Source organism: Anas acuta, chromosome Z, assembly GCF_963932015.1.
Source record: "Anas acuta chromosome Z, bAnaAcu1.1, whole genome shotgun sequence".
Taxonomy (NCBI): Eukaryota; Metazoa; Chordata; class Aves; order Anseriformes; family Anatidae; genus Anas; species Anas acuta.
In genome coordinates this window covers 50,314,582-50,458,760 of record NC_089017.1, presented here as the reverse complement: position 1 = coordinate 50,458,760, position 144,179 = coordinate 50,314,582, and the positions used below count along the sequence as shown (strand labels likewise).

The window sequence follows — 144,179 nt, the reverse complement described above, 5'->3', positions numbered from 1 at the left end:
ATTACTTACTTAATTAAAAGCTGTTAAGAAGAAGCTACTTAGATTTCTATGCCAAGCACAAAAAGTAGGAATAGTTAAACATATGTTTCAGTGAAGCTAATCATACCTTGTTGGTGCATACACATCATAGTACAGATTTTATGAATTAAACAGCTTGCAAGATCATTTAGTTATTTTTGCGAAGGTCTGCGGGGCAGTTTTATAGAGATACGCTCAGCCCATCTGCTGATCTTTGTAAAGTAATTTGTGGGTCTGTGTGGTGATTTATTACTGAAACACTGTGAAGACGTACGAGGAACGGCTGAGGGTGCTGGGCCTGTTCAGCCTGGAGAAGAGGAGGCTGAGGGGAGACCTCATCACAGTCTACAACTTCCTCGTAAGGGGCTGTCGAGAGGCAGGAGACCTTTTCTCCATTAACACCAGTGACAGGACCCGCGGGAACGGGGTTAAGCTGAGGCAGGGGAAATTTAGGCTTGACATCAGGAGGGGGTTCTTCACAGAGAGGGTGGTTGCACACTGGAACAGGCTCCCCAGGGAAGTGGTCACTGCACCGAGCCTGTCTGAATTTAAGAAGAGATTGGACTGTGCACTTAGTCACATGGTCTGAACTTTTGGGTAGACCTGTGCGGTGTCAAGAGTTGGACTTGATGATCCTTAAGGGTCCCTTCCAACTCAGGATATTCTATGATTCTATGATTCTAAATACAAGACAGCATGTAAGACATAGGGGATCTCTTAAAGAAATGTCCTAAACCCTGTTGGATACCAAGAAAAAATTCCTCATGATCCAGAGTCACTAGAATTAGGTATATGAACTAAGACTTCCTAACACAACAGAAAAAATACATAAGATACAGTCACACAAATTTCTTCTCAGATCTCTACAAGTTTCATTTCCTAGACATCATCAGATTAAATAAAAAATTATCAACAAAAAACATTAAAAAAAAAACAAACAACACATTAAAAATAAAATATTAAATAACGTATAGGTACTAATACAGCAAGAATAATTCAAATACTTTAAAATCAACAATTAAATTGTGCAAAACTTCCACCATGTGCATATAAACACATACAAACTATCAGGAATAAGCAGACTGATAGCCTGTTAATTAAGCAATTATTGCAAGCATTATAAAATGCCAAGAAGTACCTTATGTGTCTCAGCAAATGTATTAGATTTCAAATAGATTCAATCTTTTAGCTCAGCAAGCTCTCTTGGAGTTTGCATCTCTTCTATTCTTGATTATAGCCCTCCTGTAGGTAATTTTTTTTTTGTTATCTTGGGTAAAAAATGGTCTTGCATATGAAAACTCACAGATGTCAGGCTGTATTTATAGCTTACATACTAGCCCTTACAATGGCAATGCATATATTTAATGTGACAAATAAATTTTCCAGTTCCTTTCTCAATTTGCTTCTTTTTAATTGAGTAAGCAATCATTTTGTCTGTGTCCTGGTTACATTTGGGATAATTTTCTTTCTAGTAGCTCATATGGTAGCTGTGCTTTGGATTTAGGTTGAAAATACTGGTCATAACATACCAATGATTTAGTTACTGCAGAGCAGTGCTTACACAGAGCCAAGGACTTTTCAGCTTCTGGTGCTGCCCTGCCAGTGAGGAGTGCACCAGGAGCTGAGAGGGAACAGAACCAGGACAGCCGGACAAGACTGGTGAAAGGGATGTTCCATACCCTGTGGTGTCATGTTGAACAATAAAAATGGGGGAGTTGTCTCAAGTGCAGTGGAGGGCTGTTGTTTGGGGTCTGGCTGAGCATGACCAGCAAGTAGTGAGCACTTGCATTGTGCATCACTTGCTTTGCTTATATTCTGTTGTTGTTGTTATTGTTTCCCTTCCTTTTCTGTCTTATTAAACTGACTTTATCTCAACCCACAAGTTTTTTTACTTTTTTTTTTTTTTTTTTTTTTTTTCATTTATGTATTCCCTCTCGCATCCCAATGGGGTCAGAGGCAAGGGGGTAGTGAACAAGCAGCTGTGTGGTGCACTCAGCTGCTTGCCAGGTTAAACCACAGCAATCTCAAATACAGTTAAGTGAAGTTAAGACAACCAATGAAGTTATACTGGTAGAACAAGTGGAAATTCCTTGAAGTTATGCTATACATTGGACACAAGCAACAATACAAAGTCACAAGAAGTTTCAGGCATTTGGGCAAACTAACTTTTTCAACACAAGGTCCCTAACACCATATTCAGAACCTGGGAATTTCACATGTATGAATAAGAAGTTCATAGTGCTAACTACTCTGAAAATCATACCCCTTTTAACATGGATAAGTTTGGCTGTCAAGATTTAACTTGAGGGAAAGACATAGTGATATGTGAATGTCCTGTTGTGTACTATTCAACTACACAGTCCTGATATCTATAATGTATTTAACTACCAAAAGTATCAGGTGAACACTAAAAATTCATGGTACTTCTCTAAGCTAAACCTGGAAATTTATTAAGAATTGCTTTTCACTGGTAGAAAAGTCAAAATGTTAACTGTATTAAATTTAACAGTTAAATTTCAAAGCTTTTGCCATTAAAAAAGACACCAAATGCTACTCTACAATTTCTGTGAATAACAAGGTATATTTTTTCACCAATTGTCCATTTGCAATTATTTTAAGGAAAATGGCAAAAGTTGCGAAGAGAGTTTAAGGCATCACATAGCTCTGATAGAAGATTTAGTACAAGATATTAATTGAATAGTAAGCAAAATAATGAGAATATTGAGAGACAAAATAATGAGAATATTGAGAGACAAAAAAAAAAAAATAAAACAGCCCCAACCCCCCCCCCCAAAAAAAAAAAAAAAAAAAAATCTAAGCATTTAGAGCTCTCAGAGAAAAATGGGATGAAAAACAGCACTAACATTGCAAATCTATGCTATCTGGGAGGCATGATTTTTCGTCGGGAGCTAGGACTAATAGAAATGCTCTAAGGTATGAAATGAAATCATTAAATATTTAGACACAATATAAAGAATTTTTAAGTTCAGATTAATTAGCACTTATGTTATTTATTAGTTGGATTTGTTTTTACAACAGGAAGGATCTGTCAGGGCTTTGAGGGCACCAAAAGGTTTTTATGTCCCTGACCAGCCTCTCCTCAGGACCATACCCACACTTCCATAGACTTAAGTTCAGGCCTGGGCTTTCTGTCCTTGTCTGAATTATATTGTAGATGTGCCTGTCTACAGTTCTGTCTCTTAACCTGGACAGTCTTTGGACCCATGCTTCAGGCAGCTTTTCTTCTTGGATGGTACACTTTGATGTATTCTATAGATTGCCCGTAGTCTCACCTTTGGCTCTGTCTCCTTTCACTCTTGACTGGATTCCTTGTGTACCACTGGATCTGGCTTATTGCTTGCTGTGTCTGAGGGTATTGATGTTACTGACGCAGTTACCAGCACCTATCTCCTGACTTACCTGGCCTTAGGGAGCAGCTAGCTTTCACTGCTTTCTGACAGGATTCTTTCTTTTATGAGATGAGCCCACTCAAAATAGAGACAAATAAGGCTTAAGAAGGAGTCCTTGCTTGGCTGCAACACTTAACAACACAAGAATGCAGATGTTATACATCTACATGTAGATAACTGATATATGAAGGCATTCAGAGGGACATTTGTTGTTGTTGTTCCCTGGCCCTAGTCTTTTAATGTTGATTTGGGGAGAAGTTTTCAATATCTTTCAGAATTTTTGTTGTTGTGGTAGTCATTATTATTATTTTTTATTATTATTATTATTATTTTTAATGATGAACTTTATCTTTCACCTCCCTTGCCAGGTAATTCCTTACTTGAGGTACCACTGAAGTAGGGTTGGTATATGTTCAGATAGCTAGACAGTTCAGCAATGTCAGTGTGTGGATGCCACACAGGTGTATATGGAGGCCACACACAGTTTTCAGCTAGTAGCCATATTAGTCAATAGCCAACAGCTTCCTAAATTCACTCATTGTTAACTGTTTATAGTTTAAATGAAAATTGAAACCACGAGTTGAAGCCCCACAGGGTGTCTTGTTTAATGCTACCTCAGGTATCTACTCACAATTCTGTCCAGTGCCTTACATACATGCTGCCAAAGTGGTGAAACATGAGATCACTGGTGAGCTTCAAATATTTGGCACTCATAGGATGCTAATGTAGAAACTAAGGTAGAAACTCTGGAAAGTGTGAAGATTCTAACAAGCTTCCTTTTTTTTCTATGTGAACTCTAAAGATGTTACATATAGGGATCATAAATTTATTTCATTTTATATCTGCTGAGACAAGACATTTTATATCTGCAAGACAGCTTGTATTAATCTCATAGTCTATTATTATTATTATTTGTGTGTGACTATAAACTGGTGTTGATTTGCTCTCCTCACCTCCCTCATATATTTAAGAGAAAACTTTGCAAAACAAGGGTTATTTGTGTTAATGTGTCAAGCTCATAAACACTTACCAGCTTATGAGTTCAGCCTAAATAAGAGTATTTATGTGTGGGGGGTGAACCATGAACCTAAGGCTTATGAGCTTATTAGCAGGCCATAAAATAACAAAGACTGAAAATTAAATTGATTGTACAGAAACAAATTGCAGTTGCATTGTGATACAAGCACCATCTTGTGATACAAGTTCACCATCTAGATGCCCTCCAGCAGAAGCAATATGGAGCACTACAACATACATATTTCTAGATATCAAAGAATCACAGAATTGAAGGGGCTGGATGGGACCTCTAAAGGTCATTGAGTCCAACCCCCCTGCCAAAGCAGGTTCCTCAGAGCAGGCTGCCCAGGTAGGCGTCCAGATGGGCCTTGAATATCTCCAGAGAAGGAGACTCCACAACCTCCCTGGGCAGCCTGTTCCAGTGCTCTGTCACCCTCACCGTGAAGAAGTTCTTTTGCATGTTGGTGCGGAACATCCTGCACTTCATCTTGTGGCCATTACCCCTTGTCCTGTCCCCACAAAGCACTGAAAAGAGGTTGGCCAAATCCCTCTGTCTCCCACACATCAGGTATTTATTTACGTTGATGAGATCCCCTCTCAGCCATCTTTTCTCCAGGCCAAGCAGACCCAGGTCTCTCAGCCTTTCTTCATAGGGAAGATGCTCCAGGCCCCTTACTATCTTTGTGGCCCTCCACTGGACTCTTTCCAGGAGATCCCTGTCTTTTTTGGACCGGGGAGCCCAGAACTGGACACAGTACTCCAGGTGAGGTCTGACCAGGGCAGAGAAGAGGGGCAGGATCACCTCCCTTGACCTGCTGGCCATGCTCCTTTTAATGCACGCCAGGATCCTACTGGCCCTCTTGGCCACAAGGGCACAGTGCTGGCTCATGGTCAACCTGTCATCCACCAGGACCCCCAGGTCCCCCTCTACAGAGCTCCTCTCCAGCAGGTCGTCCCCCAGCCTGTACTGATACTTCGGGTTGTTCCTTCCCAGGTGCAGGACTCTACACTTGCTCTTATTAAACCTCGTTTGGTTTCTTCCTGCCCACCTCTCCAGCCAGTCCAGGTCTCTCTGAATGGCAGCACAGCCTTCTGGTGTGTCAGCCATTCCTCCTAGCTTTGTGTCAGCAGCGTACTTTCTGAGGGCAGGCACTATTCCCTCATCAAGGTCATCGATAAAGATGTTGAACAAGACCGGACCCAGCACTGACCCCTGGGGAACACCGCTAGTCACAGGTCTCCAGCCAGACTCTGTGCCACTGATCACCACCCTCTGAGCTCAGCCAGTCAGCCAGTTCTCAGCCCACCTTACTGTCCACTCATCTATCCCACACTTTCTCAGCTTTGCTATCAGGATGTCATGGGAGACAGTATCAAAAGCCTTGCTAAAGTCAAGGTAGATGACATCCACTGCTCTCCCCCCATCTACCCAGCTGGTGATGCCATCATAGAAGGCAATGAGGTTGGTCGAGCACAAATTCCCCGTGGTCTTCAAAGGAAGAGCCTTCTGCCTTTAAATATTTCCCCTTTGTTGATGGTACTTCCTCTGAACAGTTTTCTGATAGTTTAAGGCCACTCCGCAGACCAGAAAACCCAGTCAATAATTTTCTTGCATAACCTATTTACTGACTATTCATGATTATAAATTAATATGGTAGGATATGGATGTTTCAGGTGAGTGAACACTGTATAAAATAAAATGAGTTTGAAGAAATCCAGGACTTGTAAGCAGATGAGTCAGATTCATTCCATCATGAAACAAATGTGTCTTATTGGCGGAATCACTAAGAAGACCTGCGGAGCTAAAGATTGCCTTATAATGTTCTATTGGTCCTGACCTGTTGAGTTTGAAGGTAGAGAATATGGCACAGATAACCACCACTTGCGGTATTTGCCATAGTTGGTTCCTTTGATAGGAAACTACTAGTCAAGTAAGATCAGAGAGAGCTTTCCTGGACATCCTGAATTTGGACCAGGCCATTGTCACCTGGAACAGTGATAGTAAGCTACTGTGCCCTCCATTTTGTAGACTAAGGATTTTAATGTTAGTGAGGGTGCCATAGCTGGCCCCTCTCTCGCATGAACATCTTTGTGGACTAGTAGGTATACTGTAGTTTCTTTGATTTGGAAATTCTTCAGACACAAAGCAATCCTTTGTGTGTGAAAAAGATAGTAAAAGTCTGATAAATTTTTATTTATATTGCTCCTTTCTTCTTGCTAAGATCTACCTTAACTTATTGATTCTTGCTGTTCTTAATCAAACTTATACCAAGAGTCTAGATCTCCTCCTGTAAGGGAAGAATATTGATCTCTTCAGTTTCTGTGTTGACCCTGTAATCTTGACCTTCTTCCCCACCCTCTTTCCATTCTTGTGAGAACAACACTAATGTTCACTTTGATTGCAGTTGCTTTAAACTGGACATCTGGAATATAATCTTGAGTTACCATAGTCCCAACCCTTCTTAATACCAGATGTTGCTCGTCTGCCAAATGCTCAAGCAGCAATTGTTCAGACCATTTGCAGTTCTGTGCTTCAGCCCACATCTGAAGTCAGTCTATGCACTGCAGAAAATCAATATTTCAGGAAGGTTTGCCTGTATTAAAGTCCTCAGACCTTCTCGGTTAGCAGCTCCATGAAGCTTCTGGCCTTTCTCTGAGATGTCATTAACAGCTGTCCCATGCCTTATGCACACATCCAGAATAAGATCAATTCCATAAAGAGATTTTAATAAGGCTACTAGAAAGCAACCAATACTTAGCCCCTTAGCTATACCGTAAAACTGCCTGCCCTGCCTTTGCTCAGACCCCCCATAGGCAGTTGCAGCTAACAGTATGGTTCACCCTGCTCTCATCTTACAGGAGAGATATGTGGCACAGATGCACCTGCCTCTGGCCTCTAGCATGGAACTTGTTTAGGGGTCTTTCTGCTCTTTTTGAACGCCATCACTATTCACGGTATCTAAGTTGGAGATAAGTTATTCCATTCTTGATTAAAAAGAATACTGACTTGCACATTAGAGCATCTTTCTTCACAATTTATTGTCTTCCACTGAATCCTCTACTTAGTCAAAATTGTACAATATGGATCAATTCAGATGGCATCAGTTCTGTATCTTAAAACTGAGGCTTACAAAGATTTTTCTTTCTCTTTGAATGTCCCATGACCTTGTCTGCCATTTTTAATGCAGCTAAACATTGTCCAGATGGTTTTAGTGCTAATGATCTTCCCAATGATACCACATAATGACCTGCTATTTGCAATATGTGAGAAACATGCTGGCTATCTCATCTGATCAAATTACTAATTTGCTAAATTATTAGCTTCCTAAGCATCACATTTTCCTATACCTAAATAACCTTCATAAATGTAGTCATGAAATAAATTAACTTTGAGGCCAAAATTAGACAATAAATTCAGAGAAAGGGGAATAAAAAATCATTTTCTTGGCAAATTTCAAAATATGTACATGCAAAAAGTGCCAAAAAAAAAAAAAAAAAAAAAAAAGGAGTCAATGAATAATTTCAAAAATATTTAACTGTTTATCATCTGACAGGCACATTTTTTTTTCAGTTAATTTGGTCAGGGAAACCTTACAGATGGAGTCTTTGGTTTTTTGCTTCGCCTCTTCATTTGCACACAGTACACATTTTTTACATGACTGCATTCATTTCTTCTGAACATGAACATGCAAATAAAACTAACTCTTTACCCCCAGAGAAGTTTTGCAGAACCATAGTTACAGTTCAGACTGAATTATAACAACTAAATGGTTTTAAATGATACCCCATGTTCCAAACTAAAAATAATCTCGGTGATGGCAAATTAGAGTTTCTATTGCTCAAAGCACTATTTAATTAAAGTAAGTGCTCAAACTAAATCACCATAATTCAAATAGATAAATAAATAGATAAATTGGTTAGACTTTCTGGTGATTAAAAATTGGAACCACAAGTTGGAATTTTATTTTTTGCCTAAAATAATTCTATTTATCTTTTTCCAAAGCACAGGAAATTAGGAATTGGTTTAAAGCTTTACTGCTAAAATAGGACATGGTTGTGGACATTAGGAAAAAATAATAGAAAAAAAAAAAAAAAGAAAAAAAAAAAAAGAAAAATCTAGAGAAATTATCTTGGAAAGCAAGGAACAAACACCTTATTAAATCTATCTCTCTATATATACATATAAACTGTTTGCACTTTCTTTCTTTCTTCCACCCCCACCTCCCAATATATTTTCTTAGAAATACCAGCATCGATTAATTTTTTGCTGTTATTGCATACTAGCATTATATTCAATCTTCTTATTCACATTAAGTTTTTCTCTACTTATGGGCATCTGCTTAATTCTATTATGGGGCGATTGCCTATGGCTAAGGCATCTGGATGCTGATGAGCATTTATTTCACAAGAAAGCATCAAGCAGCCCTTGCCACTCAAGATAACACTCAAAAACATATTTTCAGGATTATTAGGGTGAAGTAAGAAGGTGGAGCTATCGGAGGACATGTGAGGAAAAAAAAAAAGTCAACAGAAGTAGCAGGTAAAACAGCAACAACAGCAAACAACAATAACAACAACAACAAAACACATTTTTTCTGTTTTGGTATATCCAAGTATAATAAAATCTAAAGTTTAAGATAAACAAACTTGCTGCAGAGAGGCGGTTCTACTTTCAAAGTTTAAGTAAGGGACCTTTAGCAAACAAAACATGATTTGAAGGTTTGGTTTTCCTTTTATATATCTCCTATGTAGTTATAAGATGCTTCTTTAAGTATGCTTGTCTGTGCTCTTGAATAACCATGGAGATACTGAACCACCACATAGATTGCATCTGTTATCAACATAAGCATATGAAAATTAAGTCTGTTTAAGTTAACACTTCCCACCTCCCCCCCAAATCATGTTGGGTTTTAAAGAAAATACTTTTAATATTCAACAAGTACACGATAAAGTCCCAGTTCAAGGATAGACTTACAGCATAGGGAATTTCCTTTTTTTAAAAAACAAACAAACAAACAAACTATTGTGTTGTCAGCTATGAGTTGAATACACATACACACAAAAGCTACAGTTTGTTGGGTGTTTCTAAAGCAAGTAAAAATGTTAAAAAGCTCAGTTTTTGTGGAACTAGAATGACTTTCTATTTGGGAAATTTCTGAAGTCATTTATATATATATGGTATTGATGCAGAGGTAGTGCTCATCTGGTATTCTGTTCTTCCACCTTGGCAGTTACAAATTGGCACCTTTTCCCCGAGTCACCCCAAGCTCTCCAAATATAAGTGAATAAATGTACAATGTTCTTTATTTGCAGACAAAAGGTCTCGCACATGTTACATGTGTATCTATCAGATCACCTATCACAGGAGAAAACATACTTCCCTTCTGAAAACACATGTGTGGGAAAAGACTGGCTTCTGTTCCTACACAAACTTCTATGAACACCAGAGGAGCACTTCTGGACTAAGAATAAAATCTGCTCTCCCATATGGTCTTGCAAAGTAGGTGGCAGATGAGGAAGAGACAGAAAGAGCCATGTTCTGTCATGTTTAACTACCACCAAAAATTTGGTGCCCAAATGCCCTCAGCTTCAATTCAAATGTTTTCTTTACTTCTTTTTATTGGAACAGTGACCCAGAAGCTGGGATTTGACTAAGACAAAGGGTAGAAAGCCAGAGAATGAATAAGGTTATAGAAAAACCCTTGTTTTCTATAACCCTGTTATAGAAAAAACCTTTTACCAATCGTAGACTCTGCCAAATGTAAAATCAATAAAATTATTCTATCTGCATTCCTACAGAACTTTATTCCTAATCAAAGGTCACCACTGTGAGAGTGGTGAACAGACAATAAACTATTATAAACTAAATAAGTTTCAGGGGAACCAAAATAATGACATGTCAAAAGGGTATTGACTATACTACCCTTCTGCTGATTCTGTCTTTAATGATAGGAAGCAACAGCTAATTATGCTTTTAGCATATTGCTTTTTACTATGTAAGGTTTTCAAGGAATTTATGCATAGAAAAGGTCAAAGCATTTTCTCTAAAGACAGGACTGAAGAAGGTCACAGTCCAGTAAAGAAATCTTGCTGCAGTGAATGATGCTTCCAGGATGAAAGCAAAGCCAAGTTTTCTTTCCAATATATTAAAAACACACTTCCAAAAGAAACATCTTCCTTTTTGTCTACGTATGGGTGAATTCCTACTAATAGTGTTGTAGTGTGTTCATTCTGCAAACTGTATTAAGAGCTAGAGACAATGACAAGTGTTCATAAACACGGGAACGCGATTTAACAATCCATGCTTTTGTATTATGCTTTTGTGCATGGAAAGGTAAATGGATTTGTAGGCTCCTATTGAATCTGACCCCCTCTTCCCCTCCCCCCCCCCCCCTTTTTTTGTACCTGCAAAAAACAATGATTATGCAATAAAGGCAGTAGAAAGGCATTCTGTAAACTGAGTCACGCTCTCGCAAAAGGTCATCTTAGAAATTCCCACACTTAACAGGAACCTTCTACAAAAACAAATTTACTTGCCTAACAGCCACTGAATCCCTAAAACATCACATAATTTCTCATATCCATATTTTCCAGTGTTATGAATGCACATTCAATGAGCTTTGTTTGGGTTTTAAAACAGCCTACTGCAAATATCCCAGGGTTTCTGAGCAGTTGAATTCACTTGAAAGCGAATTCACAGATGCTTATATTCTTATTCAAAACTAAGTACATACTGATGATGTAGTATGGCCAGACAGCCACACAGAGGTACAGAATCTTTTGGTCTGATAGAGATTTTCATATGTAATTTGTTCATGCTGGGTTTCAACATTGAAGGGCCATGTAAAGTTGTGATGCCTTACCCCTCCCTTCCATCGCTCCCCCTTTCCCCCACCTCCCCTCCACTAGTACCAGGAACAGAAAGCGAGGCATTAACAAAAGTCTTTGAAAATGAAGTAGAAGATTCTGAGATCGATAAGCAATTAATTGAAGGTGTAAACGGAAAGTGTTAGCTACAGGTTTAACACAAAGAACTGATGGGAGAGTCGTGATACTGTAGGATATTGGACAGTAATTGGAGAACATAAGAAAGCATGCTGGGGAGCTGAAATATTATAACAGGTTTTAAGTAGAAAATGGATAGGGCCTAATTTGTGTACCATTGTTAGACAGGCCTAAACTGACCCAACAAGTCAGCAAAGTGCTGGGGATTGACTGGCAACAACACACTCCATATAGGCCGCAGGCAAGTGGCCACGGGAAAAAACATGAACCTTATGATAAAACAACAGATTGGTAAAATCTGTGAAGAGACCAATATGTATTGGTAAAGATAAGCCTCTGTTGAGGTATTGTATGGAAGGCCTTACCAAATGCCATACGAAGGAGAAGACCTAATGCAAGAAGGAAACCAATCTTTGCAACAACATCTTATAGTTTGGGGCAAGCAACTAGAACAAATCAAAAAGAATGTTTAGGCACTAGACCTTTTAGTTGCCTCCCAAGGGGAAGTATGCACTTTAATAAAGATTAGTTGCTGTATGTATACAAATGAGATGGGACGAATTCAGACTGATCTCTCTCTTTATATATGTATTTGGAAAAGGCCAAGATCCTACATAAGGTAGCTCAAGATGACACCTCATAGGGTTTTGGAGAATAAATTTACCTGCTTTATAACCATCCCAAGGTTGTAGACAGAGTCTGATTTCTGCAAGTCATTTGCTGAACAACACAGTAGAGCTCAGAACAGGTGTCGTCAACAGACTTCAAGTGACTGATCGGCTAATTTGATGAGCTAATATGACTAATTATCTGTAGCTACCAGGACTAACAGTTGGGTCCTTGTGGAGAAATGAAGGAGTGTTCAAATGATGATGTACAGGTTTTGAAGTCTACAAGGATATCCCACCAAGCTTTTGAAGGATAAATTCCATGCTAGGCCAATTGTAATGAAAATTTTCTATTATTTCTACAAAGCTGTCTCAGTTTGAAAACGTGAGACAGTTCAGTGTTGGGTAGTCATCTGTCTTAAATTGCTGAGAAGATGGGGCTGCATTCATTTCCAAACTGGCTGTCATAAAGGCCTTCACCTTTGCATTACATTGAGGCAGCGGTGATCTCAGCCTTATTGTATTGCTCTGCGTAATGTAGCTCCCAAAAGAGATCCCAAGGTCCAGAACAGACATGGAAATAATTGGGGGGTTGTAAGGAAAAAATCATATTCCATTCTACAGCAACACCAGAGCTGTCTGGAGAGTTTAGGAGTCATCTGAAGTTATTTATGTTTGATTTGAACTAAGTAAGATCTTACTGAGTAAGTATTTATTAATAATTAATTATTTAATATTGCAGAACTTACTAGCACAGGTATTATGGTTGAGTTTGGGCCAGTGATCTTAATATTGCCATGAAGATTTAAAAGGCAGTCCAGGGAAATGTCTTCCAAATATAGAATCATAGAATCATTAAGGTTGAGCCTTCAGAATCATCTGGTCCAACCATCTACCAACGTCACCCACTAAACCATGTCCATAAGCAACACATCCAACCTTTTCTTAAACACCCCCAGGGACGGTGACTCCACCACTTCCCTGGGCAAACTGTTCCAAAGCCTGACTACTCTTTCTGAGGAGAAATGTCTCCTAATTTTCAATTTAAACCTCCCCTGGCAAAACTTGAGCTCATTCTCTCTAGTCCTATCACCTGTGAGAAAAGGCTGACCCCCTAGATCCCCATAGAATCCTTTCAGGTAGTTGTATATGCATTACTACTATCTGTTTAAAACATCTGTTACTTTCACTCCTTATCAAGATGCAAGAGAGATTTCAGACAATGCAACTCTTCCACATCTGATTTTCTCCATAATTTTCATTTTTCATCTGAGACATCTCCAAAGAAGGCACAAGTTCATAAGAACTTCCTTCATTCTGCTATAGAAAGAGTCTACTTACTGGAGATGATTATGCTATTAACATAGCAGCAATTTAAATTACCAGAAATATGTGCACCAACACTGGGGAAAAAGGCCACAGTATTAATGTAATTAATCATCATCATCATCATCATCATCATCTAGGTAGGAAATTAGTATTTGCCTGAACTGTCTGAGAGTTGTATGAGTCAGCTGAATTTCTGCTGATATTCAACTTACTGTTACACCAGCCAGGATGGACTATTTTATAAACAGACTTAAATAAACTCCATAGTGCAGTGATTACGAAAGTATAAAAGCCTTATTAAAAACACAGATTAAATACATTGTTATTTAAATCTATTTCTGGAAGATGATGTTAATGTTCCCTTTTTAAGTACCAAACATAGCATTCACATTATTACAGAGCAGTCTTGGTCAGCCTTTGTAATTTTAATGAATCAACAACTGCAATAGTCTGAGTGCATGTGTATAAAAGGGGTTTGTAAGTATAAGTAAGCTCATGTTTCTTTTTCAGACTATGTTTTGCATGATTTCACACAAAACTGTGTTGCCATTGCCCATCAGACAGAATCCTGCCACAGAAAACAAAACAGGATTTAACTCTGCAAGGTATTGGATGACCAAGAAAATTATGTTTGAAATCATAAATGATTAAATTTTACTCAAAACATATTTTTTACTGATTCCACTAATAACACAGGAAGTCTCTGGAGCCAAAATGAAGAACATGAAACACATGGATTTCACAATGGAGGAAATAATGTGGTGCCATGTTTGTATTTGGCTATCTTACTGCACTAAGGCACATATTTTCCTGACGGTGCAATGGAACGATTACAATGCAGTTATATACACTCCCAAAGTAATTACACAGCCCAGCATGACTGCATCTGTTCCCTCAAGAGACCTTTCTTGTTTTACTATGATGTTACCCTCTATAAACAGTTTTGGGTGAGACATTGAGCTAAATGAGGCTCATGAAATTGAAAAAACTTTGTACATAAGGAAAGAAGCTGGCCTTGTAGAAAAAAAATCTGCTTAAAAAATAAATAAATAAATAAATAAATAAATTATATCACTGTGATTTCCTCATCTGGATGGGAGAATGGAAGCCAGACTGTTGTAGACACAATGGCTCCCACTGGGATAGATATAAAGTCATCCAGCCACAAATGTGTCTCCAAAAGAGATGAAGTGATTGCTTCTCCAAAGAAGAATCCTTCCTATTTGCCTGCAAGTAAGAAATATGTGTGTTTTGTGCCATCCCTTTGGATATCTGCAGCCTTCTGTCCAAGATGAATCCTGAGGCCCTTAGAAGAGAGAACAGAACAACATTTTGCATCCTTAGTTTTCTATAAGCCCTTAAATTATTCACATTCCCTACATAATTCACATAATTTCAGGGCTTTCCTCTACAGTTGTAGTAAGTCTTCAAAGGGCTAATTTCTTTCACTTCCTCTAACCCATTGTTTCTCAATGGACAAGACCAAACAAAGGGCAGGTAAAATAACTGGTGTGATGCTGCTCGTGTGCTGTCTATGGTAATTCCATAATAAAAGTACAAGAAGAAAAGAAAGTTCAGATCAGTTTCCAGAGCATAAATATTTGGTGTTAACATCCCTCCTTTCACTTTTATTCTTAAACTCCTACTTTAGCCCCTACTTAAAATGGCTTTTGCTTGCTTGACAAAAGTCCTGTGAATTCTCCAGTGAAATTAGTTTATTCTTTCTTCAAACTGAACTGAAGTTTCTGGAAAACCTGAAGTGATACTAAAGCCAAGAACTCCCTACAAAATGCCTTTGCATTTAGATGGAATCAGTGATTCTCTAGCATAAAGTGACACCTTCTTCTAAGAGTTAAATATTCAAAACTGAGATGTTTTGCATTTTTAACTTCCTTCCATAATAAGTATTACCATATTTATATTTATATTCATGTATTTTTTCTCTCTATTTGTTCCATGTCTGATGAGTTGAAGCAAACATCAGTCTCCATTCCATACTTGCCTACACTAGCTGTTTATGTAGAAATATTCACTTGCTCCACACTTTGAAAAATCTTGAGAATGTAAGTCAGTTAATCCTCTTGATCAATTTGGTGTTTAAAATCTGTTCAAAGTCATATATGCAAAAGCTAGCACTTGAGCTCACAGAGCCACATTAATGGTTAGTGAATCTACCAGGGGAGGTGCCCCGCTGGACATGCTGTTCACAAACAGAGAAGGACTGGTGGGAGATGTGGTGGTCGGGAGCTATCCTGGGCAGAGTGACCATGAAATGGTGGAGTTCTCTATTCTTGACGAAGTAAGGTGGGGGACCAGTAAAACTGCTGTCTTGGACTTCTGGAGGGCAGACTTTGAGCTGTTCAGGACACTGGTTGGTAGAGTCCCTTGCAAGGCAGTTCTGAGGGGCAGAGGAGTCCAAGAAGTCTGGGCACTCCTCAAGAAGGAAATCTTAATGGCTCAGGAGCGGTCTGTCCCCATGTGCCCAAAGATGAGCCAGTGTGGAAGACTGGCCTGGCTGAACAGAGTTGTGGCTAGGGCTTAGGAAAAAAAAAAAGAGAGTTTTTGACCTTTGGAAAAGAGGGCAGGCCACTCAGAAGTATTATAAGGATGTTGTAAGGATGTGTAGGGACTGTGTAAGGATGTGTAAGGAGGACTAAGGAGAATCTTCATCCTTTACTGGATGTGGGGGGAAACTTAGTGAGGAGAGATGAGGAAAAGGCTAAGGTGCTTAATGCCTTCTTCGCCTCAGTGTTTAGCGGCAAGAACAGTTGTTCTCTGGATACCCAGTACCTTGAGCTGGTGGAAAGGCATGGGGAACAGAATGTGTCCCTCATAATCCAGCAGGAAATGGTTGGTGACCTGCTACAGCACTTAGATGTACGCAAGTTGATGGGGCCAGATGGGATCCATCCGAAGGTACTGAGAGAACTGGCAGAGGAGCTGGCCAAGCCCCTATCCATCATTTATCAGCAGTCCTGGCTATCAGGGGAGGTCCCAGTTGACTGGCAGCTAGCAAACGTGATGCCCATCTACAAGAAAGGCAGGAGGGCAGACCCAGGGAACTACAGGCCTGTCAGTTTGACCTCAGTGCCAGGGAAGCTCATGGAGCAGATTATCTTGAGTGTCATCACGCAGCGCTTGTAGGGCAAGCAGGTGATCAGACCCAGTCAGCATGGGTTTATGAAAGGCAGGTCCTGCTTGATGAACCTGATCAAGTGACACGCTGGGTGGATGAAGGAAAGGCTGTGGATGTGGTCTACCTTGACTTCAGCAAGGCTTTTGACACAGTTCCCCACAGCATTCCCCTCAGGAAACTAGCTGCTCATGGCTTGGACTGGTGTATGCTTCGTAGCATATTCGTTTATTATAAGACATTGCACCTTTGAAACTGATGGCTTTAGTATTGTATTGCTACAAGGTGTTTCTCTGCCAACATTGGCCAGTAATATCATATAAGCATGATAGTTAAGATTTTATAAGGCCACTTATGAGTTTCTGTAGCATGAAGTTCTAGTCCCAGAAGTGGAACAGCTCTTACTCATATGGCAAATTCAGAGGACCACCAAGCAAGCCAGACTGCTAATGTGGATGTGCTTAGGCAATAATGAGTATCTTGTTTTATATATTTATATCTTGTTTAATATTGATGTATCAGGCATCATAATTTTGCAGACCCCTATTATTTGACACTCTTATAGAAAGTCTCTATTTTAGTTTTGCATACTGCTAGTAACACTTATGTGACACTAACCAAGAGCATGGAAGTGTATTTTGATGTTTGCCATTGAGCAGTATACAAAACAACACTTACGTAGTAGTAATACCTTATATCACTGTATTGCAGGACAGATCACAAACAGAATCAGCTTATCTAATAGAGAGGCACAAAAAATATAAATTCTTTTTGATTTAAAGATTCAGTGGCTCAGTGCCTGGATGACAAGAAGGATAAAGATCTCTTGATGTGACATGTGTGTGACATGTGACAGGCAACTTTTTACATTTTTTTATGGAAAAAAAAAAAAAAAAATCTAATCAACCAAAGATGGAAAATTTGAAGAATGACTATACCTTTATGGAAAACAATTAGCTTCCATTAATACAAATAGCAGATGTATTGTGTGTACTTGGTGCTCAATTCAAAGACACTCTGCGATGTCGCTGGGCTTTAAAAGGAAAATCAAGACCAGTTACTGTTTGCATATTTCGTATGTAATCAAAAGTTGAATACAATCCAGAGATTCACATTCGCTGATATCTCTACTCAGACGAATGCTACTTGGTGATTGGCTGCAGTTGGCCTTCAAAAATTTAGTAAAATGATGTGTTTTTGAATGTACCAAACACAAAGCAAGTAGTCAGTGATGACTATACACTAAACAATTTTGCAACTATAAGCCTGCAGTTTTAAGTGTGTTATTCATTTCTTGCTTTCAATAGTCTGTTTCACAGTATGTACCTATCTGTCTCAAATATTTGTCATGTATGTTTAAGAACCTGGGTTAAATAATGCTAGTTTTCAAAACACTGTATGCACACAAAGTTATCCCGAGAAAGAGATATGAAGAGGTAACAAGAGGAGTGAAGACTCCAAGCAGGGATTTTGGACTGGGCAAGGAATAGAAGAAACAGAAGAAATTTATGACCGAAACAGGGCAAAAACTGTTCCTTTTAGGAGTGGCGTTATTATAGAGCAGTTTGTGTCATGTATAAGTAGTTTATATTTTTAAAACATAATACCCTTGCACTTCTGAAACAGGCCCCAAGCCAATCTTACCTGGTTTCAGATAACCATTATTAATCATCTCCTCTACTTCCAATGCTTCAGGAAAGAATAGGGGTCCATTATAATAGGTTTTATACAAATGGCTACTACAAAAATTCTCCAACTGTAAATAGCTCACACATGGAAATGGTGGGGAAAGAAAAGTAATATTCTTTGTTTACTCATAACCATCCTCAACATAATTAGTTTAGTAATTTAAAGAAAACCTTGAGCTGGAGGAATTAATAACTTCATGGTTATTCAAGTCATATGGCATGTGATATATTTCTTGATTACGGCAGGACTTGCTCCTAATATCTAAAACTTATTATGCCTCTGTGGCAATTAGGTATAAAACAGCTTCTGAGAAGTCTTTCATAAGCTACTCTACTTGTCATTAGTTCTTTAATTTTATGGTCTACGCTACTCAAATATGTGCATCATGATCATTGGCAAGAAAAATTCATAAACAGTACAAAGTCAAAGAACTGCATGTGAACAGTAGAGAATGAGCAACTGTCACACTGTCTCAAAAAAGATAAAAGTTATTGGGATCCTTAAACTCAGCTTTTGCGTTTTTTTTGTTTGTTTGTTTGTTTGTTTGTTTTTTCTGTTATTTATTATTATTATTATTATTACTATTATAAAGATAGCTTGAGACATTACTATAATTATATGAACAGCAAATGAAAATCTTTGTAATCTCTTAGGACAACTACAAATACAGTTTTATAAAGAGATGAATAGAACTTGCCAAATTCAATTTGTATAGACAACAAACAAGCAGCTGCTGCAAACAGCTTGCTGTCTGTTCATTTTCCATTTGCCATTTTCATTTAAAATGTTGTATGTCAGCTACTTTCTAGACAAATAACAGGTGCTTCTACAAAACAAATGGATGGAGCACCTGAGTAATTGCATACACTATGGAATTACACACAGCACAATAAATAAATAAATAAATAAATAAATAAACAAAGGCCCCCCAGTGTGATCATTTTAAATTCTACCTGAGTAACTAGGTCCTTTTGTTCATATTTATTTACAGGAATTTGTATTTATTAAATTTGAGAAGTTACCTTATTATCCTAGATCACATTTAAAAAGACACTCTCTGTCTGTCTCTACATTACTGACTGTGACAATAAATCAAATAACAAAAGAATTAAAAATTCATCTTCCAATTTAAAACTGTACATATTCACTCTCAAAGCCTAAATTTACCAGCCCAGTTTTATTGATAGCTTCACTGTAAAAAAAAAAAAAAAAAAAAAAAAAAAAAAAAAAAAAAAGTAGGGGGAGGAGAGAGCGAAGCAGTAGTAAAATTGTCTAAAACAAATCTCACTAAACCTCTGACATTACTAAAGAGAAACAATAAAACACTACCTATTTTCTGTTCACAGAAACTCACAACAAAACCCTGAACAGATACCTAAGGATCAGGGAATTGGCCCACAAGGCAGACATCCTGGTGGGCATCTGCTGTAGACAGCCAAACCAGGATGAAGAGATGGATGTGGTGTTCTATAAGCAGCTGGCAGAAGTCACTCAATCAACAGCACTTGTTCATGGAGGACTTTAAATTCCTGGAAAAATGCTAGAAATACTATACAGCTCAAAGGAAGCAGGCTAGGGGATTCCTAAAGTGCATGAAGACAGCTTCCCAACTCAGCTGGTTAGTCAGCCTACCAGAGGGGGTGCCCTGCTAGACCTGCTGTTCACAGAGAAGGACTCATAAGATGGACTGGCAGGGAAGAAGAACAGCATGGCTGAACAGGGAACTTTTGCTGAGTGTCGGTGAGAAAAAGAGAGTTTATGTCCAGTGGAAGAAGGGGCAGGCAACATGGGGAGAGTACAGGGAAGTTGCCAACATATACAGAGAAAAAAACAGGAAGGTCAAAGCCCAGCACGATCTCAACCTGGGCACTATGGTTAAGGATAACAAAAAATGTTTTTACAAATACAATTACAGCAAGAGGAGGAACAAGGAGAATCTTCATTATTTACTGGATGCAGGGGGGAACTGAAGATAAGGAAAAGGCTGAGGTTCTTAATGCCTTCTTTGCATCTGTCTTTACAGACAGATGTCTTTACTAGCCAGACCACTTATCCTTGGCATACTCAGCCTCCCAACCTGGAAGTCTGAGATGAGGAATAGAAGAAACCCCCCACAGTTCAGGTGGAAACAGGGACCTGCTGCTCCACCTGGACCGTCACAAGTCCATGGGGCCAGAAGGGATCCACCTGAGCTTGCTGAGGGATTTAGTGGGTGTGATTGTTGGGCCACTTTCCATCATCTATCAGCAGTCAAGGTCAACCTGAGAGGTGGACCATGATGACTGAGATGACTGGAGACTTGCTAATGTGATGCCCATACATAAGAAAGGTCGTAAGGAACACCCAGGGAACCACAGACCTGTCAGTCGGACCTTGGTGCCAGGAAAGGTGATGAAACCAGTGATCTTGAATGTAATCACACAGTATATGCTAGACAACCAGGGGATCAGGCCCAGTCAACGTGGGTTCATGAAAGGTAAGTCCTGCCTGACCAACCTTGTCTTCTTCTACGACCAGGTGACCCATGTGGTGGATGAGGTGTTGATGTAGTTTGCCTAGACTTCAGCAAGGCCTTTGACTTGGTCTCCCGTAGTATTTTCCTGGAGAAGCTGGCAGCCCATCGGTTGGACAGATACACTCTTTGCTGGGTTAAACACTGGCTAGATGGCCAAGCCCAGTGAGTGGTGGTGAATGGAGTGACACCCAGTTGACTACTGGTCACCAGTGGTGTTTTTCCACTGGGGGCTGGGGCCCATCTTCTTTAATATCTTTATTAAAGATATGAAAATAAAGATATTAAAGATATTAAAGATATTAAAGATTATTAAAAGATTATTAAAATTAAATTAAATTAATTAAAATTAAATTAAATTAAAGATTATTAAAATTAAAGATATTAAAGTGCACAGCTACATGGCTAGTGTAGCTGTGCACTGCATCAACAAGGTTCAAGTAATTCAGGTCAGTCCCTTTCTACTTTTACTCCCCAGGTTTGGCTTGCAGGATCTTTTATCTGTCTTACAACATGCACTAACTTGCATAAAATAAACTTGATCTTTCTCTGAACTGTATTTTTGGAATCTTTTTATATTAAAGACTTTAAAAATGAAAATATAAATAATTTTTCATTTTTTCTGCTTCTTCCTCTTCCATACTCTATTAGTACTCATTTTACAAGAGAATAATCTCAAGAAGTCAGTCTCTGAAAACACAAAAAGCTGCAAGTTTCAGATCTATGTTTGATCTGTGAGAGTGTGTGGGTAAGTTAGTTACACTTCTCACTTGTCAAAAGGAGAAAAATTTTAACCTCTCCCTATTTTTCCTAGTACTTGAACCTATTAGAATGATTATCACAACTAGAATGATTATCACAACTTTAACCCAGATTCATGAAGCTTTGTACTCCCTTACACTTTTCAATGGAAAAACTTTGCAGATTTAAATGAGCCTTCAGTGAGCTGAAGTCTCACTCTTTCAAACTTCAAAACTTCAAAAGCAAAGAACAATCAAGGAAAGAAGTTGGCACTCCTCTGCAATTTTGCATCTGTTGTATTGAATAGTCTTCACATTAATCTGAATAATAATCCTTTCCAATTTGCTGATAAAGTGACATTAAAGGCAGTGACACATTCAGCTTGGCCCCACAATTAATTTTTTGGCACTTTAGAGTTAATGCATCATCTCTGCAGAGCCTCTTCCAATAAAGTTTTTGCTGGCAGCAGTGTCTGTCCTTGTGAGGCATTAAGATGGTGAGAGGAGTCTCATGATGTAAAGGACAGCAGTGAAATTGCTAGACTGTCAACCTGATGAGATCTTTCTGAAGAAAAGAGCAAACAGTTCTGATTTAAATCCAGCTGGAATGTCATAGAGTTTATCTCACAACACATTGTTTATCTCACTCACAACACATTATGTTAATTAGATGGTGACAGCATCAGAAAAAAAATCAAAACAAACAAACAAAATCTTTTCTACAGGGGATGGTTTAGGATAGGATAAGACAGTGACACATGAAAACCTCTGAACAAAAGTACATCTGTTATTTGGCAGATTAAAATATTAAGGATTTGTCCATATATTTGTTGTTGTTGTTGCTTGTTTGTTTAGTTTGTTTTTATCTCATATACATACTGTCTGCATAACCATTTATTGCTGACAAGTTTTCACAAAACAAAAGCCAGCATAGACAGTACCAGGCAAGGAAGAGCAGAACTTTCCTGTCTCCTTCTGTGCCTAATGGCAAACAAAGAACTGTCTCACTGAGTCAACAGAGTCACACTGGTGTGAAATTAGGGAAAGCAAGGGGAAATATAGGCGTTGTGAACTATAAAATCTGGAGTCTAAAAGCTGTCCATTTGGCTCAGTGAACTAATATTGTAATCTCTCTGACTGCTAGTGAATACTCACCAAGTCAATGAAGAGCTCACATTGTCACCTGTGGATCAGCTAACAGCTCTTGATGTATGCTACAGAGAAATCATCAGATGTTACTGGAAAGAGTACTTGAGCACTTTACAATAATATTTAATTGTTTTTTAAATAATTTAAGATGTAGAGACAATGATTTAAGATGTAGAGACAACTACAGAATGCTGTAGAAGCCAGCAGGGGATGGGAAGGACTGAATTTGCTGGTGACCATGCAGAACATAAAACAAATGGAAATGTATCATGTTAACAGGGAAGTAGGTGAAGTAGAGAATGCCTCTTAAGGATTACAAGCCACATGCCAGTAAGGGAACACAGTCAAAAGCAAGAAGGAAATGTACTGTTTTTTGAATCTGAAATGTCTCACTGCATGGTAGCCTGTTAGTTCAGCATCACCAACAGGCATCAGCTGCTTTGTCAGATTCTGTTTTCCATCTTCCTGAGCATGTGGTGTGCTCCCTATGAATATTTTCAACATGTTGATTCTAGACCAGCTGGCACAGTACTTGCTGCGTATTGAATGTGGCAGACATACAAAATTGTTTCCAACATAGTGAAAGGGCCCTCAGTAAAAAAAAGTGGATGCTTTAAAAGAGGATTGTTTTGTCCTTCAATCCTTTTTGATAGTCAAGCAAGCTGTAAGTAGGAGCTCTATGGTTACCAATGGTTACTCAATGAATAGTGCACTGGCTCTAGAAAGTTTGCTGAGATTCTCCAAATGCTCTACCAGAGCATGTGCACCAATTTATTTATCACCCAGTTTCAATAAATAACTTATCTCATGAAGCAGAAAGAATAAAGTAGACTTAGGAAAATCTTATACATATATATATATATATATATGTATATATATATATATATGTATATATATGTATATATATGTATATATATATATATATACATGTATATATGGAATAAATAGAAAATTTTAAAAACACATACAAGCTCATTGTAATTTGTCCCATATACACATTAAGCACAGACTCTCTCAAGAGAGGTTTGCTGCCTGCCTGTGGCCCGTATTCTTGACATCACAAGGAGGCTACCGAGACTGGTCAAGCCAGGTGGTTACAGCTGAGGCCATGACAAGGAGACTCGGAAACATCAAAAGTGACTTTATGTCCTTTGGAATGATGCTGAAGAGATCAGGAACACAAGCAGTTTTCTCATCAATCCTTCCAGTTGGAGACTGGGACCAGAGGAGGAGGCAGTGTATGGATCAGGTGAATGATTGGCTGCATAGCTCATGCCGCAATCAAGGTTTCAGGTTCTATGATCTTGGCATGCTTTTGAGAGACGGAGCATTCTGACCCGGGAGGGGCAAACCTGACCACATGAGGCAAGAGCAGTTTGGGCAGCATGCTGGCTGGATTCACTAGCAGGGCTTTAAACTAGATTCGGAGGGGAGCAAGTAATATTGGGGGAATTCACATCAAATTGTAATTATTAATACTGTAATTCTGGATATGGCCATACTACTTGTTTGCAGAAGACAGGAAAGAGTCAGGACAGTTTTATAGAAACATGTTCTGTTGTATTTAGGAAATTTACTGATTTTGTAAACACAAACCACTAAAAAATCTTAGTTAAATGGCTTATAAATGTGAAAGTAACTGTCAAAATTAATTGATTTTGTGTCTAAGGATAAACCATATGCCCTCCTGCACAGCAATGAAATTAGATTAGTTTCTGCAGAAGTACAGGAGTAAAATTCTCTGAAAAAAACTGTCCTCTATGCAGAGCTGATTTAGTGGGACAGTTTCTACCTTTTCTGACTACTTTATTGTCTATTCTTCTGTACAGTTAAGACAGAAACCAAATATCAGGGTGCAAAGACGATCCATACTCTAATGAACAAAAATTCCTTTCCATTTCCTCATATAGTCAAAATTTCAGTGACAGAACTGTAGAGCTGCAGAGAACATTAACCTTCCAGGAATGACCCTGTCAGACATACAACCACTAAGTCAGGTAGGACCTGATTCCCAGCACCTTTATGTGGCAGCATTAGACTGCAGTCATGAGGTCTTCATGCAGAACCAAATTCTCCATTATTTGTCTTTTCCTACACTCTAAATCCTGTCTTTCCTCATGTCTTTCCTTATAATGAATAAAGACAACAGGAATAGACAGAGAATTTGGAAATTTTCTCTTGCTCAGCCAAGACTTCAGCACTTATGTGAGAAAGAAGAGGAAATGAGAGGCAGATAGTCAACAGGCTGGGGAAGCTGCAGTGGAACACATTCAGAAGAAAGAATGATGGATTAAGTCTTAGCATGGTACTCTACAAGTCATTCTTATAGTGTCACAAGTCTATCTGTTGATAGTTACATAGCAGATCCTAACAGGATTTATAATACGTGGAAATTCCAAATTCAAATACATCATTTGTCCAATAAATTGAATTATAGTCTATTGGTGCTGCAGAATGATAGCTAGCAGAACAACTCATGCTTTTTTAAGCTTCTTAATGCAAGGGCAGAATGTTTGCCTACCCAGATTTTTAATATTTTCTGTATGTGTTAAAAAAATGAAAAAAAAAAAAAAAAAAAGACAAATTTATGTGTACCTTGGTTCCTTTTATTTACTGCTTCAATTTTCAGCTCCTTAACTGGGTTTTTGCTGTCACTGTCGCTCTACAGGTTTAAATCAACTGTCCCAGGTATGTGTAGTGGCAAGGCTTTTGTAGTGGGGGGCATAGGGGTGGCTTCTGTGAGAAGAATCCTGAAGCTGCCCCATGTTAGATAAGGGGCCGACCGCTGGCCAGAGCCAAGACAATAAGCGATGTCATTTGCATTTCTGTGAGAACAGATTTAAGAAATAAAAAAAAAGAAGTGATGAAAAACAAAAAGAGGTGATGGGCACATCACCAGAAAAAGAGGTAATGGGCACAAACGGGAACACAGGAACACAGGTTTGGACCAGATCACCTCTAGAGGTCCCTTCCAACCTCAACCATTCAGTGATTTTGTGAGATAAAAATGAGACACTTTGCCCAGTGATTTTGTGCCTTCATTGGGGAAAACATGTAATTTTGAGAGAAATATAAGTTCTGTTCCAGGTTCTGGGAATAATACAATTAGAATCTAATTAGAGACAAGAATCTAATTAGAAAAATAAAATGGAAATAAATGGAAATTTAAAATATTATTCTATATTGGTTTTCAACATTAACTAATCTCTTTCTTGAGACGAGCCACACATGACAAAGAACTTGTCACAATTAGTGGCTTAAAACTCCTCTGATTTGACTTAAGTTGTTCTGCATCACTCACACTAGCTCAGAACCTAAGCAGAAGAAATTTATGAATCTGAAGCTTTCCTGTTGTAAGACACTTTCTTACAGTTGAGATGCAACAACTAACAGTATGATGCTCTTGCCTCCTTTTTATCAGACCACAGCCCCAGTTCACACCCAGCACAGTTGGCTAATCAGTTAAAGAAGTGATTTCTGGTTCTTTATTGGACTACATTACTGTGTTACCTGATATACAGATGAATTTGAATTAACCATGTGCTATATTGTATAGGACAGTTTAAAATCTTTAGTGTCTCTAAGCAATGGAGTAAGACAAAAATGAGAAAACCCCTCACAGTTCTGATTCAGGTTTCCAGTAAAAGTTCCAGTCCCCTTTTCCGAAACTCCTCTTTGAATGTCACCATATTTCAATTCAATTCTTAATATTATCCCAGTGTCATGGGTGCACTTGGTTTCCTGCTGACCTTGTATCTGACTCCTAGTCTTACTGTAAGTTTATATTGTAGGAGTACATTTTTTTTTCTTTAGAACTTTTTTTAAATCCTTTACTATTTTCGCTGAAATACTTCAGATCTCCAAGTCAGACCTACAGCATGAAAGACTTTAGTCTAAAAAAGATAAAAGCTCCTAGCTGTCACAAATAGGATTTTATTGCAGAAACTCTTGGGCAACTTAAATAGACAATACGATGAGACCAGGATGGAATACTGTAAAGTATTTATTGTAAAGTATTGTAGATGCACTTAGAAAGAGTAATCTTTTATTTTTTTAAGGTGACAGGAGTTTCTCTTCTGAGGGCTAAATGCTTCTTTGACATCTTAAAGCATTATACTTTCTAAAAATATTTTTTAATTAGTCCTCTTGCCTACTGTCTGTAGGATCTCAGAGAATAGAATGTATATATATTAGAAGGAGGAAAATAAATCATTGTCTCCTGTGATTTTGATATCACTTTTATTAACGTGTAGTCTTAATCTCTCTCTCACGAAAGCCTTTGAATCACAGTTTGTAATGATGGCCTGATGACTCTTGTGATGAATGATTCTCACTGAGTTCCTCTATTCTAACAATCATGTAGTGTGCTTCAAGACATGTTCTTTGTTTTAATATACTTCCTAAATGTACTTGATTTCATAGAGCTATCTAGAATGAGTGCTTGGTTTAAAACAAACCACCCAATACATCATGAAGTACAGACAAAAATCAAAACAGTCGCACACATGATAGAGACCTTCAGCCATCATGAGGTTTTGGTCTGCAGTGTGTTCCCTGAGTGGTAGCACATTTTCAATGAAGCATTGTGGCTTTTCTCCAGTTCCCTAAAATGTGAATATACTGACTAGTAGAGAACTTCCGTGTGGAACTAAAAAATCTGGATGATATCACCAGCAGTAAAAGGTAAGGAGTTATGAGAAGATTAAAATATCTTTATGAGTTTATGGTATTTAACCTCAGTCAGTGTTTTATGGGTATCCAACCTTTTTGGTTTTTGCTTTTATCTGAGGCAGTTGGCTCAGAAATTGCAGAGTCCAAGAAATAGTTTAGCAATAAATAAATCCTGTTAAAATTCTTAGACCTCATTTACTTCATTAACTGACAACCATTCTTTATTTCTTCTTCATCCAAACCAGCCTGAATGCAATAAAATTCCATGCATTCTACAACTAAAAAAAAATTTAAAGATAACAAAAACAAAAACAAACAAAAAATGAAACCAAACCAACAACAACAACAACAAAAAAAAAAAACACAAACAAAAGGCAATGAAAAAAAAAAAAACATTTTTCCCATTTTTCAGAGATTTTTGAAGAGGATAAGGAACTTTCATGAAAGGACAGAAAACCCTGAAAAGACTCTCTGGGAGTCCTTTCAATTATTATCTTTTTTTCATTGATGATTTCATTAATGGAAGAATTAGCTGTGTTTGAAGGTATGCAACATTTGTTCTTTTTTTTTTCCTTTTTTTTTCCAGATCTGTAGAGAATGGCTTACCAAGCTCTGCTGCAAGTGACAAGTTGATCGAGCTAAGAAAAAGAACATTTCATCAAGTTTTGGCAAAATAATTTTACAGTCATTTCTACAGTACTAAATTTCTTCCAGTACAAGAGAACAACAAAGTTTTCCCTGCACTGAGGTAACTTATGTTTGTGTATGAGTTTCAGCATTGGTTCATTTTGATTTATACAATAATTTAATTTCCCTGTTATGAGAATAAACAATGAAAAATATTAGATCATGGCAACGGACCTTTTGGTAGGAATGAATATAATACTTATATAGAACAAAATCACTTTTTACAAGTTCTCAAAAGAGAACTGTTTTTGTGGTTGGTTTTCTGCCTGGGTCTTTTTCCTTAGGCAAGTATCAAAAAATCAGTTAGTCTGATTATATAGAAGTCAAAATGTGTGCTTCTGAGGAATGGAAGGAATACTTTTAACTACAGCACCCCAGTTACAGAAAAGTACCATCATGGTAGAAAAATCTGCTTACTTAATCAGTGTGCAAATTCTGCTGACAACTATGCTGACAGCTTTTTAAGTTGTTAACATACTTCCCAGAAGCGCATCCTGTGGTCCCAAACTGAAAGGAACTGGTCTTGAAAAAGAACATAATGAAACTGCATTATTGTTTCAAATATTACACTTAAAGTCATTTTTCCTTCTTTCCTTCATCTTTTTTCTTTCTTCTCAGATTCAATCTGTTGACCTCAGAGTCCCTCCAATCACAGCTATTCTACTCACACTGACATGAAAGAATTTGAAGAAACAGAAAGGTAAGAAAAACAGTCACTTGGGCATGTCTTTTTGCTGAAATCCTGGGGATATACCAAACTAAGTGACATCATGCACCAACATTTCTGAGAGATGAAACTAAAGGTGAATGACCTGTTGATAAACTCAATCACAAGCAGTTGACAGATTTAATTATCTTGTCACCAGTTCAAGTGCTGCCTTATTGTACATTTCACTGAAGCACAGGCTGACAGTAGCCAGAGGAATTATGTCCCCACTTCTCCCATTCATCCATCATTAGTATTCATTCTGAGTTAAAAAAAAATAAAAAAATGTTTCTGGCACATTTGTCCAAGTTGTCAGCAGAATTCCTAACATCTCTGTTACCTTCCAGGTGTCATGACTGCTCATTTCAAGTCAAGAAGCACTCATCTCCCTCAGTCATTTTTAAAAACAGAGCAGATTACATGCCCTGACTTTAATTTTTTCCCTCATGGCACACAAAGTAATTTCTCTTAGGCTCACAGTAGTTCTTCTTGTCTTCAATACTTACTACTAAGAGATCAGACTAAGAAGAGGAGAAAAAGAGTGTTTCTGACAGAGGCTTTGATACAAAGCCCTAAATTCTTAGATGTTCCCAGCTTCTCAAGATAAAGTACAATATCTGCACTTACTTGCTAAGCAGTAGTAGATGCACATGCCCAGACATCAGAGATAACAAAAGCATCTAGAAGAGCTGTGAAAACAAACACCAATACAAAAACAAGGCATATTTGTTGTTGGTTCATAAAAACAGGTGGATGTTCTGTGTTGGCCAATAACGAAAAGTCCAATTACATTAAGTATCTAGGTGTAAGCAAGAACTGGAACTTGACAAACCTTCCCCTGAACCTGTTCTTTCCCACAGAAGGACATGCCACTGGGCACCAACTACACCTTCTTTAAGGTTCACATGGTACACGATATGCATCCATAATGATGCATCAGCAATATTCTGTTATGACTAAGTAGAGAAGAAGCTATTGTTTCAAACTAAGTTACAAAAACAGAAGATAGAGCAAGAGTAGCTTGGAAACAGAGAGAAGGCTAGTTTGAAGAACTGAAATTTTTAAGTAAAACAGAGAAAAGCTGGTCAAAAAGAGAACAACTACTCCAAGTGAGGAAAAGTCTGCCACTTTCATAATTTTTATCAGTGTCATAATTGTGAAGACTTAAAATTCCATTTATTCCATATGAAATGAGCCTATTTTCTACACATACTTAATGTTAGTTTGTAGAATTTGGCTGGTGTAGCCAGAAATCCACTGAAGATTATGAAAACTATTTTTAAGATTCCAGCTGCTTATGTATGCAAGAAATTAATCCAAAGTAGAATATCCTGAGCTTCATCCTTTTGAACTAGTTTTCAGAGCCAAATGAACAGGTCTCGGAAAACACTATAGAAGCTGATTGTGCCCATTAAGTTTTACATGGACAATGCTGCATATTCCTTAGCACAATGAACTGTTACTTTATCTATGGAGATGTTCCTCCAGAAGAGTATTCCTGTATTCTCATGTCTGAATAGAAACATGAGGACAGCATTGTGGTGCTTTCAGGGTCTGTATGAGAGAAGGATAGCTGTTCTTCAACTGTACATGCTGTATCTCTGGAGCTGCAAAATCCATTCTGAATACTTTTTTTTTTTTTTTTTTAATAGAGTTTGTCCCATTCGAAATACATTTTTTAAAATAGTGTTTGCTTAGTCTTCATTCTTAAAATCTTGTGTTACCATTTTGCATATGTATATTAGCTATATCCAGTAACCTCATGAAACCCGTATGTATGTCATAGAAATTAAATTAAATCAAACAGAATACCTGGGCTTAAATTTCATTATTACCACAATGAAATAGAACATTGCCAGAGTTAACCCTCTGCTTAGAATACTTAGAGACATGACACAGCTCTAAAGAAAGGGAGACAGTGGTTAGGATACTTTGGAAGCCAGTCAGAGACAGTTGATGATAATCCAACCACAAAGCAATCTGTTGGGTCCAACATTAACTACCCCAACATCTACTAAATCCCAGTACCATTAAAGCTATCTTTTCCCAACAGAAATCATGCAATAAGACTACATTTATGCTACATCTCCAGGGAGTGAACCAATGTCTGAGTGGTAGGGTGATATATAGGCCCAATTTCATTTCTCTGTATGGAGACTTGGCATTTTTTCTAGAGTAGTTTGCTTGTGGTTTGGGTTTGATACCTACTCTGTAGTCTCTATGTGGACATTCCCATGTAGTTCTTAGTTTCACAATCTGTAAGTCCACACTGGCCTGTTCACAAGTTTATCTGATACCCAAAGTAAGCTGCAATGATCTGCTTCAGTAACTTGCCCAGTATGTTTTCTATGTAGATATCTCATCGCTCTTCTTCCATAAATACAACAACAGTAATATGTGACCATAGAGTCTTGATACAGCAAAGAAGGAAGCAAATATTTAATCACTACTGTTGCCAAAGTCTTTGGTAATGGTGGTTTTTTGTTTGTTTGTTTGTTTTAATAATAAAAAGAAAAAAATCAAGTGTTGAGGCACTTTCAAATGTAATCTCTCTCTTTTTATTAGAGACCACAGTGTTAACTAGCTCTAATGATTGAGATCACATGACAAAAAATTTTGCCATTTGACCCATTTTAGAAAAACTTTCTATTGAGATCCATTACATCATTTTATGCAAGAGTAGCATTTAATAAAAAAATAAAATTACTAGAATGGTCTTTTTTTCTTCTTCTTCTAAAACAACAGTATTTAAGCTAATTCAGTATTGATTAGCTTACATCATGCCATATCACAAGTGAAAGCAGATACACACGTGTAGATTCCCTTCTCTGACACCCAATATAAAGTGGCATTACATTGAGAAAAGCAAATGCAACATTAAAACTGTAGAATCTTTTCTTTGTCAAGGATTCTGGAGAATTTCAGGGAAAGTAATATGATTTTCTTGATTCTCAGCTGACAACTGGGGATACGAAAGAAGACAGACCTTAGTCATGCAGTAAAGATGAACAGAATTACACTAACAAAGGTGAGTTCTAATGCTGCCCACTAGTAGAAATGAATGGATTTCTATTTCACTTGACTATATTTTTATACTTCCTTGGACTGTGAAGTAGCTTATTGTCAAGAAGCATGTTCACTGAAAACTATCCAGGGAAAGCACAAATAATACTAAAAGCAAACAACAAAGCAAAAACAACCCTAACAATAAAAAGGAGCTCTGTCCTGTTACATCTCCAGCTTAGTTCTCTTGAAAAGCAAAATTCTCATTCTTTTAGTGAAAACCACACCCTGGTTTCTGAAAGGTTGATTGCAGTCTAACTGCTTTCTGGTACATATGGTCAGCATCTGCCTTAGTAAACAATGACTAAAGAACTTTTTTTCTGTTAATCTTTAAATAAGCCTGTCCTCTTAATCTCAGTTAGCCAAATGGAGACTAACCTTACGGATATGAGAACAGTTATAGTGCCAGGTGTTACTCTATAAGCTTCAAATGTAATCACTCTTTGAACAAAACTACAAAAATTTCAACTATGGTCTTAAAAAAAAAAAAAAAAAAAAAGATGTTATACGTGCCCTAGCATACCAAAAAGATAGTTTGTATTGAAATTAATACAATATTGATTCCTCAATAAATTGCAGAGTTACACTGTAGGAAGCTTTTAAATAAATAAATAAATAGTTTTCAATATGCCAACTCATTAAGCTTAATTTGAACAAATCTCTTTGTGTCATAGCAGTGCATCAGTGATACAGCAGCACTTATCAATTAAATTACTTCTCATTAAATTTTTAAAAAGAAATGAAAACACAAGAGTTAAAAACTTCAGTACACCTAAATAACTAAACTTAATAGATACAACTTTAAGACAGTACATAATTTATATATATAGGGAGAAAAACAACAGGAGAATACTTCCCATTTTTAATCAAATGGTATTGAAAGAGGAGGTGAGGCTGGGTACATCCATGACAGATGAGAGGAAAGGGGGCAGACCCTCCTTTGGCGATGTACCTGAAAACAGTTTCTGCTCTAGTTTAGTTTCTAGACAGCCCTCTGTCTCCACTGACCACACAAGGATCCTGGGGAGAACTGAAGTGCTGTATAACCTTTATGGCGTTGTCCCATTATCAGACCATGGGCAATCATAGGTGAATTTCTGATTAAAGGAAAGGGAAATTCTACGTTTCCCTAAGTGGTATCAAGTGCTCAGTACTGAAGCCCAAACCCATAAAGTCCATTCTTCCTCCAGATGATAACAACATCATTTGTTTTTTATAAGCAGGTTCTTGCTGATATTTGATTTAAACAAAGAATAGAAAAGCACAGGATAAAAGTGTGTCACTTCCTTGCAAACCTAATTCTATTACTCTGCTTTCTCACTGTTGTTTTAACCAACATGTTTATTATTTCATAGAAGAGGAGTACTTATAGTAAAAATCTGAAGGAAAATGACATTTTTTCATTGTTTTTGTAATTGAAGTTATTGTTTTGCTACAAACTTGCAGTCTTCCTTATTCTTATTTTTTGTCCTTGTGTGTTTACATCCCTCAGGTTTGGGGTGGAATAAATCATCAGGTGGAATAGCAGGTGAGGAGGAGAATATTGGCAGACAGATGATAATGCTGCTTAGCTTTCTGCACAGGAGATGCTTTTCTGGGCAGCACATTGCCACCTACCAGCAGCTTGGCTGAGCAGCACTTTCCCGTGTATGGCTGAAGCATTTCCAACTGCACTGAAATGCAAAGGGAACGGTGAAAATAACATGCAACACTTCAAGCTGCACTCAGCAAGTGCAGATGGAGATCTCCCTGGGCTCATGCAAAATAAGAAACTAAGGGCATGAGACTACCACATGAACTAGAGAAAGCCCAAATTTCAGCATCAACACTAAAAGGAAATTCAGTCTACCTTCATGGTGGTTTCGTAGCTTTACTTTTAACACCTTTCCATGCACAATCACTGAGTGCATTTGAGAGACCAGTAGCATTAGGGTTTTTAAGTAGCTGACCATGTTGCAAGGAGTAGTCTGATGCTTAGCAATTGTTCAGAAATTCAGACATAATTAGGCAGTTCCTCCAGATATACTGTTGTGCAGCAAATTGTTTAGGAGAATGCAGCTACAACAAAGAAGCTTCCAGAAAAATCTGAAAAATCTACCTGGCCATGTGATGAGAAATTCTAAGCTGCATGAGTCTTTAAAACGTGACCAACTTTTATTCCTTTCTTGCAGGGAAATACGAAACTTTTTCAGTGTGCTCAGTGACCAAAGTGTATCTAGTTAAGCACATGGTTTCATAAATCCAAGCTCTTGAGGTGCTAGCTATTCTGAGAAAATAAGTCTTTGGAAATTTCTTTATGAAGTCTTCAATCTGAAAATATTTTATCTAAAAAATGTTACTTTTTAAAGTCTTCTGTGCATGAGCAGATTGACTATGAATCTCTTTTGTCACACCTGTGGAACTCTATTTACCACATATAAGCTAACAGTGACAAGCACTCCTTTGCTCTGCTCTGGGCTAAGAGCCAGCTGAAGTCAGCTGCAAGCAGCTGGCTTGGCTCCAGTGCACCTTACACTCTTTCCCACCATTGAATTATTACCAAATTCATCTTCTTAACAAGTCATCAATCCTTCACTCTGCTGCCCTGTGCTGCCCTGAGAAGCTGTCATCAGCCCAAGCTTTTCCTGTTGGTCTCTGCACATTCCCAAGTCTTTCCATTTTTTTTCCCAGCTGTGGATAACATATTGAAGAAGGATCCTGTAAACATCTGTGTCAGGTTTATCATTCATTTTAAATGAAGATACTGTTTTAGTATAATAGCCAAGCTGGTAAACTCCTGACAGACTCTCTGAGATGCAGTTTCAGCACTAAAGCAAATAGGGAAACCAGAAGCTTCCTTATCAATTGCATTCTATAACAAAGAGAGAGACAAGAAAAAAAAAAATGTTTTAACAGAGGGGAGCTTGCAGAATGACAGGCAAGTGGAAGAGAATCTACTAGGAAATGCTACTACGGGAGTATCTAAAAATAAGTATTTCTATTTTAAGATTGAAAGAAAGCACAAAGTACTGCACGACTACGTCCTTTTGTGCAACAAACGTGCCAAAGATCTATTTTTTGATGTGTTTGTTTTTTAAAGCAAATATTTATACAAATAAGAAAAATTGAAATATTGAAGTGAAATCTGCAGCTTAGGGGATGAACAAGAGCAATTCAGTCCCTTATCCATAAGGACTGATTCACTGTCCTGGAACCGCCTCAAAATCCCAGTACATCCTACGCCTTCTTCCTCTTAATCGAGTAGCAGCAATAGTTCAGACCCATGGGCCATCTAGGTCGCAGCCAGAGAAAGGGATATCCAGTGCTATCCAACAGTCATTTGCAATATTCCGCAAAGGAAAGGGCAGCCAGCCAACAGACAGTAGCCTGGATTTGGTCTGTAATTCACACTGATTAAGGGTACAACAATGATGACCTCTGTCTGATATCAACTACAGAACACTGACATCACTGTTCTAAGCCTTAGCTTTCAGTTTGAGATGGCTAGACAATAGCTGCTGAGAAATACTATCAGCTAAGATAGTATATCTTAACATACAAAATAACTTTAACTAAGAAGCAGAAAGATTTCTTGGATTTTGGCAGTCCTGGCTACCAACTTGAAAGGAAATTGTAAATATAACAAACACTCAGGATAAGACCTGAGTTTCGTAAGAGGACTGTAGATTCCAGCCAGATATTTGATTGAAACAAGGAGCATCCTTCGATCACTAAGTTTCGTTAGCTAATAAATTTTCAAACTCCTATCAAGCTGATGAAAGCCACAAACAAAACACTGTTTTTGGTGGCCTTCCTTAAGCACAAGGGTGGTTTCCCAGATAATATTCCTCACAGCCTCCTCATCGTCTAGCACTTATCTTCTGTTTGACTTTGACTATGCTATTATAATAAAATGCATTGCACAGCACTTTACCATTAAGCTTTAAGTCTGTGAAGCGTATTGCAATGATCTTTTTTGCTTGTGTTAAAGGACCATGCCAGATTTAAGAACATGACATCTCATGGCATACAACTTGTCATTTGGAACACAAATGCATGTCGCAGTATGTCTGGTCCAGAAGACAGAAGTTTCACATGGCGAAACTAGTAAATTACCAATATTGCAAAGTGACCTCAGATAGCTTCACTGCAAAACACTCCCTTTCAGTAGACTGATTTAAGTAGTCAGAAACAACTTTCAGAGAATGAACCACCAAAATAAATAAAAGCCTTTTGTGTCTCATATAACTTTAAAGAACCAAGAGCCATATCAAACAGGTTGCACATTTTTTATCTCAGGTGTTCCTTGGTAAAGAAAATATACCAAGTTTATATTATTTCCATAAAAGGTCAGCTTCAGTGAAATTTCATTTCTCCAAGGCTAAAGAAAAGAAAAAAAAAAAAAAAAAAAAAAAACAGAAAAAGAAAAATTAATCCAGGCAAAGTTTAGCTACAGTTGCATATTGTACACAAAAACTACTCTCCGCCTCCCACCCCTACATCCACCTTTTAAAAATCAGCTTGCCAGTTGCTATCTCCAACACATTCCTTGACAGTTGAGGCATATCTTCTAATTTTTGCTACTTTCTGAAGCACCGGACATGTGCCATTTGCAAGTACCTTTTAAAATAGAGTTCTCCAAGGACAGCTTATACAGCATGCATCCAAAGTTTTAATAGAAGTAAAGGCAAAGACAGCTATTTGAGAACAAGATATGGGTATTGATCCATTAATAGAGTTTTAATCTTCACATAGATTATGATTAGACATTTTTCCTGTTTTAATAATATATTACATGAAGGATGGAATAATATTATACTGAAAAAGTACATTTGCTTCCAATTTGATTAAACGTAGTCTGTCAAAAATACTTTATCTCCTCCAGTATTCTTCCCCTTAAATTTTTGTTTCTTTTGTTCTTAATAAGCACAAAGCCAAACGTTAGTGCCCTGAAATCCTTTAAGAAATGGAAATTCAATCCTCAGCACACATGCTTTTGTCACACGTTTCTGGTTTTATTTTATTACAAGCCACAGCACCAACACAAAGCTTGAGTACAAGCACAATATTTCATGACTGCTGCAAAGTAAGCAACAAAATATAAAAATCTGTTTAGTAAAAAACTCGAGCAGTGTCTGCCTAGCTATAGTGGTGCTTCAAATATCTTCGGATTAGTGCCAAAGTAGTGCAGTATATGATTTAACAAGCACTTCAAATGAAGTGTTTATTTCATTGGTTATTTTATTTCATACACCATTCCCCCTAGATCTGCTAAAACATTTGAGAAACAGTAAAATATAGTGGCAGACACACTAAGCCATACAACAATCTACTGAGGACTTTCTCAGACAGAAAGCTACACAAGGAACAATAATGAATAGCAAAGAAAAAACAAAAAAGAATATTGTAGTATGTTCAAGGAGCCAAGGATGTAGGCAGAAGAGGAGTGATCTTTTGGCATAAGGAATAAATTTAAGAAGCAACAGCTTTAGCTTTTAGATCCTGCCTCATCTGAACCAAGGCTTGTTGGACACTGTAGAAAAAATTCTTTTGATGTCCACAGGTTAGCAGTACTTTGCCTGAAGCCATCCAGGGGTGAAGCCTGATTTTTTCTTTGCTCAGGCTGCCAGCACATAAACCTGAACAGAAAAGGTGAGGGCCATCAAATTAGAGCAACAAATTTATTGATTCCCAGAACACAAAAGACAAAATACCAGGAATCTTCAGCAGAGATGTATCCCAAAGCAAAGAAGTGGGAGGAACATATACTGTGGAAGTGCTTATTTCACCCTTTCTTTTTCCTCCAAACCTTGTAGATTTACACCACACATAAAATAAGAACAATGATGCCTCTCTAAGTATCATTACATCACAGAGGCATACATCAGACTTTACGCCTGCAGTAGGACTTACATGAATATACGTTTAAAAACTTCAGTTAGAAGAGGTCAACCCTCTGTCAGAAGCTGATACTCCTGCATCTATTTGTCCACATCAGACTCATACTGAAATCCACCACAACTGCAGCAATGTACAGCTTCTGTCACAAGTACCATTGTTGTTCCTCAGAGAGATTACACCCTTCTGGGATTTGTTCACCCTCAGGAGCATTTATGGCACGCAGCACCTAGAACACCCAATATATGCAGAGCACAGTGGTTTCTTTGTCCCAGAGCTTGCTTTTGGCAGGGTGTCGATGGGCTCCTGATGGAAGATGACTTCTCTTCTTTCCAAGTGAAGCTGAACAGCTATTTCTCCAGTGAGCACTTCACTTGCATGTGGAACAGACGCAGAGGAACAAACAGGCTTATGGACTCCTTTTTTCTTCATTCGGGTCACACCAATTTGGTCAGTGTGACAGGCGGCATGGGAAGAGGGAAGGCTGCTAGGCACAACGGTCAGGAATGTGATTCCAAAGCCAAACATAAACACCTATAAGTTTGTGACAGATCATCTAACCAGACTGCTTCTGAGGAGTGGAAATAATAGAGGCTATCTTATAGAGATGCTTTGTAGTATTGATAATTCTCCAGGCTCTTATTTTTCTTCATAACAAACTGCATTTATTAATGCTTCTGCATTTGCTCTGTTCTAAATTCCCAAACTACTTGCATCTTTTCCTCATGTAGGGTTCATTTTGAGGGTTCACTTTCTTTCTTTCTTTCACATACACACACATTTTTAAAAAAATGCAAACCACAATGAGCTGAATATTAGTTGGACTCTAACTACAACTCTACTAAGCTAGTAGTGTTTTCTGTGCCTACCAGCAATTGACATCCATGCCTTACTAGCAGTACATAATCTACAAATTTTATAGGCATGAGTAAGAAAGATGTCAGCTGTCCAGTTGCCTGCCTGTATGAATGGCTCTTCCCCTTTGTATTCTTTTTCAGCAAGGTTTTTGACCCATTCTCATCTACTCTTCCTATTAAAAATGATATAGAGGAAATTTGTTTATTCATTTCTGACATTTGTGGGAGTCTTGTTCATTCATTACTAACAAAATAGAGCATGATTAGTCATTAGCATGTTGCCTAGCAATGGCAACAAAGAAAAAAAAAGAACCTCCAGTGCTCTGCAGCAGGCACAGTCCTTTGAAGTGTTAATATTAAAATTTCTGAGAATGCAACAGAGTTCCTGTGCCAGACAAACAAACAAACAAACAAAAAAGTGAGGAAGAGGCCTGCAAAAATGGAAACAGAAAGAGGGAAGGGAGACATTTCCTCAGTTTTCCTGAAATTTTTAATTGATATTACTCAATCAGTTGTTAGCATCATTATTTTTAATTGCTATTACTAACTTTACAAATTAAATACATTATTTTGTAAACACACTAGTCCTTCTCTGAGAATGTGTTGGGAACAGCCCTGAGCAGGAAGCACCTCTCCTATGAAGACAGGCTGAGGGAGTTGGGGTTGTTGAGCCTAAACAAGAGAAGGGTCTGGGGGGACCTTACAGTGGCCTTCCAGTACCTAAATGGGGCCTACAGTAAAGCTGGGAAGAGACTCTTTATCAGGCAGTGCAGTGAAGGGGACACGGGGTAATGGTTTCAAATTAAAAAAAAGGTGCATTTTGATTAGGTACTAGGAAGAAATTACTTATTCTAATGGTGGTGAGGCACTGGAACAGGTTGCTCTAAGAAGCTGTGGATGGGATGCCCCTGGAAGTGCCCAAGACCAGGTTGGGTGGGGCTTTGAGCAACCTAGTCCAGCAGAGGGTATCCCAGCCCATGGTAGGGGATCAAACATGATGATCTTTAAGGTCCCTTCCAATACAAACCATTCTATGTTGATAAGACAGGTGGAAAATTTAACCCCTTAACTAATACTCTTAAGCGTTGAGTTTGGCTCCTAAATTCACTAGGAGAATATGGGAACAAACAAACAAACAGACAGACAGAGAGACAAACAAACAAACAAACAAACAAAAAAAAAAAACCTTTGAAAAGTCTTTCTTGCCATTTCACCTTAGCTGCAGTGACTCTGAATCTAAGCATAGTCCTGTAAGAGTTAGGAGGAGGTGGGAAGGAATAAATAAAGGAGCAATAAACAAGATAGCACTTTACCCTGAAATTAATTCAGATCCTATGAAAGAACAACCTTCACGTGACAGACTTCTGGGTGCCATAAAAAGGCGGTTGTTAGAATATTACAACAAATTTCCATAAGACTAGAAGCTTTGTGCTATCTCATTAACATGGCTAAAAAAGTAAATATCACTCCTGCAGAGGTTTTAAAAAATATTAAACAACAATAACAACGAAGCTATGTTTCAAAAGAAAAAGCCAACCTTTTTTTTTTTTTTTTTTCTGTGAAACGGATGCTAAGCTTTCCAACAAAATTTACTCAAAGAAAACAACCTTTTTGTTTTGAAAATTAATTTATTAAATGCTCTTTTAAGGTTTTAGAAAATAAATACCTAGTGATCAACAACATATTTCCAACATACGGCTTAATTAAATCAAATTGATTTGTCATCTTACAAAGATACTAAGGAATAAAACTAGCTCCTTAGCATTTAGAAAGGTCGTTCTTTTTTCCCCTGATTAAAACTCATAATTAAATTACAGCAGCTATGTTTTTCATCAAGGAAGTAGTTAAATTACTAATTTTATATAAATACATTACATGCTAGCTCAATAAATTAGAAAGAACAAGGATAATCTGGTTAGAATCCAATTCAGAGGAAACTGTGGGCGGATGGCCATTTACATGAGAAAGCACAGGATAAATAAGGTTCATAAATTATTCACAGCTCACCAACAAAATTTAGGGCATCAAATCTTTTTAGAAATTAAATGAGAACTGCTGGCAGAGTGATTCAATTTATTCCCCCTGAAGGGAGAGAAAAAAACAATTTCCAATCTCCTAATAATTCTGATTTCTTTATTTTGTCAAAATTACCCTAAAAAGGAACCAGTGACACATCACACTGTCACCAGTACCGGTATTAACCGTCTTGCTACAGTTCCGATGTTTCAAGGCAGATAACATAAGATTTTTTTGATTAAGTCTTTCATTTAATTAATGAATAAAAATGGCTGGTATTCCATTTTCTGTGTGAGTTACTCACATTAAATGGAATTTGGCCAATTCAAAAGCCAAATTTTTTTTGCAGCTTTAGAAGACTGCTGGTAGTGAAGTAACAGTCTGCAACCCTGTCAGAAAAGCAGTCTGTGGTGTGCATCAGAACATTCTAACAAGCTGTTTATTAAGCTGTTCCTAAATCTTCCTCTGTTCAGGATCTGAATCTACCACTATTATACTAGTGAAATGTTCCAAATTTAGGTATTATCTTAAAGCAGAGTAGGGCTTTTCACCTCCAGAATCTTTTTTTTTTCTTCTTTCAAAAGAAGAAGAGCAAGACTTTGCTCTCCCTCCTTCCAACTAAGCTAAGGTTCTTGCTTCTTGTGCTGCAATAAAAGTTATGATGTAATCCTTATTTTTCCACATATACTATCAAGGCTTTATTAAATTAAATCTTATGATTAATATAGCAGTTACAGAAAGGAAGCTGCTGCCATCATACAAGGAAGCATTTCCAGAACCATTACTCTCTTCCTCCCTGCCCTGCCTTCTTTAAGCCCTTTCCTTCTTCATGCCCACACTGTTTACAGAATCTGTCTTCAATAGCTAGTTAAAGCCAAGAAATATCTAAAAGGGAACGAATTGTACCTGCTTCTTCAATGCCTGAAGAAGGTGCAAAGTTCTGCAAAATCTGTGAAGTGTGAAGTATAGGAAGGTATTTGAAGCACAAAATCTGTCATGAAAATGAAACAGGCTGAAAAGGCTTTGCTATTTTGAGGCACCTCACAGGACTAGTCAGATTAGTGAGTTAGTCCTGCACAGAAGCCTTTTGATTTGTTTAGAATGTAGTAATTTCTTACCGTATTTACAGTACCCCCAAACCATGTATTTCTTCTCTTTCTTTTAGGAGGTAAATAATGGACAGAGAAAAATGGCTTCTCCTTTCCCGTACAAACTAAGCCTGGGCCATAAAAACAAAAACAACCACAGATTTTACAAGTTTCTGAAGTTGTGTATTTTTTAATGTATTTGTTGTATCTGCACATACGGATTCAGTATTTATGTACTTGCAGACTGTTATGGTTTAATTTGACAATTCTCATCTTTCAAGTGGAAAATTTTTAATGATGTGTAAAAGTCAAACATAAAATTGTGAACAGGATGGGTTTTTTGTTGTTTGCTTTTTTTGTTGTTGTTTTATCTTTGTTTGTTTTTGCAATCATTTTTAAGCAGGTTTCTTGAAAGAATCTTCCCTTAGTCCTACCCATACTTAAAAAGGTTTTTCTATTTGTCAGTGTTTGCTTCATTTAAACAAGCTGGTACCTAGATTTTCTAGTGCACTTCAGCACACTGAAGTCATTCTGACTTCAAAAATTAATCTACCTGCCTGTCTATTTCATGAGTAATTAGTTACCAACTACTTTTATTTAGAAGCAAAACAAAACAAAACAAAATGTAATGTGTGCAATGAAGTGACCTGGATTGTTTTCTGATAGATAATCTATGCAAGTAGATTGAGGACAGTATCTGCCCTAGACCTCCACTGTAGAAGAGCAAATTTGGCTAAGATACAGGCCTATGGCACCAGGTTTCGTATTGGTCTATGCAGATTATGAGGTATTTTATCCTACAGAAATAAATTATTGTTCTAAATCTTCAGAGTACAGAAGAACAGATTGGTGTGCAGTTTTGTTACATTCAACAATAAGCAGCCCCATCTCATTTTAGAGCATCTACCGAGTTTTTCCACCCTCAGCCTTTGACAAAGATTTCATTTTACAGACTTTTTACCTGTTGAAATCTTTTGGATACAGAACCAATGACTTGATTGATTCTTCTACTGATTTCTTGTGTAAGTTCATCCTTTGTATAACAGGAATAAAAAAAGATGAAGCGAAGCACATAAGAATTCAGCCTCACCTTCACAACCAAAGTAGATTGTTTGCTGACTCTCAATGTCCAATATGGACTGTGTGGATATTTGCCAGGCTAGACTTAAACAGCAGAATATGAAACGTCATAAACTCATATTCTGTTTCAATTTTTCCTCTTCTCAAAAGACTGACAGCAGAAGGTGGTCAAAATAATGGTATTTAACATGATCAAATGATTGCATCTGAACTTCCCAGCTAACTTTCTAAAGGGGCTAGTGCAATCTTTGGTTTGGGGCAGAATACAGAAAAAATAAATAAATTTTATTGAAAATTATCAGTGCACTTATGCTGCAGTCACTAACCTTTCAGATAACTGAAAACCCTTTCCAAATTGTGGAAACTACGTTAAAATACTTGAAGTCTTCACGGATTCTTGCCTGCTAACTGTCTTAATCTCTGCTAATACAACTGTATACTTATAGACTACTAGCCCTGCTATGGAATGTGACAAATTAGTATTTTAATTTGGGACAGTCACAATAGCACCTTCCACTGGCTATATGTATATTTGGTAATCATCATTTTCAACTCAGATAACAAGAACTGGAAAAAGAGTCAACCGCTCTGAGCAACCATATATTCATGATATGTCCATCCCTGGAGATATTAAAACTTGACTGGACAATTCACTTAACAAGCCAATCTAAACTGATCTGGCTTTGAATATGACAGTTAACAAGATGTCTTTCAAAGACCAAATTATATAATTCTGATTTCCGTTTTGTACAAGTCCAAGCAAACATTCCCAGCAAAGACATAATTTTTTCCACTTACAGGTTTGGTACTATAGAAATGGACTGTAGGAGCACACATATTGATGTGATGGAAATATAGAAGTTCCTGTATTGTGTCTTGAATTGGTGTTACAGCAAGACCACAGGGACAGACTCTGAAGAGTTTAAGACTTCTAACAATATATAAAGGCAGTTCTCAGTGCTTTTATATTCTAACATATGATGTTTGGGTAGATATTATTTCCTCTTTTCATTTTCAAAATGCATCATTTTTCTCTACTCCTGCACAGAATTTGATACAACATGGATTTTAAGATATTTTATCTTCTGTATCCCAAACAAAAATTAATTTATTCTTTTCCATGGGTAGAGAAGGAAGGAGATGACACTGGCCTAAAGCACTTGACTTTGCCCTGCATCATGTAATATTTCAAAATGATGCAATAGGAATTTTCTTCAGATGGAATCATTCTGTCATCTGGTCTTAGCCTCAGATGTATCATAGCATCTATCTTCAGTTCTCAAAAATATCCATGTAATCTCAATGGAACAATGATCCTTGAATCACAGAATAGCAGGTGAGACTAGATACAAAAGAGCCTTTCAGCTTGTGCTCACCAAAAATGTTATGACTATATTTCACAAAACCATCTTCATTACTTCTTTCCTATTATGTCCATCTCTAGCCTCTACCACGCCCACAACTCTTCCTCTTACTACCACAAACTCCGTTTTGAAGCCAGCCTATTCTATCTGATCACAACTGATAAGCACTGGCTGTTGATACTTGTCTCAGCTCAGCACAATGAGAAGCCAATGACAAGATAAAAACAGATCTGTTCGAGAAGCAACTCAGATGATCTTCCAGTGGTACAAACTACAACTAAATATACACTCTTCCTTCAGTTGGAAAGACAAAATATATGAGCCAACCCTTGACAATCATAAACATGAGCTTTGAACTCGGCAACCAACACTACCCTATTAGCTTGCATATCAAACACATTTCCAGGGGTTCATAGACAGAGATCAGAAAGCCAGTCTAATAAATATAGTTCTTGCCTTTGAAGTTGGAAGTGCTGAGGCCTACTTTGATTTATTTTTGCTAACAGAAACTGCACACGTTGTTGAAAGGAAATAGTTTAAAAAAAAAAATCAAAACAACAACAAAAAAACCCTGCTGAACTGCTGCTGGAAAGAAAACAGAAGATTACATGTATATGATTGATTACTAGCCAGCTACAGTACATTGCAGAGCAGCCATAACAATCGTAAAACAAAATAAAATCAAGTGCTACACATGCATAAAAAAAAAAAAAGAACAGACACTGTCAGAAAATAGAAGTGATGGGCATCAAGGGTTCACTTATTCCTTGATGTTACTAGTGATACTGATGCACAGCATCTGGAGCATGCGCTGCCAAGTTCCTGCTATAGTTTGAGTAGAGAAGATGAAGGTTCCCCTCAGCTGCATTCACTTCCAAAAATGTATTTATATATCTCTCAAAACACTACGGAAAAATAGAGCCAATTATTCTGAAACAGAAAGGCCATGTCCTGGCTCAGTACCCATACAAACATAATGGATTATCCAGTTGATTTTAAAAGGGCTTTAAAATTTATGCCGCTGTTCTCCCTCTATTTTCTACAAAATTTTCTCTGCAAAGGTTTGCACTCAGCTTCAGGGTGGATATAAAATTCACACCACCTTATCTCCTTCCCTCAGCTACATCTGAAGCTGTGCTTAAAACCATAAATAATCCCATCAAGATGACTATTTTACTGCAGGCTTTCAAACCTTCATACACATTTTAGAAAACACGGACAACCTGTGTATTGATTACTGTTTTGAGGTTCCATTTTGTATGGACCTAGCCAATTTTTTGGAAGGGTCCTCAAACCAGCTGCCCAGGTATACAGAAAAAAATCTGCATGGAAAATTCTTTGTACACTGTCCACCCAGTTTCCTGCATTATCTGCTCCCTTGTGACACTGACATAACACCTACATGCTGTTGCTTCTTTACTTTCTGTTCAGCATCACGTGTTCTCTATCTACTGACTGTCACTGTAAACGAAGCAAGTTATATATTTTTGAATGACACTCTAATTTTCAGAGCAAAACAGTCAAACTTAGGGACAAGGCTGGTGCAGGCCAGAAGTAATATTCCCTCTCTGCTGTACAGGTGACAGAGCACTGGCACAGGTTGTCCTGAGAGGTTGTGGGGTCTCCTTCCTTGGAGATCTTCAAAAGCTGACTGGGCATGGTCCTGGGCAACCTGCTGTGGGCGGCTCTGCTTGAACAGCGGGTTGGACAAGATGACTGCTAGAGGTCACTTCCAAACTAAAATAGTCTGCAATTCTATGAGATGTGAGATAAAGTAGAGAAGAAAAAAATAAGTCCAATTTGGCAGGAATTTTGGATAATCTTCTATTTGTCAGAGAGATCAAAGTAACTGTTTACTATAAGTGATCAACTCTGCACTAGGGCAACAGACAATAGCTTGTAGGTGTTGGCTTTGTAGGTGTTTTTGTGGCTTTCTCCTATCACTGTCTATGACCAGAATAAGCATTTGCATGACTATATGAAAGAGGATTTTTTTGGTTTTCATCTTCATCATTAAGAAAGAAACCACTAACAATTTACAGAGATCACAGACAAAGGAACTAAATGACAGATGGTTCTGAGTTTTAAGCGGCACAAAGTACCCCAAAACATTGCAAAGTAGAATTTACAAAAGGCCTGGCTGCTCAAACTAATGCTGAAATTGGTAAATTTCAGTCCCACAACTGATCATTCACCTGTGATACTACACATAGCTTTACAAGCAGCACCTGCTTAGGTACAGTTTCAAAGAAGCACATTTCAAAAGTTTAATATCCTTTACTCAGGATTCATTTTGCACTGTTATAATTAATTGTGTGTGACCTGTACATAAGCTTAAAAGGTTCTAAGACATATTATCGACAGCTATGGCAGGCACAGAAGATTTTGAATATTTGCACATTAGAAACTATTTTCTCCTTACGTTGACACCTAAATTTAGCAGATTTGTTTTATAGAAAAAGTTTAAGTACATGCCTGTTTGTTGAGAAGCCTAGATTACAATTTTTTTCTTTTCCAATCTTCTGTTGCAGAGGTGGAACTAAGCGGTTGGTTGCTTCCAACCTTACTGAACTGATTCCATCTGTTTACAAAGAAAACAGCTTGACTTTTTTCCTCCTGGATGAAAAACAAGATTTTGTTTATAGCAGAATGGCATAAACCATCTGCAAGGCTCCTTCAGATCAGTGGGAGTGATTTAACTTCCGTTCAGTACAGCTGTAGATCTTGTACAAACTTAAAGCTGCTTTCATTTACAATTCATAAAGGATTGACCCCAGTTTTCCAGATGGACGTATTTGCTGAAAAAATGTGTCACAGTCTTCAAAGGCTGTGATTTTGCCATAGCACACACTCGTTCAAGTTATGGCCTATTTTATGCTACTACCAGTTCATAATAATTTAAATAGCTCTGATTAATTTAAACAAAGTAACAATAACATTAAAAAAAAAAGCCCTCTCAGATGCCATTAGTATTTATGTAAGGTATCCTTCAGCTAGTGTATGTATTTTGATAAATAGATTCTTCATTTAGTTAAAAGAAATATTAGGGTACCCCAGTAAAACAAGCCAAAAGTGAACCCATGAATTTGCAAAGTTGCTTTATAATTTGTCATTTCTGCTATTGGATTTCAAAACATATGTGGTATTTGACAACAATAAAACAAAATTAAAAGACCTTATAGTATACTGGGAATTATGCACTTATGATTGTATATATTCTAGAAAACAGCTTTATTTGTTGTTTTCAAATAAATGTTGTTTTCATAACTACACACATTTATTCTCTACAACAGCAGAGAATCAGGAGGTAAGTACTGATATAAATATTTAGGTGTATCTCTTTAAATAAAAAGCAATTAGCCTTGATAATAATTTTGTTCTTCTGTCATATGTGAAATGCTGACTAAGATAATGGATGTCATTCCCATATGAATCATTATACTTACATATTTACAGAGGAGAAAGTTTCTTTGTTTTAGAGATAAAAACACTAAATTGTGATCCTACTTGCTTAGTCTTTGCATTGAATTTAATCAGAAAATTTTGTCTGACAATTCCAGATATTTAATTACACATACAGCTGAGGAGCAAAAAAATAAATAAACAAACAAACAAAAATCTGTAAGATCACTAGGACTACTAGTATAATATACAAAACAAAAAGTATAAATATAGTTTTAGGATGAACAAGTAGATGTTTTAAATGAGTACATTTGGATGTCGGCATTCACACTGATCAGTTTAAAATGGCTTCTGTCAGAGAGGTAGAGATAATTGAGCTTTCTTTAGCTGGCAATCTTGAATCTGAGTATTAGTCACTTTTTCATTTCCAAAGTCATTCTTAGGGAGAAAAAAAAATGTTTTTTTTATTTATATATTCATCTGTTTGAGACATTTATGCATTAATATAGAAATTAATCCGTTAATATGGAAAAAGCATTATGTTTCAAACTGAATATGTGTATGTAGAAAAAGCTATAGGAAGTTTTTATGATTAGAATAATCAGCTACAATGAAAATAAATCTGTAACTAAAAGAAACCAGCACAAATCTTTGAAAATTGCTACGTAAACTGGTCTGGATGGATAAGTCTGTATGCCCAATTAGCAAGAGGGCAAAGTTCTGATATGGACATTTACTGACTTGCTTCATGGAAACGCTTCTTCTTCAGCCAGCATACTCTCTCGTGTTAGAAAGGGCCAACTGCAGTGTGCTGTTTGACACCTATAGCAGTAACACTTTGGTATAAACATAAGCCATCAAGCCAATAGCAACAAAAAAAGTTAAATAAAAATTCACGGGAGATAGTACATGCAACCAGTGCTTTGATGTGAATTTTTAGTTTTAAGGCCACAGTAGCTGATAAAATGTTAACAACAGAGCTTGTAGATACAGCTTGTAGAGTAACCTGGATAGGAATAATCATATTTTATGACACCTCTCCATCCCCACTACCTCTGGAATATAGGGTAATCCAGGAACTATTAAGAGACCCATTTGAATTTCCTCTCTGTCACAGTGAAAATCACAAGGTACTAATAAATATTATATCACAGCCACCCACTATAAGTGTTACTATAACCCAAGGCACTGTATGTCCTTCTCTACTAGCACCATAAATAACTGATTATGACACTCTAGGGAAGGTGGGTGGTTATTTTCAGTTATAAGCAGGATCCATGTTCAAAGAACAGATTACAGATAATTATGTGTGCATTTATCTCTATTAATTATTCATTAATAATTATGCATGTTTATGTCTCCTGTCAGCTCAGCCAGCAAATCACTGTTTTGAAGACAGTCTCATCATAAGACAGCTGGAAGCAAAATGAAGGCTTACACTCCATCTTTCAATAAACAGACACTATGCATTTTGTAGAACCTAGATATCTTCTAAATCAAAGTGTGTTCTACCTTACTAAAGTTTCACCTTCACCTTGTAAAATGCAAAAAGCTGAAACAGGAATACGACCAAAAACTTATATGCTTTCCTGATATTTAAAAAATAAAACATCAACATACATGTATATGCAAAATAATAACTACCAAACAAACAAACAAAAACACTTATTATGAATATTTGAAAGGGTCAAGCCAAAGAATTACTAGAACTTGACAAAACAGTAACAGTCCACAGTCACTTTACTGCAGAGTACTGAATTTCTTTTTAGATATCACTGAAAAGGAATGAAAAGGAATGAAGGGTACATCTGTCTTTTTTCCTGTTGGAAAGAACAGAATTTTTTTAGAGCCATAATTACTAGAAATGAGCAACAAAAAGGGAACAGGTCCTTCATATCACTCCCACAGTCATCTATGCCACAGAACCACAAGTTCCAAGTCTGTGCTTACCAGCAGTAGCTGTAATGATAATCAGCCTCAGAATATTTCTGTGTCAGGACAGAACTGAAAATACGATGATTCAGCAAATCATGAAAAAGTTCACTGCTCTGTCAAGAGAATGTCACAAGATTTCACTGTTACATACTTTCCCATCTACTTCAATGATAATGTACATTTTAAAAATAATCTAGTTTATATTAATTAATACTAATTAAATATAAACACTTTACCAAATCAGAGCTATTGCTAGATAAATTTATTACATAAAACAAAGTGTAGGCACTTTGTAGGTACTGAAATCTCTAAATCTTGTTAACAGTATGCACTGAGTATGTATGGTGAATGTGTAACAGGAAACTCTGTACCACAGCATGCCAGAAGATGAAGCATCTTATCTGCACAGTCCCTTCTCAGGACACTTCCCCAGCTGGCTCCAAAGGCAGAGTTGCTCATGGAACTGCCACCTAGGCTGGCCATGACAAGGTGCATGTATAAAGATAATTGGGAAGTCCCAACATGCTAGTCTTGTGATTTCACTACTGAATTAGACAGTGAGAATCTGCTCTACAATTGTGCACTTCAAGCTTTATCTTTTAAAACTAATCTGAATGAGGTAGTCTTTTGTTTTTATATTACCCCATCAGCTGAAAAGAGTTTGATCAATCATTCTACCACACTGTCCTAACTTGGAAAACCTTACCTCTGCAGTCATTTACACAGAATAAGCAGATTCACTTTGCACAGACATCAGCTGACATGATAGTTCAATCTCATTTCTCAACTTTTTTTGCTGGAAACAGTCTCTTTGTACTGTTGAAGAAAATTCCCCTGGAATGTACTACTCAATTTTATTCAAATGTACTGTTACTTTTCAAGCATTTTCAGATAAACATATCTTCATTTTAAAAACAGCAACATAGTAACACAGAACACACAAAAGAGGAAGTTGGCGCGTAAAGGACATATGCCTTCAGTTATAAACCGAAATGATAAAGTAATAGGAAAAAAAAAAAATCCAACTTGCAATGCTCTCTTCTTTACTCCACACCAATACATGTATAACCGATTAAAAGGGAAATTTATTATTTCTGTAGCTTCATTTCTTCTGCTCTGTTAGCACAGAATTTTGTTTTATTTCTGTTATTAAACAAAAACGCTTAAGAATAGCAGTATTTATTAGACAAATACTGTTGCTTAGTGCATTTTCTAATACATTTACATTAATTAGGAGGAATTTATGCTTGCACAGAAAATTCAATATATCTTTCCCTGTTGCATTTTGTGTCTCTTAATATCTCTTAGGTTTCCTCCTCCTTTTTCTTCATTTCCAGGAAGTTTCTTGATCTTTGATTTAAAGTCAAAATCTTAAAAGTTTTGGCTCTCCTCATCAAATCATCATCATCATCTAGAAGAAACTGAGAACCATAGCTTGCTTTAGTTTTTTGAAAACATTTTGGGGAAGGAATGGAATAACAATCATTAAATATTTGTAGTCATCAATATAAAAATAAGCTTTGTTTCTACTTCATTTCTCTCATTCATTCTTCACGAATCTTCACCCATCACCACCACAACTAATACTTCATACTTGTCTCCCTAACAGCATCTGCTTAGCATATTCTTTTCTACAAACTTCTTGTGGAAAGCTTTACCTGAACCTTGTTATGTAACTTAACATCAACTTTTCCTCACAAGTCCATTTAATGACATTATTACTTGCAGTCTTGGAAGCAGAAGGCAATCTAATCCTTGTCTTTCGGTTCTACTCAGTATTTTCCCCAGTGAACAACTAGTCTGAGTACAACGATTTACAAATACTGAGCTAGTGTCTTCCTACACCTCCCAATTTGTCTGAGAAACTATCCTTTCTGAAGGTCTTATTGCACTTCTGCCTGGCATAGGACGCTGGTGCAATTGCTAGGCCGTCCCTTGTGAAAGCAGTAACTAATGCTCTACTTTTAAGAAACACGGCATTCCTCTGAGTTAATAAATACAACTTACCTTGCCTGAAATTCCCTTCTTTTAACTATTCTTGCCATCTTCTCCCAAGTCTGTAAAGCAACAGAGGCCATAAGTGAAGGAAGAAGAGGATAAAACATGGATGGAAACACAAATGGCAGTCACACACTGTGCAAGCAGAGATGCACTTTTCACACTGTGGGAGGCCTCAGTAGCTGTTCAAACAGCAGGGTCTGAGTAAATCTCAGCTAGTCTGCCATGAAGAGAGTTATTACTCCCATTTCCAGGGAATTATAGGCTACCTGGTATAAGAGACTAAGAAGCAAAAGAGGATGATGTCTCGAACTCTCAGCAGAAAAGGTTGTAGCCACATTTTAAATTGGCCTAGAAAAGAGCATCCTGCAAAAGCAGGAGAGCACTGTTCCAGGGCCAGCCTCCTGGAAACCATCTGAGACATCTCTGCAGGTCCTGGCAGTGGGCAGAAGGGAAGGCCTTAGCAACACCTTTCTCCAAAGACCTTTCTAAAAGGTTCTGCACATGCAAAGTAACGGCTACTGGCTTATAAATGTCACAGCTCTGAGGGGCCGTGTGTGCACCCACCACCATCACAGACAGACCAGAGACATCACTGGAACCCCGGGCAGTGATCCGGACCTTTCCCTCTAAGTCTATCGCCCTCTCTTACACTCTCTCTCCCTCATATGCTGTGGGCCATTCAGCCCTTTGGAAAATAACAAGGTGTAAATAGCTCCCGTTATAAACAACAACGTTCAATCAGTTTCAGCCAGAATAGCTTCTGCTGTCAATAAAACTTTTCAACCAAACATTTGGTGTAACATCACCTTACTGTTGCCCAAGGGTACTTCGAACATCAGCACTCACCACGAGGATCATCCAGGACGTCCCCTCTGGGCCTCCACACCTGGGCTGCACCTGCCAGACAAGAGCTGAAACCCAAAGGGAAAAACATCAAGATGGCCAGCTTGCAGCCCAGTCATGCTGAAGTGGATATTAAAGTTGTGTCCTGTGTCTGACAAGACCAAAAGTTTCTTAAACAACAGCATACCTGCGGGAAGAGTCCCCAGTTAAGCGTCCTGCTGCACAATGTCAATTCTTTGCCAAATGTAATGAGAAAAACAATATATCTGAAGCACTGTGTCATTAAATAACCTTAATTCAGAAATCGAAAACCAATTTTAAAGTAGCAAGTAAGTCTAACGAAATTTCTGTTTGTTTTTTTTGAAACAAGACCTACAAGAAGGGTTTCCACTCAAGATAGCAAAGCAAACTAAAACCTTAATTAAACAGCAGACCTAAAAGAAGGAAATAAAACCAGCCCAAAGACAGGAAACTTGTGTAGGTTAGGATCTTACCTGAAACGTTAGAGGAAAGGAGGTAAGGAATCACATGGACTCACTGGAGATGTTAAAAATAAATGGATCCAGGGTATTTTGACAACTTAGCCTATTTTTTAATGTGGTTATAGCTTGTTTTGTGATTACCTGAAATACATGAATACGGATATGCGTGAGATTTTATGCCAGACCTCCACAAATCCACAAATGAGTTCACTGTGAACTTCTACAGAAGGATTTTTTTTCTTCTAATGGAGAAAATAGTTTACTAAAAATAAATTTAACTGGAAAATACATTACACTTCTGAAGATCTAGCATGTTGGAACTTTGGATTTCCTGTCAAATGTCATCGAAGCATGAAACAGTAAGATTTGAATCCTGTTTTAATTGAAAATATTGCTACAATTTCAACCAGGAAGCTGCTAACAAAGCTTTCATAATAAAGATTTTAAAACAAAATTGTTTGTTTCTAAATTCTACACATGCACTCAGTTTTATTTTGACTGAAAATGTAATTATATTCTTAAAGTCAAGAATTATGTTCTCTTAAAACTGAGACTACTGCTGAATTATGCCAGTTATACAGCCATTTCAAATTCATATTGAGCTTTTTTTTTAAGAGAAAATAAATACTTCCAAACAATCCTTTGCTTCAGAAAATATAAGCACCCTTTCATGATAAATTTATGTGTGTGTGCATGTACAAACACGTATATGCATGAAAAAATAATTCTTCCCACAGTACTTGTCTTCAAGAATCTCACTGATCAATCCCTTATACTATCATGGCAGCAACTAGGAATTAGTTTTATGCCTTGCAGTAGATGACACCTTTTGTGTTAATCATGCTACAAAGCTTAAATTTTATAGCTAATAACTAAAATTCAACAATGTGAGGGATATGCTAAAGGCCACTTCAAACTTCAGAATAGCAAATCTATTTTCTGCTCATGGTTAAGTGTATTTACATTTCTGGAGGCCTGAATAAAGAGGTCCTATTTACACAAAGGGTTAGCCATTCTTGAACTCTGCATATTGAATGGCATATTTTCTTTTGTCACTCATGGTATGGGTACAGGACAAACAACTCAAGTTCAGGATTTCTACAGATATTCTTTACTTTTTGCAATGTGGAGGTGTGTCGTTTCTCTGTTGTTAATGTTTTTAATTCAACAACCTTCTAAGCAAAGAGGGAGTTGTTACATAAAATACAAGGACAGCAGTAACATGAAACTACTTAAATTTACAACTGAATTATGTTGTGATATTATTGCACACAGACATGAATTCAAGCAAGAAAATGACACATTTAATAAAGCAAGATGAATAAAAAATAAAAATAAAAAATAAAAATAAAAATAAAAATAAATATAAAATTTGCAACTTGTCATGACCACACTTGCACTTCCTCTCAAATCACTTTTGAAACCTGTTTTCATAACTTAATCAAAACTCTAATCTTGACTCCCAAAGCTTGAAGTCATTTTAAAAAATAACCAACAAATCAAACAATGAACAAACAATTCACAAGAATCAACTCACTTAGTTTGCTACACTGTCCAGGGTTCAAATGATATGACTGATTTTGGGGAATTACACATCCAATATTGGTATACTACAATTTGAACTTTTGAATTTTTTGAATTTTTGATTTTTTTTCGTTTATTATTATTATTATTATTATTCCTATGGCTTCACAAAGATGGAAACAATTTTGTTTCAAGGGAAAAAAAAAGTTTTTCTAGTTAGAAAACATTCTGGTTTAGGCCACTTACTTATTCACATTACACTAAAAGGGACCTCAGCATTTCATATGCTTCATTTCTCAGCACTATGACAGGAAAAGTTGTATCTCTAGATAGTCCTGACAATGATATTTCTAGAATTCTAGTAGGAAAAACTCTAAAAACTCATGGACACATGTAGCCCATTCCTGTATGATTCCATTACTTTTTTATATGTATTTTTTTTCTCCTAAAGTGTTGTCTGAAGTTCTTTCTTTCAGTTTATATCTGTTACATATCTTAAAATACATTGCCCAAATCTGAAATGGACACCTTTCTCTGTGTAGCAGACTTTTTTATGGTCAAATATCTATGTTTCTAAATATTCAGAGTTTTTCTAAACTTCTTGGACTAAGCAGCTGCAATTCATTCACTTGTACCTAGCAGATAAAGATTTCTAGATCTCTGATCATGTTCATTTGTAGCTTTTGAGACACTGGGGATCAACTATCTGGGGGCTTGGCCAGAGTAATTCAGTTAAAATTCAAAGCTGAACTTTGAAAAAAAGCAATGCTGAGCACTTCCATTACCAGGGCTATAGCCCTGTTCATTCATCAGAGAAACAAATTTGCTAAACATTCCTTCTCTCAGTTAGTTTTTTTCTCTAGTTAGTTTGTTATTAAGCAGATAAATAAACAAATCTAATTCTTGTATATTATTCTAGCACTGGCAATTAAATAATTTCTTTCACATTTTTGTGTTTTGTTTTTTTTTTGTTGCTGTTCTCAAAATCATGTTATTTTAAGTACATTCCATTTGTTCTATTTTTCCTATTTTTGTCACTTTGTTGACTTCTTGATTGGACAAGTCTGTCGCTAAAAATGAAGTTCTCAAGCCATACACCTTTCTTGTTCTTGCTGTACAAAAGTTGACCTACAGTCTGCAGTATCTAAATGTTTTATTTTCTACTTTCTAGTTAGGGATTAAATTCCAGACCTCCTGCTCTTAAATTTTCTCTGAACAGAATGATCCCTCTGGCGTTATTCTCATACAGCACATTTCTGAGTTCCTTGAAATCACCTGTAATCCTTGATGATTCTCATGGAAAAGCATGTTTATGTGTTAAAATATGTATGCTCAGAGACAGCTAGATAAAGAACCCACTTTACCATGCAACCTTAAATCTGTGTGTGTGTGGTGGTTCTACTGTGCTAGGCAGCCAAACACCACAACCACTCTCTCACCCCACCCCCCCAATACAGTGTGCAACAGTGTTATCCACCTTTTCTAGGATGCATAACTTACAAGCATCACCTGCTATTAACAAGTAAGCAAACATTTTCAAGCTTGACATTTCTTACAAATTGCTATAATTGTCTCACACAGAAACAGAGAGAAACCTGCCTCAGTTGTTCTGTTCATGCTCTCTAATACAACAAAACAAAACTAACCAAGCATTTCATTTTACCATTTAACAAATACACTACTTACAAACACAGAGACCGCAATCCTGGCTTGTGAAATCAAACCCGATCTCCTGCTTGATTATTTACGTTTCAAAATCTGTCTTCCCTACTGAGACTCTACAGAGAGGTTCAAGTCATTGCAAGTTCTAGTGGAGACAATTGCCTATTCATTTGAAACCACATACGCATATTTCATCTATACAGCTAAAAAAAAAACACCCGTGAGATGGTAAGGTCTTGCTGTTTTATTACAGGACTGCCTATGAATCAGTCGCTATACAGACAAAAAAGTTTCAAAAGTCTTTTATTATCTCTGAATCAGAAGTGATCCAAGAATCAGCATTTTCTCATTTATCTTCCTTCACTGAACATAATCAGGAATCCTCACTGATCAACAGAATTATTTTGCGTAGGTTGGCACATCTGGAAAAAATGGACTGCATCACTCTTCATGCTGATAAATATTTTAAATTACAAACAAACTTTGGTTATCATACTTATCCACTTATCCGAAGCATAGAGAAGCATAACTAGAAACATGGGAAAATAATATGCATAAAAGCAACAGACAAATGCAGCAAGCATAATTTAGGTGATTTAAAATGTAAGGATTTGGACCTAAGAAATGTTCTGCCAAAAGTCTGTAAAATTTGGTTTTATTATTTACTGAACTATAAAATACAAAGTTTAGAAATGTAAATTTTGCACAGTGCAGATGACACACGATGTGAAAGTAAGCAAGTCACTATCACATTCCTTCAGAGACTGATGACGTCTAGTTGCATGATGAACGTGCCTTAGGGAGGCTGTGGTAAGCTCTCATAGGACTAACATGAAGATCAGTGTTTGCCTTGTGGCAAGCAGGTGTTGGAATAATTCGTTAAGTTTTCCTTTAAGAGCACTGTGTAAAAACAATAAGGCTATGCAAAGGAATAGCAAATGTTGTGAAATAAAAGGAAGCTGATTATGCTAGGTGAAAGGCCACAATCTCCTTTAAGCACCTGCAAGAACAACTGCAAAAATGCTGATGTTTATAAAGTAGCCTCCTGGGACTATAATGAAGATGTCAAAACCTCAGGCAGGCAGCCTTTCTTTAGTCCCCTTAAACCATCTGTGGATAATGTGTGGAGGGGGGGATGATCTCACAAACCATGTAATCACAAATTTCGTGTCTTTTAGTCTCTTAAAACAAATATAAAAACAAAGATCAAAGCCACCATCTAGACTGTGCTGATTGACTTTCTGAAGAACAGCCCAAAGCTAGCATAAGCAAGCATTCAGAGTTCTAAACAATCAGTATCAAAAAAGACTAAACAAGAACATGTTTATCTACCAAATATCTTCTTGTATCCTTTTTCTGTTTAAATCTTCAGCCAGCTGGACATTCAATTTATTGAAAACATGCCTTCATTTACTAAGAACATAAGTATATTCTTATGGATATGAAAATATATATTTATAGACAAAGTAGAGAGAAAATACATATTAAGCTGTACATAAAATGAGGCAAATGGCTGAGAAAATAATGTACTCAGGCAGTGCATCAGCTGGTTATCTTTATTTTTTCTTTCTTTTTTTCTTTCTTTTATTTTTTAAATGAAAAGTTTTTATTACAACTTATTACATAGCTTGTAAAGTAATGTAAAATCTCTGATGTAAAGTCTTATATTTCATATTGAAATGCAAAGAACCTGGATTTAAAACTACCACTTAAAAATGATATTTTTATGGAAACTTGAATCCTATCACTGTTTTTGATTCGAAGTGTTCCGAATCATTATTTCTCATAATTACATGCAAATTAACATCTCATATGAACACATGGATTTCTATTTTATTTCATTAAGAGACAGAAAATAGCAATCACAAACAAAAAGTAACTGAACTCTTTCCAAAGTCTGAAAGTCTACAGACAAAATTTGCTTTGGTCTTTCAATAACCCAAGCACTTGCCCAAATTTTTAATCTTTCTGGATCCTGCTTCTCTGCAAGTCTTCCAATGTTTTTGCTAGACACAGCCTGATTTCATATGGCAATAAATATTTAAAACAAGAACAGACCCAAAAGCACAGATTTCCTGCAACAGACACCGAGATTTAACTCTTAGTTTTTCACTAATCCAGGAGCTCCAAACGTCAAAAATAATTTACAGCCTTTTTTGTCTTGGTCCCTCATTAGCTGTGCTAAATGTCCTTGGCATCAAGAAATGAAGTAGCCATTTGCACACTGTAGTATCCTTTGAATGGTTGTAAACCAATAACACATCAGGAAAGCTACTGCTTTGCATCATTAGATTTATTGAACTAGCAGGGAACCATTCTGTTGCATGACTGAAGTCACTATTTGACTAAATAAACATTTAACGTATTTTAACTAATGTTTCATGCCTACATCACAGCTTACTACTATTGCAACTATATATTTCAGCCATTTTCCTTTTTTTTTCCGTAACTGCCTCTAATTTTCTTCAGTCTAAACAAGACAAACTATAAAAAGGTCTTGCTCTGCCAAACTGCCAACCTGCATTGGTAATTTACATATTAATAATTACATACATAAAATAGTAAAGCATTACTTAGCACAATTCATTAACAAAAAGCAGTTTGCATGTTGCCAGAGTTGAACATCACACCAGAATTGCAAGACCTGTCACCTTTACATTAATATGCAATGCAGGACTTCAGCAGGTGCTCTACCTCCTGAAATCATTTTCATGAACAATTCGTCGTGAAAAGTACTCTGACGGAAATACAATTTGCAATAGAGACCAGTGAAAAAATCAGATGTTGTCTCTGGCAACTGTACCAAAATTTCCAGTCACTTGTATGGGTCCAAAAAAAAATCAAATCCAGTTCCATACCCTCACGTCATATAAAAAGATAAACTTATTAAGTACTGTCCATAAGGATATGAGTGTTTTTATCTGCTTTTCATGAAAAACAAAGAAAGAAAAACACACGCACCCTATCCCAAAGTATCACCTCTCCTAAGGCTTGAAATTTGCTTTTAATTGAAGTTTTAACACATCTGTGCTCCATTCCTACCTCATCTCTGTGTGCCAATGGTGTCCATACAGAAATACATACTTCATAAGAGAAAAAGAAAGATGATGACAGTTCCCTTGATCAATTTTTAGCAGGCTCCTCTAGGCAGCTGTAGCTTTAATCCCTTCTTGAAAAGGAATTGACTACTTGCTAAGTAACAAATGAAAATGATCTGAGCACTGGGGTGTTGTTTTGCCCTTTGTTCCTAATATGCTGGAGAAGAGGGAATTTTTTTTAAAGAAGAGTTTTCCAGGCCTGTGGAGGGGCAGAGTCAGAAACTAAGACTAAATCTGTGAAGAAGCGCATTAAACAAATTTCACCCACTATGAGGGTGGTGAGGCCCTGGCCCAGGCTGCCCAGAGAAGCTGTGGATCCTCCATCCCTGGCAGTGCCCAAGGCTAGTCTGGATGGTACTTTGAGCAACCTGGTCTGGTGGGAGGTGTCCCTGCCCATGGCAAGGGGTGGCACTCGATGGTTTTAAGGGCCCTTCCAATCCAAACCATTCTGTGATTCTACGAATTGTTGGAACCGTACCGTAGCATTCCAGCCAAGCTTTGTGTACTGGGTACACATAGTAAGGGTTTGGCTGCAGGGGTGAGCAGAGCCCAGCAGCTGCCTCATGTCAGAGCAGAGCTAGCTCCGGCCGGCTCCAAAAGGTTCTGGCTGGTGGCCAGAGCTGAGCCAGAAAGTTTAAATCACGAATTTAAACTTTCCACTTACCACAGCAAACTTCTATGCATGTCACCTGTTGGTTGCTTAGATCTCTTCCTGATGCACAGTAGCGCAAGGCTCAATTTTAAAAAGTTCCTTATAGGAAACCAGGATGAATGTGACAAGGAGGGAACACTATCACTTCATTCTTTCTCTAACTATCTCCCATTCTTCACTTCTAGGGCAGGAGGCTCAATTCACTATAAGCAGTAAAAAAAAAAAAAAAAAAAAGAAAAAAAAAAAAAAAGGCAACAGGCTGTAGCCACCAGGAAAAAAACAGCTATGATAGAAAGCCTTCAAGGTAAAGCATTAGCTCCTAGACCTTTTTAAGTCCAGTCAACTGATCTCGTCAAAATGAAGATGAAACACATGGTCAATACAAATTCAGAAAATGGTAGAACAATCTGTTTCTTCAGACACAGAACGTCTGCATCCAGCTACGGTTTGCAAGTAATCCGATGTGCACAGGAGGATCAGGTGGAGCAGTCAGTTTACTGCAATACTACTTTTCTCAACTTATAACTTTGTAAGTGCCTTGTTTTATCTCTGCTTGTCAAGCCTTTTGTACCAGGTATGTTTTTGTACCATGCCTTCTGCCTATTCAGGAGAAAGCAGAATGATAAGGACAATATGCTTGCTTGTCTACTGCATGCTACAGTAGACAAATCATGGAAACCTTAAACCTGGAAGTTAAAATTTTCATGAATGTCTTAAAAACAATAATAGGAAACTTTTTTAATAGTTGCTATGATCAATCTAAGCACAACTTCTGATTTCCAGACCACTTGTTTTCAATTTTTCATTTCTAGACTATGTCTTTCTAACTTTGGGGTGGGAAGTGGTCAATAAAATTAAAAAGAATCATGGATGGATTGAAGATGAATTAATACTGATGAAGATATATTTGTATTAGCAGGCTGTGAGCTGTGTCTATTTTCAGATTAAAGGTTGCTATAAAAAAACGAAGCCAGCATAAGTTTAAAGCCTTCAAATATATTTTAGGTATTTGCATAATTACACTGGCAAATTAAAATTCCACTATTAAATACATATATATACAAGCACACCTTTTTATTACTTTTTTTTGTTGTTTTTTTTTTTTTTTTTATGGATTGGCACTGGACATTTTCTGTAACAAATCTTTAAATGACGTTTAGATGTAGAGCTAAGTGATATGGTTTAGTGAAGGACTTGTTAGTGTTAGGTCAGAGGTTGGAATACGTGATATTGGAGTCCTCTTCCAACCTAGATGATTCTGTGATTTTGTAAAATATGACTGACCGTGATTTTACCACACTTATTACAAACAATTAAATATCATGCCAAGCTTATTACATCAAGGCACATATCTTTGTTGAAGAACATAACCACAATGCAATTTTAACATTTAAATGATAGTACCCAGCACCTCAATTAACCTAGTGCTCATGGCACTGAAAGGAAAAGAAAAAAAAAAAAGACAAAGGAACACCATATGCATCTGCACATTTCTTAGCAAACAGCAAATTAATTCTGAGTGAGCAGTTTTGAAGTTAGATACATCATGCATTTGTGTCTCTTGGTAAGAAGTCAGTTTCTCTCGTATGCACGGTTAAGCTACAAAATAAGGAATTACCAAGCACCTGACCTGTTGTATGTCCACACAGATAAGGAAATCAATCTGAACTGTTTGCAGTTTCTATCTTTTCTAGAAACCCTAACAGAACACAATGAGGATAACACAGGTTTAATTCCTATTTTCCAGACATGGCAGTCCTCCCTCTAACATAGTCTATACTTACGGGTTTAGCTTTAGACAAGTGTACTTCAGAGAACTGAAAGGATTGGCCATCTTAATGGTAACAAAGGAATTTCTCAGAATTACTGACCACAGAGATTCAAAGGAGCAAAGAGTAAGAAAAGATTTTGTAATGGTTTGTGTACTCTAGGAGACCACAATCTCTTTGTCCCCTCCCCCCCCCACCGCTATAGCCAGAATTGCAAATGGCTCTGTAAATGTTAGGGAGAGCTTTTCTGAAATCAATTCTAATAGCTTTGAATATAACTATAATCAGATTTTGTTTAAAGCTCTTGATATGTTCTTTGCACAGGATGGCTATCGGGCACATATAATTGAACATTATATAATAAAGAAAAAACACATTGGCTTTTTGTTCTAGGCACTAGTTTCCATGGACTACTTCTCATTGTATATTACCATTTTCATAAAAGCAGCTCCAAACAGTTGCAAAGACTTATATACGTAGTCATTTTTTTGCAACACCCACAAGCTTTAACGTTTCAGTTGTTCAGAATCTTACTGGCCTACGGCCCTTTCCCCAACAAAGGAAATAAGGGCACAAAAATAATTTCTCTTCTTGTTTTCTAATGTTTTAGAACAACACATATTCTACCTACACCTGAAGAGGCAACAAGTCACCAAATTTCAGGAAGCATAAAGCATTTAAGCAGGGAAGTCATGCATACACTATTTGGCATGTGTGAAAACCATTCAATTTCAAACATTCTTACCTGTATGGAGAATTTAGGCACTTCAGCAATTCCATGCAAACGGTCCAATACTGCTTTCACCATCTTCTCTCTTAAATAATGTGAACTAAAATATATGTTAACCTCATTCATCTCCAGAATCACAAAATTGGTGCAGTTTACTAAAATTTTGAATGAATTCTCCACCTATTTCCAACACTTGCTTGGAAACAGAGCTGAGAGCGACACCTTACCAAATATGTTTCATTTAGAAAAGATTAGAAGACAAAACATAAGTTTACTGCAAGGAAGTACATAAATTTTAAATTAGTTAGAAATATTAGTACACACAAAAAGCAATATACTATTTTGAATAAATTCCCAGTGCATTACTAAGTAATTTTAGGTAAAATAATGTTTATCTAAGAGAAACACAGAATTGCTTTACAGGCAAGGAGTAACCTAAAGAGGGGAGGCTTAGTTTAGATATAAAGAAGAAATTACTTGCTCTGAGGGTGGAGAGGTACAGCAACAGGTTGCCCAGAGAAGCTGTGGATGCACTTACCCACAGAGAAGATGTGGAACACTTCCCCACCCCTGGAAGTGTTCAAGGCCAGGCTGGATGGGTCCTCGGGCAACCTGGTCCTTGGGCACCAGGGAGGTGTCCCTTCCCTTGTCAGGGGACTTGGAACTCAATTATCTTTAAGGTACTTCCAAACCAAACCATTCTTTGACTCTGGGATTCTCGCATCCTCTTTCCTTACTACCCTTTTGGAAGTCAGTACTCTTCCAGACAGCTGCAGGCCCTCTTTCCACTTACATTTCTTGGAACAAAAACAAATTTTCATGTTGAATTTATGTCTCACTTTTGAGTATTTGGGCTCCTCAGTGTTGTATTTGTAAATATTTCATTTCTCTGAGTTTGCCCTTTAAAAACCAAGGGCATTAAAGATCTCTTCCTGTTTACCCATTTAAGTTAAAGCAAATCAATGAAGAATCATAGGATCTAAAGTTCTTTTGTTTTTTCCTAAAATTTTTCTTAATCCTCAATATCAGGTTTGTCATGGCAAAGAAATCAATGAAGATACTGGTTGAATGTCAGTACCTAGGCTCTTGGATTATTACTACCATTTTTTTCCCCATAATCCATATTTAGAAAGCTAAAATGTCGTATATGACTAGAGTGAACACTCCTATCTACTTTTTTCCCTTTAATACTGTTAGAGAGATCTACAGTTTCCAAAAACTACCTCATCAGAAATTCCTTAGTATCTCTTTCGGACTTCACTGACTCAAGAAACAATGTTATTGACCACACATCTTAGCTTCCTTTCTATTTTCTCTGAACATCATCTTAATTTTTGTGATTACTTTTGTTAGTTAACCTATAGGGCTGGGGTTCAAGCAGATCAAGTTCCTATGTCTCGACATATGTTCCTATGTCTATTAGACTTCCCCCATTCCACACGAACACCTCTATAGTGGCATGCTGACCACAACTAATTAATAATCAAATCCATTCTTCAATGGAATTACATATCTGGTTGTCCCTATTATCAGTATTTATATCTTCCTTTTTCCCTTGCCATTTCTCCTATTACTCTTTTGATATTTTTACTACATTTGCCATTTTCTTTTTTTAATTCTTCTTAAGTACTAAGTTAGTTTAAAAGAATTCATGACTTCTTCCGAAGTCTCATTTTTGACACTTTCTTTTACTATTTTTCCACTCTCAATTTGAAGATTACACTATTGCAGTGGAATCTATCCATCATGAAGAGCTTGATTTCGTTGAATGTTACCTTGTAGTCAGGTATTCTAAATGAATCTTGAAGTGATTTTTGTTTCTTTTTTAACTTTTATTTATTTATTTATTTATTAAGGGGATTAAAATAATTTCACCCATATAGCCCCAGCACCTTTCTTAATCTTGGGCAATTACTCGTTAGAGCAAATAACTGTCATTTGTTCCAAGTACCAGTCTTTGCTAGTAGTGACATTGTTACCAGCTTACCGTCCCCCTCCATACTAGACACCCAAAATTTTCTTTTTAAGTGAAACAACGTCCTTCTAGAGAATGGAAGTTTTTACCCTGACATCTTTTAAGGCACTGATCCTTTATTTCCATCTTACTATTCTAATCTTACTAATTACTATTTAACCCCCAAACTACTCTTTCCCATTATGTTTTTGTTTGCTTGTTTGTTTTTTTAACATAATTTGCAAACTGCTTTCAGCAAAGCATTAAGGATAATGTTATTTCATTAATTTAAAATTAGTCAAGGTGATTCTCATGATATTTTCTGTTGTTCTTATGCACAAATTGCAAAACACAACTTTTATTAGCCTCACACTGAATTACTTAATTACAGGATGAAATCATATTCAGTAATAACAACTAAAGCACTTAGCCCTGTTCAAGAATGAAGTGAAAATCATTTAGATTCTTGCAAGTGGGTTCTCAGAGTTCCAATACATTTTTAAAGATACTTTTATATCACATAAAACGCATTCTTTTATATGATAGGACAATCCATAACAGAAGAAAATCAAGATCTTCATCCACTACAGCACTCTTTACTCTGAAAGAGAATGTCATGCTATAACCATTACAAAGAATTTCATTATTCTCTCAACCACAGCAGCCACCCAGTGGCTACTCTTTTTAATACTCAGACACGCATAAAACCAGGAATTTAGGAGATGGTCAGAACCTGCAATTTTCAGTGATAGCCTCTTGTGTTAAATATTCCTTTTATGTGAAAGAGGAAATAAAGCCATCAACATTTTTTCTTTGGAAGCAGACTCTACACAAACATTCAGAAGAAGAGGAAGAAGAAAAAAACAAAGATATGGATGTAAATGTTGTGAGGCTCTTTTGTCATTACTGTTTATATATATATATATATATATATATATATATATATATATATATAGTGTCTGTTTGCTTTTCTTTAAATAAGAGACTGTTAATAAGAAGATATATTGTTATTAAAGTTTTAATACGAAAATATTTCTGTGTGATAGGCTATTTTTTTTCTTTAAACTATAAATCTAGAGAGAAAAAAAAGTTATTAAATGGAAAAAAAGTTATTAACGGATGTTAAATGTATCAAGGAATTTAGACCAACAGCACTGACAGGTATTTCTGAACTACATTATAACTCGTTATGAAAGTTTTGCAACAGTTCTAGATCTTGCAGGAACATAAGAGAATTTATTTCATGCCTTATTTAAGTGTCTTTTTGCGTAGGTGCCAAAAAATGGCTTCATATCCAAAAGCTTGCCTGTTTTTTTTTAACTGTATTGGTCTAGCTAAAAATGTTACTCTCCCTGCAATTTTTGCCTTGAAGATATCCGTAAACCTTCACAGTTTCAATATTAGTGATTATTAGACACTTTAATATTTATAAAGCGATTATATACAGCCAAAGAGGAACTTAAATAATAAAATTCATTTAAGATGACAAGAAGCATGAAGTTCTTCATCCACATTCTTATGATCTTCCAAATACTCCACTTGAAACCGCTTCTTTCCATTTTCTAAGTTCCTAGTTTAACAAAATCTGTGTACATAATGTTTCAATAATGAGGAAAACCTCTATAAAATTCAAAAAGTATAACAAATATAAATTATTATCAATGAATAATGCATGTTACTACCAGACAAGAAGTGATAGACGATTACAAAGAAAAGAACCAATACACTTTGTTGTAAATGGCATCGGTTTCTGCTGTGCATACCTAAGTATGTTGGAAGATATACACTTATTGTTACAGGAGTTCCCTCCAGCAATCTTAATATTTGGAAACTGCTATAGTGCACTCTCATTTCAATTGAATGAATGCCATTCTTTGATATTCCTGTATAAGAAACAGAATCAGGAATGATTCTTTGAAATATAAACTTGTGTAATAATTTTGCATTCTTTCACGTTATTACTAGCCTCTACAACTGTATTACTTGTGCCTTCAGTAAACTGATAAAAATTTTTGCCATTTCATCTATAATGATAATGATCTCTAGGAAACAAAATACATAATTAAAAAATCATAAGCTGACCTTCAATGTATGTTTGACCAAAGTTTGGAATTTCTCTTTGAACTGAATCTGATAATTGTGTTCTGTGCTAGAGACGATCACGTACAGTCAGGACTATGCTGCAGCTTCCTTGACACAAAGCTACACAGTCAGTGTCACCAGTCTTCCATACATGTATAAGACAAGCCCACTTTCTGCATCAAGCTGAGTGAAGGTCTACATGAAGTCTTTTAGCAGCACCTACAGATTCCTGTTTTTTTGTTTGTTTGTTTTGTTTTGTTTTTCTCTCAGAGATAGCCACTTCTTTTTGTCACATTTTCTGCTTACTTAAATTTCTTTTTCTTCTCCATCATTATTTGTCCCCAACTTCAAGATGACCCATTTATTTCTGCCCATTTTTCTTTGTAGAGGGTTCAGAACCTCTAACTGAGAACCCAGGAATCAAACATTTTGACACATCTACTTGTTGGTTTGACACCTAGAATTTGATATATAAATATAAGTTCAGGTTGAGGAACTGGTATGTTCTCCAAAGCAGACTGCAGGCAACACACAAAAAGTTAATGGAAATATGTAATTTCTTCATACATCATCCCTTCTGATGGAGGAAAGTAGTTACTAACTTATCTTTGTTCAACTCCTTAACCTGAAACTATTTGCTCTCAATAATTTATATTTGACTTTAATTACGTTTCAGTTCTAAGTTCCAATGAATTCTGATAGACCATATTACTGAAAACATTTGCTTAGTGTTTGCATCATTTAACCAAGGCTAGGGTCAATAAATATTAGCTAGCAGTAGGCCTACAGTCCTAATTTTTATTTTTTTTAAAATTCCTTCTGCTGGACTACAGTACTACCTGAAGCTATGACTTCAGCTTTTCCACTGCAACATGCTTAGCCACTGACAGACTAGGCTGTTGTATGGATAATACCCTTGCCAGAATTTTAAACCCTGCCCAGTGAGATTCAGTTTTTATTGGACATTGGAATTAATAATGAAATCAGTTCTTAACTGAATTTAGCAAATCCCAAAGACCTTAAATTCTCTAATACTTGATTTTTTATTTTCCACTTGGAGTTTCTGAAACAAAATGAGAATAATATTAATAAAGTAGTGGAAGTAAACAAAACCAAGCATTAATATTGGATTAATATTAATGATCCAATTAATGGAGCAGTTTGTCATTCACTGATGGATCATCAGATTAGCCATAAAACATGCAACATGTTACAAAGAAGGGTTCAACATATCCACTATTTAGAATAAACAACTGATGTAGTGTATGCCTCTGTACCTGATGTACGTAGTGTATAAGTGAATGAGAAATTTGGAAGAAGCAATAAAGTAGAGTGAGCCAGAGCACAAGACGGTATGAGAGATGAAGAGGGACAATGTGACTGTGTAAGAAAAAGACTTGGGCAAGCACACAAGACTAAGCATGAAGAAACACGTGTTAGAAAGATGTGAGAAAGACAGAGCAAGAGAGCACGTGCCCATGACTGAACACAAAGGAGCATACAGAAGACTGACGGACAGCAAGCAAAAGGGCAAGATGTTATTTAGATGTATGTTAGGTGAGCTGTAATAGCCAATCAAAAGTAGCCTAAGAGAGAATTTTCACAAGTTTTCTGTGTATGGGAATGGGCTTAAGTTGCACCAGGGGAGTTTTAGGTTGGATCTTAGGAAGAACTTCTTTACCGAAAGGGTTGTTAGACACTGGAACAGGCTGCCCAGGGAAGTGGTGGAGTCACCATCCCTGGAAGTCTTTAAAAGACGTTTAGATGTAGAGCTTAGGGATATGGTTTAGTGGGGACTGTTAGTGTTAGGTCAGAGGTTGGACTCGATGATCTTGAGGTCTCTTCCAATCTTGAAATTCTGTGATTCTGTATAAATTACAGTGATTCGAGTCAGAGATGTGCTCACTTTGCGAAAGACCGCCAAGCACCTGACTCTACAGAGTTATATAATTAATTATTTAATTAAAAGACTTTTGTGTGGATTCCGACTCTGTTTATTGGCATGGCACACCGGGCATGAACCTACAGACAACACACACACACAACCTATTTCAGCCTTAGATTAGACTCTTGTGATATAGTATTTGTTTATGATAAAGACAGAGTTCTCAACTACCTTGAGATCCGTGGAAGAAAAGAAATTTCTAATAGCCAAACTAAAGTACTACTGTTTGAAACAGCCATAGAATCATAGAATCACTCAGGTTGGAAAAGACCTTCAAGATCACCTGGTCCAATCATCCCCCTACCACCAAGGTCACCCACTAAACCATGACTCTAAGCACCACCTCCAACCTTTCCTTGAACACCCCCACGGACGGTGATTTCACCACTTCCCCGGGCAACCCACTCCAATGCCTGACAGCTCTTTCTGAGAAGAAATGTCTTCTAGTCTCCAACCTAAACCTTCCCTGGTGGGAACTTGAAGCCATTCTCTCTAGTCCTATCACTAGTTACCCAAGAGAAGAGACTAACCCCCAGCTCCCCACAAACAATCCCCAGACTTTTCTGCAGAGCATTTGAATTTTAAAACTAAGATTTTCTTATTTTCCTAATTCACCATAGAAGCTAATAGCATGTTATCTTACACCAGTTTTTAGAAAAGATCATGTACGTGCACAGAAAAGGTGACAAAAATGTAATGTCAATCTATCATAAAGGTTTTTAAGATTTCATCTAACTTGACAATTGGTAGATTGCTCACCTCCTGAGAAAAATACCTGATGTCAAACATGTCAGTTCTCTTAGCAATAATTTTCAACATGCGCACATCTCTACTTATTTTAAAAATAGTTTATTTGATGGAAAAACATTTTATTATTTTTCCCCATTATGCTAGAAGAAAAGTTTATTCTCCGTGGACTTTTAGTCATTAACAGTAACAACCACTCTCTAACAAAATTTTATAATAGCAATTTGAAACTATTATCCAATTTGTTTTGTATGTCATGAAGTGTGGATGATCTCCTCCACAGGTTATGTGGCAACAATGAAAACAAAAAGTTCCCCAAAGTTTTCTAAGTACTTATCCAACTTAGTCACATTATGATTTTGTATAAGTGGAACATATTAACCAGGCTTTGAATGCAGAATTTAAAGAAAGTACTACATTTGCATCCACAAAATGCAATGCAAAACTAAATTTTACTGCATTAAGAGAACTGCTTAGTCTATCACTTCACAGTTCAGAGAAAACAGAAGACCCAGAACAGAATCTTGATGCACTTCTGTTTTAAAATGCAAGTCCTGACAACCTGACAATGTTTCACGTAGCCCCTTTATCTCAAAAAATATATAATAATAATAAAAATTAAAATTAAAAATCTCTTTCTCATATGAAACTTGAGCTATCCCAGAATGTATTGTTTCATTTCTAGCACACATGAAATATAACAAGATATTGCACTTTGGTTGCCTTTTAAAAACAGAAGCACAGCAGAACTCAACATTATCCATAATCCTTTCATTCACATATTTCCTCTCACCTCTTTCATTTTTTAATCAGAGAATTGAATTATTATTGGCCTTAAAAGGCTGATACTTTACCACATCTTGCAAAGTACAAAAGCAACTTTACCTTTTCCCTGCTGCAGCCTGCCTTTTGCTCTTCTTAATCTTTAGATTAGTCATTTTTAAAATCTTCTCCACTGTGAAATCAAATAAATACAATTAGATAACATTTCATTTACTGGGGCTAGCATACTTTATTATATTAACATCATGCTCAGATTTTTATTCTAAAGTTTATTTTAAAAAATCCATTATTTCTAATGATAAAAGAACATATAGTGAAGGCATCCAGCATCTACCACACTGTGTTGGGTTTACGAGGCAAGGTTTTGGCAGAGATTGCCCTCCAGACTGTGGAGAAGACCACAGTGAAGCAGTCCTCCTGCAGACCACGGAGGCCCCTGCAGCAGTTGGTTGTGCTCTGAAGAATGCTGCTGCCCATGGAGAGCCCACACAGGTGTTTTTTTGGCAGAACTGTGGCCCAAGTTGGGCCTATGTCTGCTGCTGGAGGACTGCACCCCACTGGAGCGTTCTTGAAGAATGGCAGCCAGGGAGAAAGGGGAACTTGTTAGGAGGAAGGAGGGACAGAGGCTACCTGTTACGAAGAGACCACAACCTCCACTGCCAGCCTCTCGCACCATTCAGGGCTCAGGGTGTTGAGGTGGAAGAGTTGGGAGTGAAGTTGAGCCTGGGAAGAAGGAGCAGGTGAGGGGCAGCTGTTTTTGTTTCTCACCATGCTCCTCTACTTTTACTTGACAATAAACTATAATAAATTTCCCCTAGTCAAGGGTTTTTTGGCCATGATGGTAACTGGTGATTTCCATGTTCTTATCACAGGTTAGGAGCTTTTCCACCCTGCCCTGCCAAGGACAGGGTGTGGGAGGCTGGAGGAGGCTAGGTGGGCACCTGGCAGTTGCCACGGTCAAGCTGTTTTACTGGTAAATAATATTCATGGTGTATTTGGGTGACCCCCGAAGAGACACTCCAGAATACAGACCCAGGTCTGTATTTCCATGAAAAATACATGCCAAAACAAGCTCATTTTAAAAATGTTACCCCCTTTGCAGAAACATACCTGTCTCTAAAGGGAAAGAGGAAAAAAAGAAAGAATTAAATGAAGCATTTGCCCTGCCAATAACCATTATTTATTAATGGCAACACCTCACACATAGTCTGAATTAATCATATTGCTTACAGAGTTTGCATTTACTGCAAGGTAAGTTTTAAATTTTTATAGATGGTTAAAATAAAAATGTATCCTAAATTCTCAGAAAATTGCAAGCACAGAGGAGTAATGACTCTAAATTTCTTTACGAGCATTACGTGGGCAAAAATATATGCTGGGTTTTGACTGCGGATTGGATTCTCGTTAGAGAGAATACTTTTCTTTTTCTGTCTTTTTTGAGAAGAATAATCAGGGTGTATTCTTATAGCTCCCTTTCTACCTCTACAATTACTTTAAAATGTTGTGAAGACTCAGCTTCTCAGCACAAGCTAAATAGGCAGTTCTTTGCCAAGATCCCTGTCCATTGTGCATTCATGAAAGCAAACATGAATGCCATTGATCCCAGCAGGAAGGCTTGCAGGCTTGACACACTCAGTGCCAAAGCAAGGGCTCTAATTAGTGATCCTTCCAGCTGGACAGTAAAGGCCTTACCCTTCCTTAGGGAATAATAAGACAAGCAATGTCTGAAGTCCCCAAGTAAGCTTTATAGAATAGGGAGCATGCAGAGAACTGCATTAAAGGCACTAAACCAGCCGACACAGGTGACCGAACAGTGAACTGTGCACTTGGCAATGAACAGAAAAATGCCTGCTACACAAGCATCATCTGGTCTTTGGTTCCTCCTGTTTGCCTGAATTACTGTCAGAATTCAAAGGACTGTAATGGATGGCGCAACTATTTAAAAGAAAGCAATATATTTGTTGCAACAGTGATAGTTTTGAATATCTTCAAACCTTTTCTTCAAAAACAATGCTTGTTGACAATGTAACATACCAATTCATAACATCACCATTCTTTGCAGAATAATGACAAAAAACTCATTAGCAGTAACAGGCTTTGAAAAATAGGCAGCATGTGTAATTTCAGCACTTCAAAACTGTTAGCAATAAAGTCACTTTTAATTATATTTCTTTATAAAGAAAAATTATCTAAAGGATAAAAAATAGAAAGTCCTTTCATAGTAAAGATTACTAGCACTAGACTGCAAACACTGTAACCAGAGAAAAGCACTTGTACATATATGCAAAGTGTACATCTAGGTTTCTGTATATAAAAGATCTTATACAACTTCTTTTATTGCATTGCTGCTTCAGAATTCTGACAACCACAATATTCAAAACGAGAGTTTCACTGAAAAAGCAGGATCTACTGAAAACAGTGGCTTATTTAAACATACTTTACATATAAGTGCATGAAATGTATAAAGAAGCATTGAGATCTTGAAAGATTACAATGCCAAAAATTGCGTGAAGCTACAGTAGAAAAAAATCCAAATGGTATATGCATATCCATTGTATACGTCAATTATCTATTAACAAATTCCCAACGTAGATAAATTCCTCCTCAGTTAAAAAATAAAAATAAAAAAACCTAAGTTAACACTTTTAAAAATAAACTAGAACATACAAGTTTACACCCTTCTAATCCAACCACATTTGCTTTTTGAAAGCAAATGCAAATTCTAAAAGTGAAATATTAAAAGTATTTAAAAATGAAAATTTTTCATTTAGAATTATTATCCTACCTTGAGAACTGCAGTTTCTTTAGCCAAGCAAAATGCTTGGTCCTTCTGATGTTTGTTCCATTTTCACATCAAGTGGATATTAATTTTAACTACTGGCTTTCACTGAGAATCTTTCATTCTTGAAGAGATATAAGAAAATTACTTATTGAAAACAAACAAGTCTCATTTCAAGCTAGCAGCTTTTAGCCAATAGTTTTCTGATTTTCTACCTTTTGTTTAATACTGGTTATTCTTACTTGCCTGAAAGACTGCTACATTTCTCTTATCAGCAACATTATTATATTTTTTCTAAAAATAAGATTAAAAAAAGAGAGGAAGAAAGGCTGTAAACAAAAAGCTGTAGAATACAAAGGCAGTTAAAAGTTGGCTTCACAGCTCCTCAAAATAAATACTGAAGGATTATGATTCTGTAACCACAATCAGGATCTTTTTTACATCAAAGCTAGAGAAAAAGTAATGATATTAGCGCTTTGGACTCTAAATGGAACATACTGTTATTGCTGGGCAATAACTGTCCTTGTGCTGAGTGACAAAAAAAAAAGGGGAAAAGGCGCACTTCCCCTCCCACATTCCCTGTAGATCTCTAAAAATAAAGGACAGGTGAATATTCAAGGTGAAAATCAATATAATTTTTAAGATAGCCAGGAAGCCTTTAAATTACCTGAAGCACATTCTGTGCTCATTTAAAGAACATTCTGTATGCAGGCTGTAGTAAGAAAAGTATCTGTAGAATTAAGCAAAAGATCAATGAACAAATTTTCAGTGTACCACAAACACAAAGAATTCATAATGTAATAGTTATAAAACAATTGACTTTATGATTGTTTAATATTATCACAGGCTCATAGAGATGTATATTCAAGGTATTATAAGGTTGCATTAAAGAAGGTCACATTAAAGTGAGGACAATAGCTCTGAATCTCAAAGGATTTGGTCTAAGAATGTGTTGGAAAACGAGAGATTCATAATATTTTTTGCAGCCTGTTTTAGCATGTTTTCTAATACCATGAAGTCTTATGACATATTTAAAGTCAGTTTAAAGCTTATTTTTCTTCATTAAGACAATAAAGTGTGTTTTTCCTACATTCGTGCTATCTATAGCACTTTGGTTTGCACTTCCGGATGCAGTCCAGCTAGTATGCATTTTCTTCTACATTCACTAATGAGGTGGTACAAAAATAAAAATAAAAATAAAAATAAAAATAAAAATAAAAATAAAAATAAAAATAAAAATAAAAATCAGGGAATAAATTAGGAGACTAAAATGCAACCTACAGTGAGATGCAATCTACAGGTGCAATCTACTCTTTTTCTTCTCATGGTTTTATTCTCAATCTGAACACACAGAAACTGGCTTCAAAGTCTCAATTCTCCCCACACTGTGATCAAATAAATGAAGTAGTATCGAGGCTCATTCTGATCTCTCCACTCTAATTTATATACCAGAGCTCTCTAAATGGCATCTGACAGACAAACTCCCTCTGCGCCCATGTCTCTGGCTGGACAGCAATTCAAATAATAATAATAATAATAATAATAATAATAATAATAATAATAATAATAATAATAGCTCTGTCTTTCCTTCCTTTTTTCAAAACTAAGCAGTTATCACAATGACAAAGAGAAATGACTGCCCTCCTTAAGACATATGCAAACAACCAGACGACTGATGATTATAGAATTTGGCTTACAGAACCTTAGTAACCAGTCAGAAGAACTGCCAATGGCATATACATGTATACAATTTTACCGCATGGCATCAACTTGTACCCACCTCTGACTGCCACACACCTTAAGTTAGCACCACTCAGTCTGCAGGAAGGGGCTGTTACCTGCCTTTAATGTTAAATGTTTAATGTCTAAAAAACACACTACTGTGTATAGAACTTGTTGGAAGTCTCTCACCAACCATAAGAAATTTAACTAGCTTAGAAAACGAGCCAACCTTTCAGACTTTATGTTTATCTCTACTACTGAGAGCAGTACCACCACGATGAGGCAGAGCTGAGAAGCCTGCATGTGTGGAAAGAAACCTCACTAATGTACTGCACGAGCACTAAGCTTTACATACTGCTCAACATGAGCATTAAAATAATGGTGTGCTTTGCAAGCCCTATAGTTTTTAACAAATAAAAGAATCTGAAAAGCTGAGTTAGTAAGTATTTTAGGAAAGACTTAAGTGTTAAATATTCTGTATCATTGAATTAAAGCTGAAAGGTTCCCATGTTATCCACTCTAAAAATATCCACTACCCTGCTTTACAGCCTTTTGGAGGCTGTTTTCAGCTACGATGGGGGAATAGACCCCAGCTAGACCTCACACGTATCAGACAAGCCTCAACTCCAATGCAAAAGGAGCTGTCTGACCACCAACTAAGGCTCATGAAGTGACTAAACACTTCCTTGACAAGTGCCAAATGCTGATCTAAAATTCCAGATATAAACACGTAGGTAACATAGAGCCACCACTGTGGGCTCTTTATACATACAGCAATTACTTTTTTTTTTTTTTTTTTTTTTAACTAATTCAGACACCTTAGCAATTACCTAAACTATAAACTGTAACACTACCACAATCTATTCCCTTTAGGGTTATTACTAATTTTCATTTGAAACGGAACACCTGAAGCAATAAAATTGCTAAGCATTCATATCTATCTTGAGAACAGTAGTTTCCTAAAACTACTATGAAAGAGCCCACTATATGAACTGCACTGTTCAAACCTTACATTAACCTACAGCTTTTGGGGATTTATAAAACTCCTTGCAGAAGAGAATGTGCAGCATTTGTACACTTGGCATGGATTCTGCTATTCATTAGAAAAACTTTATAAACACTGAGTTTTTTCTGACACCACAATGATCATTCATGTACATACACATATACACGCATGCATATAAAATGGGTGAAACCTATAATGCTTAAAAATACAAGAAATTGAATGCACTTATGTGTATTCTTCATGATGTCAGCCAGGTCCTTACAAGTATACTGACCAGTCAAAAATAACAGTATTTTTTACAGTGCTTATTAACAGTTACATCAGTACAGACTTGTAGAGAAGTTTCATGGTTAAACTTCTGACTTTAAGATCACATTTTGGTTTTTGCTTTTTTGTTTGTTTGTTTGAACTGTTCGTCTGTTCGTGCTGAAATTTAAGATCAGATTTCACAAATTCAACTTTCCAGATGCCTTAAGAGCCAAGAGTTAAATTCTGGATAGTCTTGCTGCCCGCTATATTATGCATTTATTGAAACAGCCAGCCTCTTAATTAGCTGATTATCCAGGGAGTTAACGTCCCCTTTTTTTGCGTGGAGTTACCTCATTTGGATACTCACGTTGCAGTCACATATTCCTCATGTTTCTAGCAGAAATACTTTATAGACTGGTCCTTATAGGCTGCTTATGAGAAGGACTACTCGAGGACCTACATGAGAAACCAGAAAATAATTTCTCTGCCATGACACCTTGCAGGAGGGAGGGGGAAGGAACCACCACCAAAAAACACTTCAGTTTCTTTTCTAAAACACTGCCGCCCCCCAGAGGCAGCGGTTCGCGAGCTGCAGCTCTGTCAGCTAAAATTTGCAAAATTCGAGCAAAATTTGAGCGCCCTCAGAAACATCGCTGGGCGTTTTCGCGTTAACCGCTGCAGACAGAGGTAACCGTGATAACATATAATGGAAAAACAGCCTCCGTGAGCAACATCACACCGCAGGTTAGACATGGTTTGTTCCCAGGTATTACCACCTAACCGCACACGGATGGGATGGCTGCAGCTGTATTTCTGCCTCCTTGGGCCCCGGTATTAGTTATGGCAATAACTGGGTGTCACGGCGAAGAAATGTGTCCGCCCCGGGACTCGAACCCGCGGCCTCCGGGTCTGGAACCGCCCCGCCCCGCCCCACTGCCCTCTGCGTGCGCACCGAGCGGGGCTGCCAGGCGCATGCGCACTGGGAGCCTCCACCCCCACACACACATATAGAGCCTCATGGCCGTGGGCGGTGGCCGCGCATGCGCAGTTGCAGCCGGGGGCAGCGCTCTGGGTGTCTGGTGCCGTGGGTGGTGTTCCCACTGGATCGGTCTGGGCAGATACACATGCAACACAAGTAACTCTTTTACAGTAGGGCGAGGGGTTAAGCCATCACCTTAAGGCTTATCCTGTCTCGATTCGTAGAGGCTTGTTTTGTCTCTATTTTGAGTTGTAAGCGACTTTGCTACCAGCTCGGTATGCGAAGATACATCGGAGGATATGCGTCTCTATGTAGCTGCCAGGACCCAAAACAGAGGGCGAGGTAGGGGAGAGGAGGGCGTGCGCATGCGCGGTGCGTCCGCGTGAGGCCGGCCAGCACTGTGAGGGGGGTGAGGGCGCGGCCGCCATGGGGAAGCTGAACGTGGCCGTGCTGCGCTACCTCAGCGGGCAGCACTTCAGGGTGCTCACCGCGGTGAGACGGGGACAGGGGGAGGGGAGGGGAGGGAAGGGGAGGGGAGGGGAGGGAAGGGAAGGGAAGGGAAGGGAAGGGAAGGGAAGGGAAGGGAAGGGAAGGGAAGGGAAGGGAAGGGAAGGGAAGGGAAGGGAAGGGAAGGGAAGGCGCAGCTCCCCCCCCTCCCGTCCCATCCCCTCCCCGCTGATGCCGCCGACCGTTCCGTTCCCTCTCGCCCCCCGGCAGGTGGAGATGGGGATGAAGAACCACGAGATCGTGCCTGGCAGCCTGGTGGCGCCCATCGCCAGCCTGAAGCACGGCGGCTGCAACAAGGTGCTGCGGGAGCTGGCCAAGCACAAGCTCCTGGCCTACGAGCGGACCAAAAGTGAGTGTGGGGCCTGCGCTGGGAGCCTCCTCACGGTTCTTCAGCGCCACAGAAGGGCGGTAGCTCGGTACATTCGGGTGTCCGGAGCGTGTGTGAGCCCCGTCTCGCCTTGGGGCTAGCTGGGGAATGTGAACTCCTTCAGCAACAAATGGTGTTGCTGGTTTCTGAAATTCATGGATTCGTTCGTCCGAATTCGTGGATAAAATAAATAATGGTTAGCTAAGGTAGTATTTAAGTTCACATAGGGATCACCCCAAATGTCTTACAGTCTTGTAGCAGACAAACTAGAGCAGACTGCAAAAGCCTTATACCTTCAGCCAGTCAGAAACGATCACTAAAGTAGTATTTGTTCTGTCCCATTCTGTTTGCAGCATTGGATTTCCTTCAGTCTTGCACTTGCATCTGGCTTTGCAAGCACAATGTGGGAGTCTTCATGAAATTCATCTCCTTTTTGTCTCCGTTTTTCAGAGTGCTAAGGTTTGGTTTAGGTCTTTAAAACAAACCTGAATCCTTGCCGTGTCTCCTAAGTAATCATCTTTCAAAGTAATCCTATGCAATTTGAACCATTGTCACTGCCTGCGTTACCAAGGGGCTAACAAAATGTCTACTTTTTATCCAGTTAGTTTTCAAAAAGCTTGCAGGAATTTAAACTTACTGTCAAGTTGGGTTGATACTAGCCAACAGTGAAAATACTATTTGGGTATTGTGTACCATAAGCAGGAAAAAAAAAAAAAAGAGAGACCAAAATGAAACTTCTTTTAAAAGAAACGCATGCGTAATATGGAATTAAATGTTGTGTAATTTATTTTTACCTAGCTGTCCAGGGCTATCGGTTAACTAATGCAGGATATGATTACCTTGCCTTGAGAACTCTGTCTTCCCGGCAAGTCATCAGTTCTGTTGGAAACCAGATGGGTGTTGGCAAAGAATCAGGTAATTAAAAAAAAGTATTTTCAGTATATAATTTTTTTTTTTTTTAGAAGAAATGGGTCTGTATTTTTGCTAATTTGTTGGAAACTCGGTGAATTTACCTTCGGATAGTCATATCAGTTAATCTGTCAAACACCAAAATTTATGGTCACTTTAAGTTCTGTGTGAGTCTTTTGACTACATCTGATTTTTTTCACAAGTGTTGTTCCACTTTGACCACTTTGTACAATTCTTGGATGGTTCCTTAAAAAGTATTTTGCAAACAGGTGACAGTTGTCTTGTGACTTGCAAAGAATTTGGAAGCCTTCTGTCAAAAAGATTAACATCAAATTTTTCATCCCACAAAAAAAAAAAAAAGTAATATACAGTCCAAACTATTGGAGTGCTATCTTGGTTTCTCATGCTCATATGTTGATTGTAATTTGGCACAGCATGTCTTTTGTCATTAAAAAATGACGAAAAAAAAAAAAGAGGATTATTGGGGACAAATGGTAAAAATGAAACATAGCCAATTGCTAACACTGTTTTAAAGTAAGAGGTACCTTGAGTTTTCTGTCCAGTCAAGAGAAGTCTTTTCTAGTGTGCCATTAAGTTACTTCTTATCCCCTAGTCTGAAATATGTTTCAGATCAGATGGATGGTTCAACCAGATGATCTTGGAGGTCTTTTCCAACCGTAATGATTCTATGATATTCTACTAGTGGAGCAGCATAATCTCTTCACCAATGATTTCTTCTTGTTCAGATTTGTAATACATAATATACAAATTTGGTTGTCTTTTCTGTTAAAAGAAGTGTAGTAGACTTTGCCATTCCAGAAATAGCAGTTACAAGAAGTCAAGTAACCGATTTCTCACTGCACTGTTGCATTACATACCTGTCAGATACCATTTATTTCTCAGATCTGTGCTGCTGTTTTTTCTCCTAGATATTTATATTGTTGCAAATGAAGACGAGCAGCAGTTTGCAATGAAATTGCACAGGCTTGGAAGAACTTCCTTTCGCAGCCTGAAAAATAAGCGTGACTACCATAAGCACAGACACAAAATGTCATGGCTGTATTTATCCCGGCTAGCAGCAATGAAAGAGTTTGCCTACATGAAGGTAGGTGGTTGTTTGCACCATATTAACAAGGATGTAATAGACTGGAATGTACTTCTCAGATTATCTTCTCATCACTTCGTATTTGCAGTATATGTTAGGATGTATGCTTTTTATTTGTTTGTTTCTAGTGGATTTAAAGTATACATTTCAAAGAATGACAGTGATAATGCATCTTGTATACTTTCAAGTGATAAAATCAAACTTTGCCATGGAAGTCGTATGGAACTGAAGCAATTTCCATAAAATTTCAGGTGAAGCTGTCCAGTCATCTGAATCTTAATAAAGGCAGTGAATAAACTATCGCCATTTCACTTAACCTTGTCTTAGAAAAAACAATGGAGAGAACTTTCCTATATGCTAGGGAAAATTCGTGAAGTATCTACTAGTATTTTAGTCTTGTCAATTTAGATCACGTCCGCAAACATAATTACGGAGTATTTGTTAGGTCTGTAAGCGGTGAGTTTCAAACTGGGAGGAGAGCACACTGAGAGCAGCCCTGCAGAGAAGCACTTGGGTGTTCTGCTGGATGAAAAGCTTGACATAAGCCAGAAGTATTTGTTTGCATCCCAGAAGGCCAACAGCCTCCTGAGCTGCATCAACAGAGGAGTGGCCAGCAGGTGGAGAGAGGTGATTGTCTTCCTCTGCTCTGCCCTTGTGAGGCCCCACCTGGAGTGCTGCATCCAGGTCTGGGACCCCCAGCACAAGAAGTATGTGGAGCTGTTAAGAGTGGGCCCAGAGGAGGACCACAAAGGTGATCAGAGGGGTGAAGCACCTCTCCTGTGAAGAAAAGATGAGAGTTGGGGTTATTTAGCTTGGAGAAGAGAAGGCTTAAGGGAATGCTAATAGCAGCCTGCAGTACCTAAAGGGGGCCTACTGGTAAGCCGGGGAGGGACTCTTTTTCAGGGAGTGTTGTGATAGGACAAGGATTAACAGTTTTAAACTAAAATAATGGTAGATTTAGATTAGATATGAGGAGGAAATTCTGTGCTCAAGATGGTGAGGCACTGGCACGGGCTGCCCAGAGAAGCTGTGGATGCCCCATCCCTGGAGGTGCTCAAGGCCAGGCTGGATGGGGCTTTGGGCAGCCTGGTGTAGTGGAGGTGTCCCTGCCCATGGCAGAAGGGGTGGAACCAGGTGGTCTTTAAGGTTCCTTCCAACCTGAGCCATTCTGTGAATCAAGTGAACGATTCGGTAAATATGGTTAGAGCAAGCTAACAGAGCTACAAAATACTATGGCCTACCTTTAGTTAATCTTTAATGTGGTGTAATGCTGGATATTAATATTTAAGAAGAAACTTTTGCCTTACTGAGATTGAGTGTGGATTACCTGACCAGGCCAAATTGTATTTACAAGAACTGTGGAACCTTTTTCTAACACCCTATTCCCAATTATCTGCTGGTAGTTTCTTAAGCTAACAGACCAGATACGATTCTGCTGTTTTTCTATCCCGTTGTGTTTTCCTGCCGCCTGCAGGATAACTAAACTCTGGAAAATACAGAAGCATAGTTAGTAGTGAAAGTTCAGATTGCTCTTCCTCCTTAAGCACATGATTTGATTTTTACAGGTAGCAGTTGAATAATGTGTAGGATGCTGCTTCCACAATGGTGCTTAACTGCTTATCTTATATTTGTAGTTTGTCATGTATGTAATGTTTTCTTAATGGTTATCTTTTATTTTTTCAATATGTTGTCTCTTTCCAGGCTTTGTATGACAGAGGATTTCCTGTTCCAAAACCTGTAGACTACAACAGGCATGCGGTTATTATGGAACTCCTTGATGGCTACCCTTTGTAAGTTTGGAAGCTTGGAGTCTGTTTTATAGAAACCCTAACAATGATAGGTTCAGTAAGACAGCAGGGATGACGTTTTTCCTTATCATGTGAGTCAGTTCTGATCATGCTGAATAAAGCATGAATAAAGTCAGGCCCAGAACGGCTAGGGTTCTGCTTCATTGTACTTGGAGAAATCAGTGAGAGAAGGAAAACTAAAAAGATACTCTCTTTGTCCAAAGAGACTGGTGAAATAGACTTATTTTTTTTTTTTAAGTACGGAATACATCAGAGGAGCAATGTGATACAGAGGTTAGTTCTACAACCATTTTCTACACAAAAATTTTATGTTCTATATGTTATCTATTCAATGATATTCAGTATTGAGTTGTATATCCTTCATGTTCTGAGCTCCAGTTCATGATCCATGATGTGGTAAAGATTCAGGTAGGATTACAACTTGTACAACTTGCCATTCTAGAACTTCTGTGTTGATTTTTTGGTGGGTGTTTGTTTGTTTTTGTTTGTTTTATTTTTTATTTCATGTATTTGTGTGCATTGAACGCTGTTTTTTGCTCAAGGAAGATTACTTTTCTTCAGTTTTTCAACATCCAGAAACATGAAAAAACGTTGAATTTTGTATGTGAATGAATGGCTTGTTTTGTTTCCATAGCAGAATGCAAAATAGCTATTCGATACTCTATATAATGTACAGTAACAAAGGTTCAGTGTAATTAATCCCAAAGTATACAGTTGAAGAGTTACATTGAAGAAGTGCCTTTTAAGACTTTATTCTATCCCGTTTCCCTGCCTTTGTTAAATAGTTCCATATCTGTCCTGTAGACAGAAAGCTTTAAAGTTACATGTGAGCATTGCAGGTGAGGTTTACCATGCTATCCCAGTTCTGCAGTTTTAACTAAGCATTTCCTGAAGGAGATGCTGTACTAGATGAGAATTTTTTCAGGTGATCAGCATCTCAGAAGATACCAGTTTAGATGACTTCCAAATTCAAAGAACAAATGATATATTTTATGATACAGACCTCTGGCTATAAGAAATGTCACCAATTAATTTTGCTGTTAATATGAAAATATTCAACAGCAGCCTATTACAGAGCTGCTAGAATTCCATTGTGTTTTGTTTGTATGTGCAACTGATATGTTCTCATAACACTACAGTGTTGCATTCAGGCCAAAATATATCACAAAATAGCTGTAAATGACGGCTTCTTGACAGCTGTATAATAAGACAGCTGCCTATTTATTCTGCTTGTAAAAATAAGGTGATGTCTATTCTGTGCACTTTTGGGGCAAAACATATACTTTGCTTTTATTCTGGAGTTTATGCTGGAGTATATTCTGGAGTGCTTTAAGCTTTTTTTTTTTTTTTTTTTGGCTTTGCCTTATCCCCAGCTTAGTCTTGAAAACGCTTTTTTGTGAGGCATTTGAATGGCATTTGAATACAAGAAGACCTAAGTTACCTAAAACAATCCAGACATAAAAATTCGCTGATCCATTGTTTAAATTAGGCAGCATAACCATCATGTTTGATAGGAGGACAAGAGACAAAGGGCTTTAGTTAAAACGAGGGATTTAACCTGGAGATAGGAGAAGCTTTCTCCCCATGAGGGCAGTGTGGTGGAGATTGCACAGGATGTTTCCATCCCTGGAAACTTTCAAGCCCGCATTGGTAGAGCTCTGATTAGTCTCATCTAATCTCAGAATTGACATAACTATGAGCAGAGTATTGGACTAGTAACCTCTGGAGATCCCTTACGACTCAAATTGTGACCCTGTCATTCTCTCAGATGTAACTCATATGCCTTGTCTATATTTTTAAATTAATTCCTTCAGGGTTCAGGATATTTTCTTTTTTATTTGACTTTCCAGATGCCAAGTACACCACATCGAAGACCCTGCTGCTGTCTACAGTGAATTAATGGATCTAATTGTAAAACTTGGCAATCATGGTTTGATTCATGGGGATTTCAATGAATTTAATCTCATACTGGATAATGATGATCATGTCACTATGATTGATTTCCCTCAGATGATATCAACATCACATCCAAATGCTGAATGGTACGTATAAATGATGTATGCAAAATAAACCAGTTAAGTGCTGATAACAACAAATAGTCAACCATGATTTGTTTTCATAAGCCTGCTTCAAATTCTTTTTCTAATGTTTTCACCATACACTACAAATGCAATTTGTTTCATGAGTGAGTAGAAATCTCCTTAGGATAAATGTGTAATTAATTGCTTCTCAGTTAAAATTATTTCTTTTAATTAAGAAATGAATAGAAATAATCTGCATTTATGTATGTATACCTACACGTGTACTTTTTCACTTGGAGTCACTGATGGTTATTAATTTTCAAATAAAAGGCAAGAAAGTAGAGTAAAAGTTTGTCATACCAGTAGACTTAATTTCCTTGATAATTGCATTTTTACAATTCTGTATTTTTTAAACAGGTATTTTGACAGGGATGTTAACTGCATTAAAGAGTTTTTTAAGAAACGCTTCAACTATGAGAGTGAGCTCTTCCCATCATTCCAAGATATCAGGTAAAAAATGCCAGCTGACTCTTAATTCCCCCATGTTATGGTAGTTACGTTGGTTTTCTGAGAAAAATGGATGCCTCTGAGAGATGATTTTAGAAGTGAACAGGGGGAAAAAGAGCCTAACTATGCAATTTGAAATATTTTTGTCATTCTTACAGTAAAAAGGATCCATACTGTCTTCATTGGCAGTTACTAAAAGTGGTTTCCAAAAACTGAAGCACGTCTTAAAATCTGCTGTCTCCTTTGTCTTACCTCTTGCAGCTAGGGGAAAGAGATACATCCAAATGCCGTAAATGTTACAGTGACGCAGAATTAGTTTCTCTGACTCTTAAAACCATATTTAACAGTCCTGGGGTATCAAGTATTAACTTAGTTTTTAATTTTAAATTTAATTTTCAAAATGCTAGTACATGTGGTGACCACCTCTTCAAATATTATCTTCAAAGTTCTCCTACTGTAGTTTGTCCCTTTTAAAAAGCAAACTATTTTCTCACATATTTTAAGAGCAAAGCTGCTTCAGTTAAAAGGGTTTTATATCACTCTGAGCCCTTTCTCAAAGGGGAATTGTCTGTGTGTGTGTCCTTCATCGTTCTGTTTGCACAAGCATAATTTAAGTATTATATTTGTTAAAATCAAATTGTTTGCTTTCAGTAAGTGCTGATTATGAAGATGGAATCATCTTGTATGAAAGTCTGGTTCTGTCAGGCTACATTCTGCTAACTACCCAAAGCCCTGCACTGTAATATGTTACCTATGTTCCAATGGAGTATACTCTTTTTGTTAATAGCATGGTAATTATAGTCTAACTTGATAGTATTTTTAATCCAAAATACAGCATAAGGATTTGATATATTAAAAGAAAGCTCACTTCTATTTCTTTCAGGAGAGAGAGTTCTCTTGACATAGAGATTGCTGCCAGTGGTTATACAAAGGAAATGCAGGAAGATGATGAGCTGCTTTTCCCAGAGTGCTCTGATGAGGATGATCATACAACAGAGGAGAGGGAATTTGTAGAAGATGCTGAAAGTAACGCCAACTTCCTCAGCCAAGATAAAGAAAACAATGCAGACTTCATATATGAAGTGGTTTCTGAAACCAGAACCTCTGAAGACTTGTATCACAGTGAAGATGCTGAATCCACTGAAAGTAGTGAAAATTCACAAGGACTGAGTATGTCAGAGTTGAGTTCAGCCTTAGAAAAGGTTGAAGGGCAGCCTGTGCTTTTGAAGTCCAGTGAAGATGCAGAGAGTTGTGCACTTGGTTTTTCTGAGCACAAAATACCTGACAATGCTGCTGAAAATCAGACAGAGGGCAGCAGTGATAAGGACAACGATGAATGCCCTGATCTGGTTGACTTGTCAACTTTAAATAAGGAATTGAGACCTTACAGGTAAATACTTACATTTACTGTCTAGTGGTGTGGTGAAATTTTCTTCTTTTTTCTTTATTTCTAGTAATAATGTGAGTAAAAGTTTTTTTTTTTTTTATATTAAAATGCTGCTGCTGCTAAGTAGCTTTGACAAGTGAGTTTATAATTAGAGTGCTCTTTCTCAGCCTCTGCCCCTCATTCGGCTGAAATTAGCAAGAACAAGCTCTTTGGAATATATTATTCAAATACATTTTACTGAATGTCATACCACGTGGCTTTTAATGCCTTTACTGACACACTTGGAAATTCCTTCTTACCTTTAAGCTAACCCCTTCTTATATAAAATTCAAACTATTAGTTTGCAAGCTCCCCGTGTACCTGAATGCATATATAAAGTTCATATACCCTGTTTTCTTTTTGAATTTTTCCTTTTTCATGAAATTCTACACCTAGGCAATGTACAGAATCTGAATTAATCTTTTTAGTGTTCTGAAGCTTCTTTTTCTTACACTACGTTGTGTAGTATGTATGTGGCTATTGCACTATAATCCTTCCTGTTATAAAATGTGTTTTTTGAAATAGTGTTAATATTTCAAATGTAAGTGTTCTTTCTGTAGTACTCAAATGTTCTGCTAGCACTTTTGATTGTATATCAAAAAAATGACTGAAACATGATGCTCATAAAGGGAAAAGATGTTTATCTCACTGAATGGAATAAAACATTAATTTACGTATTTTAGAAATGAAGACAGTATGGTTCATATTGCGGAGCACAGAACAAGAACTAAAAGTACATCAGCCAGCAGTGTTGGGAGCTGTTCAACCATTCCACCGGTAATTATTACTGCTACTGTCTAGTTTACTCTTGACGCCATCTTAGGACGTAGCTGTTGAAGATATTTTTACAAATACCTAGTTAGCAGTAACTGTCTTTAATTGATTACTACTATGTACATCTTTGGTTTGTAGTTCCATGTTCACAGAAAATAGGTCTGATGCTTTCTACATGTTTACAAGTGAATTAGATCCAGTGCTGTACTTCATGTGTTGCTCTTTGCTCTTTCACAAAAGCTCTACTCTGGCATTAGCAACTTGAATTTCATTTCTGTTGCTAGAAATCAATTCTGTTGCCCATAATTAATGTTTTTGTATTTTAAATTTGCACGCGTGAGATTAAGATTTAACTTGGCCTTTTTTCATCTGTCTTTTTAACCACATTTCATTCATCTGTCTCTTACCACATTTCTGAAACATATATATGAATTCATTGTAGTCATGGTGTCTTTGGCAATATGAATTTGACTTTCAGCATTACATAAATCAATACTTTGTGGCAGAATTTTACATCTTTCTTCATCCCTACTCAGTATACTATCCAGTATGGCTACCTCTATCACATTTTAAAGAGTGTATCTAAATTTCAAATGGAAGAAAGGCCAGTTTTATGCATAAATAAATGTGTTAGGGAACAGCATGTTTGCAAGTTGTGTAAGACTTCTACAGGACTTCGTGTGAAGGAAAGAGAGACTTTGTTAGTCATCCCTGTTCTTACTGTAGGACATGGCCTTGTGCCTTATTAAGGAGAAAAAGAATTAGCCTTGAATTATGAAATGAAGTAAAGAAGAGCTAGGATAAATGCTAGGATAAATGCTAGGAATCGCCTGGCTTCTGATCCATGCAATACATATTTTTTTCCCTTTCAGTTTGCTAACCTAAATGTGTAGGATTTCTTTTGGAATCACCTATAGATCCCTATTTGAAATTATATTTCTGTACACCAGTAGGTGGTAGCAGTGGTCACTCACTGTAGAAACCTTCCTGATTGTTTAGCGAACACGTTTTTTCTGTAGGCAGACACATCAAACTTGTTAAAATATTCAAATGTCATTTAAGTACCTAATATTCTGTTCTAAAAGAAAGATAAAAGCAGAAGCAGCTTTCAAGAGATTCAGCCACATAAACATCCTGTGTCAATTTACTTTGTGTAATCTTTCCATTTATATGCTCTTACGCTAAGTAAAATGTTTCTGCCCGTTGTTAAATCTTATTTGAACTTTTGAATACTAGAACTAAAGAAAGGATATGCATGATGAGCTGTTTGTAACATCAGAACGTGATTGCAAAACTAAAAACACAAAAGGCACTGCAGTAAGACCCACTGAGCTGCTTAGAGCCAATGCCTGTTACTGCTTCTAGCACTTCTCTGTTGTTTATATAGCTTTCTCAATGAAGAAACACATTAAAACATAAGCAGGTTTCCAGATTAAACACACAGAAGGAATTCATATGGGCATGTATAAACAATAGCAGTAATAGCAGTAGGTGCAGTCATAGCTGGGTGACTGTGCCAAAAAGAAAGCCTTATGAGTTACAGACAATAAGGTATTCCAGACAAAATAAAATGTCTTGTTGTGCTTGTACAAATCTTTGTAGGGACTGCTGTAATTTAATTATAGGAAATAATGCAAACTATGCAAAAATTTAAATAATAAATGATAGATTTGTTTATTCATTTTGCTTACAGTCAGGCTTAGGATGATGGAGAGACTAGTGAGACTTGCATGCTGTGGTTGAGCAGTAGTATTTTGTGAATTTACATTTTTGCATAGTGAAAATATCTGGTATTTGTATTGCAAAGTTTCTTCTAGCGAGCCTTGTATGAACTGTGAAGGAAGTCATCTGTCCACTGAAGTGGGAGAAGTAGAGAAGCCTTCTTTCAGAGCTCTGCCTATAAAAAGCAGAGGATGACAATTGTCTTACTGACAGAAGAAAAACATCAGTGGCCCAGTTTAAACTAGTTCTTACCAGCTTTCCTCAGGAATTTCTTCTGGAATATTTTTGAAGAGCATTCACAGATTTAATTTCCAAAATGCTCTTGTTTAAATACTGAGTTCTGCTAATCTTCCGAGGAAAGAAAGACAGATCTTATACTACTCTTTTTATTCACATTTTTGATAGTCAACCTGCATGTGGTAAAGCTTAGGAAACTACTATTCAGGTGAATACTATGTAATTACTAGAGCATTCTTACTGAAATCAGGATTGGGTACCTGGATTTATTTACTACCTTGTATTTGCATAATTTAGTTGTATTAGTCACAGCAGTTTTTAAACAGTGCCAAAATAATTCTTTCTGGTTCCTGACTTAACTACCAACTTACTACTTAATGTGCTGACAGTATCATAAACAAAAAACAAGGCAAGAGAAATTGGGGTAAATGCAAAAGAAATGTTACTAGATTGTGGGGTAATTTTGCACCAGCAGGTACCTCAGCTCCTCCATGCTTCTCTTAGCCCTGTCCTCAGGTGGAAAAAGGGGGAGAAAACATGATGACGTAAAAAATATTCATGGGTTTTGATAAGGACAAGGAGATCACTCCTTGTGCTGGAGCAAACTCTCTTGGTCCTTTTTCTACTTACAAGATGTTTGTCAAATCTCCAAGCACAGGAAATTATGATGATGCTTTTTATTAGAGCTAATGCTAAAAGAAAAAAAAAAATAGCACTGGTGATCATACACCCCTTTAAATGCTGGAGCCCTGACCCTGACTCCAAACCACATAGCTATACTGTAGACCTTGTCTGTAGCAGAGGTTCTCCCCTTTCACTCAGCTGAGATAATTACATGATTTTCTTACAAAGAAACAACTCAGCTTGCTCAATTTCTGCTGTTGAGAAGAGGTGAAGTTCTTATTATAACTTCTTTCTGCTCTGTTAGATAAAGGCAAGACCACAGAGCAGTGGTAATCACTAGAACCAGGCGGAAGCTGCCTGCAGGCTCCTCTGTCCCAAGGAGCTGGCTGAGTTTGCCCCAGGCCAAGGGATTTGTGCAGCCCCACAGGGGGTTCTGGGGCCACACAGTATGGGCAGCACAGCACAGGGCAGGCCTGGGCAAACTCGAGTTAACCCTGGTGTGGATCACCAGCTGCTCAGCGCATGGTGGTCTTCTCGACAGGTTCACTACCACATGTTCATGTTAGTACTGAGAATACAGTGTCATTATGGTAATGTTAGTACTAAATGATGTTCAAAAAGTTCTGATACTGAATCGTTTATTTGTAGGAACTGGTGAAAAGGAAGATAAAACGTCAGCTGACAAAACAGCAGAAGTCTGCTCTGAGGCGACGACTACAGAAAGGAGAGGCAAACGTTTATACCAAACAACGTCGAGAAAATATGCACAACATTAAGTCAAGCTTGGATGCAGCTAGTTTCTGGGGATAATTTATCATAGCTGCCACCGAACATGAGAAAACTCACAGTACATACAGATAAAACAGTTACCTAATAACCAAGCATCCTTTTATACAGTGGAGGAAAAAGTTCTTAACAATACCGTGTATTTTTGGAAACTAATAAACATCACGCTGGTTCCTCTGGTTTTGTTTGCATGATTTTATTTTGTGTTCCTAGTTAAAAATATCGACTGTGATTTAAAATAAATTAGTAGTACTAGGTACGATCATTTAAGTACAGTATTTCCAACAGTATCTTGTTTTAGGTCAATTTTACTGTTTTTGTATAGATTAAGAATCTTCTGATGTGCAGAGGATTCCTCTTTAAAAATTTTCCTTTGTTCCTACAACATAAAATTTAAATGTGAAATTCTGCCCTCAGGTTACAAACAGATACTTGTTTGATTTAATTAAAAATCAAAAGGAAATAAAAACTGATAGCTTTTAACACTCTAAAATTTATTTTGAACCTGTACAAGGATCATCAAACAATATGATAATGTACATTCTTTGAACCAAGCAATTCTTACTTGTTTTTCCTTTCACTCCAGGATCTTGTATAGATCTTGAAAAGATCTATAGATAAGAGAAAAGGAATAAATCAGTGCTGTAGAGATCTGGCAGTCACTCAGGTTTTGAATTTGGCTGTGCAGTTACCAATAAATCTAATTCATTTAACAATTTACATAAAGTGGTGAGCATTCTGAACTTCTCTTTTTAAAAAATATTACCATGTATTTTTTTATGTTATTTTGGGTCTCTGAAGACCTAGAAAAACAAGTATCTTGATGTATCTGTGTTTTAGGTGAAGAGCCTTCCTAGAGACGTATGACATGGTAAAGTTTGTCATCAACCCATAGTTTGCAACGTTTTAAATCTTTTACTTGGCTGGGGAAATGAGGAAGTTTGGATTTGAGGTTGATTTTTTACTCACACCTGATACTATCTATATTCTACTTTACCCTAACTGAAAATCAGCTTTTAGTCTATTGAGAATCACAGCCTCTGTCCTGTCTTGCAGCATGCTCTGCTTTGAAAGTTTTCAATTTCTGTCTTTTTGCTCTTACAATAAAAAACCTAGTCTTAGCTAGCAGCGGTATACATTCTTAAAAGCATGGCAGGCCGGTGCAGAGATGTAATAGATAAGTGTTTCTTTTAGCATCAAAGCTGCAGGAAGGTCTGGTGACAGAAGTAAGGAAGTCCAATTAAATCTTAAATGTGATTGTTATCAAGGTATGTAGGGCTGTTTCCTGATGCAAATAGCTCTTTTTAGCACGGGCAGAAAAGCAGCCTAATTGAATTTAATTTTATTTCCATTTTAAATGTAAAGGGAAAAAACATATTTTTATGTTTCTACACTCTTATCTGTTAAGGGGTTGTTTCAGTGACTGCTTAATAAGATTTCAGTTGAAGCTCTTTGCATAAGATGTGCACGCACTTTTTGGCTTCTAATTTAGAGCTTTTCACAGTGGGTGAGTTCTTTCTGGTGCATGACCTTAAGTCTGTCTTGGTAATGGGTTCCAAAAATATACAAAGCCTGTCCCGTTTGATTGTGCTCCATGAGAATAGAAAGGATGGAATGATGGAAATCCATGCTGTTTATTTTCAAAATGTTCCTTTAAAGCATCCATTAACTCTTTTAAAGGTATTCTAATGGATGGCTGTAAGTTATCATTTTCATTTACTCTGCCAGACGAGACTTTTCAGAGAGTAGAGTGAGTGAGGGAGTTACAGCTTAATATATCTTTATTAAGCCTTTTTTTTTTTTCAAAGCAGCAGAATTCCTGAAATATCTGAAGTCATCAAAGGTCGCCACAAAGTTTACACATGGAATGAAGTTTAGAGTTCTCTTTAGAGTGAACTTGGGAAAATGCAGAGGTTAAGACAATAGCATTATTGATTATCCTAGCAAATTCACCTAGCAAGCAAGGAATGTGCGGGTAATAACAAAATGGGTTTTAAATGTTTTAGTAAACAAACACAATGTTAGTTCATTAATTTGTAAACAAAACATGAAGATAAAGAGTAGATACACCTTGTGCAATGCACACTCTATAAATGAAACAGTATGTACTGAAACTTGCAAGTGATGGAGATAAAAGGTTGCCTAGCAGTTTTCCACTGCTGCATCTTTAAAAAGAAAAAAAGAAAAAAATAATTTTTCTTTGGGAAAGACTGTACAGTAATTAAAGAACACACATCTTTACTTTTGGATTTTTTCCAAATCAAAAAGAAGACTTTACTGGAATTGAAATAAAAGTAAGCTGAGCAAAGCAGCTATTTTGTACAGTTTATGGCTCTTACACAAATGTGTGTAACAGCAATGTATTTACATTCGTGCTTCAAGCTTTTGCCACTGCATCTGTGTCTGTCTTGATTGGAGTGCCTCTTCAGACCTCTGCATATCCCACAGGTCCTTTTAGATGTAAACAGTTTAATTCACTGGTATTTTAATACATTTATTTTATAGTGAGTAAGGGAACTGCTCTTCAGGAAACCAGATTCAAATTGGGTTAACCTAATATATCACAAGTTTAATTTTGCTAAACGGATTAATTTTCTATTTGCCATTAATATCCTTCTTCTCCAGTTACATAGTTACAGGAAGAAAAAAAAAAAAAAAAAAAAAACATTTTATCGAATTTGTTGTTTTTAAACAAGAGCCTGCACTCTGCTTTCAGGCTATCACGTTTAGTATAGCTTTACATAAATATTTCCTTATATTTGCAATCTTTTCCATAATTTGAGGGTTTGGGTGAGCAAGAGAGTCTCTTTATTCGTTTGGTATGAACCAGAGTGGTCTTTGCCTCAGCACATCGCCAATAAACCGATGAAACAAACTTCTTTCTGGTGATTAGCTTCTCTCCCTGGCCTGTAGGTGGGTGTGTTTAACAGAAGGAAGGAGTAGGAATGCGCCTGTCAGCCTGCCTTTGCAGCTAATTAGCTCAGCATACAGCAAAGATAAGCAGTCCGGGGAGGTGGACCCTGCGGAGGGTCGTGGGGTTTGAGGCAATGCCTGATTGGGAGACGTGGGGAGATTCCTCAGGAATCCAGCGCATCAATGAGCTGCGGAAAGTTGGTACAGGACTTGCCTGACTCAGGCATGAGGGCAGCGTGTGGCTGCTTTCTGGAAAAGCAGAGCAGAGATGGACAGAACCTTGGAGTCTCTGCAACTTGTAATTGCCCAAGTTCTGCCTCATCGAGACCCTGCCCTGGTTTTTAAAGACTGTAAGTACCAAAGATAATTATTTTATTTCCCTGATAGTGAGTGTATTTAATTCAAATGTCTGTTGTACCCAACAAATTAAGAGAGAGAAGTAATTAACATGCTTGTACATGTATTTGTGTGCATACCACAAACTATCATTATTTTATCTTGCCTATTTGAAGGCAGTGTTGCTGCTTATTTTTTAAGTTTGCATTTTAGAAAACTGATTCACAACTTTTACTTAGGATATTTAATTACGTTCTAGTAACGTGGTAAAAACTTTACTGCTTGACAATTTTGGAAAACTTTATGCCAACTCTCTTTCTGTCGTTAGTTTGTCCTATAAATTACCTTTCTTAACTGTAGTACTGCAAAATATCAAATATTGCAATCTTTGTGTTTACACAGATAAAGTGCAATAGGCTGCTTCTCAAACATAAGATGTTTTCCTGCAAGTATATGGAATGTGATTTCCCTCCCCCCCCATATCAGACTTGACTATGGATGCACTTTTTAAACCTGGCCAAAACACTTATTTATTCTCTCTTTCTCTCTCATTTTACAAACTATCCCTTGTGAAATGTTCTGAAGTACCTTTCAGTAGATGGCACATAATAAACTGGCCTGATGCATCCCTTGAAACAGAGTTCAATGCAACTCACATCATGGAAATATGAGTATTTAAATTTGAATTTATGATTTGAGTGGGGCTATGCATGGAACAAAGTGCTATTTAATTAGTAATTTCTTAGAAAATACATCCACAGATTTCATACAATGGAAAAAACCCTCTTCAACAGATCAAATGAAACAATAGTTAAATTCCATTGTTCTCAGTTTTCTTCACAGGTGAATGAGATCTCTTGATCTCGTGCCCCCAAATCCGGTCCTACATAAACAATTTGATTGTAAAATTAGTATTTTGCTGGGTGTCATTTCAGTCTGAATCACTTAGTCAATCATTTAACATGCAAGCAATGCTGGAACAATGTTAGATTTTTAGAAGGGAGTCTTATTTATTTATTTATTTAACATTCACTTCTAATTGTAATCTCCTGTGTGACCTGAGGCACACTGCAGAGACATTTATTTAATCTCCACTTCATTCTTTTGTCAACAGCTCCGTTAGAGTTAATAAAATCAGTCTCATACAGTCAACTGTTGCCTTCTAAACTTGCTGTAAAAGGAATAAAGACTTAAAGACATGGCTAGTGATGGACCTAGGGGAAAAACCCATGTACATCTGCATTAAACAACTCCACTTGCCAGATTCTTATGCTCATAGCCACACTGAAAAGTCAGAGGCTGACCCAGTAGTTCCCTGGGACTAAGTTGGATTTACTCTTGTAGAAGGATGCTACTCTTGTGTGAATGCAGCATAAGGATCTGTCCCAGAGCTTAGGAGTCTGACATCTGTTTCTCAGGCCACCCTGCAGGAGGTTTGTATGCTGCTGGGTAGGTTTGTATTACTGTTGCAGTCTTGGGACCTCGTGGAGCAGTCTGTGAATGTACACATATCACAGGAACAAAGAATTTGATCGGGGTGCAGTGTGGGGGGTGGGCTTGAGGAGAGGGGCATTCCCTTTCATAAGTTTCCACTGGTAACCAGTTCCTGCAGGTCTACTGACAAGGCTTTTATTGAAAGTGTATGTAAAAGCTGCTTGGACAATGCATTTGTGACCACCCACAGATCTAAGGGAGGGAGAGATGATTAAATAGAAACAAAAGTGCGAGTGGATTCGAGTAGTTTTTTTGGTTTTTTTCTACTTTAGATTTTCTGAGGTATGAAAAGAATTTTGAAGGCATTCTAATATAAATTTAACCTATACAGGCTTGAAGTTGCTGTGAGTGTGTGCCACTAATTCTGACTGGTGACAGACATTCATAGTGCTGTCTGTAAGTCAGAGGAGAATTTACATGCATTCTTTTTATCTTCAGCAAAAAGTCATCTTTAGATCTAGGTGGTGTCCATCTCTGACTTTTAATCAGATTTAAATACAGCAAGCAAGTATTAGACTAGAAAGAACATAGTGTCTCATGTTTCCCCACGGGACCACGTCCACATCTCTTACAAACGCATTACTTTCAGACCTTATTGGAAAGAACAAAATAAGAATGAAGTCCATTCAGGATCTACTTTGTTGCAGCAGCATCTACCCTTTTCACAATGTGGTGTGACTCAGTATGTCAACAGGACTGAGTTTTGCTAGGGCAAGATGTCAGAGCAAGTCTGCTCATCACTGCTCAGCACCACATACACTTCATACACTTTTTGTTCCCATTCCAACCTAGGGGTCTTGGCTTGCACTGTCCCAACACTTTGTTCTGTTGGGAACGTCTCCACAGAGGGCTTTCTTCAGCAGCAGCAGGGAGAGACAAGATGTTCAAAAGTCCCTGCCCTCCTGGGTGCAGCTCGCAGGAGCAAATACAGTGAGTGGTGCTGTGCCTGCTGCAGCAGTGCTCCTTCTGGGCTAGCGTCTGCCCAGCAGAGGCAGAGATGATGGGATTTGGGAAAGATGCAAGATCATGGCTGGGTGCCCTGGCAACAAGACAGCAGGGATAGTTTGTTTCTCACAAGTCCTCCCTGTCATGAGAACGCTTCATCCTTATAGTGGTAGACAATCTTTGGCAGAGAGCAGGGGTCTGAGCAAGGCCCCGTGGTGCAGGCCTGTCACCAGCCCACCGATGGGGGACAGGGAACGGTGGGCTGCAGAGGGGCTGGCAGCTCCAGCAAGAATGGGACAGGTAAAGACATGGAGGAGGAAGGCAAGAAGAAGGAGCCCAGTGCTCAACTCATGCTACTGCAAGAGTTGTGTTTGCTTTTTGGTGTGCGTGTTTCCCTGAACTGTGCGCTGTATGTAGCTTCCATCCCAGGTAACATGATAAAAAGATAATGCTTTCTACCATGCAGACCTAATTAACACCAGCACTGGTCTAATCCATATGCTGACCTTATTACGACTTTGTTTTCATATCAAAAAATATTATGGTATCAGGTAGGACTTACAATATAGCTTGGAAAAAAGCTAAGTACTTCCAGAAAGTCTTTTTAAGCCCTGACTTGAATTCATGGTTCCTAGCTGGATTGCTACTTGGTTGGTTTGTGAACATTTAGCAAAGTGATTTTACATCAGCTGAACAGCACTGTGTCTCCATTTCTTTTTACTGGTAGCAACAAATCGCACATTTTCCTTTGCACGTTTTACCAGCAAAGATTTCAGTTCAGCAATAGATGGACAGGTTAGACTGTAGAGTTTTTAATAAGAAAGTATGTTAACTTATGGGGATCTGCCCATAATTTTTGGTAGAATCAGCCCAGCTCACTTATCTTCATTTAACATTGAAATAGATTTGTCAGTGGGTACCATACTAGCTCTCTGATGCAAGCTTTTAAATTGAAGTGCACTATAGCCAGAGTAAGTCAGTTGCCTTGGAGAAATATTACATGATTAAAAGTTTTATCAAACAAACAGTCTTTTCCTTTCTAGATTAATGTTATTATTACTATACTATTCCTGTGCAAATCAGTTATACTTCTGATTATCACAAGAGATTGACCAGTTTATAATTCTTTATTGCTATCTTCAGATATTGACATTATACCAAAGTTCTTATCATTTTCCCATGTAATGCTACATAAGAATGTAGACCAAGCCAAGCTGTTCGGCAATGATTAACAGTTGTCTTCAGACTATCAGCTTAAAAACACCTGACTTTAGTATGTCTACTCATTCTGTTCCAAGTGATAACCTGCTTACTCAATTCGTAACGCTGCAGGGATTGACTTTTTACCTCAGTCCAATGGTGGTGTCAGTGAAACCCTCCCAGTCTCTACCCTTCCTTTCCCTAGCTGCATCTAAATCTGCTGTGACTACAAACATACCAATGGTTCCCAAAGCCTACACCATTCTCTGAGCTGCTTACCTCCAACATCTTCTTCTTTCTTCCTTTACTTGGTAACACATTCAGAATGGCTCTCATCCAGTTCATTTATTTAATTTTATTTTGTTCTTTTTCCAAATCTTTGAAGTCTAGGAACTGTCAGTCAGTGCTGGATTTAAGGTAGTCAGTGCCAATTAAAGATGTTGCTTCTCACAAGTGGAATCTCACCACACAATCAGATCTTCTTTTCCTGAAACAACATCTTGCTACTTTTTGTGCTTTTTAAGGGTTTTAGACAGAATCACCTAGTAGTCCACTGCTAGATCAGCTCACTCATATAGCATCCAAATCCATCATGGAGAAGGAAAAATGCCCCTGAAGTCCTCTCAGCATATTGTTGGTGTCCCAGTACATGATAATTGTTAATGTTTTTATATATATTTAACAATATACCTAATTTAATTGGGTTTAGTAAGGATATGGGGCTTTTTTTTTTTGTACATATACATGGAGAACAGAATAGTATAGCACAGGGAACAGAATAGAATAGCATACGGACCAGAACATCCTAAAAAAATCACTGCTAACATGCTAATACATAACATAATATATATGATAAATGCATAGTAAGATCATGGGAAAATTAATTGATATTGCCTACTCACATTTGTACCTTTTTTTTCCTAACGCTATTATTTATATGTTTAAAAATATGCAAAATAAATCAAAAGAGAAGCAATAAAACCTTCCCTCAAAACAGCTGGATCCCACTCCAGTTGCTGCCTCTTTTTTTTTTTTTTTTCTAGAGATTTAAACAGTATCTCTTTGCTAGCCTGAGCCCAATTTAACAGCTTCCCTAAGATGTATGCATTAAGTTACAAGCCTTAATAGGCTGCAGCTGGGGAAGGGTGCACTTGTAACTTATGAACTTTGTTTAAACGATATAGTTTTACTGATTATGTGCCATGGCTTGATTTAAGACATGTAAGGGAACTTTACTAGCCTCTCACTGAAGAATCTTCTTTAATAGATTTCATATTACATATTTCTTTCATTCAAAAAGCTTGTATTTTTCTTCTGCATTCACGTATTAAATTAAATCCACGAAGGCAGTTAAAAGGACTTTTAGAAACAGCTGTTTTAAGTTTTAAAATGACAAAGTAGGTGGTTATCTTGTGTGTGTGTTCTTTATACTCCACTCTCTCGGCAGTGAGACGTTGTCAAGTATATGACTCCATTCCACTTCAGTGGCAGAGTCACTTGGCTCCCACTCCGATTTGCCCTTCCAGTCTTGGCCAAAACACCCCCCTCCCAGTTGGCCAGCCTCCTGTTTATGGCATTGTTTGTTTGCCTTGGTTGAGGTGAATGCCTAGCCAGTATTTTTAGCAGTAATTCACAGAAACCTGGAGCTATTTTTTTTCTGGCATCAATGCAGTGCAAACTTACTGACATAATCCAAGTTGGAGAGTTCTGTTTCCCACTTAGAATGATATTTAATTTGACTCACAGGCTTCCTTGAGCAGAGGCAAGACAGTTGCTACTGAAAGGTGAGAAATTGTCTGGAAAACAATGTTGTGTTATAATAAATGTGTTATCATTTAATCCTCTTTCAAACACAGTTCACATCAAACTGTATTTCTGAACTCTCAAAAGAGCTCAGGGTTCATTTAGGGTAAATGCAGCTGTATAACCCACATATTTGTTGTTCCACAGAACTCGCAGCCTGTCCTAAATTCAAATATATATATATATATATAAATAAATAAATAATAAAAAGTCCTTAGAGTCTAGGAAAACTTCAGATCTCTACCAGGATTTGCACTTAGGGACAGCTTCATTTGGTACAATGCTCAGCCCCTGGGCAAGAGGCTTTTCCAGCTGAGTAAAAAGCAAAGTAGAGAAGAAAAATCATCTTCTCACCTCGTAACTAGGCATTACAGCCAGCATCAAATAGACTGTTGTGGAACCATTAATATTCACAGATGGGAGAGTACTAAAGGAGGGTATATGGAATTCTTGCTCTTGAACTTGGTGATGCACGTACTACTATGAAACTCTAACTGAGAAAGATCTGAGGTATAAAGTGGATAAAATATTGTCTGAATGGGGTCTTGGCATTGCCTACAACAAAATCAATACTGTTAACTAATTCAGCAACTGACAGTGTACAAAAGAAATTGTTTTAAAGCATGGATGATTTAATCCTGAAGAAAATTGTTTGTCATTGCATACAAATACTATAAGCATTATCTTAAAAACTCAACCACATCATAGGCATCTTTCAAAATACAAAAGTCAATTACAATGAGAATGTCCTTTCAAAATGAGATGTAAATTACAGTATTCTGCTGCATTAAACCATGAATCTTGCTGTTTCATTTATGTACTTCTGAAAATTCTCATTGTTTTCCATACTGCATTTTTAGACTTAAAGCCAGTTGGATGCCAAATACTGATATACAGCATAGAGATCGAACAACATTCTGCCTGGAATGTTTAGAAATGAAGGCAAACAATGCATGTGATTACAGGAAAAATGAATATTGAGAGATCTTAATACAACATTAGTAATCATCATATTAGTAATCATTAGTTACTATTTTAGAATAGTAACTTAGTATATTTGATTGTGCATCTGATCATATGTATACATTTTTCACATCTTCCTACACTATTACAAATCCATGTGATACATAATGAAGGAAAAAAAAAAATAATAGTGGCTGTAGTGGCTGTTAGGCATAAATAAAATCTTTTTTTTTTTTTTTTTTTAGTAGAGAACTGTTTTCTCACACACAGAATTTTTACAAGTTTAGTTGAAATTGTTTTAATTATATATTTGAAATTGATATGCTGTTTTAATTTCATGATGATAAACATACTGATTCAAGCTAAACAGTTGAGTAAAATAAAATTAATTAAATCAAAACATAAAGAATTCTTGGGGAAAAAAAGTTTGAGGCTTTGATATCATGGCTGCATTCTGTAGTTTAACCTGATGCATCTTCATGTTCATCACTGTTTTGAGGTGCTAGTTTTGGCTAGGATTGAAAAAATCACAGCAAAAACTGCAGTGATAATTTGATGCTGCCACTACATATATACCACCAAGTATTTCCTGCTACCATCCTCACAGCTAAGCCAGGTTTTATGTTTATCCAATTCAGTACAAACCCAGGCACTTTTAATTACTTAATTACAGAGCTGCACTGTGGGATAGGCACATAGCTTTCATTTGACAGAAATTCTAAACAGAATAAAAATGATGCTGCTCAGCTACTGTTTCTGTGTTAGTCATACACGTATTAGTTTAATCTGTAGCAGCTACTCACTGCTTACTAGTCCTCTGGTAAAATATTGCTTTATCTGTAAAATTTGAGACAGCTTAAAGCATGTTTCAGGATTTCAGGAAAAGAAGGGAAATATATTTCTGTTGGTGTATTGCAGTGAAAGTAGATACCTCTCTATAGCTCTAAAAAGTCTTTTGAATATTAGTTTTCAGAGTGGAAACTTTCAGCCAAGTGAGAGATGCAGGCTGTCCAAATGCTGAATTACCATCAAAAGGACTCATGAACAAGAATGGAAATTAAAACAGAAATTTTACACTCTGAACTCTTAATTTCTGTAAAACTAACAACAGAAGAGAAGCAAGGATCAGACACACAGCAATTTAGGTCACTTATTGCTACCATTGGTACTAAACAGTTTAAATACCTGTTTCTTTTATAGACCACTATACCAGTATAATTTCCTCTTGGTAAGCAAAAACACACATGATATTTATGGGTAGTTTCCCCTCCATCAATGAGGGGCATAGGATACTAAAATCTAGGGACTTGGACTGGACAAAAAATGATCATGCTTGGGATTTCCCTGTGCAGCTTTGCCAATTGCATTATACATCTTAGAAGACTCAGCAGTTTATTACCTACAGAATAATCGATCTCATCATGATGTGGGAGAAATCAAGCTTTATTAAAATTTATTTATTTATTGTTTTACCAAAAGTCGTATCATACAGGTTGAATGATGAGACCAGAAAGAGTACTGTGGGTTACCTACACCACCAAATTCATTATTCCTGTGGACTTTGCATTATTGTTTTTAAGGACTGCACTCTTGGGCAACAGTTGTTTCAAAAACCAAAGCATTTTATGGAAACATCCTAAATCAGTGATATTCTTAAAGCTGATACTTTCTGTTGCTATCTGTTTCAGTACCAGTAAAGGACTGAATGTCACCAATACCATTCTCTTACTGAAGCAACAGCTCCTACTGAATTGTCGTGTTTAAACTTGGAAATTTTACATTCATGAATTTTATGTTCAAATATCAGTTTTCACTTAATGGGTTTAAAATTAGATTGTTACCCAATGTGTGCATGCTCTGTGGAGCAGAAGGTCTCATAAAAAAGAAAAAAAAGAAGAAAAAAAAAAAACACTCAGATGTTTACATCAGTGAGGTATTCAGCCAGAGACCAGTTTCTGAAGGTGGATTACCATTTGGAGTCCATACTGGTAGCAGTTTCCCTGGCTAGTACACCAGTTTTTCTCCCACATTCATCATCATTTAGAAAAGCAGAAGTCAGTTTCTGTGGTTAAGAGTTCCTCAATATTTCAGTTTTTTTCTCACAGCTGCACTGCGACAGTGGTTATCCCAACGTGTTTCCTGTTACAAATACAAAATTTATTCAGATAGCTTTCTTCTTTACGGTGAAGCAATATTCCAATGCCATGAGAGTCTGCAGCTTTAAATGCCCAAAATGCCAGAACTGGTAGGAGCCAACACTGCTGCTGCATCCGTGACACCATCCAGTGGCAGACAGCAGTGTGCTCCAAACACCCTGCCTCGCCTCCCCAGAGCTCAGACCACGCCACCCGCACTTCCTCATGGCTTGAGCACAGCAAAAAGGGAACTGGTGATGACCACACTCTGTGTGTCTGCCCTTGTCATGGCTAAATGCCAAGAAAAGCTGTTGTCTGTGAGAGCAGTGCAGCTGCCAGAAGTCAGGAAACAGGCGGTGACAATACTGGAGCTCACATTGCTCACCCTGCAGCAAACAGAGCAATGCCCTGTCCATAGATTGCATGTGAGCTACTACCAGGGTGACACTGTCTCAAAATGGATCACTTCTACATTATTCCACTACTAACAAGGTCATTTAAATTTAAATTTTCAAGTGAGAAATGATGAACATCATACACAGCTGTTTTTTGTTTGTTTGTTTGTTTTTGCATAGTGTTGTGGTTTAAACTATCAGGCAGCTAAGCACCACGCAGCCATTTCCTTACCCTCCTCCCTCCCTCTGTGGGATGGGGGAGAGAATCAGGAAAAAGAAAAAAAAAAAAAAAAAAAAAAAAAAAAAGGAAAGAAAGCCTGTAGGTTGAGATAAAGACAGTTTATTTGGAGAGAGGAAAAAAAAAAAAAAAAGATGAAGAAAAAAAAGGAAAATAATAATAATGATGATAAGAGTATTAATACCACTAATGTGTACAAAACAAGTGATGCACAATGCAATTGCTCACCACCTGCTGAACGATGCCCAGAAAGAAAGAAAATTATCTCTAAGCTACACATGGCTCTGTAAAAGGAGTCTAGATAAACTATACTAAAATTCTTTTTGAGTCCAAGCCGAAAAGTGTTGAGAAAGCCCCACCACAGAACGTAAAACTTTGGAGTACTGGCTCAATAGTCATGATGTCAATTGGATTTCTGGTTTTCACATTTCTATTTTCACATTAGCCTGCAACTATTATCATCATAATATACAATACCTTTTTCCCAGCTACTTCATAAAGTTTTGCATTAAAAGTCAGCTGCTTTCCTTGCATGACCATGTGTTTTTGTTTTTGTTTTTGAGAATGGAAAAGAGGAATTTGAGTATAACATTTTCTCATGTTTGAAAGTGAAGCAGCTCAATGGCTGCTGTGATATCAAAGTTCCAACACATTGACTTAATAGTACAATGTTGCTGACCTGCAATTTATGTTCTACAGTAGCGTGTAATCCCAGAAAGTCCAAAATTGCCACAAAATCATATTTTTCATACCAGCAGAGACAATCACAGACATTTTATTATCAATAATGATTTATAAATGTATCAAGTTCATATGTCTGCATTTCTTGTGTAACACAGAAAACACTAAGATCAAGGACATGTATGCATCCTACATTCAGCATTTTTATGTCTTTGACAGTGAATGTCGTAGCAATATTGCAGGAGTTCTGGGAAAGCAAACAGAAGCAGAAGGCCATATTCCCAAGTGAAGGCATCATTGTGTATGAATCACTGAGCTCCCTGGGCCCACCATTTGTGAGCTATGTTACCTTGCCAGGAGGAAGTTGCTTTGGTAACTTTCAGGTAAGTGTCAGCTTCCAATCTTTGCCAGGGGAATTTTATCTATTTATTTATATATTTATTCAGGAAAATTCTTTTGCCATAAAAGATACAGGACAACTACTTCTGTAACAATGAATTCCACACTTGACTTTTCCAATCTCATTCTATCCCAGCCCTCACCGATTTGAGAGACAAGGTACCTGAAGGAAAACAACACAGAGTTCTAGGAATTAATTGAGTACGGAATGATTTTACCAGTCTTGTCTCTGGTTTCCAGTCATATCTACAACAAAGTGAAACATTATGAGTAACTCAAGCATTTCTGTCAGTTGAATCTAAGACCAAGGTGTTTGTAGTTTCTTTCTTTCAGAAAACAGTAATTATGGTGGAGAAATAGCTTAGTCTTTTTCCTTTCCTTTCCTTTCCTTTCCTTTCCTTTCCTTTCCTTTCCTTTCCTTTCCTTTCCTTTCCTTTCCTTTCCTTTCCTTTCCTTTCCTTTCCTTTCCTTTCCTTTCCTTTCCTTTCCTTTCCTTTCCTTTCCTTTCCTTTCCTTTCCTTTCCTTTCCTTTCCTTTCCTTTCCTTTCCTTTCCTTTCCTTTCCTTTCCTTTCCTTTCCTTTCCTTTCCTTTCCTTTCCTTATTAAATGGGAAGGTATTTCTCACCATAATGTAATATGCAGCATCCAACCCATGCTAAAGCTGTGCTAAAATATACAGAAAAGGGATCAAAACTAACCAGATGCAGATCAAATTTCAATTCCAGTGAAATAACAATTGAAGCTAAATTTGACACCTTCAGTCTCCAGGAGGAGGAAGGTTGTCTTGTAAAGCACTCTATCCTCTATTTTCCTTTCAGTAAATAACAATAGCTTAAACTTTCGCTCCATCAGTATTGACACTATGAAACACCTACTTACTATGCAGGAATTAGGCCTGCACAGAAGGTCTCAGAATAGCAGTTGAAGAACAATCTTCAACAAACAAATATTGGACACAGGATTAGCATTCTTCCCAGAACATTAGTTGCAATTTTAGTAAACTACATCTAAGCTCTGCTTTTTCACTAGGAAATAACAGCCTTTTCATGGACTCTTCTGAACATTCCAGGACTATTTTTCCTAATGATTCAGCCCTCACTATGAAACTGTTGGAAGTACAGTTCAGAGTTGCTCCTAGAACTTCCTGAATACCAAACATTTCAGGAACATGTGATGACACCAAAGCAAGATAATTTTGACATTATAGTCTTTAAACTGTGATGCAAGAAAGGAAAACAGCATTTTTTATTTTATTTTTTATTTTTTACAATTTTGCTCTTTGCTAAAATCTTACTCTGCCTTCTGTGTCATTGACTTTATACATATTTTTCCAACCTTTTATCAAGACCTGCTCCCTCCTTTTTTCTTTTTCTTTATTTTTTTCCTTAAAAATATATATATAAATAAAATAAAATTGAACATGTTCCCTGTGCTGAATCAGGTATTTCTGTTATATAGCTGCACTGTTACCAGTCAGGAATACACTTCAGAAGCATCTGACTGATAAAGAAGCTGAGGCAAGCCACCTTGACAGTGCAGTTCCCATGATAATCTGTTGCAGACAGACATTAAGAGATTGGTCCTATTCATGCGTTCAGGAAAAAAAAGAAAAAAAAAAAAATATATATATATATATAAATATATATAATTAATATATAATATATGGAGCATACAGAGGGGTCTCACTGAAAATGTCTCAAAAAAGACATGTACTGAATAGGTTTAGAACAATTTAGTAATGAATTGCCAATATCTTAATTTAGAGGTATAATATATTTCAGTGTCCAGATCACTTAAAAGCTACTGTAGTTATATTTACGACACCACTAAATAATGGTAAGCAACACAACGCAGGACAAAATACAAATGTCCCTGCTTAAGTCTTGTTTCAAATAATCCTTAAAATAATAATGTTCTGAATCCTTATCCTAAATCCTTATCTTGCCTAAAGACAAGCAGATATGTATTACATTATATACTTCATGGTACTTCACAGTCAAAAAAAATGTTCATTTGCTTAGATTTTTTAAGGATTTACTCTCCCATTTTTGTTCTGGGTACTTAATATCAGGAATCAGATACCACGACTAACTCTGAAAACTGCAATATTTTTCACTTATGACAAAGGGACCAACATAAGGCCCATCTAATCGGCCTCTGGCTCCCCTCTTTCTGAACTCAGGCATCAAGCTGCTCATGGTTTTAGCATATGTTTTTGTTTTTAATACCAAAGGGAAATATGCCGAATATTTTGACTTTATAAATGCAGTGAAAAGGGTTTGAAAGTCAAGCCTAGCTTTCATCTTTGCAAGTGAGATCATCTACAGCAATGAATTCTTTTGAACAATGGGTTTGTAGCTCACCAAGGATAGAAGCACTAAACATTCCCTGAACTGATCATTCAAATATCAAATTATTGTTTTCTCATGTACTTGCTGGCATTTCTCTGTTGCTATTAATCAAAATTAGCTTTAGAAGGAAAGATTATATCTTTTATTAGACTAGGAAATATGGTTGAGAGCAAAAAATAAAAATTACAAGATTTTGAGTGCATTAGCACTTTTTTGAATCTTGAGTACTTGAGTACACACGGGTGTATGCAACTAAAATCTCATCCTTTTTTTTCCACTTTAATGGAAGTTTAACTGATTAAATAGGTCACTACCTAGTGAATATTCCCTCAATTACATCCATAGATTTTTCTCACAACAACATTAATACTACCAAAAGTACTACAAGTTTAAAGTAGAACTACAAGCACTACTTTCACTAAAAGTAAAAAGTACACAAGCTTCAAAATGTATGTAATGGGAGTAGTCATTGGTGACATTCATGGTGGTACTTTCAGCCCTTAATCAACAACTTGTGGTGTGAAGAAAATGGTCATAGCTAAATACAGTTTAGGAGATGTAGAATAAACGTCCCAGACAGATATCTGAGACAACATATTATTCTTTAACTTGAATATTGTTTTGAGCTTCCCACAGAGTATAACAAAAGCCTCTGTGACAGTGTCACATTTTTCAGCTTCACAACCAGGAGGCTAAGAAAGTCACCTTTTATTTAACTGTCTTTTAAAGAAAATCCAAGGCTGTATTATCTTCTCAAATACTAACCCTTCAACAAGATGTATTATGCATGCCTCTGCATTATTTTAAATTTGCTTGTCAACTTTTGCGACAACATAAAGAGTTTTGCACCGAAACTAGAATATGAGTCTGGAACACGGCTTCCTATGTCTTCATCAGTACAAAGAAAAAAAAAAAAAAAAAAAAAAAAAAAAAAAAGGGCAATACAATAAAAAAGCCAGGTAAATCCATAAAGCTCCAGTGCTCTCCTTCCCTCCCCAGCTCCAGGTTACAAGTTGTTTTTGTTTGTTTTTTTTTTTTTCCTGAAATTTACCTTCATAAAGGTATGACTAAGAAAATGAATAAATAAATATTAATAATGATAATAAAAAACACCTTTTTGTGCAGCGATGTCACTAGTTAAGGTCTCAGTTCAATTCTTATTAAGGGGCCAGAAAACAGCCATTTAAAATCAATGAGTACTGTCTCCCTGATCTTAAAGGTTTGAATAATTCAGTAGATGTTTCAATGTTTTTTTCATGTGTATAAATAAGACAGCAAATATGGGGCATGAGGAAACAGATAGCATAAATAGTGTAGTATTTGTTGCCAGTATTGCCTGCAGACAGCAAGGACCAATTAGGCTCTCTCACTGTGCATCAATACACATTTGATGTTTGTTACAACTTGCTGTCCAAAAGAATTACATGAGGCACAAGTCAAGGTGAGGCTAGTGTCTAAACTCTGACACCACAGCACTACAAATGGACAAGGAAAATGTTCATTTTCCTAAAGTGGCTGGCTCATATTGACGATCGGGTAAAGAGGCCTTGAAACCTTCCCTCACTGCTGCCATAACAGTGCCAGCAGATACTTGTGTGGGCTTTCAGCTGCCTCAACTACCAAGCTGTCCAAGACGGCTGAAGTAGTATTTCGGAGCTGCAGCAGTTCCTGTCCTGGATGTCAGGCTTAGGAAAGACAGCAGCCCAGCAGGAGGGACTTCCTTTTTGCCACTAAGGACAAGCGGGACTCCTTTTATTCATCCAGGTGGACACAGCTGGATAGCCAGCCCCTGGAAACATAGGGAGTCACTAGAAAGACTATTGAAGTCTTTCTAGTAGGTAGTCTTTCTGAAGGTAGGAAACTTCACAGAGGGCAGGGGAAGTCTTCTGGGTCTGAAACATTAGGCCCAATGTTTTGGTGTAAATGATTGCTTCACACACTTTATTGTACAATGTCAGTTTTTTAACCTCCCTTTACAGGCCTTTTCCTCTTTTCTCCAGAATGGTTGAGGTTGGAAGGGACCGTCTGATCCAACTTCTGATCAAGAAGGCCCACCAAGAGCAGGTTGCCCAGGACCATGTCCAGGCAACTTTTGAATATCTCTGTACCTCTCTGGGAAACCTATGCCAGTACTTGGAAACCTGCACGGTTGAGAAGTGCTTGTGTTCCAGACCGTGACCACTACCTCTTGTCCTGGTGCTGGGCACCACTGACAAGAGCCTGGCTCTGTCTGCTTTACACCCTGCCACCACCTTCCCACTGAGCCTCATCTTCTCCAGACTGAGCAGTCCCCAAACTTGTTTCACTGGTTACAGGGATGGTGCTTCAGTGTTTCATGTCCTGGCAGGCACCCAACAGGAGAGGAGACAGCCAGGAGGTACCTGGTTTTGACTGTGATCCTCTAGGGTGATTTCAGGTCTTGCTGTGACTGGCAGCAGGAGGCAGGTTTTTTATTATCACGGTGCCCCGGCAGCACAGCAGCAGTCTGCATGGAGCTGTCATGGGATTAGACAAAGCCAGAGCTGACTTGTGCACCTTGCACGTGCTCACATTGCAGGGGGTAACTGACCAGCAAAAGTGCATTTTACATACACAGAGTTTGGCCAGTAGCATTTGTGCTTACAGCACCATGGCGTATGGGAGGTAAACTTGCTGTTTGAGACAGATAGCGATTATCCAAGTAGAAACAGGTTATAATGAAACATTGATGCTTTTTGAATATGCTCACCTACTGAGAACAAAACTATCATCTTTAAGCTAAATGTTACTTTCCTTGTTTTCTGCTTTTCAGAAGCACTGTGATGTACCTGCTTCATTGTGTCTTGCTCATGGCCAGCCGTATTAGCCCAGTCAGCGTCATCTTTTCCCTGTGGGGACCGAGGCTAAGGCTTCTTTATCCCTTTTCAGCTGCAAATATCAAAAGTCCCTAAAAAACAGCATGTAAGAGTGGGCATGACTATCAATATTTCAGTATGTGTTACACCATAACATCACAGAAGAAATGTCCCCTACCCTATCTTTCCTGGAGGCTGAAGCTCCTGAAGAGCTAGACCACTGGTATGGCTGGCTGTGGGATCTTTGCTGCATTTTCCACCACAGCTTCAGCTTTGGATAATGCAACACTTCTTTGTAAAACTGAGCCAAAGAGTCACTGAAATCTTTGCCCTCTGAGAAAATATGTTAAGATTTTACCATTTTATTCCCCAGCAAAAATGAGCTCTAATCAGTTTCATCTTTTTAGGACTGAGAAGATAATATATAAATTAAAGGAAAAAAAAAATCACAGAGAAATGTCATATGTCATCGCTTTAAAGTATAATCTCCATTTTTGTATTCGTTCTTATATATCCCATTAAATTTAGTAAATTTTAAGGTTTTTTTTTTCTTTTTTTCACTTCTTACAGATTTGTAAATCTCTTGATCTCTCAAGACTTACCAGTTGCCTATAAATGTATGCAGACTGCTCTGCTGGTCTTACTTAAAAGTGAATAGTATTCTTTTATCTGTCATTTTACTAGTTTTCATCTGCACAAAGATGGTTTAAATCCAAATTCTTTGGCTTGCTTTGTATTATAACATTTATTATTGAAATCACATAAATCCAAGTTCTGTTCTCAGATTTTTGTAAAAAAGAGTCATGTGCAACCTGCAAGAGAATCTTTAAGCATAATGAAAGAAAAATACAGTGATGAAAGACTTGACCTGGGCATCTTCAAACAGCTATAAAAGCATTAGATATTTTGCACATTCAAGGAGACAGCAGCTTCTGAGACAGCATGATAGAAATAAAATAAAATAAAATAAAATAAAATAAAATAAAATAAAATAAAATAAAATAAAATAAAATAAAATAAAATAAAATAAAACTCAATTTCCTTCTAGAAATCAATTTTTTGTGAACAAACTTGTAAAAATATTATTTTAAATGGGAGGTTAAAATGGTTTTCTTTAAAATTAAAAAAAATATATATATATTGCCCTAAAATAGAACAAGCATTTTAAACTTTACCGTTCAGAGTATTACACTTCTATTTTCACTGCATATAATACAATTAGCAGTTTGTTTGATGGAAACCAGTTATTACATCATAATTAGAAGCCTCCCAGTATTAAGGAAATACAGTGCATTCACACCATTTATTAAAGTGGATAGAAGCAATCCAGCAGAATTAAAGAAAAAGTGTTAGCTACTGAATATGTTAAGGCCTGGAGGAATAAATAAAAAAAATAATAATAATAAAAATCTTGTAGAAGAATCTGTGAGTATTGTTGTAACTGAACACAAAAGAGTATGCAGTCTATCATTTCAAGTATTGCAAATGAAAATGGATAATTAGTTGATGTATTAATTAAAGTAAGATAAAATCTCCAAGTACAGCACAGCTTGCCAGCCATGAAGAAAGTTAAACACTGGAATTGTAAAGGTGTTAATCAGTGTTTCTTGCCATCTGAAATATATTCAGGTATTTTTTAAAGATTGCCTTCCTTCATGTCTAACAAAAATCTATTCAGCCCATCTTTACAAAGATGGCTTTGGTCTTGATAACCATGGCAGGTTCTGATTTCCCCTGTTCTTTGAGTCCATGCATAATATAGTAGAGGAACACAATCATACAGTGACTTACTTATACCATAATACTTCATTTCTATATTAAAACAATTGAAATCAAATGTCAATTAGTTGTTTTGAAATACCAGGAAATTGTGTTATAATTATTACAGCAAAATATAATATTTTTCTCACCCCATTCCCAAATGAATTATTGTGTATACATGCAGCTGGTGGGGTGGAGAGGCAGCAGCTGGAAGAACGGACAAATCAGATATCGAGAGTGACTGCTTTTCATTGCAGCATCAGAGAAGGGCCCTGTCTGGGACTGATTCACCAGCCAGGACAGAGCAGTAACTTAAAACAGCACAGAGCATCTGCACTCTGCTCTCCATCTTGAGTGCCTTAATTGCATGTTCAGGTCTATACTGTTTCCCAGATTTTAGATTCCAGAAAAGTTTCACCCTTTGGTCAGGTTAACATAAATCTTTGAAGGCTTTTTTAAGCCTGCCTGAAAGCCCAGGGTGCAGTTTCATATGGATTTAGTTCACATAAGCCATTCCCTGTAGTTGCTGAGACTCTTTTGAGACTCTGAGGTATTTTTGGTACTTTGGTTTTTACTTTTCTGTATCCGTGGACACAATTCAGTCTTGTAAAAGCTGTGACATAATTAAAGACTTGGGCTTGATGTAGGGTGTGTGAGAGTCCTGGTGACATATGTAATACAAGAGGTTGGGCAGGATGAAGTGGGGACGCCTTCTGACTTTAGACTCTAGCAGTGTGACACTTTGTCCAGGTCACCCCACAGAGTTCATGTTTAAGAATTTCCCCTACCTCCTAAGTGAAAAAACCCTAAACTTATTAAAATTATGAATGCATTGTTTGCTTGTGGAAAAAGCTGAGAATTGTTCATAACTTATTACAAAAAACAAAGAAATTTAACATGAGCTGGAGCTTCTGAAGATTAGACTTACATGTAATTAGTGAGTAGCCCCCTGTAAGCTGTGCAAGGGCAGCAGCTACCAGCAGCTGGTAGCACAAGCAACTGCCAGCTTAAGCAGCTCTGCAGGAAGGTGGAGTGAACAACAGTGGGTGACAACCTTGTTTCAAGTTGTCCTTTCCAGTGGTCAAACCTTCTCAAAATTCCTCACAGTATATTTGGTTTAAAAGAAACGAAGCACAGAACCAGCAAGAAATTCAGTGTCATTCTACTTTACGGATGGCAAATCAGACCCTTGTTTTGAAGGAAAACATAAAATAAAATATAAAATAAAATAAAATAAAATAAAATAAAATAAAATAAAATAAAATAAAATAAAATAAAATAAAATAAAATAAAATAAAATAAAATAAAATAAAATATATTTTCACTGGAACATTTTTATTTTTTGAAATTTATTTCATTCCCAACTTGGCTGTTGCTAGAAAGTTTGATAAGCAGTAAATTAATGCAGTAACTATTTCAATAACTATTTGAAAATTCAATTAAAAGCTTACCAAAATTATAGAATTTTATAAAATACTTTTTTACTTAATCCAATAAATCTTATGAAAACTTGTGATAAAGGAATTTTCTGGTTGAAGTATTGGTTTTCAGAAGTCAGATTTTGTGAGAAAAGCAATTAATAGATAATAGAATATAATATAAATCTTTTTTTTTATTTATTATTATTTATTTATCTTTGTGGTATTGAAAGGCAAAAAACCATACATAAATGCAATGGGAAATACAGGCTTCACCTGAGATCTGCAAATTTATTTATGTGCTTTTTCAGAGCTGCTTAAGCAGAGCAGAAGCAAGGCGAGATGCTGCAAAAGTGGCTCTCATCAACTCTCTCTTCAACGAACTTCCTTGTCGCAGGATCACAAAGGAATTCATCATAGAAAGTGTTCGGGAGGCTGTTTCCTCAACCAGTGTAAGTACAAAACAAAACAAAACAAAAAAAATAAATCAGGGGAGAAAAAGTAAGTGAACATATGTATGATCCTGTAGGTCATCAAATCAAAGCTTCACGTAGCCTACTATCACTCCTCTACCATTGACCAACAGATAGCACATGTGAACAATGTTAATGAATGAAATATACATGATTATTATTCTCCAAAACTAGTGGATTTTTCACCAGCCAACAAATAAGCTTTTAGTGATTTTTTTTCACCTTTATGGTAGTAAAGATTGTCCAAGTCAATTTTATATTTAATATAGTGGTATTAAAACATCATTTTTGAAAAGCTGTTTTAGTCCTTAAGGTCTGATTATGATTTGTTTTCTCTAGTATGCCTTGATAAAATATTTGCAGTTCAGACCACTACAATGTAGCAAATATCATCTGAGGCTATTAGAAATCTTTTAAAATGAAAATACTGATTTGCTAAAAGGCATGTATCATAGATTAAGGAAAGATTAACTGAATTTCCTTGTGTTTGCAGAAGACATTTATCCGAATAACTGTGGAAATTATATTTAAAATTTTAGAAACATCACTATTGTATTTTGTGACATGATCTGTAGAGTTCACCTTCTGAGCAGAAAGTGCTGTAGTCCCTCATGAGATGTATTTGGGGAACAATGTAGAAACAGATGAGTGTAAGGAGGTCTGGTCTGTATCTGTTTTACAGATGAAAGAATAGTTTTCTTTTCCAGTATTGTGAATTTCATACATTTTAGAGGGACAACAATCCATAAAAGTTAGGAAAAATAGAGCATGATTTATTTGCGTATGCAATTTAAAGGGAGTTTTGATTCAAGTAATTTATCATTTTTTTATGGAAATTTTTGAGGTAAAAGGTTATATGCTTCACAGAGTTCTGCTTGGATTTCCTTAGGGATATTTAAAAGCCAGCATAAATATTGCAGCAGTGGTGTGTTAACACTACAGCATCCAAAAGCCATAAATTTACTTGCAGTTCAGTGGAACCATATTGGGTAGAAATCTGTTTAACTTTCTGAAGTTGCCATTGAACACCTGGGGTTATGCAAAGGAATCTGTCCAAAATTATCTCATTCCTTTTTCTAGGTTTTTCCCTGCAAAAGAGAGGAGAGAGAATGAATTTAAGTGAAACTCAGCCCCTTGCTCTACCTGGCTAATTTATGCAGCTTTTGAATTTTACCGAAAAATTAAATGTAGAACTATGGACCATGTCATCATGCTTCATCAATATGGTCATAGAGATACTTTATTAAATGTATTCATTCTATAGACTTACATTATGAGATGCGAGACCTACTCAGCATTTGGGTACTAGTAATAAGAATTTCTTAAATGCCTGAAACTAGAAAGAACTGATTTAACTGAAGGGGCATTTTATTGATTCACCTCAAACAGTTATTCTTAGGTATAGATGGATGAGCAACAGTACCACAGAGATTAGTAAATCCTGGAGCCAGGAGATGGCCCTCCTATCAACAGAGCACTGGGGCTGCAAAGATGAGTTAAAGGGCAGCAGGGCATTAACATAAGAATATAATGTACTGCTGAGCCACCAATCACTGTCAGTTTATTTCAGAAGTGCTCAGGAGGGATGCTGCTTTGGTTTATAAGAAAACCAAGAATGGCTTCAAAAATCTAGACCCTCATTATAGTCCCGTTACAGTCAATTTATGTTAGAACTGTCAAAGCAAGAGAGTATTTTATCTTTTTGACTAAGGAGAGAAAAACAAGTCTGGACAGAACAATAACAAATTGTTTCCCTTTATTTTCTGCATCTCCTCCTTCCCTAGTCTTGTATTTCCTTCTGTCTTTACACCTGGTATAGGCCTTTGTAAGAGCTCCAGGATGACCAGCTACCTCACCTATACAATTTTTATTTTTTTTTTGGAGAGAAATTAAAACTTCCTAGTAGCATTTTTTCTCCCAAAATTATGTCTTCTTTACAGTAATGCCATCTTTTTTGGGGAGGTAGAAATAATCAGACTAGTGGCATCCTGGCTAGATAGAAGGAAAAGAACTATTGAGCAGGTAGTGTGAAAATCACAACCAAAAGGAAGGGCACATCAGATAAATATATATGATATAAATATATACATATATACATATACATACATACATATATATATACATATACATACACATATATATATATATACATATACATACATATATATATACATATACATACATATATATATACATATACATATATATATATAAAATATGTATATATATACACACACACATATATATAATATATATGATTTACATATATCAGCAGAAAAAATATTTAAGGGACAGTAGAAGCTGCATGGGAGGCTAGCTAGGAAAGCCTCTGGAATGCTAAATGCATACTGCAAAGTAAATATTAAAGCATTTCTGGTTAATCTCACAATTCCTTTCCTCCTACCAGTGACCAACAGGTCATTAGGCACTTTAGTACTCTGATTTGCTGTCACTCTGGGAAGACCCAGAAACACATAAAGGCATTGAAATCTCCAATGCTAAATTTGTCAGCGTTTAAGGAGAAAGAAAACAGGACTTACCAGTTGCTAGGGTCATTTCACAGTAATCAGATGGTACACAAAACACTAGTGAAAATAATAACATACCGGGTTACTATGATTTACAAAAACAGATTCCCAAACTGTTTGCTGGGGAAAGGAATGGAGGAGCATTAAAAATGTCTCAGGATTGCAGTAATAAAACGTTATCTATGATATAAAATAAATACCATATATAAGTATAAAATAAACTATAAATACATATATATATATATATATAATTTATATTTTATAAATAAAATATAAAAGCAGTTAACTATAAGTTAAAACATAACTATAAAATATGCATCACATCAAAAAGCAACCACTTGCCTTCTAACCACATTCTCTTGTTTCTTCCCTCAGGGTAACCTAAACGATGCTGATGACCCCAGCACTAGTATTGGAGCCTATCATTACATGCTAGAGTCAAACATTGGAAAGACAATGCTGGAATTTCAGGTATCAGAATAACAGTGCAGCTTCTGCATCATTCACAGCTGAATGAAGCAACTTAATTTCATTACTAATATCTAACAGAATGATAAAATGCCCTCCTTTATTCCACATCCCAATGAAAAACATGAAGATAAATCTAAATAACTTGAGAAAATACTCTGAACACTATCCTTATACTGGACTTATACTGGACTGGTGCATTCTAGTGAGAGAGCACCTGACTTCCTGCACTGGAACTTGAAAGAAAACCTAGACGTACAGTACTGAACATGGGTGAATAAATTGTCACACAGTGCCTAATGTAGCATCTAAGTGCAAATATTCTTGTAATTCTGGTCATTTCAATGGAATGTTGACCACTTCTAATACTCTGTCAGAGCTTTTTCAAAATTTTACACCAATTGAAAAAACTTTTCAGATTTGAAAAAACACTTCAGAAAAGACAATCAAGACAATATCAAAATATCAATATCTAATATCAAGACAATAACAAAATCTACAGTTGCTTTTTTGCAACTTTCTAAGTTAACCAAACTGTACATAAAACCTCCATCCACAAGCAGTTATTTCATATAGGTGCCAATGTAGGTACATATTTCTGGGTTTGCTTTTCCTCCATTTGATGAAGTATGAATTGTGGTGATGTCATATAAACCTTAAACAGCCTGCAGTATACTGTAAAGTTTCGCTTGAGGTTAACAAATAACACAAGTTAACTGGAAATAGGTGCTATGTTGTGGGGGCCATTCTGCTTCACCTTACTGCTGCAAGCAAGACACAGCCACACACATATTTCAAATGAGTGGGGAGTGGGAGCAAATTTTGGAAAATAGTATGAATATTCCTAGAGCGTGCCCATTTTAAACTGCATGTTTCCAGAAGCCTCTTCATTCTGGCTGAGTTATAAGTAACATCTCATTGTGTCATATCTAACCCAGAGTGAAAAATGTCATCAAAGGAAAAGCTGCCCTATTTATTTAATATCATAAATACTGCAGTGGAAGTAGTAAACTTTCAGGAGAGTTGCTGTGGCTTAAGTTACATCCTTAAGATGTCCCATCTTACCCCTTCGCCTGTTCCCAAGATGCACTTCATGCAGGGATGGAAGCCAACAGGAGATATAACTTTAAAAAAATCAGGCCTTGAGAAAGAACACACTCAAAACGCAACATTTAAAGGAGTAAGATGCTGTGGCCTACAAGAAGAGAGTTTTGTGAAAGAAAATATGTTTATAAATCCAAATCCAAAGTTATCCTAATTAAAACTGAGAGTCTTTTCCTCACCACTTTGGTAAGTAAGACAAAAAGATCTGAGTGACTCATGGTGAGTGACTCATGGTGAATGGAGTTAAACCCATTTGGAGGCTGTTGGTGTCCCCCAAGGTTCAGTAGTGGGGTCAGTGCTCTTCAATACCTTTATCAATGATCTGGATGAGGGGATCCAGAGCACCCTCAGATATTTTGCAGATGACACCACATCACAATGAAGGTTAGGAAATAGGTAATTTAAAGCTCTAAATACCACAGCACTATGACTACAGACAAGGTTGTAGTGGTCACCTAAAAGTAAGTAAAAGCTTCTTTGTAGATCAATCTTAAACCTATATTGTTTAGCATATGATTATGTGTGGCCATTGTGCATGCCTGCAAGTAATTGCATTCCTGGAAACCTCACAAGTTTCACAGCAGGCCCCTGAATGTATACAGTTGTTTAAAGCTTCCAGTGTGGAAAGAGGAGGTGTCTCCCTTTTTGATTCAGGATCCTCAGGGAGGACCTTCCTTTGCATGTGCACTGCCGCATGCTTGGCAGTCAGGTTTTTTAATTGATGGCACATCCCACAATATGTGTGAAAACATAACAGCCTACTCAGACATAGGAGATCTAAACCCCCAAAGACTTAACCATCTCCGAGATAAATCCCTCAGTTTTATGTATTTACATCCCCCACCCCCACCACCAAATTTGGTTTTTCAGTGCTGAGCTGTGCTGCCTGTTTGATTCCTCCACAGGCCTGGGAGGGTAGCATAAGACTTAGTAGCATGGTTTAGTGGTGGACTTGTCAGTACGAGGTTAAAGCTTGGACTAGATGATCTTGGAGGTCTTTTCCAACCTGAATGACTCTATGATTCCATGATTTTTAGTACTCTACTTGCATCAAAAGAAGAAAATCTAGTTTTCAGCTCCCTGGCTATAAGACTTTCATTGTAACTTCTAATGGGATTTGGATTAATTTTGTTCCTTTATATCATCATCTTTAAATAACAAACCTGCTCTGTTTCTTCTTTCTCTGAAGTAAAAAGGTGTGTTTTTTGAAAATTTAATCCATAATCAGTATGCTCCCATTTTGCAGGAGTTGATGATTGTCTTTCAGCTTCTGCATTGGAATGGAAGCCTTAAAGCCCTACGTGAAACAAAGTGCTCCCGGCAGGTACGACATAACTAGCATCTAAAAGTTGGCTGTGTGAGTGGGTAACTACCCGAGGTTAAAATATGTAAATATATATATATTTTTTTGAAGTTCTGAATTAAAGTATTTTTACTTTATTTTGATATAAACAGGACTTCAGACAAAGCTAAATTTTAAAAAGCATTTATGTCTTCTGTATTTGTCCCTTGCTATCACTTCAAGAAGCCATAGGCTATTTCTCAGTTTTATTTATCAAGAGACAGGTTGAAAATTCACTTGAGAAAAACTGTTACCCCAGCATGGTTTGATATCTATTTTTGTGAAAACTTTGGGAAATGCATTAGATTGAAAATTTTCAAGACATTTTTTAACTTATGAAATTAAGGTTTGTTCTGTATTGTAATCTACAGAAAAAAGTATGCATTCTGAGTTTTCAAAAGGGGAGAAAATTACTTTTAGCATTTAAAAAGTTACCTTTCTTCAAGAAATGTCATCATAGGCAAATTTAGTTCCATCCTGACATTTAAGTCTCTTATAAAGAAATTTAATATTTAATGGACGTTTTATTCCCTTTTAGTGATCAGCTTATGAAAGATGTATAGAATGTTACAAAAGGATTGCTGTGTAATTTTTGTCCAGAGCTGAATTTTTCTTGAGGAAACTGTTGGGTAAAATAATAATAATAATAATAATAATAATAATAATAATAATAATAATAATAATAATAATAATAATAATAATAACAACAACAACAACAACAACAACAATAATAATTTGTAACTGACTTCCATATCTGTTGTCACTTTCCTGAATAATAGGAAGTAATTTCCTACTACTCCCAGTATTCCTTGGATGAAAAGATGAGAAGTCACATGGCCCTGGACTGGATTACGAAGGAACAAGAATCTCCAGGAATTATTTCCCAAGAGCTGCAAGTGGCTCTTAGGGAACTGGAGGAAGTCAGGAAAGCTGGGCAAGAACTGAGGTTCTACAAAGAAAAGAAAGAAATACTGAGCTTAGCACTGAGTCAGATCTACAGTGATCAGGTTACCACTTCTTCATGGGACGATCAAATGAGCTTGGCCCTACATGGCTATCAGTAACCTTGAAGAAGGCGTTTGACTTCAAACTGTAACATATTTGTCTAGGTTGAAAATATCCCATATGTAAATTGGTAACATTCTTTCCCATGGATGTTTTAATTTCTGTATCTGAAAGCACTGATGTCCTTTTGTTTTCATTTCTACTTGGTGGATAGAAATATTCTTCAGGTCAAACCAAAGCTACCATGAATATTTTATGTAGTACTGGTACTAAGATATATGTAAACATAAATGGAGACAAACCACAGAAAACTTTTATGGTACTCTGGATTTGGAGTTCTGCAAAAAGGCTCTACATTTTCCTTGCTGAAGATGTAAAAATTGTTGTCAGAAACCTACAGACTGTTAGCAATAAAAGACAAAAAGGGCAGTTTAGGCACTGGTACGTTTTTACTCTCAGACTCCTTCACAGCATCTGTGTATCCTCTTGGCAGTTCATTTATTCTGTTTATTCAAGGGTAGCAAGAATCTTCCAAGCCAAAAAATAATAATAATAATAATAAAAGTTGCACACAACTATTACTCTGGATTCAATGTGCTTCAAAACTCTGTTGCAGCCATCAAGATATTACAAAGCAGTAAGGACATAAAGATGAGCAAAAATTAGCAGACTGACCAGATTCTGTCTGGTATAGATGCTATGTGATAACAGTCTGCCAGTCAGACTTTTTCTTTATGTGCCTTTTCAGACTTACTTGCACTGCAACAAATGCCTACTGAGATTCATGGTCTTTCCTTTCCCCATACTGACTGCCAACATAATTCCTCTGCCAGAAGGTACTGCCCCTGAAGCAAAGTCAGCAGCATATACCTGTATCAGGCATGGGCTCATAATAACCAGCATGTTATCTTAGCAGATGATGAAGGCAGAAAGGTGCTAAGGCACTGGACAACTAATCTGAGCACATTTCTTTCTAGTTCTGCTTCTCAGAAGCTTCTGACAGAAGAATGGACACCTGGCAAAGCTGTAGTTTAAATCAACTCAGTAGTAGCAGAAGTAATTTGTAATTTAGTAATTTTAAACATCGTCTATTTCCACATAAAAGAGATAAATAGTTCACCTGGAAGAGAAACAGGTTGGGGAAAAATCATTTTTTTCCCTGTTGGAAGTGGGCACACAATTAAGTCATGTCTCATAAAAAATAAATAAATAAATAAAAGGGAAACAGATCAGCAGTAATAATCCTGCTGCAAACCTGTTCACACCACTGCTAGGGAAGTGGTCAGTGGTAACAATTCTGATGCAGAACTATGCATACCACTGATAGTGAGAGGATGTGAGACGGCTATACAGTATAGATGCCCAGCACAGGGGGAGCCAAGCTGTCTTTAGAGCCTACCTACAGAAATCACAGCTTGAAAAGGAACAGGTGTAGTGCAGAATTTGAGAAAATTGTGATGGAATTTTATTTCTGAAGGAAGAAAAACAGACATTGCTGTGTTCCTTTCTGCCTCCCTCTTCTTGTCTATAGTACATTAATTTTCCAGAGGAAAGAAAAGAAAGCAGTCTCCCTCCACAGCAATCTGAGATCTCTGCCTAAGCTGATAGTGGCACGGACTTTAAGAGTCTTGGATTCTTCCTTTATGCCCACTGAGGAGGGAAGAATCTTAATTTATTGGCAGGAACCAACAAGTCCCAAGAGCAGAAAATAATTTTGAAGCAATATTGTTATGTAAAATGAAAAATAGATGGGGAAAAGAAAAAAAAAAGTTGGCTATTGAGCAATATACTAGTTAATAAGAAGCTTCAATTTTTGTTTCTTTTGAATGACACATCAAAAGAGTGTACACAGCTGGCTGACTATTACTCAAAAACCATGTTTTATTAACTGGATGAGTAACTTTTTCTGACTTTTAATACTTTGACAGGACCATTTTAAACATACTCTTCTTTCAGAACATTCCAAATATACAACAATAAAGTGAAAACAATTTTCATATTGCATCAACAGATTATGCATACTGCCTTGTGCATTTAGGTTGAGTAATTTATGTAATGGTTTGTCTCCCATCAATGCAGTAACTAAATTATTTCAAACAGCAGATTATACACAAAGTACTGGGGAAAAATGGATTTTTGTTTGTTGATCAGATGAAGCAATAAATAATTACACTACAATGGATTGACTGGTATTTCACCATTCAAGCTTTATTTTTCCCGTTAGCTACTTCAGCTCTAAGGATTTCTACATAAAATTGCTGCACATCAAAGCACAGACTAATAAGACAGAAGCCACGTCCCAGCTCCCTGTGCGCTCTGAGCTAATGGGAAGACACAAACTAGAGGTTGCCTTTGACAGGTTGCATTTAACAAGTACTGCCTACTTTCCCATTTGTGATCTCCTCATCTCACTCCTGTCTCTCCTCACCATATTTTTATCTTAATATAAGCCTTAACACGACATAAGCCCATAAGCCCAGTTGTGGTCAGCACAGACTATGCTCAGGTACCTGGAAGAAGATATGTGATATGTCCCTCTGGGTTACATGCTGTACATGTAGCATGGGTTACACGGGTTACTCTGACATTACACTCAATAGATACCTAGACACCTGCAATTTCTGGAAGTAACTGTGTGTCGAGAGAACCAGACTCCATCCCAACATTTCTGTAACAAAATACACCCATTTGCCAGATGTTGGGAAGATGTATAGTCATTTTACTGTGCAACCACATCATTCCTTCAGAGGGACACTAAGGTAAAGGATGCTTTGAAGTTTCATAGAAAAAAAATCCTGTTCAGGGCAGCTGAGAAACAAAGGTTACTGTGGTTTCTAATATGAGCCCTCTGAAGAGTTGCCCCTCTTGCTCTTAGCTACTTGAGGAGAGAATGGTACATGCATATTTCATCTGTTTACATCACAGAGAGATGAAGTTGTATCAGGAGATGTAATGCTCTGAACAGAGTGGAATGCATCCAGAAAATTCAGAAGTGATGACAAAAGTTTGCTAAATAAACCAGCAGACATGGAAAAACAGAATCCTTTGACCCCAGATGCACACTCCTGTCAGGAAGCTTTTATCATTTACTTTGGATTAAAATTGGCAGAGAAGGCTCTCCCACCAGACTATTTCACCATCTGTTTGTGAAAATATCCAGAGTATTTTTGCCTTCACCTATTAACAAGAGGTATAAGGAAGCTCTGCTTTTCCACATTAATCCTAGGTATTGCTCTTCTCACACACATTAAAAGCTGGATTTTCAGAACCAAAACATGTGGCCTGAAAGAGGAAAAAAGAAAATCAGTGTAAATGTTGTTGCTCATGGTAAGATGCAGCAGTTTACTGTGTCTTAAAACTTAGCTCTCTTTTTGGTATATCCCAGTTAGTACAATATTAACAAGAACGACTTTTGGAAAAAAAAAAAAAAAAAAAAAAAAAAAAAAAAGACCAAACACTTTGAACACATTGAACGTGTCAGACATTTGATGACAGAAGCTGTCGAAAACAGACACCAGGCTTTTTCTGCCTCTATAGATGGATGTTCACTACTATCATCTATGACCTCAGCCCTTTTCAAAGAAAAACACTGCATAAGACTGATGATCTCATCTCAATGAAACCAAAACTCTAGGCATATTTGATAATGTCACTAAAGTCACTAAACTTGGAGCACTTGAGCCTGTTCCTCCTGGTCTTAAATTCATTGGCCTTATCTCCCTCCCCCATCCCCCCCCCCCCTTTTTTTTTCCTTGAAGTTTATTCTTTGATTTCTCTTGGTCAAGGTATTTCCTAATTTAAAGGAACAAGTAAGTAGGAAAAGGTATGTAAATCACAAATATTTGTACTCTCTTTGTGTGTAGTTATTGTATTAATCTTTTAATTATAGCTGAGCTTTAAAATTACATATTAATCCAGATTCTTCCTCCTCATGTTAAAGTGTCCTGGTTGTAAGATATTGGCTTTCTCACTCTTCCACACATGTAAGTTTAGCTCTGCCCTTTATATGCATCACTTCCATTCACAACTTCTCCACAGCTTTGAGCTCCTGTATGATGCTTCCTGCAAATCATGTATGGAGGAGCACACAGTAAACTCCAACTGTTTGCTAGGCAGTATAGATATAAAACCAGGAATTATTTCCTGTAATCTGGAGGCCAGCTAGATTCACAGCCTTCTTGATTATGACAGCTAGAAAAAGTTGTGGTACTAATTGAAAAAGCACGTACATTAGATTAATCTTGACATTTACTTTACTTTACTGTAAAACACAACTCAGATAAAAAAAATCCATGCATTAAAAAGTCAAGAAATACAAGTAATCAGTGTGGCCATTTCAGACATAAAAAATGTCTGAGATTCTGTACAACAGTGCAAATGGTAAGGAAAGGGGGTTTTAAACAGACAATAAGTGAATTCGCCCAAGACAGCAGTTGTAACAATTATTCATGAAGTGGCAGAAACCATCTGTCAAGGACCAAGAATTCCCTGTGGAAGGCAGGGTACAATGTATAAATGTATTACACATTTATCTATATCTATCCATATATGATTATATATATATCTACACATCTATCTACCTTTGTCTATGAAATATTTATATTTAGGAACATATAAAAAATGTTTCATAGGTTTTTGATTCTGGTCTGAATTGTTACATGTAAAATATATAAGTTGCCTACAAGGCTTTGCAGTGCTCTCCTCCCCTACAGAACTCCTGAAGGGTGCAAGTTTTCTGCTAAGGCAGTCACAGAAGAATGATAATCCCCTATGCAAACTTTAAAACATTTAGACACCCTTCTCTACCTTCTGGCTATCTCCACTGTGATTTTTTTTTTTCTTTTGCACTGATTGATGAGGCAGGTAAAAAGGTTTATCTTATTTCATCAACCTGTTCATCAACCAACCAATTGTAGAACGCTTATAAGAAATAAATGAATACATACATACATACATAAAGCATGGTACTGAATGCACTAAGATGAAACTTACCTTAAAAATAAACATCAGTATGCAAATGCCCTCCAAAAATGTCTTTTATCACAAATTGTGGAGGGAACATCCTGTCCATTAAATAAATAAATAAATAAATAAATTAGTTAATCTGTGAATTAGAATTTACTTTCCCTTTTTATATTACACAGGTATTTTACCTCAAGATTTGAAGGACATAGAAATTGTAAATCCACTGTAAATCTATGCCCTTACTATTAATCTAATTAGCAGCATAAAAAGTCTTACTGTTACCTGATTAGATTCTGAATCACTTTGGGTGTAGTACAATTGAATCATTAGTGTCTGTGCCATATTATTCCTGTTTTGGAATATGTAGTCAGAAATATCAGAACAGCTCTCACCCCCAGAACACATTTCAAAATACGGACTTCTCAGACAGCTGTCAGATGCAGACTGGTCTGAGCTCCACAGATGAAGAAGGAAGCCTGTGAAATCTAAATAAGTAGCATATTGACTTAGCTTACTACAAAGCGAGCACAGGAAATTCTTTCAAAAAACATGCAAGTAAAAATAACCAGTAAGTAGCAGGAAAATGTTGGCTTCTTTCTTTCATGCTGATCCATTGTAAGCATTACCCCAGTCATCCCTCATTGTTAAATTGAAAAAATACTGCTCTTATATTACTTTCCTCAACAGAGAAAAGAAGAGTCTGTAGCAAAACAGGCAACACAGGCACTTGTCAGCAAATCTCAAACTGCAGGCTGTTCATCATGAAGTCATGATCTGATCTGGTCAAGTGCCACTGTAGAATGCATTAAGTTTTGCCCTCACCCGTTACCTCCTTCATCACTTTAGAAGGTGAAATGAAACCTTTTCAAGATAAAAAAAAAAAGAACAATTAGAGATATGATGCAAAACATGATCTAGAAAATAAAATTCTGAACATTCTCCAGTGTAACTTCTCCAACTTCCAGATACTACAAATGGAACTGGCTGGGAATCTGGCAGTGACTTTTGTTTTTCTTTCCCCCCTTTAGAAAATGCTTCTTGGTTCCAAAGGGAGATGAAAAGCCATAAAACCTGACTGCTTCATCCAATATAGTGTTGCAAGTCACTTCTAACAGACAACAAGAAGACTCCATTATATCAGTCAACAATGAGGTTACTCAATCCACTAAGGGATAAAAAAAAAAAGAGACCTCAGTTTATGCACAACTGAATCATTAACCTTTTCTACAAAGCCAAACTTTTCATAAAGAAGATTTACAACTGGTGCTTGTCAAAAAGTTTCAGTGTTTAGGATTTCCTTGGGCTGTGGAAACTGAAAATTTCAGTATACATACACTTAAGCTTCAGTCTCTCATTTCAGAGGTGGATTGTCTAATATTTTTGGGCTTCTATTTGTGACTAGACAGAGAATTGAAAACAACATTTTATATCTGAAACAAATTCATATTCCAAGATAAATTGAGCCCAGACTGAAATTCACTTTGCAACTCCACATGGAAAAGTAGGAAAAACAAAACAAAACCAATCCTTCAGCACTCACTGAATACAGGCTGTAAGAGAACTAGAGTATATCTGAATTCAAATCACTGCCCCAGACAATTTCAATTACAGATAAACCATACTGACAGATCCCACAGCTTTCAAGACAATATGCATTTAGATATAACTATGCTTACATCCTTTTCTTAACATCAGATCTATCCATCAGTTATCGCCTTCTTCTAACATATTTCAAAACTGTTACCGTATATCCAAATTTAGCCCTCATGAGATGATACAAACCCATGTCCTTCAGTACTTCCCTTTTAAATCTCTGATGACCATTATTACTCATCCTTTAGACTTTTTCCAGGAAAGACATACGCTAATTTAGTGTGACATCAGCAGCTAAATAGAGTGGTTTGGTTGAAACCTTACCAATATAAAGCAGAACAGTTGTTTTCTATGTCTCATCTAGAACACTCTTTCACACAGATCAACTTGAAGCTCAGTGGGCTGAAGGCGTTTGCAGCTGGATGACATTCTTGGGTGTTCTGGGTGTCCACTGGCTGCATTGTAGGTACCTCTAAATAGCATACAGTGCCTATAAACCCCTACTTTCAAATCTCCTGCAGGCTGATGGGGGAGAAAAATGAGGAAATAAATCATTCTGTTAAAAAGCTGTCATTTCCTCCCCAACATGCTGTCTTTTGTAAATTGTCACTGTGCTGGGAGTGCAGTACTGTACTGGGATGGAGTTAATTCTTTTCACAGCAGCCCATACAGTGCTGTGTTTTATATCTGTGACCAAAGCAATGCTTTATAATACAGCAATGCTATCAAGCAGTGTACCAGGTCACAGGTTTAGCTCATGGGTAGTAATGCAAAGTTCGGTCAACAACTGAACTCAGGAGGAATAACTTTCTTGTGGATTTCATTCTTAGTAGCTTTTCTCATGTAGAATAAGAGAAATAAAAAAAAAATAATAATAATACTCAAAAAGTCCTCAGAAATAACTGCTTGAGATGGTTATGGAGTATAGGAATTGCAGATAATGTTTTTCATGAAAGGCATAGCAATCATATCTTTTTGTATAACTTGGTCTCCAACGATTTTGTACAGAACTCTGCTGGGCATCACCTTCAGTACACATTGAAACAACAGGATATTAAGGCTTGTTGTGGTTTGACCCCAGTAGGATGCTTAGCACCACACAGCTGCTTGTTCACTCCCTGTCATTGAGATAAGGAGGAGAAAAGGACAAGTAAAAGTGAGAAAAAGTGTGGGCTGATATAAAGACAGTTAACTAGGTAAAGCCAAAGATGCACGTGCAAGCAATATGAAATAAGGAATTAATTTGCTACTTCCCACTGGTGAGCAGGTGTTCAGCCATTTCCAGGAAAGCAGGACCCATCACACAGAATGGTTACTTCTGTACTATATTTACCACAGTGAAATTTTGCATGATACTTAATTCAGCAATGATAACTCAGAGCTGCAACTTTTGACAAAAGCTGTTCCACACCACTTATAATTTAAGAAGACACGTTCTTTAAAATAATAATAAGTAAAAATAATAAATAAATCTAATTTTTAAAAATCAGAAAGTAGACTCCCCCCCAGAGGACATAGGACATTATAAATCTTGTTAAGAACAATTTTAAGTCTACATGTATTTGACAAGTTGATGCCATCTCTTTCAGAGTTATTTTAAAAGTTGTTTGGTGATACAGTTCTAAACCATCAGTATCATAGAGTCATAGAATTATAGAACCGTAGAATGGCTCAGATTAGAAGGGACTTTAAAGACCTGGTTACAGCCCCCCTGCCAAGGGCAGGGACACCTCCCACCAGATCAGGTTACTCAAAGCCCCATCCAACCTGGTCATGAACGCTTCCAGGGATAGGGCAGCAACAGCTTCTCTGGGCAACCTGTTCCAGTGCCTCACCACCTTCAAAGTAAAGAATTTCTTTCCAATAGCTAGACTAAACCTACATTCTTTTTGTTTAAAACCTTCCACCCTTTTCCTATCAATTTTATGATAGGACATGTTTTTTTATAAGGCCCCTTTAAATATCGAAAAGCTGCAGTGAAGTCATCCCAGCCTTCTCCATGTCTGTCATTACCAGTTCCCCCTCCTCATCCATCAGATGGGACACGCTCTCCTTGGCCTTTCCTTTCTGGCCAATGTGCCTGTAGAATCCCTCCTTGTTACTCTTTGCGTCCCTTGCCAGGCTCAGCTCCATCTGTGCCTTGGCTTTCCTGATCCCACCCCTGCACATCTGAACAGTATCCCTGTCCTCTTTGCCAGGCTCATATTCCTCAAGACCACAAACTCAGCCAGGCATGGTCACTACAGCCCAGACTACCTCGGATCTCAACTTCTTTAAGAAGTTCATCTGCATTGGTGAGCACCAGGTCCAGTAACACTGGTTGGTTTGCTTAAGACCTGGACAAGGAAGTTGTCCTCAGTGCACTCCAGGAGTGTCCTGGGTTGCTCACAACCTGCTGTGTGGCTTTCCTAGAAGACATGTTGGTGGTTGACGTCCCCCATCAGGATGAGAGAGTGTGAGTGTGACGCTTCTTGTAGTTGAAGACAGAAGGCCTCATCAATGGGCTCCCCTTGATCAAGGGGCCTGCAGTAGACCCCATCCACAAGGTGCCCTTTATTGTCCTTGTCCTTAACTTTTACCCACAAATTTAGGAACTACTTTTTGCCTTGGTCAAAAAAAAAAAAAAAAAAAAAAAAAAAAAAGTCTAAATTGCCATATTACATTATGTATTCCTCAATTTTCCTGTTACGCTTGGGATAACAAAATGCTTCTGGTACATCACTCCTAACACACAGAACAGAGGGATCTGTAACATCCAGGCCAATAGGATGGGAGTAGATTATGATTACTCTGTGATGGCCTAGAGGTCTTCTAAAAGCTGCAGAGGTGACTATTAGACTATGCACCATACTGACAAGTTTTCCACTGGCCAATAGCCAAAACTGGGGGGGGGGGGGGGGGGAGGGGGGTACATGTTTTTGTCATCATGAGAAGCCTTCTACATAGGAGTCAGGGTTTTTTTGGTGCCTTTTGGCTCTTCCCAAGAAACTTCCAAAATTATGAATTCAGCAAGAATCCAAGTCACAAGGAGGGCAAAATTCCTTTTTTACAGCCCACTGTGTCATTGGCTACAAACAAGCACATCTCAAAAAAAAGCCAGGTTAACACAGGGGGAGAGAGAAAAAAAAGAAGAAGAAAAAAAAAGGAAATTTAGTATCTTGCCCCCTTCCCAGAGAAATGAAATACCTTATAATCAGGAGCAGCTGTTATTTGATCAGGTCTGCTGCTAGCACCAGTGCAGCTCTCTGCTGGCATTGCTGGCAGCTGGTTTGGCTGACACATCAGCCTCTGAACAGCTCTTGGAAGCCATTTATCATCACTTCAGGAAAACAGAGGACTCAAAACTCAGGGAAGGGCTCCACGTACTGCTTGTAAGCTCTGTGCCAGGCAGTAAAAGCAGTGCAGCTGTGACTGATGAGCACTTCCCTGCGCACACGCTTGCTCACTCCCATTTCATATCTAGTGACTCATTCTAAATATTCTCTCCTACGTGCTTGTTAGCAGTGCCTATCTCAGCAGGTGGCCTTGGCTTCCCGGTGATCTCCACCAGAAGATCTGCGTGCACCAGGTGCTGGATAAACCTGCCTCCATGCCCATCGTTCTGGGATGTGTGGATAGCAAGGACACCACTCCGTGCTCTCCAGCCTCCTCTCTGGGCTGTTTGTCACAGCTGACCCATGAGAAAGCCCATCCCCAGCTGCTAGTGACGGTCACTGTTGGAACTGCCAACTGTTTTCAGTTCCTGAAAAATATTTTTTTTTTCCTCAGGAACGTAATACATCATGGGAAAGAAATCATGCCACTCTCTCACCTACCCAACACACTCCACCATCCGTCCAAGTTTATATTATTCCCCTCTTCCTTTATCTCACACAACCTACATGGACAGTTTTTGTGCTTACCTGCCTCACTTAGATAATAGACCTAGGTAGACCTAAAGCAGTTTTTGGCAGTATCAGCAGACTGGTGGCTGAAAAGTGGATTCCAACATCTAGAGCTAAACATCAAACTACCTCACACGTTAAAATGTACAGAAAAATAAATAAATAAAATAGCAAGAGAGCTGGTCTGAGCATGGAGCCCTGCAGGCCAGCACAGGCCATGTTTCTCACTAGCACTGTGTGCTACTGCTTTCAGAAGAAAACACTTCTTTGCCCAATAGAAGTGGGTCTGCCTTAATGTGAACAAAGAATGAGTTGTACAGCTTTTGAGGTCTTTATAGATTTGACATTTTTAACTGGGAGGTGGTTCTGATCTTCCCATTGGTCTGTTTTCCTGCCCACCTTTAGTCTATGGGCAAGCTGTCGAACTGTTGCAAGATTTAAGTGTTTTTTTTCTGCTCTGGCAGTGTTTGGACTGTGTACGGTCCCTCCTCAGATGCTGAATCTTGCATTTTGCATAGAACATATACTAAAATTCAGACCTCACATGATCATCAAGACTGGATTTATTATGCAAGTTGTTACCAGCTTGTAATGAAGAAGAAATATGGCAATAATTAACACATTTAAGTTCCTAATAGGCGTGGAGGAGCTGATGACTGGGCTGCTTTTTACAGGATGTTCTATACATAGATTTACGACAGGGCTACAGGGAAGGCACTTTCCTGGAGCAGATGTAGCTGTGATACAAGGGGGAGCTGGTGCAATCACACGGGTCACACAAAACTGAGCAGCAATGGGACAAGTTTACACAGCAGGTGGCCAAAGAGAGTCTGGGACAGCAACTGCACTTTCTTTACACCCTTCCTGCATCCACGGCAATGTCTTAATTAACTGGGTAATACACTAATGTTATCATTAAGAGATTTATGAGAAGGTAACAACAGAATTAAATATTCAGGAGAAGTTGCTGTATAAAGAAAAATCCTGTACAGCATCATACTTGGAAATTTATTCACTGTTGTGAAGCAATTTAATGACCACCACCATAAGCTGAATAAATTACCATATTTTTCTCACAGAACTGAGCTGGCATACAACTCTTTGGGTTTCCACTCCATCAGTAGATTGAAGCAACACCAAAAATTCAGACATTTAAATCCCTCCCCCACCATTATGGCCCTTGTGACAGATGTTCCAAATCTCCCCAGGAGTCCTGCAAATTGTGTTTACCACCCCTTCCTTCTTTAAACTTCCAAGTAGCATCTCCATAAAAATCAGTAAGTACAAACAACAGTGTAATTTAAGAGTAATTACAAGCATACATATCTTTCTGTACAATATACCCAGATGTGGAACAGTAACTTTTACCATGTGCTGGAATGAAGCAACTGTGAGAAACATGATACAGGAACTCTGAAGTCCAGCATACAAGTCCGGATGCATGAAACTCATACAAAAATGTATGGTTAGTGAGACAGCATTGTTTGAAATTTCAGAGTGCAATGAAAGATAACATCTTCCAGCATTGGAAAAATCCAGTACATCAGAGGAAGGAATGTTCCATCTAATAGAGAACAGGTGAAAACAGGGAGACATCAAGAAGAACTCACTTTATGGATCAAACTTCCTGCAGCCCCTATGTGGTAAGTGAAAATAATTAATGCTACCATCATGTTTCATGCAATCTTGGTTTTATAATGCATGGTCAATTCTATCTGCCTCAGACACTGCAAGATATTTCAACCTGCTAGGAATATTTGAAAATACAATGACAAAAAATAGATCACCACTGGATGTACAGTAAGTTCTGCAGACAAAGGCTCTAGGACGAGATGTTAGTGTTTAGAGAAAGAAGAGTTTTTGTTTAACACCAAATATTCCGATATAATTTAGTAGTTTACTGATTATTTGAGAAGAGAGGAGCATCAGTACACTGTGTTATTCTGTTGAAACAGTAATTAGGTGTCTGTAGACAAAAGATTGCATGTCAGTTTATGTAAGGAGCTTAACTTTCCCTGTAGGTGCAAGTACCCAAACACATTTTTCTGTTCCCAACAACAGATTTTTCATATATGGTCAAAGTTATTTCATTTATTCCAGCTCCTGTTCCTGTCTCAGCCGAAAACAGATTTGCTCATAAACATAACACCACTGCTCTAAAGTAGGAATCCACCGGTTTCTCTCTGTAATAGGTTTGTCTGGTTAAGATAAAATTGATACATTTTTTAGCTCAGCAATTCAGAACCATATAACCTATATATACCCCTTCCTGGAGACCAGAACCTGCTGTGCCAATATTCATCTACATGAAACAGAAGAAAACAAGCTATAAATACAGTGTGGAAAGAGTAGACCTCTCACACTCACGCCAATTTAGTATTCAATGATATTCAGGGCAAACAACAAGTTACTAAAGAGGTGTGGAAATTTTGCTAAAAGAACAGCCTTTGGTATGCAGTGACTCCCTCATTTCTTCCTGTAATTTTGTTATAGCCCAAGTTAAAGAACCAGCAAATTAATGTATCATCTTGCCAAACTTGCAGCTAAGGATGGAATCCTAATTTATTTTTTAAGCTCTTTAGTGAACAGCAAGTCTTTCATTTCCATATATATTGACAGAATCTGAGTAGAAGCGTAAATATTTATACAAATTATCACACAATTTTAAAAAAGATCAAGAAAGCAAAAAAGAATGCTAAAAGAAAAAAGAATGTTTTTGATGTGCTTGACAGACGTAATTGGTCCCACTGATTTAGGAATGATGCCAAACAGCCCTGAGCACTATTCACTGGCACCATCCCTGTTAGCTATTCACAAATACAAAGCAGGTTTCAAGTGGTGCAGGATGACAGGAATCAGAGAAATAAATCCATTAGAACAAAACTGAAATTTGAAATGCATGACAAAAACCAGTTACAGCTATGAGTTATGGTGTTGTCTGTGAGGGTCAGCTCTACGTGAAGGACCTCAATAGGTTTGCCTATTGGTTTAACTGTGGCCCTTTCATCCAGTGAGCACACCAGAATACACAGTGGTACAGGACGGAATTAAAAGTGAGTGGTGAATCAACAATCTGAGTCATCTATGTTCAAAATAAACCTCCTTGTTTACAAAATAATAATAAAAAAAAATACATCATGCATAGTCTTCAACATCTTCCAAGAGAGTGTGTCCTCACCTCCCCAGCCCTGTTCCCTACAGCTCCCATGCTGCCGCTGCACTGAGCTCTGTTGTCAAGGATCACTCCATTCCTGCTTCCCATCTTGACACAAACTGCAATAAATTACTTCAGCCATCCTGATGTCCCTTAGAGAGACAACACACTAGGACAAAAGCAATCTAGAAGGTTCCTGGAGTTCACTGATAACCTCTTCCTCACAGTAACAGAGGAGCCAACAAGGAGAGGTTCTGTGCTGGACCTCATACTCACCAACAATGAGGAGCTTGTTGGGAATGTGAAGGTTGAAGCCAGCCTTGGCTGCAGTGACCATGAGATGGTGGAGTTCAGGATCTTTGAGGCAGGGAGAACAGTGAAAAACAATCTCACAGCCCTGGAATTCAGGAGAGCAGACTCCGGTCTCTTCAAAGTTCTGCTTGGAAGAGTCCCAAGGGGTAAGGCTGAAGAGGGGCTCAAGAAAGCTGATTATTGTTCAAGGATCACCTGCTCCCAGCTCAGGAGACATCTACCCCATTGAACAGAAGGCCAGTCAAAAATGCTGGGAGGCCTGAGTAGATAACAATGAGCTCCTGGACAAACTCAAAAATACAGAGGGTGGAAGCATGGACAGACAACCTGGGAGGAATACAAAGACATTGAGCATCCAGGGATAAAGCTAGGAAAGCTCAAGCTCAGATGGAATTGAATCAGGCCAGGGATGTCAAAGATAACAAGAAGAGCTTCTCTAAGTACATTAGCAACACAAGACTAGGTCAAGTGTGGGACCCCTATTGAAAGAAATGGAAGACCTTCTTACTCAGGACAAGGAAAAGGCTGAGGGAGTGAAGGCCTTCCTTTCGGCAGCCTTTACCTGCAAGAATACCTCTCAGGAATCCCAGCTTCCAGAGACCAGGGAAAAAGGCTGGAGCAAGGAAGATGTCCTCTAGATGGAAGAAGAGCAGGTCAGGGAACTCAGCGAACTCAGAACAGGTAAGTCCATGCCCCTGATGGGATGCATCCATAGATGCTGAGGGGGCTGGCAGATGTTGTTGTGAGGCCACTTGCAATAATCCTTGGTTGACCATGGTGAGTGGGAGAAGTGTCCAGAGACTGGAGGAAAGCAAATGTCACTCTTCTCTTCCAGAAGGGTGGGAAGGAAGATGTGGGGAACTGCAGGGCAGTCACCCTCACCTCGATCCCCAGGAAGATAGAGCATCTGATCCTGCAAACCATTGGCAGGTGCATGAATGACATGCAGTACAGAAGTGAAATTAAGTGCAAATATGAATCAAGAGATGCACAGAATTTCACTAAAGTTATGTTAGTGTACAATTGAGACACAGCAATAAGAAGAGACAACTTACCTTTTATGCCCTTTAAAAATGATGTCTCTTTCCTGTTTTCCTGAGGGGGCATAAAGGGGAAAGATAGTCAAAAATGGTTTCCAGCTGGACTGCAAAGCAAAAAAAATAAAATAAAATAAAATAAAATAAAATATAAAATAAAATAAAATAAAATAAAATAAAATAAAATAAAATAAAATAAAATAAAATAAAATAAAATAAAATAAAATAAAATAAAACTACTTTATTTATACATATATTGCTGTATGAATATCAGAATGCAACATCTAACTACTGTTTTTTTAAAAAAGCGTCCAGAAAGAGACTAAGATGTTTAAGAATATTAGCAAATGGCACTCCTCCTGCCTCCTCCCACTAACTTCTACCCTGCAGAAAACTGAGGCGTCCTCTTCTCCCTGTGATGCCTCTACTTACTCTGCATTTTGATATATAGATCTCATTTGTATTCATACTAAACGTAAGTGTAAATGATTTCTCTGAAAACCAAGACAGAAACTGAGAACACTTACATCTCATCGAATGCAAACTGGCATTCTGTGTAATAATATGTGGGGAGAGCTAAGAGTGGAAATATTTTGAACATGCATTAAAAAGTGTTTTGCTTCTAGTGGCTGGGAGGGTTTTGTATGTTTCCCCAAAAAGGCAACATCTATTTTTGAGAGCTAAAGATACTGTGCTTCATTATAAATCAAAGCATTTGCCCTCCAACTTTGTCACAAAGGCTGGAAATTAAAACACCTGCCACTGATTTTTCTCTGACCTCTCAAGAGCACACATGCCTTTGTGATAATACAAGCCAGGCAGGCCTCAAGGCCTCTACCACTCAGTCACGGAGATTTTCCTCTGCCGCAGAGAACAGAGAGATTTTCCTCTGCCCTTGGAAGCTTCCAGCTTATTTGCACTGTGCTGATACGTATCTGGGCCTGTGGCCGGACTTCAAATGTTCTCGTCTCCCTAATGAGCTGCATGTTGAGATTTTCACTGCAACGCAACCTACTGGCTGCTGTGGAGCTACTTGTGACAATTTATCCCAGCACAGTACTTAGGAGATGGCAGGTCCTGCTAGGTTTTAACACAAGCAGCTTTACTCTGATTGTTTTGTTCTCAATTTACTTTTGGCCTGCAGTGGCTAAGAAGACGCTATTTTCATATTAGATATATGATCTCTGGCAGTTTCATGTCAATCAGCTTTCTGAACTGTAGTTCTAGCCAGAGATTTAAGCCATTCAAGTCTCTCACTATACTACTTATTTATTTATTTAGATGGAAATATCAGTAGCCACATACGGATTTTACTGGAATAATTAAGAGTTGGTTTTCATTACGACAATTTAACTTGGTGCTATCAGTTTGGCACAAAGCTATGCAAGGCATATTTATACAGTACACAGATATAGAGTAGCAAGAGATACACATAAGGTGAGGCAGAAAATCTGGCAGCTATAGTAAAATCACTTAAACATTCAGAAACAGATTCACCTATAAAATATATATAAATCACATATAAAATAGGAAGCGTGCTTAGCCAAAACGTATCTGGCTACAACAATTCCTGCCTCTTAGAAACTGCTTGAAAGATTTCTCCTTACCTTGTTACCCTAGAGAAGCAATTGGTATAGCATCTTGGATGTGCCTGAATTTTCCTCTCTGGGTTAAAAATGCAGCCTATGCATCTTTACCAGCTCGGTTTCTTTTTTCTTGGGTGGTTAAACCTCAGCAGTGATGGAAAGGGGTTGAGGGATGATAGCACATTACAGTGCATGTTCTTCACCTTTCCACCAGCAGGAGTGAACTTGCATCTCTTGCTACTGTGCTGCAAACCCTTACCCAAATAAGCATGGTTAGGCTTTGTAGCACAGTACAAAGTAATTAATTAATTAATTAGTAAGTCTACGGGTTCTGATTTACATGCTATACAGTACATTCACAAACATTACAAATTGACACAAAACCAGTATATGGGGTTTACCTGGCAAGGGTTTGGTAGTGGAATAGCTGCAGGGGTGGCCTCTGTGAGCAGAGCCCAGCAGCTGCCCCATGTCAGAGCAGAGCCAGCTCCAGATGGCTCCAAAAAGGAGCTGCTGCTGGCCAGAGCCGAGGCAGGGAGTGCTGCTGGGTGGGCTTCGGGGGAGCAGATTTAAGGAAGGGGGGAAAATACTGCTGTGCAACAGCAGCCGAGAGAGAGAGGATTGTGAAAGCGTGAGAGAAGCAGCCCTGCAGCTCCCAAGAGAAGGGCCGCAGGAGGGCAGGAGGTGCTGCAGGCAGGCAGGCAGCAGCAGTTCCCCTGCGGGCTGTGCAGGGAGAGGCCCCTGGTGGAGCAGGCTGTCCCCCTGCAGCCCATGGGTCCCCCATGGAGCAGATCTCCACGCTGCAGCCCCCCCATGGGTGGAGGAGCCCCCGCTGGAGCAGGTGGATGTGGCCTGGAGGAGGCTGCGGCCCATGGAGAGCCCCCGCTGGAGCAGGCCCCGGGCCGGAGCTGCAGCCCGTGGAGAGGAGCCCACGTGGAGCAGGGGCAGAGAGGGACCGAGAAGGAGTGGTGGAGATGAAGTGCTACAGACTGACCACAACCCCCAGTCCAGTCCCCCTGTTCCCCTGCGCTGCACGGGGGGAGGAGCTGGAAGAGCTCAGATGGGGGGAAGGAAGGTGGTTTTGGTTTCTTTCCTTTGGTTCTCACTTGTCTAGCCTGGGAGTAGTAGTAGTAGTTAGGCCGGAAATCTTCCTGTCTCCCTATGCTGAGTCTGCTTTGCCCATCACGATCCTTGTTGAGCGATCTCCCTGTCCTTGTCTCAACCCCTGAGCCCTTTGCATCGTATTTTCTCTCCCTTTCTCTTTGAGGAGGGGGAGGGAGAGAGTGGCCGTGATGGAGCTCGGCTGCCCACCCACCGAAAAGCACTGCAGCTGCAAAGTACTGGAAAAGTTTTCAGAAGCAACAAGGTGTTTAACAAGGAAATGTATAGTTTCCTTTTTCAGGCTTCCTAAATAATTGGGCTTATTTCCTATTCCCAACTCGGAGGAGGAGAATTGTTGATTTCACCTTCTTTTTTCTTCCTTGGAAATCAAAGGTGAACAGCTCTAAAAGGAAGGGGAACGTATCAGAAGCAAGCTTTTCTTGGCTTGTAATCCTTTCTTAAGGAAAAGATTTCTCACACACCTTCCCCAGATGTAGGGGGGCAGAGAATAATTTTGGAACTACTCCAATTCAAGTCAGCTTGGGGAGAGTGGTACTTCTCTACTTGTTTCTGAGACATTCGCATTAGCAACAGAGAGTGTTGTGTTGCCGCTGCCAGGGGCCTACGGTGATGACTTCAGCAACAGAATTGAATGATGTCACTGTGACACCTTGGGAACAGCTGCCTCTGAGCAAGTTTAGCGAGGAGGGACAGAGAAGTGTGCTGGATGAAACCACGTGAGGACTTGTGGATCCCACGTTGAGGTGCATCGAGAGTGCCCACCCTTCTGTAAGTGTTTGGATGCTTCATTTTAGTCTTCTGTAGTTTGTGTAAAGTCCTTTCACAAGCATGAAGTTTGGTACTTTGGCTCAGTGATGTAGCTGCACAGAGTGACAGGTGCAACATGTGGCTGAGGGCCTCTGCACGTTCTCTCTTTCCCACACACGATCAAGAAAGAAGGGTAGACAAATAAGAGTGTGCTGTGGTCCTGCCATAGACCTCAAGTACTACAGCATAAACAAGAGACTTAAAAGTAGCCCATCACATGAAACTTCAGGACAGCAATGCACTTCATCAGCTGGGCTGGCCTGTTGAGTGGAGTGTCTCAGGATGGAGTGTATGAAGATGCACTCCATCTGCTTTCAGATTAGCACTTGCAGTGAGCAAGCTGCCTGGCCTTAACATTTTTCATTTCATTTTTCACCCGACTTTTGCTGGTTCTTCTTGGTCTAGAAAAAAAAAAAAAAAAAAAAAAAAAAGTGAACTCAGATCAAAATAGAAGGATTTCCTTTTCATTAATTCCATGTTCTTAACTTGACAGGTTTGGTTATTGACGTAGAAGGGACATATCTGGCCTGACTGCAACACACATGCTCGCAGTGTGGGACAGTTCTCATAAAGGTGATTCCGTGTAGTTTCTGGAAGCGAAGACATCAGATGGCAAAGGTAATGTCCAAAATTTTTATTTTTTTATTTTTTTTGTGCTAATGCAGGAAAGGCAAGTAAGAGTAAAAGTAAGAGTCCAGATAGTGTAAGAAGCAGCAGCTGTGAAGGAAACTTCCTTCTGGCTGATACGGCTCCATATCTAGTTGTGGAGGTCATAGTGCAGGTGGAAGCATGTTCTCGTCCAAATACTTAGCTCTCTGTTTTCACAACAGGTCGAGCAGCAGAATGTCTTTGAAACAACTGTGCCTATGACCAAGTTCATGCATCGTGGTAGACAAGGTAAAAGCTCTGGACAAGCAAAGGGGAGGGATGGATGGGCATGCAATACGATCACTTCAATCTTATCTCTCTAAGAAACCTTACTGAGAAAACAAAACAGAACAGAACAAAACAGAACAGAACAAATGAAACAAACAGCTAGCTTGCTGGAGACATTGTCTGGGAAACAGTGAAAACACTTGCAGACAAAAACATATCCAAGGACTAACACTTTGAGCTTGATTCTAAACCAACATCCTCAACTCAAACTCTTGTTTATGTTCATTACAGACTGGTAGAATAACATGTCACATTTGATGACTTTGCAGCATAGATGTCAGGAATGCAGCTTGGGATCACCTGCTTCTACTTGGAGTTCAGTCTGAAGGGATGAGCAAGGAATTGTTCCTGGGCTGATGGAAATCTGTTCTAAAGTCTGTTTTCTAACACTCTTCTAGGTGCTTCTCTGTCCATCGCTCTGACCTGCCAACTCTGGTGCAAGTGTGCAGTTGTGGCAAGAGGGATTTCCTAGTCCTGATTTGACCCGGTGGACACCAACTTTCCTAGTCAATTGCCGATGTTGCTGAGGAGGCAGCAGTATCAAAGCCCTTGTTGATGAAGATAGAACAAGTCTTGGGAGGCTTTGGCATTTCTGCACAATGCTGCTTCCTGATTGTGACCCAAGACGCAGATTCTGAACTAGGCAAAGTAAGCTAGAGTAAGCTAGACTGCATGTCCTGGTCATTTTCTTTTCTTTCTTTATTTTTCATTCGTCGCTTGTAAGAAAATCTAAATCTTGAAACCATTTGTTTGAAAACACAGTTTTATGGAAATGATTGTGGGTGTGCTCCTTAACCTTGTTTGGAACCTGTTTAACCTCGCTTCAGTTAGAGGAGACCTGTGCTCAAATTTATGCTTACCACGATCAAGTGGCATCCTTTTTCCTTTTGGTATTCTTGACTTTGGCGCTTGCAAGTGAGGTTGAAAAGAGTTCTCAGGATGATTCTTCTTTTCCTTTGCAGTATCCCAAACTCCAGATTACATCTGATCTTCATCTCTGATCTGAAAAGCTTCGCAGGCCAAAAGAGAATTGAGATGAGGAGTGAAATACAGAATGCTGGTGAATCTTTCCAGTTGCCACCCGTAAGTTTTGTGAGAGAAGCAGGTGCGTTGCTGTAGTGGTAGGAAGTCAATAAGATAAGGATCATGCCCTTGAAGGCGAGTAATGGTAGAAAGATGAAGAATGCAAGGCCCTGCTTAAAGACAGTCTTTAGGCTGCTTCTGGATCAGCAGTTTGTTTGGTTCTTGCACAGCCTCATCTCCACTTGCTTAGAAGCTGTGAAGATGGGAAGAACACTTGGTGGTTTTCATCCACTCTCAACCTCATCTCCATTTCCTCCGAAGCTGTGAATATTGGAAGTACACTTGGTTCTTCCAATGATGTGAAGAGCCAAGTGTCTTGGGTCTTCCATCAACTCAGAGATACCAAGAGAATAAGGTATTTGCTTGATAGGACAGTACTTAATGTAGGTATTTATGAAGTGAAGAAGAACACTGAAACCAGCCGAAGCCGTATCAGACATGGTAAGGCCATGCTTCTGTTAGGAAGTAATTCAGAGTGCTTCCATGGTGTACTTTGGACAGATGAACTCTGGTCCTCTGGACTAAGCACCCCCAAGGGACAATTCTCTGAAAAATCTCTCGGAATGATCTGTCCTTATCTCTTACACTGTAGTCTCCATTAGGAAAGGATAAATATTCATTGCCCATGTGGAAAGGAGCTCCTCACGTAGTTGTTTCTAACCCAAATCTCCTTCTTGTGTTCTGTTGACAGAAACCACTTGGCGAGCCAAGCCAAATCACCGAAAATGGAAGTAGTGGAACTACTTCCAAACCGTGCTGCTGCTTCTAAACCAAACTGCAGTGTAGGTGGGGACAGAGCAAGGGGACACGACCCAGCCAGGGCGAAATTGAAAGTCACCTGTCTGAGCCGCGGAAGGAAGTCAGCGCTTCCCAGTTTGAGACTGTTCCCTGACTGGTCCCACAGCAGCTGGAACGCTTCCGATTGCTGCTGATGGATTCCCATGGATCAGCCAGTGACACAAGCTGCCAGAGCGACTGAAGCGATCTGGAGTTACGCTTCTCCCCCTTCTGCGTTCAGATCTGTGAAAGGAAGCAGAAGAGGGGAGAAGAAGAGGGGAGAAGAGAAGAGAGGGGGAAAGAAAAGGACAAGAAGGGAGGGAAGGGAAGGGGAGGGAAGGGGAGGGAAGGGGAGGGAAAGGGAGGGGAGGGAAGGGGAGGGCAGGGCAGGGGCATGTAGGGCATTGTAGGGGAGAGTAGGCTAGTGTAGGATAGTGTTGGGATAGTGTAGGATAGTGAGGGGAGTGTAGGGGAGGGGAGTGTAGGGGAGGATAGTGTAGGGAGGGCAGTGCAGGGGAGGGGAGTGCAGGGGAGATGAGCATAGAGGAGGGGAGTGCAGGGGAGTGTAGTGTAGGGGGGTTTGGGGGAGTGTAGTGTAGGGGAATGTAGGGGAGGGGAGTTTAGGGGAGTGTAGGGGAGGGGAGTCTAGGGAAGGGGAGTGTAGGGGAGTGTAGAGGAGGGAAGTGTAGGGAGGGGAGTGCAGGGGAGTGTAGGGGAGTGTAGGGGAGGTGAGCATAGAAGAGGGGAGTGTAGGGGAGTGTAGAGGAGGGAAGTGTAGGGGAGCATAGGGGAGTGGAGTGGAGTTTAGGGGAGTTTAGGGGAGTTTAGGGGAGTTTAGGGGAGGGGAGGGGAGTTTAGGGGAGTTTAGGGGAGGGGAGTTTAGGGGAGTTTAGGGGAGTTTAGGGGAGGGGAGTTTAGGGGAGTTTAGGGGAGGGGAGTGCAGGGGAGGGGAGTTTAGGGGAGGGGAGTTTAGGGGAGTTTAGGGGAGGGGAGTTTAGGGGAGGGGAGTTTAGGGGAGTTTAGGGGAGTTTAGGGGAGGGGAGTTTAGGGGAGGGGAGGGGAGTTTAGGGGAGGGGAGTTTAGGGGAGTTTAGGGGAGGGGAGTTTAGGGGAGGGGAGTTTAGGGGAGGGGAGGGGAGTTTAGGGGAGGGGAGTTTAGGGGAGTGGAGTTTAGGGGAGTTTAGGGGAGTTTAGGGGAGTTTAGGGGAGGGGAGGGGAGTTTAGGGGAGTTTAGGGGAGGGGAGTTTAGGGGAGGGAGGGGGTGGGTATTGGTGGGAAGTAAGGAATGGGCCAGGGAGGGAATGGGAGGGGAGGGGAGTGCTACCCTAAATAAAATGGCCAAAGAAGTGACATTTTGGATCTGGAGCCAAATATGTATGTTGCCATTCATTCCACAACGCGATTCATCACTGCAATCTGCGTTTTGCACAGTGCCATTAAGGGTTTGGCATGCACAGAGGTGACTGAGTATTTTCAGAACTAACTTTCCTTCCTAACTGATTTGAGAATTTTGCTGGTGTTATAAATGGCTCAGTCTTCCAAATAGGGCAAGAATCAAAGTTTACCATGTATGAAAGGAACGCATTTCCCTTCAAGCTCTCTATTGACACGAATTGCTAAAACCTTCCTCACACTGGAATGCAAAAGATCAGGTGATTGGTTAATGTAGGGTTGGCAGCTGAGCAGGGGAAACATCTTCAAAACTTCCAAATATTTCCCCTATGCAGAACTCCAACTCCTTCTTCTCTGCTCTCTGCTTGTGAAAGTTTCTGTCACCTGCTCAGGAAGCAGAAGCAGTCAAATGGGATTTCGAGGGATCCAGCTACAGCATCAGTGCCAGTTAGAGGAAGCAATCAATTCCCAGGTAGTCCAGGCTTTGAAGAGAGTTTAAGCAGCTTTCCAAGGAACATGTCCAAGTGCAAAGCAACCAATTGATCTGACTCTCCAGTGAAAGAAAAGGAAGTGCAGAGCAGCAAATGCTTGAGAGAGGGCAACCTTTTTGAAGCACAGCCATTTTGGGCCGAGACCTGTTAATGTGCTAGGCAGTCCCAGGAAGCGTCAAAGTGTGAGCCGTGCTCTCCATCCAGCACTGGCGTCCTGCACTTTCTGGAGGTTCTTTATTCTGTAATCAGAATTCCAACAATCTCCTCAACAGCATACAGATCCAAAACCCACAGACCCAGATCAAACAGCCTCCCATCTGGTTGTATCATTGTCAGGCATGCATTCTTTTCTAGTAACTGGTCCTTTCTTCCTTAGTTCAGATCAAACATAAATAACAAAATTCAGATGACTCCTAAACTCTCCAGACAGCTCTGGTGTTGCTGTAGGATGGAATACAATTGTTTTCCTTACAACCCCCCAGTTATTTCCATGTCTGTTCTGGACCTTGGGATCTCTTTCGGGAGCTACATTACGCAGAGAACTACAATAAGGCTGAGATCACCGCTGCCTCAATGTAATGCAAAGGTGAAGGCCTTTATGACAGCCAGTTTGGAAATGAATGCAGCCCCATCTTGTCCGCATCAGAGCAGAGCCAGCTCCAGATGGCTCCAAAAAGGAGCTGCTGCTGGCCAGAGCCGAGGCAGGGAGTGCTGCTGGGTGGGCTTCGGGGGAGCAGATTTAAGGAAGGGGGGAAAATACTGCTGTGCAACAGCAGCAGGGAGAGAGAGAGGATTGTGAAAGCGTGAGAGAAGCAGCCCTGCAGCTCCCAAGAGAAGGGCCGCAGGAGGGCAGGAGGTGCTGCAGGCAGGCAGCAGCAGTTCCCCTGCGGGCTGTGCAGGGAGAGGCCCCTGGTGGAGCAGGCTGTCCCCCTGCAGCCCATGGGTCCCCCATGGAGCAGATCTCCACGCTGCAGCCCCCCCATGGGTGGAGGAGCCCCCGCTGGAGCAGGTGGATGTGGCCTGGAGGAGGCTGCGGCCCATGGAGAGCCCCCGCAGGAGCAGTACAGGAGCACTCTGTTCCTGATGGACTGCAGCCCATTGGAAATGTCCACAGTAGAGCACAAAGAATGGCATCCCATAGGAGAAACCCATGTTGGAGTAAAAGAGTATGAGCAGGAAGGAGCAGCAGCGATGAAGTGACAGGGACCCAACCACCATCCTCCATCTCCTTACACTAGTTGGCAGAGGAGGTAGAAACATTAGAAGTGAAGCTGGGCCTGGGATGATGAGTAGCGGAGGAAGATGTTAGTTTTGTTTCTTACCACCCTACTCAAATTTTTCACTGGCAGTACTCTCCCTGATTTGTGTATCTTTTGCTTACCAGATACAAACTCCCTATCTCTTACGTTGCTCCAGAAACATTTCTGCCTTATCTTCTCCCTCTGTCCTGCTGAGGAGGGGGATTGAGAGCAGCCGGGTGGGCACCTGGTGGCCTGCCAAGGCCCATCCACCACACCCAGGTTATTGCCAACAGCTGATTTAAAGAACATCGGAGTACAGATCTCTGCAGCCAGAGTATAAATTGCTTTTGCTAGGGTACTGCTCACTCATTATTCATGACAGGAACTTGAAAAACTACTGTCTTCCAGGACAGAAATCCTTCTTTAAATAAAACTCCTTTCCATATGAACAGTGTGTTTGAATGTGGAAAAGCAATAAATTAATGTACAAAGTTAACACTATTTACGAGTCCCTACGAGTCAGAATAGAACTTACTTCATGAGGAGGAGGAAGTCTCAGGTCCCTGTGTCAGTCAGGGCCTGAACCAAGCCTCCCCCCGCCATCAGCACAGGGGGATGAAATTGTGTCCCTTTCTATCAGTTGCACTGGGTGCAAATCTTCATCCAAAGTATATTATTATGCTTCAAAGAATGTATTTTCATGTGAATAGAGAAAACAGCTAAAACAACTTCCCACTTTCATTTTATTTTTTATGTACTTTCTCAGGTTACATTACATTTTTGTGTGTTATTCAATCTCCTATCCAGCATCATAAACACATCAATATGCAGAGATTATACCATCCTACCCAAAATACGTTTCTCAAACCTTAATTATACCTTTAGCCTGCCACATGCTTCAGTTCCCAATCTCTCCCATGCTTTTCTCAGTTCACTACAGCTGTTTTTTTTTTTTTTTCCTGATCAGAGGCCCATGAAATTTTTCACATCCTCTAGAGCACATGGAATTGCACGAACTTTCCTCTGTCCTATACCTGACAAAGAACTTTCTCTGCTCTTTACTGCCTCCTGGGAAAACTGGCAGTACATACTTCCAGTCCCAGCTGCTCCACCAGGCCTCCGCCCTCAGTTTGGAGGTGTCAGCATTTTTTCTTTTTTGCTTTTTCCCATTTCTTTCTGCTGCTCTCCTAGGATTCCACGTATCCCAACCTTTGCTTAAACAATTTTAAACACAAGCGCTAAGACCTACCTTGAGATCAAGGAGTGCGAGCTCTAACGCTGAGAATCTGTGAACTGTCGAAGTACTCTACTGTTCAAGCAATTCAAGTTCATATGACAATCTTTTAGTATTATTGTCTTTGGTTAAGATAAGAAAGAAATCCAAAAATGGCTTTTACCTTTTAATTGTAATTAGATACTGGTGAGATTTTGATGGATGGAATTTACCCATAAAATTCTGCTGCAGATGAAATAGTGAAGTGCAGAGTTTGATTTTTTTAAAGGTGTTACAAACTTTCAAACAAACTTGTTTATGATGTTTTTAAAAAATACCACAAAGAAAAGCTTATATTGAAATACTTTTATTTCCATCTCACAAAAAGCAATAGTGTTTGCAGTACACATGCCTTTCAAATCAGTGCTGGTAATATGCAAAAACATTTCTCTGAAATATAAAGAAAATAAGCTTCTCTTCCCTTTACAAATGAAACAGACAACTTTGCATATTTTATGTCTATCTATACATACACACGCACACACACACGCACACAATATTCAAATCCCCATCTGAAGGCAGGTATTTTACAACCTGAAATGTTACCACTCACAGTTCAGACACCTGTGAATTTACATTGTCTTA

The 144,179-nt window shown here is 38.0% G+C and overlaps 2 protein-coding genes and 2 long non-coding RNA genes across 5 annotated transcripts; 2 read left to right on the top strand and 2 right to left on the bottom strand.

The window, feature by feature from the left end:
• Positions 1–50,672: 50,672 nt before the first annotated feature.
• Positions 50,673–76,358, bottom strand: LOC137848081 (uncharacterized). Its single transcript, XR_011091171.1, has 6 exons — positions 75,752–76,358; positions 74,205–74,245; positions 73,075–73,137; positions 69,731–69,800; positions 51,364–51,413; positions 50,673–50,777 (listed from the first exon to the last, which is right to left on the bottom strand). It is a non-coding gene; the product is annotated as an uncharacterized lncRNA (long non-coding RNA).
• Positions 76,359–76,700: 342 nt separating this feature from the next.
• On the top strand, positions 76,701–89,336 carry RIOK2 (RIO kinase 2). Of its 2 annotated transcripts, XM_068666975.1 has the most exons (10): positions 76,701–76,855; positions 77,081–77,219; positions 78,036–78,152; positions 79,076–79,251; positions 80,953–81,041; positions 82,910–83,101; positions 83,498–83,590; positions 84,471–84,977; positions 85,697–85,790; positions 89,019–89,336. In XM_068666975.1, exons 1-10 carry the CDS (start codon positions 76,790–76,792, stop codon positions 89,178–89,180), a joined length of 1,635 nt encoding a protein of 544 aa, XP_068523076.1. In that variant the 5' UTR covers positions 76,701–76,789; the 3' UTR covers positions 89,181–89,336. The 2 variants fall into 2 exon arrangements, with proteins under 2 accessions (XP_068523076.1, XP_068523077.1); XM_068666976.1 differs by lacking the exon at positions 85,697–85,790 and having other exon boundaries at positions 89,019–89,162.
• A 2,716-nt stretch (positions 89,337–92,052) lies between these two features.
• Positions 92,053–120,124, top strand: LIX1 (limb and CNS expressed 1). Its single transcript, XM_068667335.1, has 6 exons — positions 92,053–92,419; positions 102,479–102,642; positions 111,334–111,474; positions 114,399–114,494; positions 116,842–116,919; positions 117,717–120,124. Exons 1-6 carry the CDS (start codon positions 92,338–92,340, stop codon positions 117,999–118,001), a joined length of 846 nt encoding a protein of 281 aa, XP_068523436.1. The 5' UTR covers positions 92,053–92,337; the 3' UTR covers positions 118,002–120,124.
• Positions 120,107–127,881, bottom strand: LOC137848297 (uncharacterized). Its single transcript, XR_011091260.1, has 4 exons — positions 127,687–127,881; positions 122,935–123,005; positions 121,849–122,004; positions 120,107–121,224 (listed from the first exon to the last, which is right to left on the bottom strand). It is a non-coding gene; the product is annotated as an uncharacterized lncRNA (long non-coding RNA).
• Between the last annotated feature and the right edge of the window lie 16,298 nt (positions 127,882–144,179).

Excerpts from the sequence above, each read along its gene's own strand:
- RIOK2 (XM_068666975.1), top strand. The coding sequence starts at position 76,790 with ATGGGGAAGCTGAACGTGGCCGTGCTGCGCTACCTCAGCGGGCAGCAC. Across the intron at positions 76,856-77,080 it reads ACTTCAGGGTGCTCACCGCG|GTGGAGATGGGGATGAAGAA; the intron begins GTGAGACGGGGA and ends GCCCCCCGGCAG. Across the intron at positions 79,252-80,952 it reads AAGAGTTTGCCTACATGAAG|GCTTTGTATGACAGAGGATT; the intron begins GTAGGTGGTTGT and ends GTCTCTTTCCAG.
- LIX1 (XM_068667335.1), top strand. The coding sequence starts at position 92,338 with ATGGACAGAACCTTGGAGTCTCTGCAACTTGTAATTGCCCAAGTTCTG. Across the intron at positions 92,420-102,478 it reads TGCCCTGGTTTTTAAAGACT|TGAATGTCGTAGCAATATTG; the intron begins GTAAGTACCAAA and ends TGTCTTTGACAG. Across the intron at positions 102,643-111,333 it reads GTTGCTTTGGTAACTTTCAG|AGCTGCTTAAGCAGAGCAGA; the intron begins GTAAGTGTCAGC and ends GTGCTTTTTCAG.